Source organism: Pan paniscus, chromosome 16, assembly GCF_029289425.2.
Source record: "Pan paniscus chromosome 16, NHGRI_mPanPan1-v2.0_pri, whole genome shotgun sequence".
Taxonomy (NCBI): domain Eukaryota; kingdom Metazoa; phylum Chordata; class Mammalia; order Primates; family Hominidae; genus Pan; species Pan paniscus.
The window spans coordinates 40,447,259-40,568,150 of NC_073265.2; the positions used below are offsets into that span (position 1 = coordinate 40,447,259).

Below are 120,892 nucleotides of genomic sequence, written 5' to 3' on the forward strand. Positions count from 1 at the left end.
GGGCTTTGGAATGAGAGGTGGACTCAAATCCAGGTTGCTCCTTTACTAGCTGAGTGCTTGGGTGCAAGTCCCCAAACCTCCTGGGACTCCGTCTTATCAATAGGCTGCAGGGATTACTGAGGCATTCATACTGATGGGAAAGTTGTCGTGAAACCTAATATGAGATAATAGAAGCATCTGGCACATCATCTCCTGCCGCCCTCTACTGCACAAGAAGAGGTTTGAGGAGATCATGATTCAGCCTAATTACTGAACTTGTCATTATCATGCCCTATGCTCAGTGAGAGGCTGCTGTGTACCAGCACTGTGCTAAAGGGCTTCACAGAAATTTCTTGCAATCTTCACAGCAATGCTTATGAGATAATTATTATCCCCATTGGATTGATGAGAAAACTGTGATATGGAGAGATGAAACAGCTTGTCCAAAGCATATTCTTACAAAAAGGCAGGGCTCCACTGCCTCCCTATTCATGGAGTCGCAGAGCTGAAAGGAACTTTAAAAATTACCTGGACTACAGGCACTCAGCTGCCATGCCTTGTAATTAAGACCTTCTTTGCAAGAAATGTTTTGCTAACAAATTAAAATACTGAGGTTTGTGAAACATTTGCTTTTGGTTATAAATCACAGTGGATTCAAAGTTATTCTTATGATAATTATCATTTTCTTATGACTCTCATTTGTTTTGCACTTCGAAATGTTTTCTTGATGGGAGAGAGCGGGGTGTACTTAATGGGCTGGACTTGATGAATGGGGGTTGCCCTGTCTAAATACATTCCATTGTCTTGTTGACCTGGTAGAAACAGGGTTATGGCCATTGACTTCCTAGAATAGGCCAATACCTGCTAAAAGCTGCAGAAAGGAAATGAGGAAGTTGAAACAGGTAAGCCCTGACAGGATTGATCCCTGAAGGGTTAATCCCTTGACTTTGTTCTTTGAGCTAAGAGCAACTGAAAACATCATACACTCCATTTGACTTACTACTTTGACAAGGTTTAATTAGTATGTCTTTCTGCAAGAATAGGTGAGAGATTCAGTCCCAGAGCCCAGCTGATATAGATTGAAAAGGGTCCCTCTATCCTTCAGTGGGCCAATGGCACATGCTTTTGTGGAATATTAGCATCATGAACAGTGAAAGGTGCTGCTTAGGAATAAAAAGTGGCAATTTCCAAATGGTATTTCTCAATAATGTGAGAGCTTGCTGGATGTGAATATTTTCCACTTGAGAGGGGGAAAATGGGATCTCAATGAAGGCATGGGGGTGTCTAGCATGCCCAAAGATATAGAAGGGTACAATTGTCCTTACAATTTGATAATGATAGAGCCCTTATATGCATGCATTTCACTGATAATTTACACATTGCAGTTCTTTCAGAACTGATGAAAATGGAATCCACAGCACATTGCACATTCAAGAGTGACAGTTAAGCACTTAACAATGGGGCAAAATTCTGAAGATAATAGAATTTTCAAATATATGTTCATCAGCCTACTGAAAAGCCAATGGTATTCCAGAATTCCAAGGCCAAGCCTCTACAAACATATGGGGTTTGTCTATACAGGCTAAGCAGAGTGAAAAGTTGAACAACTACCCAGGTAATTTGATTCTGGGAGAGTTTGCTTGGATCGTTCAAACCAACACTTCTCCTCTTCCTGTCCCTCCCCCATGTCCCTCACTCCCACCCCCCACCCTTCCACTCCCAGTTTTCCCCCAGGATATTTTTGTACCTGCAAAATAGATATCTATGTACAGCTATATCAAACATGCATTTCACTTTGACTGTGTAGACATAGACATTGGCTTCATATATACAGATAAAATACACATAAATGTCCCAAGAGTATTGGATGGGTGAAGTACATGGATCCAAAGTTGGGCTTCTTCCACCATGCAGCTCCAGCCAGAGGCAACGTAAACAGAGTGTTACTAATTTTCAAGTGAATTAATTGGGACACATTAAATTGCAAATCTTGGCCTTGCTTTTAGGGGTCTAAGTTATTTGGATGATTGTCTTGACCTGACTACATACGTATTCAGGTACACAGGCATAGTCCATATATTTTTAGGCCATATAGATGATCCAAATAATTCCAAGCTCAAATAAATGTTTTATTCTTTACTAATGTCCATTCTTGAATTCTTGGAATACCTACCTCTTTATTTGGTTTCTGCATCAGTTGGGAGTATCTCTGAGCAGGAATGTCTATTCAGAACTGAGCTTGGGAGTGAATACAGGGAGACAGGACAGGGAAATGGGGATGGAAATAGATTACAAAAGAAAGAAAGTAGCTCCTGCTTTCAGGGAGATTACACTGTCATCTTATACTCAGCTTATTACTAGACAGTAGGATGAAAAGAACAGTCAAATGGGATGGCAATGGATTCAATGACAAATATTTACCTATTTGTAAATACGTTTAATTTTTTAGTTTTTCAATGACATTCAGTAGAGATAGTTATATTGGCTATATAACACAAGTAAAGTGGTGTTTGGAAAGTTCCTCCATTCATTTGATTTCCTTTAGAAAGCGAATTCCAAGGTGTGCAATTTATCCATGACCACATACAATGATTCAATGAACTAGATAATGTTAAATCTCTCAGGTAACTGTTAAATTTTGAGGTAGGATTAAAAAATACTTCAGGGGTTCTACTCTGACCACGTTCTTTACTGATCTGTTGCCCTTGGCTTTGGGGTCATGGGAAGAAAGAGGGAGAAAATGTCAAGGGAGAAGGATAAGGGGATGAGAGGCGTACCCCTTAGAAGTTTGAGCCCATTGGGTTGGGACTTTTCCTCCCCCAATCACTGAAGCTGTAGTAAGAGCAAATCAATGTCACATTTACAGTTATCTCTTGGTTAGCCACACTAATTGAGCTAAGCAAAAATGGGAACATGCCAAAAGGATTTTTATTTGAATTTGAAGTGCATCATGTGAATTTTTTTTTCTACAGCAGACACAGGGCCCTAATAATACTTAACCCAGGCTATTACTAAATTAGTTTGTATTACTTGATGATTATATATAGTTTGTATTACCTGAATCTACAGGTAATACAATGAATTGTAGCACAGGCAAGTGGCTGAGGCATAAATCGACAGACTGGGAAAGAATTTCCTCTGATTAAACTTTTGCCACAGACAGATCATATGTGGACAAACAGGAATTAATTGGGCTTAATTCACAGCAAGGGTCAAATGCTGAATTTCTAAGCATTTCTCCAAAGACTATGAATGTTGCTTTTCCACCTCCACAGAAAACAAAATTAAAGTACTTTAATTCACACTAGCAGGTGGGTTTGGCCCCAGGTACCCTGACATTGGCCTGGTCTTTCTAATCAACTTGAGTGTTTCTGCCCCAGACATAAAAATCCCCTTGGGTTGAGGCAGTAGAGCTCTACTGGGGAACCAGACATACATTTTGTTAATGAAGGCCTATCCTTCTCAAAGCACATTTGGTGGAATCGGGTCTTTATGGATACGGTTTCTTCACCGACTATTTCTCCCTCAAACTCTTGGCCTCTGCTTTTTCTCTTGTAGCCTGGTTCTCTGGTGTGAACAGGAGCAGATGACCAATAGCACCTAGCTTGGTGACAACCCATAGGAGGTATGCCTATAAAATGCCATGGGCCACTGAGTGTTCACTGTGAGGATGACACTATTGGCAAGGATGGATGATTTGTATGTGAACTACTGATGAGAAATGCTCCAGAGTGGGTACTGACCAGCCTTCTCTAGTGTTCCAGACACCTGTCTGAGTTTCTTGGGGTGAAGATCATTTCCAGCATGTTTTTAGTCTCATCTGGGTGCAAGGACAAGTCGTGTATCTTCTGTATGCTCTCAACACACTGTCCTTGCAATGTCTTCACGTGGAATCGTCTCAGAAGTGTAACGAGGATGGCTTTCATCATCACCATGGCGATGTACTTTCCTGCACAGCCACGGGGCCCAAAGCCAAACGGCTGAAAGTACCTATAAGGAACCTATGAAAATGATCAGACAGTTAGCCAGAATATTAAAGGCTAGAGTCACTCAGTCTCTGTTTGATTCATTCTGAAAACATGGGTCAGTCAGAACACTGTTTTGGGGTTATCGGCTACAATGCCCTCCATCCCCTCAGATGAACAACTGGAACTCAAGCCCTTTCTATGTCCTATTTCACTCAACCCTTGTGATCTGACCCAACCTCAGAGAGTCCCCAGTTTTGCCTTTCATGTGCTGGGGTAAAGCAATGCAAACCAAATCTTATTACAGCAAGTGTTAGTATAATCAGGTAGCTCTGTGGAATAGCCACAGATTTACTATTGTTTTATAAGTCACTAAGGCAAAGATTATTTTTGTGTGACACCATATAAGAGATAAAGGCAAGCAAGGATGTAGATTCCTGGCCTATTCAGTGCCAAGCATCTAACTATTTTTAGTTATGCAGAAAATTAATGAGGACCACAGCTGTCTTGTCCACATCTGGACTTAGTGCCTGGCATATAGTAGATGTTCAATAAATTTTTGTTGATCAGTTGACTGATTTACATAGCATTATCTGGATTGCCCGTGTAGAAACAAAATGAATTAGAGTACTGAATTATTTAGCATCATGTTTCTACACCATATGCAAATTGAAAAAAGGGCACTTAGGGAACTGCGTACGTAATTCAGATTGAAAAACATATTGCCTAAAATTTGACATAATGAAGGTGGAATCTGTAGTACACATCAATTATAAAAAAAGAAAAACTGTCTCTCTTCTAATTATTAAGTCCTATTTAGAATGGGACCTACTGCTCATGGGGCAATTTGATGAGCCAAAGGCACTTTGCAAAAACCAAATCTTTTGGTCTCATTTGATTTTCATCTGAAGCATTAGTGGACTTTCCTTTGCTCAGATGGTGCTATAGCTGAATGTGATGACATGATGACAAAGTTTAAATGGAAAAGTAGGTTGGTTGGGTTAAACAAAAATCACTTCATTTTAGCCAAATGAAGGGCCCAGCTTTTTCACATTTTGACCTATTTTGTGGCCACCATGTAGATACTTCTTAGAGCTGGAGACCCAACATCCTTGAAGGCTTGAGGATGAATACGGGAGCCCTGCTCCAAGCTAGGGGACGTGTGTGCTCCTGGTGAGGTGGCAGAGGGAATGAGTAAGAAAAATGAAGTATTTATGGTGCAAACACAAAGAACCAGAGAGGATTTAACAGTTGACATTTTCAAGAGTGGCACACTCAGTTTTAAGGAAGGGCTCTTACATTCTTTGCAAAATTTTCAAGAGTAAATTCATTGGGTTTGGGGAAAAACTCGAGTCTGTGCATCCTTCCAATATTCAGGATAATGTTTGTCCCCTTTTTCACTGGGTAGCCATCGATTACATCATCTTCTAAGGCTTTGCGCATGACCAAGTCCACGACAGGCTGGTACCGCATGCTCTCATAAATGAAGTTTTCCATCACTTTTAATTTTTGTATATCATCAATCTTTATGTCTCTCTCACCTGTGGAAACAGATAAAAGGGACAAAGAAGGTAATGTTAGTTTCCATCTGTGATTGGTATTAAAGCTTCTATTTTTTTCCACAGAACCGTTTGCTCTTGGTTGAAAAAAATTGTGGCTCTAATTCTAACGCACACCAGCAACCAGGGCCAAATATGTTATGCTTGGGCCACAGAGTGTTTTATAAAAATTCAGATATGAAGCCAATTACCTTAAAAACTGGTGGAGTTTATAGAAAAGTCTGAATGTCCAGAAAATTTGGTGATGCTGAACTTACATTCCCACAAAGCAATAATGGGCTGATGCTGAGTGGCCAATTACCTGTTTAGAGGGGGCATACATCATACAGTTCCATCTAGACCACACCCAATCTGCTTCAAACATTCATCTCATGTGCCTGCTTTCTGAAATCTTTGAGTTTTTGTTCCTTACTCTAAATTGTAGGGGACATTCATTTCCTCTCTTCACTTACGAGCAAACTGGCACCACAACCATCCCAGAGATGATGCACAGGCTGCTGCAGAGTCAAAGTGAGATGGCAGATTTGATCTATTTCAATGAAATTTTCTCTTCTGGCTACCTGTGCAGTCATCTGCCCATACATGTCACTGATAGTCCCTCTGCATCTCATCAAGAAAGACCTGCAGTAGAGTGACAAGGATGTTCTCCCCACCACGACAAAATAGGTGCCTCAGATCAGCCCTGGGTGAGCTGGGGATAGATGGACACCCTCACTGTCTCAGATTAGCCTGACACTGGTCAAAGAGGCTTAGATTATTCCCAGACATGGTAAAGCTTCAGAGATGCCACTTTTGCAGGATGAAAAATAGCCCAGGGTCCTGAGGCAGCCCTGTCTCATATACAACGAAGCCACTGAGGAAAGGTCTAGTTTGGTCAGAGTCTTCTCATGGCCCTTCCTCTTACATACTGCCCTTGGCACACTCAAGGGTCTAATGGGGCCTGTATAGCTGGGGTTGGGAGGTAGAAAAGAAGATGATGGAGAAGGTGACCAAAGGTGCTCACTAGGAAGTAGTTAGCGAGTCTGTGTGTGGCACACAGGAGGGAGCATGGACGCTTGCAAATGGCTCTGCTGCTTTTCCATCTTTGCAGAGGCCTTTTGAAGTGTCAGGGGAACATTAACATGTACACGTACATTTCACCTCTCAAATAAATGGTATTCAATATGTATTAAAGGCTTATGGTTTCCCTGAATGCCCTCCTTCGGTCTCTCTTTACTGTATTGAGCTTGCTTTCTTTTTCCCACCAGACCATGAGCCCCGTGAGTGCAGGGGTGGTGTTGGCTTGTTCAAGGCTGTAGCCCTGCACCTGGCACAGAACCTGAGAACCTGCTAGGAGGCACTCAAGAAAACATGCTGGAATTTGGATTCCAGATGTTATTCTGTATCCTTGCTATCTACCTTGCCGGGAAACTTCCCACCTGTGTGAGGCATCTGCAGATCCTTTCTCTCCCATATTTAACCCTTCGATGAAATTTTCCCTTACGTTTAACTATTTCAAGGAGCACTCCAATGGTTTGAAAAAGATGATGCCCTTCTACAACGAAATAACTTGTTTTGCAGGGTCTGTGTAAAGTCAAGAGAGGGAAGTCCACATTCTGTGATATCTCTTCACATCTGTAAGAAATGTGTTCCTAAAAGATTACTTATGTGAAGGAAGTGTCAAATGAGGAATTCTGCTTTCTCCCAGAAAGCAAGTTTGATTTCTTTCAAAGATGGCCTTGTTTCTGTAGAAAAGTAGAGCAGGATGAAATTGAAGCAGAGACAGAGTAGTGAGGCGGTAGAGTTGGAGAAGACCTGAGTGTGGACCTGGAAGCTCCCCTGCAGAGGGCAGGGGAGAGGAAGGGGCTAGCATCACTGGATTGGAGTGGAGAGGGAAATGTATCACTCCCCTGTCTTTGCTGTCATCCTCTCCTCTTCCTTCTGCCACAAACTGGAAGTTCATTTGTGAAGGGGCTGCTTGAAGCCCAGAAACAGTGCTATAAATGATAGACGATCACTTCCCTGGGACGATAATTTCCCTGGGAGAGTCCACAAAAGTCTTTTGTAACTGACAAGGTAGGCAGAACATTGTATATGATCCCATGTTTTTGTAAAATGGACAAATCCAACCATAAATATGTGTTTGTGGGCAAATAGAAAAAGATTTTAGCAAATACACAGCAAACTATTAACAATGGTTGCTACTGGAGAGGGGAGATGAGGCTGGAGAGGAGAGCGGAAAGGATTGGGGGATGTCACTTACTGCTTTACACATCATTCTGTGATTTAAATTCCTCCCAATGAGCATGCATCATTTTTATGATTAAGAACACAGAAAGAGCTATCTTTTCAGTCTATCTGGTATAATCAAATGTGACAGAATGTCTTGCTTTATTGTTTGGAGCAAATTATAAAAAATTTCATGTTTGATATCAGATTCTTAGGACATAAGAAATGGACATTCAGAAGAAATTGTTTTTAAGATGTATTATTTATTTGATAAATTCTTACCAATAACAGTCTGGATTTCCTTTATTATTGCCTCTTCAACATTAGGGTGCTTTGCAATGAGAAATAGCATGAAGAACAAAGAGACAGACATGGTGTCAGGAGCTGCGATCAGCATTTCCAATATGCACTGGTTCACATTCTCTCTTGTCAGGTCACCACGTTTCTGAACAATTGGAAGATGGGAAACATTTGGAAAAGTGAATCAAAGTTTCAAAAAATGAAGGGAGGTGACACTCAAGGATCAACAACCTCAACAAAATGAAATCATAGAAACCACATGTCTCTGTGATTGACTGTGGACATTTTACATGACAATCTTTAGCTGAAAGATGAACGATTAGGCCGACTGTCTATGTATATGTAGTGTCTTTGGCCTCCTCCAACTTGTTTTCATATTTTATACTGTTACACAGAAGAGTCACAATCTTAGCAGTCAGTCTTACTAGAATGTTCCAATCTTAAAAGCCTTACTGAAATATCTAATGTGTGGGCTATTTGGATTGGGATTACAGAACTGCTAGAGAAAGTATTTAAAAGCAGAAATATGCAACAGTTACAAAAGGGGATCTTTACACACCTCTACACAATCATAACATATGTGGCATGGGAATTACAGTTAGTTCAGGTCAGTACCTCTGCTAAAATCAACTCAGTGGCAAAGTCCATACATTCTTCCAGTTTCTCTTCTGTGGAAATCCTGCGTCTTTTTTCTGCTATCAGAACTTCTATGGCATCTTTCAAATCCTTGCTGGAAAAAAAGTCAAAATATTGTCTATTTTTACTCAGTTTAGACATCTAGCGAAACAGATTTATTTGCCATGTATTTAGGTAAAATGATCTGCTTTAATTGAAACCATTGGTGCTTATGAGTAAGTGAATTACTATTTTATTTCTTCATAAATACCCTTAAATTACATAGACCCTATACTTCATGTTAAGGTGCCAGAGTTAGCTAAGATTTCTGGATACTGGTAGCGAAATCAAGCCTGTGACTTCTAGTTAAGGGTTAAAAATTGATATCAAAAGGCAAAATCTAACAATGTTTTCCAATTTCTGATTTGGCAGGCACAATGTTTAAATTAAAAAAACAAAAACAAAAAAACCTGTGAGTGCTGTCAGGTGCTCTTCAGTTTGCCACAGAAACCTCCATTCCCTTGTCTTACATTCCCATAGCCTGCTTTTTCTTTTTTTCTTTTAATTGAGACAAAGTCTCAATCTGTCACCCAGGCTGTAGTGCAGTGGCATGATCTCAGCCCACTGCAGCCTCTGCCTCCTGGGTTCAAGCCATTCTCCTGCCTCAGCCTCCCGAGTAGTTGGGATTACAGGCACCTGCCACCACGCCCAGCTAATTTTTTGTATTTTTAGTAAAGACAGAGTTTCACCATGTTGGTCAGGTTGGTCTCAAACTCCTGACCCCAGGTGATCCGCCCGCCTCGGCCTCCCAAAGTGCTGGGATTGCAGGCATGAGCCATTGCACCTGGCCCCCATAGTCTGCTTTTATTTGCCTAGTCCTGAAGACAGTTGAGTTTGAGATTCCTGTTCTAAACAGTAAACTCCAGTGACTAGGTATCATTCTTGATATTTATTCTCATGCCTTGTTAGTTTCTGCCACATTGTAAACACTAATATGTGTTGAATGAATTACCAGCTGCATAAATATGTATAGGCATTTTGGCAGTGTGGTTGAAAGAACACTTGGACGGGGTGGGGTCAGGTCCTAGTTCAGGTTGTTCTCTTTCTATGTAAGATACTTTAAGTCTCTGGGCCCTACATCCTTTTAAAGTGAAGGGATCAGACTGGATGAAAAATAAAGTCACCTTAATCTAAATTCAATTTTTCTTATCTCTGTCCTTAAGTGTACGTGTTCTTTGTAAGTGTATTGTTCCCTTATCTCAGGGAACAATGTTCTGTATTACGTTAAATGTACAATAAATCCATCTTCCAAATTCTAATTGACATGTTCACCTATATACTTAAATACCCTCCTGATCCACGCATTCATCAAATGTTTGCTGAGCATCTCTTATATACAAAGAACAGATATTCACTCAGCTGGGCTGTGGTGCCCTCTTCCTAGTAGGTTGAGAATGCTGATAGCATTCCCATCTGGGCACTAGCCCCAAATGGTCTGGGAGGTGTTGGAATGCCCCAGCCTCTAAATTCATAGAGAGCTCCTTGAGGGAACTGCAGAAACCTAAGAGAATCCATTATACAGACTCATACAATAAATTTCTATGGGTCCAATGGCCAAGACCAAGGCTAAACTAATGACTGAGAACTATGTAATGAACTCTTCAGACCACCACTACTGCCAACAACTCTGATCACAGGGAAGAGATGAATCTTTTATCTATTTGTTTTCAAGTCACAATAAGCTCTAGTGGAAATGAAATGTATAAAGAACCAAGAGTCTAAAACATTCACCTAGTACTTATCAACCATGAGAGAATAAACAAAACAACATCAAGTCGGCTTCTTCTCTAGAAACTAATATTATCGAATTTCAAAATCCACAGGTAGAATAAAGTCAGGTCTTCAGACAAGCTTGGGGACATTTAGAGATGGAGAACTTGAGATGGTTAGGAACATCTGAGGAAGATATGAACACAGGAAAGGGAGAAACTAACATATTTAGTACCATCTATGTGCCATGCTCTATGCTAATTGCCTTACTTATATGATCTCATTAACCTATGCCCCTACTCTAGAAGATAGGTTATATCTTATTTTAAATAACTTCCCAAGGCCATTAGAAACAGGACACAAAACAGGAGTTCCTGTTTCTAGATTCCACAGGCTTTCCACTGGTGGTTAGAGGTAGCAGTGTTTAGTGACTGGCTACCTGTACTCTACAAGCCCATTGATTAGCCTGTAGGCCACTGGGCATTTGTCCAGTTTTCTGCTGGATGATTCTAAGACCAAAACAAAGTCATTTAATGACAATTTCAGGACCCCCAAAACACAAGATACATAATTTCAAAAACCCACACACATTTTATTGAAGTTAATTGTACTCATTAAGAAAAAATTCTATTGAGACTATTGTCAGTTCTTACAAGTTGAATTATGTTAAATTCATTCAAAAACAACACAACTATAAATTGATTCTGTAGTTCCAGTTTTTTAGTTGTGCAAAGATAATTTTGACAGATATTAATGACAGGATCAGTCGACCCTTCTCTTCAACTCAAAATACACTAGTGTCCTAGTTCCCAAGCTGAAGCTCCCAGACCACACACTCAGCCCCCTTGCCGAGAAGCTGCCCAGCCAAAGGCTTCATTTACTCTCTGGTCTGGCCAAATGCAGCCAAATTGCTGTAAAAAGTGTTTCATCAGCAACTTAATCAACAGCTCCCTTGTGGGCTCTAGAGAGCAGAAAAGTTACCTGAGAGGCCAAGAAAAACAGCAAAGACACAAGGGAAAAAAACCAATCCAATTGTACTCATAAATCTTCCAAAGTTGTATTACTTACACAGACTTCTCATACTTTTTGTATAGCCAAGAAATCTTGAAGAAGATGTCTGGTTTGATGAGGAGAGCTTGCCATGCATCAAAATAACCTTGGATTTTAACCACGATAGCACTTTCTGTAGGAAAAAAAAACACACATACACAAGAAAGAGCAGTTGAGCAAAATGTGAGCCTAAGAAGGTTGCTCTGAGCAGAAAACATTCCCTGCAGATTCTCCTAACAGTCTGGGGGTTCTAAGCTCAGCAAGATTCCATCTTCAGTAGGAGTTTTAGCCACGTGAATACCACTAGACAAATCAAGCACTGACTTGTTCTCCTTGCCATCCAAATTGGCCTACTTAACCAGTGAGTTGCCAGTTTTCAAGTTTGTGTTTTCAAGTTTTCAGCCTAGAATTTCACATATTCTCCTTGGGCTGAGCTTTCAACTAGCTCCTGTTTCTCTGTACAAATGGAACTAGTAATTATGGCTGTTATGGCCTTCACTCTGGTACCCGGGAGTGTAAAAAGCAGAGCCTGTTAGGTGGCTAACAACCACATTTTAACTTAATTTGGTGCTGGGTAAGCAGAGCCATGAAGTGGACAGTTTATCTGGATTATACACTTAATAGCTTCTAATCATGTTCTCATGGTGCTTTATTCATTTTTCCCCCATAACACTCATCACATAGCTTTCATAGTTATTTATATTCAGTCCAGAGTGTAGAATTCATCTTGTGTTCTTTAATGCCTTGTCCTAAGCCTCACATACAATCAGCTCTTAATAAATGCTCTTTAATTAAATTGAATACTAGAGGAAATAAACCCTTATTTTTTCAAATTATACCAGATAATATACAAAAGGGAAGAGAACAGACATATATTTCCAACTGCTAAATACCAGTCACCATGCTAGGCGCTTTGTGAAAGAGATTTTTAATTTCATCTTCATATTCTTGCCATGGGCGTTGTGGTGTCATCCTTTTGCAGTTGAAGAAATTGCAATTCATAGAAATTCGGAAGCTTGCCCAAAACCATACAGCCAGTGTGGCTGACAGGCAGGCCCTGAGGCTGGAGCTGCTTCTGTCTGACCTCAGGACCATGTCCTTTTCTCTTTTCTTGCACTGGGTCCCTTAGGCAAATTGAGAGTTTAACAAGGACCCCTGTGAAAAGGGATTATGTAACTCTGTGGGTTGCACAGGTTTGCCAGCATCATAGTCTGCATCCAAAAATGAATGGAGAGATTTACAATTCCTTTTATATGATCCTTCCTAATGAGGCAAGGCTAGAGGGGGACCTGGAAGCCTAGACTTTTAAAATACCCGCCTGTTTCACTTTAGAAGTGATGTCTGTAGAACAGGCACCCTGGGAGTGGCATCCCTGCCTGAAAAGAGATCAGGTGAGAAAGTGTGACTAAAACTTCTTCAAGTGATTGTGGGCTCCCATCCAAATGGCCATCAGATGAAGTGTCTCCAGCTCTTGTATGGAGTAGCTGGAGTAGGGGAGATGCGGCAATAGGGAGGGCTTACAGCTTGTCTATGTGCCCAAGTGTGGTATACCAGGTAGCATGTGTTCCAGTTCAGCTGGTTGGGGCAAGTGTTAAAAGTACGCATTGTTCCTCCGCCTGGAGTGTTCTTCCCCCATATCTGCCTGTGGCTTGTGGCCTCACTAAATTCGAGCTATGGTCAAACGTCTTCTCTGCAGAGGCCTTTTCTAACCACCCTCTCCATGACATCTGTGCCCACACCCACTGTTGCCCTCCTTCACTTCCTGTCCTCTTGCCCTGCTTCATTTTGCCTTCAAGGCACTTATTATTGCCTAATATTTTATTAGATATCTATTTCTTTTCCTGTCCACATCACTCACTGGAATGTAAGCCCCTTGAAGGCAAGAATTTTATCTGTCTTGCTCACTGTTATGTCCCCAGAACCTAGAACAGTGCCTGGCATAAAATAGGCAATCAATAAATGTTTGATGAATGAATGTATGAATCAATGAACACTGGTGTAAGTTAATTCAGGAAAAGTCACATTGAGTTGTACATACTTAATGCCAACAGTAGAATGGAATTAATCCAAATGATTAATTTTCTATTGATACATAATGGATATACATATTTAGGGGTACCTGTAATATTTTGATAGATTTGTATAATGTGTAATAACCAAATCAGGGTAATGAGGATATTCATCACCTTAAACATTTATCTTTTCTTTATGCTGAGAACATTCAAATTTTCTCTTCTAGCTACTTGGTTGTACATAGATTATTATTTATTTTCTTCACTACACTGATTTTTTGAACACTAGGTCTTGTTTCTTCTATCTGCCTGTATTTTTGTACCCATTAATCAACTTCTCTTCATCTCTTCTCTCCCCACTACCCTTCCCATCCTCTGGTAACCACCAAACTACTCAAATGATTAATGTTTGTTTTTTGGTGGTGGTAGAGTTGCATGCACGTGTTTTTTTTTCATCAGTAGAGTGATTTGGGGGGATTTATAAGTTTTTAGGGTATATTCACTACTAGGGTTACAAAATGTATGAAGTCACAATATGAGTTATGGATTTAAGAATCCTGTTTAATAATAAATTCTGTTCCTCTTGAGGCAATATAAGGCCAATGCTTATGGATAAGAAGTAAAAACAAAACAAATTCTATTATTCAAGGGCATAATAAGCATTATGTCAACTGTATAAATATTTAGTGGTAAATAATGTTCTAAAAGACACCTGAATGGGCTTGTGAATTTTTCTTTGTGTACATGTATTACTACCATATGCACAGACTACTAAAATGGAGACTAAAACATTCTTTAAGAGTAATACATAATATAAATGACTTTAAGAAGAAAACAAAAAGGGTGTATCAGAAAGAATGCCAATTCTTTAATTCCTATACTTTCCAGGTTAGTGTGTGGATAAAGGTCACAATGGCAATAAAAAATGTAACCCATAGAAAACAGTGTAAAACAATTAGATACAAGTCCAGTGAATTCCATTCCTGTCAGGTGTTTGATCATTAGGTTAAAAAGTTATCAAATAATTCAAGGACTTTTGCACAATGGCACAACTTTTCAAGAACTAGCTGAAATATTGGCAGTTGTACTCAAGTTGCAAATTGGTTTAATCCTGCCAAAATAAAATCAAGTTCTATGAGTTTGACATGAGCATGCACATGTTTTAATATTCATTTCTGTATCATAGTGCGGAAAGTAGCCTTATGAGTGAGACATCTTGTTAAGGTTATAAATAATAAATGGCAAACATGTATATACAGCAATTTTTAATATTGTTTGGCACACATTAGATACTACGTTAATGGCAGCTAATATCGTCATTTCCATCAGCATCAGTATCACCAGCAATATTGACATTTTTATCATATAGGCACAATGTTTTCATGTTTAGTAGCTTTGAGGGAGGAGTGTGTGTATATATGTGTGGGTATGTATGTATATATGTATGTATATATCATGCCCAAAAGAACAATTGGAAATGGTTAAATATATAAAGTTGATTGGTGGTAGGATATGTTAATAACCAAACGAACTAATCACATTTGTTAAGTTTCAACTGTGGGTAGAATTCTATTTCCTAGAGTAATGAGGAAAGATACAAAAGGCTAGTAGATGCTGGCCCCTACTTTATGGAAATTTATATTTTATAAGTGAACAAAGCAGAAACACTAGGGAAAAAAACGAGGAGTACTTAGAAATGTTTAAACAAGAGCAATGTAGAAAATGGCATGTGATTCCTTTGGTCTGTTATCCCTCCTAGCTCCTTGTTCAATAAAGGACAGATGGTCAAGATGTGAGAGTGAAAATTTCAGTACCGTCCAAAGGGATCCTCAAGAAGAGCGTGTTAGAGGTGTCCAGCATGACACGACGCAGAAGGGTCAACACGTCCACATAGCCCGATTCATTGGTCACCTCCTCCAACCTGTCCAGATGTGTTTTGAGGGATTCAGCACAGACTGTGACCATACGAACAAGGCCGGGGCCTGACAGAGCTGCAGAGTACACATCAGAGAATCGGCCATCACGAACTCCAGGGCACACACACAATCATGTCATTTTGGCTTTTTATGTTGGAGCTTAATTGTCCAGAATTTTTAATTTAATAATTGGGTGGAAGTTTTCATAATATTTTCCTATGCTTTTCTGTGGTCTCCTAATTTTACATAAGCATGTACTATCCTATGGTTAAGAATGAATGAACGGAAGGAGATAGGGACAAATATTATTTTAAACAAACTATTAAAAATTAAACTTTTTTTCATGCTCTAGCCAGCCATTTATGAGATTGCAAATGAAACATTTAGTACTTGTGGTCATAAATCACAAATCAGTGATTTTTTCATATTTATTGCATACATTTCCCTCCAAAGATGATTTGGATTTGCCTAGGGTCATATTTATTTTGCGTTTCAACAGGTGGCAGGATATTATTGGAAAACTGGTCAAATTGGATCCTATTTGATCTAAGGTGCTTCCTGTTTAAGTGTAAAAGGCTAATTGTAAAAATCCCCCAAAGTGCCCTTCTCTTAATTTTGATTTCTCTTCAAACTACTTCCAGGTTTATTTTACTCAGCCAATGGCATGACAGCTAAGCAATTCCTTGCTTGCTTACCAGTCTTCCCTCACTGAACTGAGAGCTCTTTAAGGACAGTGACAGCCGCTCATTAGCATTGCACTTCAAGCTGATGGTCCATGGGGGCCTTCATACATATTTTTTCAATAGAGGAATGAATGAATGAATGAATGAAAATAGAGTAAACTGGCTTTGATCTTACTCTTGCCCTGTTCATATCTGAGCAGTGGCTGGTGGGTCCTGATGGTAGGTGGCCTACACAGGAGGGTTTAACCCTTAAAGTGCCCCTTTCTCTCTTTGTGTTACGTTTCTTTAAGCATCTTTTAGGAGTAATCTCTTTTTAAGTCTTTTATTATTCAGGTTTGCTGTTAACATCAGAGTCTTTGAAATGAGATGAAAAATATTGGGAAACTTTGTAGACGTAACTCCAGAAGGAGACTATCCTCTCTCTCTCTCTCTCTTGCTCTCTCTCTCTCTCTCTCTCTCACACACACACACACACACACACACACACACACTGGGTTAAGCTGCGGAATCCCCATGCCTAAAGGTATACTTTGCAAATAAGAAAGGAGGCCTGAGGACTGGTCCTAGACTTTTGAGATTTCCATACATCTTGGAAGGAAGGTTGAGGAAGGAGCAGGCTTTCTGACCATAGGAAGGACTTGGCAGATATGAAAGGCCAGGATGTTGTTCTCTGGGTGACTGCCACTTCAGCAAGCAGGACAAATGACTCAACCCTTTGTGTGGAAGGGTTGGCTTAGAATGTCACTTGTGGTTTTCTCCCAGGCCGATGCATGATTTGCCTCTGTGTTTAAAGAGCTTGAAGCCACATGCCAAATTTATGGGCAAAAATGTAATAACATGGCTTATAGGCAGTGGTATGATGTAGATATGATTTAATTTTTAAAATGCGCTAAAAAGTATTGACTCTATCTAGTGAAAAGAAAATTGGGCAACAATCAGCAAATACCATCAATATGGACACATTTCTTGGCAGTTTTGGGAAACACATGCTATTTCTTCACCCCTCGCCACCACCCTTCCCTACCTCCCAAGATGGGTCATTGCCTAAGTTGCACTTAACTATTTCTCTACAGACTCACCCAGTAAGTCAATACTTTCATTAATGTTACTGATTTAGATACTAAAACTTGTGCCAAACTTTCCACTATATCAGGAAAACCAATAGGGAGTCTAACTCCAAAAGAGATTCACTGAAAAATGCTTAGGACCCTCATTGATTATAGAAATGTCAGACACCACAGTGAACTTTCCAATAAGCAATTATCCCCCTATTTCCTGAGATTATGAATTTGGGTCCAGTTATGTAGCACTTTTTGTAGAAACCTTGATCTTGCCTATAGAAGGCTGTCTAAAAAAAAATCACAAAGATGTTTTGCTTAATTTCCAAGTACTATAGGCTCTACTACTGTAGGGTCTACCCTTTTGACATCTCTTGAAACCACAGCCTCCCCTCCACCCTTCCTGCATCACTGCAGTAGCTCCTAAATGTTCTCACTGCTCACAATCCTGCTTCCTTCCAATTAGTCATTCTCTCTGCTACCAGAGGGATTTTTATAAAATACAAATATGTTTATGTTATTCTGCTTAAAATCTTTAGTGATTCTCCATAGTTTTTGAGATAAGCTCAATTCCTTGCCTTAACTGAGAGGTCTTTGGTGATCTGGCCCTGCCCTCCCCTTGGCCACGTCCCTGCACGTATCTGCACCAGGCACAAGGACTTACCGACAGGGCCCTGGATGCATCATGTCTATCTATTCGTCTGTGCCTTTGGTTATCCTATTCTTTACTCCTAGAATATTTGTCTTTTGTTTTCTTAATTAGCTTCTACCTTCATTTAAAACTCATTATAAGCATCCATTCCTCTGAAAAGTCTCCCCTGCCCCTCAATGTGCTTTAGATGGCCTGTTCATCTGTACTTGGCATCACTCTGGGCACACCGCCAGCATTACCATCACCTAGGGTAGTATTTGGTGATGTGCTGGGCTGCCCCTTCCTAATTCAAACCTCTCTCCCCCTTTATAAGTTCCTGGAGGGCAGGAACCACATCTTGTTTGTCATTGTATCTTGGTACCTAGTTCAAAGATGAGAACGGTGGGGTGTTAAACAAATGGATGAACTTAGAGATTCTTTTAATTAGCTCTTGCATGTCAGGGTAGAGGATATTGGTATGTGAAAGTTAACTACTACTAAATACTAGTTCACATATTCCTAATACACCTGAGCCAAATGAAAAAGTCAAATGTACATTTCTACGGGATCTTACAGCATTATTTCATTTGTTCTTCACAACAGCCCTAGAGTGCAAGTTTCATAACATTTATCACCTTTTGTGGATAGGGGAACTGAAGCTCAGAAAGGCGAAGTGACTTGCCTAAGGTCAGATAGGTAGCAAGTGGCAGTGCTGGGACGCAAACCCACAACCTGTAATACTAAGTCCTATACGTTTTCCATTAATTCATTCCATAGTTTTATAAGGTATAAGGAGATTTATCTCCCCCAACATGAGTGATAGGCAGAATAATAGCATCCTAAATTTGTCTGGGTCATAATCCCCAGAACCTACTAACATGTTACTTTACATGAAAAGGGGGACTTAGCAGATATGACTAAGGTTAAGGACCTTGAGATGGGGTGGGCCAAACCTAATCATGAGTTCTTAAAGGCAAAGATTATAGGCTGACGTCTGTGATCCCAGCACTTTGGGAGGCTGAGGTGGGCAAATCACGAGGTCAGGAGATTGAGACCATCCTGGCTAACACGGTGAAACCCCATCTCTACTAAAAATACAAAAAATTAGCTGGGCGTGGTGGTGGGCACCTGTGGTCCCAGCTACTCAGGAGGCTGAGACAGGAGAATGGTGTGAACCCAGGAGGTGGAGCTTGCAGTGAGCCAAGATGGGGCCACTGCACTCCAGCCTGGGTGACAGAGCAAGACTCTGTCTCAGAAAAAAAAAAAAGAAAAAAGCAAAGAACCTTTCCAAGCCGAGGTCAAAGCCAGAGAGAGATGGGATGACAGAAGGTGGGTCAGAGAGATGTAATGTACAAAGGACTCAACCCACTGTTGATGGCTTTGAAGCTGGAAGAAAGGGCCACAAGCCAAGGAATGTGGCTGGCCTCTAGAGCTGGAAAAGACAAAGAAAGAGAGTCTCTCCTAGAGCCCCCAGAAAGGCACATAGCCTTGCCTATGCCTTGGTTTTCAGCTCATTGAGATCCATGTCAGACTTCTGACCTACAGAACTGTGAGATAAATGTGTTCTTTTAAGCCACTTAGTTTGTGGCAATTTGTTACAGCAGCAATAGGAAAGTGATACACTGGGGTCTACAGCAAGAGTTGTGCTGAGTCCTGGTGAGGGAGGGCAGCTCTGAAGGCTGGGCTCAACACCCAGTGGGCAGAGGTACTGGCATAGCTCCCCCCATCTTAGCAGGCACATGGAAGGCGGCTACCTAGGTTCACAGCACGGGCTGCTGGAGGGAAGGCTGTGAATAGACAGGGCCAGACCTAAAATCATCTAGCCCCAGATTCCACCACTGACAAGGTTTCCAGGGTATGATTATCTTTCTTTATGCTTGATAGTAATGTCAAGGGTTAGTCCTGTGTATTCCCCAACAGTTTCATTTCCAGCATGATGAGGTTAAGGGGGAAAACCACTGGATAAGGAAGCTTGCAACTGGGTCTCAGCTCATTCATTACTCCCTATTTTGCCTGGGTGAAAATCATAGCTTCGTTGGAACTTTATTTCCTCAACTGTTAAAATCAGAGGCTAGATGACAGATATGGTCCCTCTCAGTTCTAAAATTATCTAATTTCATTCACAAATTGCTTCCTGCTAAATCATCTGGGCTGTCAGTCAAGCACTCAGCAAACACATTGTTTGGCCGTGTTTAAATCAAACATATGGGTGACATGCTAAATTCTTAACTGAAATGACTCTAAATATATAGCTACATCTCTTCTTTTGCCTATAAAATTGCTTTGCACATCAATAAGAAGAAAAGAATTTGTGGTGATTAAGAAATATAGGCTTCAGGGCTATATTCCGGGCTATCATTTACTAATGTTTGGACCTTGGGCGAGTTACTTAACCTCATTTTCTGTGAATTGTAGGTGATAACAACATTTACCACATGGGGCTGCCATTCAAGTGTTTAGAACAATGGCTACAACAGAGTAAAGGTATAATGAATGTTAGCTCTTCCTCCTTTATTGCAGTGGAATTCAAAATATGATTTCAGACTAGGAATGATAGCTCATGCCTGTAATCCCAGAACTTTGGGAGGCCGAGGCAGGTCAATTGTTTGACTCCGTGAGTTTGAGCCCAGCCTGGTCTCAAATATGGCGAAACCCCATCGCTACAAAAAATACAAAAATTAGCCAGGCATGGTGGTGCACATCTGTAGTCCCAGCTACTCGCGAGGCTGAGGTGGGAGAATCGCCTGAGCCTGGGAGGCGGAGGTTACAGTGAGCCAAGGTCGTGAGCCAAGGTCACTCCTGCCTGGGTGATAGAGTCAGAGCCTGTCTCAATAAATAAATAAATAAATAAATAAAATATTTTAAAAATATGATTTCAAAAAAGGCACATTCATAGACAAAAAAGAAGATTGTAGCTAACTAAGTACCTGCTTACCTTTCATAAAGAAGGGTCGAGTTGTTTTCCAGAGCTCTGGATTGTTGTTAAATATGATGCCTTTCTCATGCATACCGATGCACTGCAGCCCAAGTTTGCTGCCGAATCGAGAGCTGTAATGATTGTGCTTCATTATGTGGAACATACTTGAGGATCTGAAAAGACAGGAAACTTTGGTGTCAATTTTTAAGGGTCAGGAGAACTCCTGGTGGTACATTTTGACTAGGAGGTAGCTCTCTTAGCAAATGCATGTTGCTCCAAATGCAATGTGCGTGATTTCTAGTATTCGGGTTGAATAAGCACTTCTGTTAGCATGAGGACATCCTTCTCCAGTTGAATCATTTCTACCTACTGACTCCCTGTTTCAACATCACCAAAGATAGAAAACACACACACACACCCATATACCATTCCTTACTTCTCTTTCTTCTCTAACCTCACCAAAATACTATCCACTACTGGAGTCAGAGCTGCAAGGCTGTTAAGAAGCTGAACCCTCCATACCACCAGAGCCAGAAGAACCTCCAGCCTCCCAGGTATCATCCAGCCTCACTCCACAAAGTGCCACCCACTACAAGAGTGAGCCACAGAATCAGAAGTTTGTGGAATTACTAAAGTCTTGTTTTCCTATTTTGGAACCAGCAGTTTTGCCTAGTACCACCCAACTCCAGTCTCTAATCAGGCCTGCCCCCTCCAGTGGAGTATCAGTCAGGGCTTGAAAAATATCTCCTTGGGCACTTCTTCTAGCCCTGAGCTTGGCCAGCGCCTGGCTGGACTGGCATGCAAAGTTCACTGTGGTAGTAAAGGAAGCTATTTTGGGGCTCTGCATTCCATCATGACTCATCAAAGTCTCCAGGGTCACAGAGTTCTCCCACGACACAGGATGTGATGAGTCATGAGATAGGGCAATTTGCATGATGCTCAATTATGCAAATTCAAGATGCATTAGATGTCATTGGTATTATCTTGATTTTAGATGTTGTTGTTACTTTCTTGGTGAACTTAATATTTATACAAAATTTCATGTATTAATTGCAACTTTGGTCCTCCCTCTCCTCTAGTCTCCCGAAATTTTGTTTCACAGCTGCAAATTCTCCCACTATGGAGGTTTTCAGAACAAATAACCCTCAAAGATTGCAAGTGGTTACTATAATATCTGCAATTGGTTCTCAGGTTGGAGAGACTCTTGCTCCTCCATCTCCTAGTTGACACTTGGCTCCTAAAAGGATACTTTTGCCTTAATGAGGTTGTTCAGTTAATGCCTGTTGAAATACATTCCCAGAGGACTCTAGACCAAAAAAGCGCTGCTCTGGTTCAATGTATTAGGTTGTGGGCTAAGTATTAATCCAGCTCTCACAACTGCGATGTGTTCCATAGTCCTATTTAAGCTTTAAAAGTAAGCCCCTGAAATAATGGTAGTGTCAAGAAATTAGAACAGGATTATTATTGTATAATAATATATAATATATAAGGTGTGGTAGTGTGTGCCTGTAGTCCCAACTACTTGGTGGGCTGAGGCAGTAGGATAGCTCGAGCCCTGGAGGTTGAGGCTGCAGTGAGCCATGATCATGCCATTGCGCTCCAACCTGGGTGACAGAGCAAGATCCTATCTCAAAAAAAAAAAAAAGCAGAGTTATTATATAAATAACTTATTAATATTTATTTCAGGAAAAACCACCCATTTTCAAATAAAAACACTATTAAATATTCTCTTGATCTGATTCCAGATAATATTCATCAAATAATCCTAAGTTTTGGACATGTTTGCCTCTCCCTAGCAAAAATAAATAAATAAATAAATAAATAAATAAATAAATAAATAAAAATCCAGATGCTTCCGTTTGTATTCTGGGGAATTACTTTGTCTGACGTTTCAAATTTTGTCATATATAGAAAAATTATGCTATAGGAAGGAATGAAATTCTTACTAATTAAAATATTTGAAAACTCTAGCTTTACTTACCTTCCCCTCCATCATTCTATAATTAAAGCAGAAATTAAGTAATTTATATATTCTTTATTCACAAACTAATATTTAAAAATTTTAAGCACTTAAAGGACAAACACTATTTTTCTGCTCTGACCCTGGGGCTTTTGCATACTGCATTAATCATATTGGCCTGTCCATTTCATTTAAGAACTTGCTAATCAGTTTTAAAAAGAGAGTAAGAAACTCCAAACATAAAACAAACCCAATGAAATATTTGCTAGTTATTAGTAATAAAGAGCCAACCTTTAAAATTCTTGTGTCCTTTAGGGGGCACCAACATCTCAGCTATTTTGAATCCAAAGCTCAGGCTTGTCAGGGACAAAGCTAATCAGGCCGATGTGATAAAGCAAGGGATGTGTGACTGTCCACAGATGAGCAATTTAAAACAAGGTCACTTACTAAAAGTAGGCTGGATTTATCTAACCAGAGTAAATCAGAAAAGTGAAGAGAAGGTCAGTGATGAACTAAGGACCCCAGCCCAGAGCTCCTCCTGGCAGTCAAGACAGGCCTGGCTCTGGCTTGTGGGCCAGCCTGCAATACTGCCAGAGGCAAGTGTTATACTGATTATTTGGGAGAGTGAGGATTTCTTAGCACTGAGGAGAGTCCAGCTGAGTCCCCAGCCTCAGCAGGGACAGTGCACAGCGTTGGGTGTCTGATCACTAGGGTTATTATCCCTCATTAAGCATGATTGAAGATAAAAGACATCTCCAAAGATGGCAAACCTATTGTCTGTTCAAAATGAAAAGTAGTCAGGGAGTAAGCTCTTAGGTGATGAGAAGAAAGCCACCTGAGTTCTGGGATTAAACAATTCACACACTTGTGGGCAGATTCAACAGTGATGAGGAGGCAATTAATGGAATAATTGGTGCCTTCTTTTTTTTTTTTTTTTTTTTTTTGAGACAGAGTCTCACTCTATCGCCCAGGCTGGAGTGCAGTGGCGCAATCTCAGCTAATTGCAAACTCCACCTCCCAGGTTCAAGCAATTCTCATGCCACAGCCCCCTGAGTAGCTGGGATTACAGGCACCCGCCACCACACCCGGCTAATTTTTTGTGCATTTTTAGTAGAGACAGGGTTTCACCATGTTGGCCAGGCTGGTCTCAAACTCTTGACTTCAAGTAATACACCCACCTTCACCTCCCAAAGTGCTGGCATTACAGGTGTGAGCCACTGCACCCGGCTGGTAACAAACATTTAAAAACACTTGCCTCATGTAGATCTGTTCCATCAATCCTATCACCTTTTCACTGTCCTTCACTTCTCTAATATCCTCACTTACCCAGCTTAAATTCTAGGTGACTACAAGAGATAAACAATCTTTATAACAGAGGAATCTCACTGTAACCACCTAACCAGTGATCAAATTTAACATCAGTGCTAGTGGGACAACCTGTTACTCATCTTCTGATGTGATGTGATATGAAGTTCCTAGTACTACTGAAGTGTTATTGCAAAAATGTGCAACCTTAATCTAATTGAGCCTTTAGACCCAATTTTCAGTTTATAAGAAATACAAGAGAATAGATGAATATAGTAAATGACACCCTGATGAAACAGTGAGAGAAATTCAGAATGTGGGATATGTTATAGCTGACCTGGTCTCTTCAAAATGTCAATGTCACAGGGGGAAAAGTGTGGCAGGGGGATGGCTCTTTCAATTTTCCTACTCATTTGACAATTTTCTTAACAGAAAGTTGGGAAAAAATTACTGTCAATCATTAAAATTAAAATACCCTTCCCTGAATCCTCAACTCCCTTGACCCTCTTCTTACTTTGTCATGGTTGTCTGATAAGACCACACTCTAGCTAAATCCAACTCTTAGCTTATTCTGTGCTTGCACCTGGCAGTTGAAGTGGGCTGGGAAAAAAAGAAAAACCACACATGTGCACACATGTGTGCGCATGTGTGTACGTTAGCGCACACGTGCCTGCTGTCAGGTCTCGGTTAAATTCAAGTGGGCCCTTAGTGTCGCTGGCAATGCTACTGCATGTCCCCAGCCCATTCACTCTCTCACTCTTCTAGATGACTATTATATTCTCCCTACTCAGCCCCAGCTGAAGACTTTATTTCCAATTTTCCCAAGAAAGTGGAAGCAACTACAAGAGAATCTCCACAATCCCCAATGACCCGGACCTGTGCCCATATATTCCACCTTCCCTCCTATTACTATGGAAATTCCATGTCCCTATTCAAGGCCAACCCATCCACTTGTCCCCAGGACCTCTTCACATCTCACCTAGCACACTCTTTCTTTCTCTTCCATCAACAATCATTTGATTTTCCTCCATAACTGACCAGTCCCCCTACAACTCACATGCTGTAATTTCTCCTATTTTAAAAATCAAAATTCCTTTGCCCGCACATCTCACTCATCTACTGGCCCATTTCCTGCCTTCTTTATGGCAAACTCCTTGGAAGACTTGTCTACACTTGCTGCCTCTGATTCTTCTCCCCCGATTCTCTTCTCTGGTCAGACTTTTGCCCCCACTAGTCCATTGAAACTGCTCTTGTCAAGGTCACCTGTGACCTCCCTGTTGCTAAATGCAGTACTGAAATCTCCATGCATTCCCTTGCCCCATCAGTGGTATTTGACATGGTTCACAATTTTCTACTCCCTGATATGGATTCTTCACCTGGTTTTCAGACATTACACTTTCCTGGTTTTCTCTTCTCGGTCTAGCTGCTCCTTCTCAGTCTCTGTTGCTAGTTTCTGACCTATTTACACTATAGGGTCTCAAGGTTCAGTTCTCTCTACTCAATCATCCCACTCAGATGTCAACTGGGCATGTCAAATCTAACATGTCTGGAATGGAACCCTAATCTCTCCCCTTCCCAAACTTGCTCCACCTATCTCAGGACACGATGTCCCCATTCAATGCAAAACTGGACAGCACTTTGACTCTTTTTTTTTCTCTCACACCCTACATCCAATCTGTCAGCAAGTCTGTTGGCTTTGCCTTCAAAATATGTCCAGAATTTTCCCTCATCTCTTATCACCTCTACTGCTACCACCTGGACCAGCCACCATCACCTCTTGCCTAACTGGTCTGTCTGTCCCCATCCCTTGTCCTCTTGCACCTATTCTCAACAGAGCAGCCAGAATGATTCTGCTGAAACATAAATGAGTCATATGTGTCAGTCCTCTCTCAAATTCTTCAGTGGCTTCCTTTCTTGCAGGGGGTAAAAGCCGGAATTGTTACAATGGCCTGCAAGGCCTGACGTGATTTGGTACCCTGTTGCCTCTCTCATCTCCTGTATTCTTCCACTCAGGTTCTCGCCTTAGAATATTGGCACTTGCTGTTCCTTCTGTCTAGAATGCTTTCCCGCCAGGTCTCTTCATGGGCTACTTGCTCATTTCCTTTAGGTCTTTATTTAAATGCTGTCTTCTCAGTGATGGCTGCCTGAACCACCTGTTTACAATCACACCTGCGTCTCTACAACTGGTCCTCCCCCATCCTCCTTCCCTATTCTTTTTCTATGTAACACCTATCTGCCTGATAACAGTGTGACCAACTATCCTGGTTTGCCTGGGACTATGCCAGTTTCAGCACTGAAAGTCCCACATCCTGGGAAAGGCCCTGGTCCCAGGCAAACTGAAACAATTGGTCACTCTACTGATACACTATATATTTTACTTGTTTATTGTTGACCTAGTGACGACATATTGCTCCATGAGGTAAAGGAATTTTGGCTGGTTTGTCCACTGCTGTATTCCCAGAGTTTAGAACAATACCTGCTGCTATACATAGTAAGTTTTCAAGAAATATTTAATGGATGAAGAGCCAATAATGACTATTACAACTTAGAATCATTCAGTGCTTAGTATATAATAAATTCTCAGTAAATGTATATTCACAGAATAAATGAAGGAAGCCCCTGTAAATGATGTGTAAATTTGCACATCATTAAGACAGATGTAAAAATATAACCCTAATTAGTATGTTAATTGCTAACAGATATGCAAATATAACCCAAATTAGCATGCTAATTGCTAATTTCCCTTTATGAGTGCTACATAAATTTTTTTTGTATTCATGACAAAAACTAATCTAGGGACATATAATGGACATATAGTGTCATACGCAGCACCTACAGACCTTCATTAATTTAGAGTACAGCTGCCTGGGTAGCTGCCTGGGGAACGGTGCACACATCATCTACAGCTCACCAGATGGACCGTGCCTCCACGCCCCCAGTGGCACACGCGGCATCTCAGCAGCGCACATGCCTGACTTCTCCCCTCAAGTTCTGCAGCCCCTACTACTTTGGGACGAAGCTGGTTGGAAAAGTTGGACCATAATTTCTACACAGTTGTAATGACTACAGACCTCAAACTTTTCAAAAGAAAAAAAAATCTGGCAAACTATTCAAATAAAAATAAAAATCTTTCTGAGGTCCAATGGGGTCTTTTCAAGAGGTACGGGGAGTGCTGGAAGGGACTTGAAGAGCAGGCAAGGAAAGGAGATGGGGACAAACATGTCCTATTCCCGCGGGGAGCTCAGCCTTTAACAACAAAATTGAACTGCTCTGAGGCAATTAAAGAGAACACAAAGACTCCAACAAGTGAAAAGCCTGAGAGGGCAGGAAAAGGAAAGAACTGGGAGAGCTGGGGGTAGTGTGGGTGGGTTGTGGCTGCGTCTCAGCGTGCACCAGCGCCTGAGTCGGTCGGGGTTGTTGGAGTCAGTTTCCTAGTTAAGACTAGCGGAGTGGTCAGATGCCACCCCCACTGTAACGAGCAAGCACTTCAGGAATTGTCTTTGGAAATTCACGGAGTTTTTCTGGAGATTTAAGAATCTAGCATCGAAATATCTAGTATCTCAGAATGATTTCTGTCCTGGTACTGTGGTCCTTTCTCAAGTCTCTCATTCTTTACTCCAGTTCTAGTCTTAAACCTCCACCACCTTAGCATAAGACAAAACCAGTCCTGCATCGCTGTTTCCTGTAACCCCGGGGAGAGGCCCTCCTGCCCCAGGAGCTTCCTCCTCCACCCCCTCTCTAGATGGAATGTTCTCAAACTCCCAGGGGAGTATTAAACACCACTGATGCCTGAGTCCTACCCCCAGAGGTTCTGATCTAAAAGTGGGGGTGTGGCCTGGGCAGTGGGGCTTTGAAAAGCTCCCTGGGTGACTCTAAGGTACAGCTAGGGTGAGAGGCACGGCACTGTGCTAGATCCTGGGCAGCAGGTAGATATCCTTCTAGATAAATATCCTGGGGGTCACTTCACCTGTCTGCTGAGGGAAAGAGGTGGTGGGGAAGGCAGACCCTGGGCTGGGTAGAGCTGAAAGGCAGGTGGCTGTGCGGGGAAATGAAAGAGCAGCAGCAAATGTCCCTACCCCCAAACCCAAACACCAGTGCTTCCAGGATATTTGTGAGACCATAGCCAGTTGTAAAAGTGACTCAAGTACTGATTTTTAAAATGAGAACATATCAAGAACGTATCATAGTCACTTAAATTTGGCTGACTAGAGCCTAATAGACCAGGAGAATTAAAATAAAAAAGTAATTATGATCTAGTTCTTAGAGCAGTGGTTCTCAAACTCAAGTGTGCAGCAGAATCACCTGCAGGCTTTGTTAAAACACGGATTGCGGGTCCTACCCCAGACTGTCTCATTTAGTAGGTCAGGGTGGGGCCCGAGAACGTGCATTGCTAACAAGTTCCCAGGCTTGTTGATGCTGCTTGTTGAAGGACCACACTTTGAAAACTACTGCATTAGAGTACTTCACAATGAACCCAATGAAATGATGTTTCCACCTGAAGCCATTTCTGTTTAGTTGTGTGAGGTTTGCCTCAGCTACTCTTAAAAGTGCTACAACACAAAACTGAATGAAACAAACAAACAAAAATCCCAGGTCAAAAAAATTCTTTTTGGATAGTTTGAAATATTTAGAAGTATTAAAATAATACCAATTTCTCCCCTGCTCCCTTCTTTCAATATCTGCTTCAAATATTTGGGCTTTGAGGATACCGTGGTATTTTATGAGATGATGTATGTAATCTTGACCTGAAAAAATTATGTAGTTTAGAAAAGCTTCACTTACTTTTGAGCTATAGTCTTTGTATCTGAATGAATAATTCTAACAAATTGGTAAAACACCCTGGTCAGCTTTAGTTTGTGGGTAAAGCGCTATCAGGGATTACGAATATAAACATGTGTTAATGAGACAATGTTTGCAGATAGCTTTGCTAAAAGTCTACTAAAGCTGGCTGAAAGTCTAGGGAAATACGCCATCTTTGAAATTCTCCATTTTCTAAGATCAATAAACAAGAAAACAAGTATTTCACCAAACTAGTTCCTTATAGTCAATTCCTATTTAGTTAACCATAGAGCTAATTCAATCTGCTAGTTATCCACAAAATATAATAATGCAGAGAGGGAGGACACTATTTTTTTAAATGGGTAATATTGTTCCTGATTTATGTAAGATCACTCCACCGGGATACTCGCATAAAGTCATAAATGGGAAAGCAGCATGTGAATTACTTCTTTTTCTACTGTCTTGTTCTTTTATTTTCTTTATTCTTTACTTTAATCGGATTCAGCCAAGGTCGGCTTACCATCTGCTCTTTTAGAGGTGCTCAGTTGCTTGGCAGGAGAATAAATTAGCAAATTGCTAATCAGATACCTCTGCCTCAGGTTTGTTTTATTTTTTAAAAGACAGGGTCTTGCTCTGTCACCCAGACTATAGTGCAGTGATGTCTCGGGTTTTATTTTTGTTTTCTGTGGGTTTTTTCTTTGTTTGTTTGGCTTGGTTCTTTTTAATGTTTATTTGTCGTTAAGACCAAAAAACTTGGGAAAGCAGAAAAGATAACACCTCTCCCTAAAGTATGTTTTGTCAAAATCAAATTATCTGGCTTCTAAGTTTCCACATTCACTGCTCACAGAGATTGTAAATAATTTCCCAACTTTCCAGAGTTAGTTATTTATGTACTGCTGGCTTCAATTCAAGCAAAACCCAATTATTCTGTTTGCAATGTTAGATTTCTGGGGATTGCTCACTTCATTTCAGTGGTAAAAATATAGCGTTAGAAACAAAGACATCAAGATTCAAAATAAAGTTGTCTTAAGTGGAAAAAACTCCAGCCTCGATTTAAAAAGTATGTCTTCGATTATGAACAGACTCACTTGCTGATAATGAGTGTTTCCTCTCCAGAGATCCAGACTCGCATGAATTCTCCATACACCCGGTTGTAGTAGTTGCAGGCACTGCCAATCCCCATCCACAGGAATCTGCCGTGGGAGATGAGGGGTCCAATTCCCATGCAGTAGCCAGGACCTAGGACAGGTGTCAGAGCATAAGCAACATCTTAGTTACACCAAAAATTGCAACTGTTTTGTGTTACTCCTGTTTTTGTTCTTTTATAGCTAAGTGTTCTTTACATGTGATGTATATCTGTGAATCACGAATAAAGTGATTTGAAACAAAACAAAACAAAAGCCTCACGCTTAACATGAGGCTCTTCACTTCTCCATGAGTAAAAAGGAGTTCAGTATCCACACCACACTAGTTTTATTTGGTCTCAATCATTTCAGTCTGAATGAACTGGGGTGTGTGTGCTAATTTCTTCCCAGGTTAACTGGTATCAGTGAGTTTCTAATACAAGTCAATTGGTGCATTTGGTAGCAAACATGGAAACGCTGATGAGTGACGATCTGGCAGATCTGTTTGGCGCCTAGTTTTTTCTGGAAACTTTTGGTTTGAGTGCCCCGGTTGACACAATGGGTGGGTTAAAACTGGTCTGTAGTTTTGTAGGAAATCTTTCAACTGAAAGAAACAAGATCTACAAGGAGAATGTCCAATCCAAGAACATCTATTTCTTTTGTTACCCTCAAAAAAGACTCCGTTTAAGAAAAGGCTCTTAAGCTAAATCTAATTAGGCAAAATAAAGCTAAGAGATGAGGAGTCAGGCAATGGGTCTTTGAGCCTCTAGATTGGAGTTTGAGTCCCATGATCTGGTTTTAGCCGAGAGTAGTGGCTGCTTACAATCTTGCTTATGCAGAGGATGGCAGAATTGTAAAGAACATGCGTCCAGGGAACAACTGGGGAATTTGGTGCTGCTTATATCAGAGAACAACCTTGGTAGCTTGATTTTACTGGTGTTGGTAAAACGTTAGATTAAAAAGTTTTAGAATGTTTTCAGGAGTTGACAAGTAGCAGTTTTTCTAAATCTTTCTCCTTTAATTCCATTCTGTCAGTGAAATCATTCTGAAGCCAAAACATGCCTAACTACGTGAGACAGCATTCTCACCTTATGGGCAAAAGTTGTGTAATAATATACATAGTGTAAGCTTTTGCTTGAATCATCTGAATTGGATGTTTAATCCCAAACACAGCAAACAGTGTTTAGTCTTTTACTTTGTAATAGCTGAGTTAATATGAGCAAGACTGTCAACTCTTTTTTCCCTTTAAATAAAAGATCTTTGCTAATACCTATAGAACCAAAATATGGTCTAAGGTTATTAATCTTGTGATTATTTTAGTAACACTACATTATACAGTAGATGACTGACTTTGTATTAAAATAATTTCATTAAGCTCTTTAAAAGATTTCCACAGCAGATTTGATTGAATATGTATTTCCTTAAACTGTCATTAGATATATTAACTTTTAATCAATTAATATATGCATAATATAATATCTCACTGGATATTTATAGCTTGGCACATTGTAGATGCTCAACGAATGTTTCCTGAATAAATTTTAAAAATTAATTAGGCATGTGTATCTAATATAAAGGATGAAGTTTTAAATGCCATCCTTTTTTTTGAGACAGAGTCTCGCTCTGTTGCCCAGGCTGTAGTGCAGGGACATGATCTCAGCTCACTGCAGCCTCCACCTCCCGGGTTCAAGCGATTCTTTTGCCTCAGCCTCCCGAGTAGCTGGGATTACAGGCTTGTGCCACCACACCCAGACCGCCATGTAAAAATCTTAATATTTGGGACCTGCCATTCAAATGTAAGCTGTGATGCAGGAGAGATGCATCTACTGAAAAAGGGAGATTGAACCTCGTGCTTAGATTAAGAACCTGAGTGTTCTAACCAGAAGAGAACCAGAGTTTTGAGTCCCTAGCGATCAGTTGTATATCAGCTTAATTCATCCAACAAACAATTACTGGTATAGATACTACTGGTATAGACACTAAAATTAGGGACTGGAGATGTTACAAGCATAATGGTCCCCATCAGAGTCTAGGGGCAAGAGAGGAGAGTATGTGAAAAATAATTACTAAATAAAAGAATGTTAACACAGTGTGACCTTTTCATTTACGTGTATATCTTAGGCCTTCTACCCACCCTCCAGCTGGAGAGAAGAATGCTGGAGGAAGGTAGAAACTTTGGCAAAATATTAGGGAAATATTCTGGTTGTAGCCACATTAAGCTGATCGTTGCTTCTCAGATTTGGGAATGCTTATCTAGGCATGCAATGATGGTGGGAGCCTCTTTCACACCCTAAAAGAAGCAGTGAATACTTTGCTGCATTTTTGTACAGAGACAGCCTCCTTGGAGCCAACAGCTGGGACCTCTCCCCAGCTGTCCTAATCAACAAGCTGTTGCTTTCCACGCCTTACAGATGTACACCATAGAGAAACCTGTGTGCACATATACATTCAGAACAGCCCTGTTCACAATAGCCCCAAACTAAAGACACCTCAAGTGTCCCTCAACAGTGGAACTGGCAGTTAAACCATGAGATATTTATATAACTCAATACCCTATGGCAATGAAAATGAACTACACCTGCATGCCACGATGTGGATGGATCTTAGAAACATACTATTGGGCAAAAGAAGCAAGATAGAAGAATACATAATGTATGAATTGACTGCTAAAACCTTTAAAACAAGGCAAAATTAACCTGTATTCTCTGGGATGTGAAATTATGTGGTAAAATGATAAAAAAAAAAAAAAAAGCAAGGGAGTGACTGTCACAAAATCAAAGACAGTGTTTTGCTCTGGAGTGAGAGAGAGAGAGTGATTGCAAAGGCACACGAGGAGCTTCTGGAACAAGGGTAACATCCGCTTTGTCAGGCTGCATTGTGATGGCAAATTTGTCACCGCACTGTCCAGTTTTCTGTGAAATATTATCTTAACAAGAAAAAGAGGAATGTCAGTTGCCATGCTTTTTTCCCCCCTAGTTCCCTTCTCTGGGATGTGGTACCCAGGGCAGAGCATGGCATCTGGAGGGAGAGGACCCTTGTTTAGAGCTGGGGATGGCTATACGTCCTGGGGGAAGGGAGAGCAGCCAGTGCCAGGTGACTGTGAGTCCTGACCCAGATCAGTGGTCTGGGAGCAATTTTTCAGAACTGAAGCTTCCAACCCCGCCCCCCTCCCCCGGCCACTCCCCCTCCTCCGCAGGAATGACCCTTTCCTCAGGACTTTCATAGCCCCTACCTGGCACTAAGTCAACCACCTATGTGTGTGCCCCTGACTGTCTTTACTACTTTTATATAATCCCCTCGGGGCAGAAACCACATCTCTTTAATCTTTTCACACATCCTCCTGCCCCTAAGCAGGAAAACAGGGCAGCCTGTTTACTTAGCAGTAAATACGGCTAGAGGAAGCTTACATATGAGCCCCAGTTTCAGCATTACTAGTTGTGTGACTCTTTGAGTCTCAGTTTTGCCAACTACAAAACAGACACAAACACACCAACCTCACCAGAGAAAATGGGCACGAAACTGCCTTGTAAATTATAACTCACTTAAGGGCTTTAAATCATTATAAGTCCCTCCAGCTTTCACTGTTCCTGAGCTTTCCTGACTCTGTGCTTCCCCTAAACCTCTAAAACCAAGAACCTAGAGAGCCACTGATTAAAGGGAGCTGGCAGGAGCTCAGGAGTATTGATCAGCAAAAGCCACCCCAAACAAGGCCAATTTTCTTATCTTCCCTCCCCCAACCAGAAACCATAGGATCTCACAGTCTGTGCTACTAGTGGATTCTAACTAGACCTTCTGCTTTCAAAAGGAAAGTGTGAAACTAGAAACTACCTGTCTAGCAAAATAATCATCAACCTGGGCTTTAGGACTTCCTGGTGGTCCCCCTACATTCCCACTTTCTGTCCAGCTGGGGAGATGACAAGCCATTTCCCTTCTCTGGGCTTTAACCATTCACTTGTAAAATGACGAGTTTGAACTCCATGGTTTCTCATGCTTGTCATAGCATTTTGTCTGGGCAAGGCAGATCAACTCCCTGGGTCTCAGTTTCCCCTTCTGTCAAATGAAGGAGTTAGGCTCATATTTGTGGCTCTCAACCTTGGCTGCTCATAAAAAATCAGGAAGGGAGATTTTTTTAAAAATAGCAACCCCAAACTAGCTGAGCTCCTACCTCAGACAGTGCTGAGAATCACTGTGCTACTTGATCTGACTGTCAGTGGATCAGCATGATGGCCCTGGCCCAGAAATGGTGGACAGAGTGAGGTGCTGCCTACTCTCCCACTGATCCAGAGCTTCAGGGCTGCTGGTTCTCAGGCTTGTCCTAACAGGCTGACCTCCTTGGTCAAGGGTCCAAGGAAATTCCACCAGTGCTGATTAACATAAGCATCTGGGGGGACTTTTTAAAAATGCATGTTTCTAGGCCTGAAGAGTCTGAGCAGGGTCAGGAGCAGGGTCCAGGAACAGAAATGTTAACAAGCTCCTACCTGCTGGGTGTTCTTACATAGACTTAAAAGCTTGGGAACCTGTGGCTCACTGGATGGGCAATGCTGCGTGGGCAGTGCTGGACTCTCCTGGCCTGATTGTCTGCTAACACAGACAAATTGGAATTTAGCACCTGAGCCTATGAAGGGAAGAAGAGGAAAAAAAGGCTTTCCACCCCCACCACTTACTCACCCCACCCCGACCATTCACTGACCCTGACCTAGAAGCCCCCATGGGAGAGGAGAAATCCAGTGAGGAAGGGCTACACCGGGGAACAGAGTTCAAGTTAAAGACCATGAAACAGTTGTCCCTTAGCTCTGAGCCTCTCTTCTCTAGAATTGACCCTGTCAGGGAGCAGAGAACAAAATTAACTAAATGTTCCTTTAAACTGGGCATTAAAGTAATCTAAAATATCAGGCTGAATCAGGCAGAGAGACAGGCAATTATCTGGAATGTTAAAAAGAATCCAGACACAGAGCATTTTGTGCCAGCCCCATGCTCCCACTTCTGATCCCACTGAGACGAGGCCCACCACACTTACCAGTGTGTAACTATGCTCTTAAAGTCTCATTGGATATCTTATGGAATTGGGAACAGATGTGCCTGCAATGAAGCATTTTCACTGAAACCTAAAGAAGCAGTCTGAAATTTCAAGTCATTCTGAATTAATCTGATATCTGATCATTGCGGCTTTAAGGGTGGAAGGGTGGGGTTTTCTATTGGGATTATCTGAATAATTATATTATTCTCTGCTTTTGATTGACCCACAGATCTTGTTGAAGATTCTCTCGGGGTATGATGTTCCAAGAGCACTGGAGTGGTCCCCATTTTTCTCCCACTACCAGGCTCCCATAAGGGTCTAATGGGATCCAGACAGTGGGAGGAAAATGGGGACCACTATCACCACATTCCCAAGAATAAGAGAAAATGATGAGTGGAATAAAGAGAAGGGATAAATACAAGACAAAGAGGGGGCATGGAGGAAACAAAGTGAAAGGGAGAAGAAAAGCAGTGAAGAAGGTGTTCCAGAGACATTTTCACCTTCAGAGCAAAATTGCAATCTATTTTTTAAAAGTTAACCAGAAAACCCTGGAATTTTACTTTACTCCACCCCATCTTGAGCTTGTTTTAAAGGGTACTTGTGCCAAGTCTACTTTACGAAAGCACAGCACAGAGTGGAAGGGTTTATCTAAGATATTTTTTAAGTGCTTTCATTTAAAATGTGCAGATAATTGGTCTGAAAATTTTCTCCCAAGTCCTCATTTGCTAACACAGACATAGTCTTCAGAGATCTTTCCAGGTTTGCTTTTTGTCCTTTTGCAAAATTTTCTTTACCATCATGCACCAAAATCCCAAGTAAATAATCTCCTTCGATACAGAAATAAATGACTGACTTACCTGGTATTGAGGATGTGCCCTCATAATTCCACACCAAGAGAAAAAGGCCAGTGAGGAGCAGGACTGGCATGGTGGCAGCAGGCATGGCTTCAGGCACGATGCTGGTGATGTTATAATGTATCGGGTTCAGCATTTCCAAAACCATCTTGTGTTCCTTGACCTCAGAGGGGGCAATTTAGAGTCCTGTGGAAATCAAAGGGACAGAAAAATTACAGAATCCCCTAAAAGGTTCATCTATAGCTCCTGTTGCTTCAGAGGGTGCTGTACAGTACAGATTCACTTACTGTTTTATAATGTGATCAGACATTTAGGCAAGACTAATTTATGGTTACAAGTCAAAACAAGGAAGCCCAAGAAAGATCTTTTGGCTTGAATTGCAGCATTTCTGACCTTGGTAGAGTCTCAGGTTCCTTTAGACGCTTGGTCTGATAGAACCTTATCATCTTGCCCTTGAGTGGGTAGAGTGACGTGCATTCCCAATTGAAAGCCAAATTTCTTGCCAAATTATAAGAAAATAAAGCTCATTCCAGAGGTGGAGTCATTTTGTGACTTCATCAGCAGGTTTTGTTTAGGCAATCTTCTTCCCTTGAAGCCAAATCAATTTAAAAACAAAAAAAGCAATCCCCCAACTCCCCTTTTTGACCAAAATGACTTTTTTGATCAAAATAGTAAGTTTCTACAGTAAGAACACATTTCTTGGGCATCGTTGAGGTCTTCTCAGAGCCTTCCATCAGTTTGTCTATTGAATTCAAAGTGACTCACTCAGGCCATCTCTAGTGACTTCAATGAAGATCTAAAATCTCTTGTACCACGGGCCAGATTAAACAGTGTCCCTAGGGACCGGCCAACGGTAGTGTGGAAAAAAAGAATTGCAGAGGAAGAATAAGGGAGAAGAGAAAGAAAGGAATGGGGAAGGAGGAAGAAAGAGAGAACAGGCAGAATAGGATGCCACCAGCAATAGGCTCAGGTGCCACTCAGGAACCTCATTTGAAGAGCAGCTAACATCCTGTGCAAGACAATCAATTTACAGTTTGATGTGCTGGTTCTGCTGTGTTTTTCAACATGCCATTGAATCTGTCTTTTCAGCCAGGTTTTGTAATCCCTTTACTCTCAGAACAGAGTTTCAGGGATGGTAGGTAGTCTGTAGCTGAAGAGGTGTAGGTTGAACAAACTTGTATAGTGAGGAAAGAGTGAGTCATCACTAAATGCATTTTCAGTGGCAGATGACATACTCCAAGGTTTGCCTTTACTTAGACAGGGCCTAGAGTTTCTGTGACTTGCAATGGCTCTCAATCAGACTTGTGCTGGGTTTCACCTGTAATAAAATTCTGGATTCACAGCCAGGGCTTCTAACTGGATATTGGGGGCTCTGTGTATTCCCTGAAACTCTGCATAAAATATTGTATCGGCTCATGTGCACATTCTAGTGGAGAAAGGCCATAACTTTCATCAGATTCTTAAGGAGTATGTCATTATATTTCTCCTCTGATCTATATGAGATCTTAAAGTCCAAAGACTGATTTCTGTCAACTACAAAATTTTTACAACATAGTTGAATTTATCCAGTTGCTTCATCATTTTATGTTATTCTACCATTTAAATAATCATTAATGCTTGGGTGCAGGGCACTGAAAATGCACTGGAAAGGTCCTTTGAGATTCTCTCCTGAAAGCACATTGTGCTTATGTTGAGCAGTTTTGTGGTTGTTTTTTTTTTAATATATATAAGTCGAAACTAAAAAGTCAGCCTTGTGTCTGTTATCATCTGGTTCCTTTGTTGATGACAAGCTATTTTTAACAGGGTGAGGTTTTAAATTTCTAGAGTGGAATTTGACATCATTCTGAGTAAGTTCTATGTGACTTTCTGACAGTTGGGACCCTTGAAGTTTTGATTTATATTGATGAAACCTGAAACCATTGTTCAAAGCATAAATGAGGAAAGTGGTTGCAACAAAAAGGATGAAGATGTCCCACAGGAAGTGATCCCAGCAAAAAACTTCACATTATAGGAACTTTCAGAGGTATTTCACAACATTGAAAGCAAAGAGATAAGATGTTGCAAGCTGATGCAAATTTATAAAGGACTATGGCAATTCACTGGCATAGAAAAGATGTTCCCTCAGTATCGTAAGTTATGCAAAGAGAAGAAGGCAAGCACTTTTAAAAAACCTCTTAGTAAGTTTATTTTCACAAAGAAAGAAAACACTTAAAATGTTGCATTGTTTCTAATGTTTCAAATTACTGTGTCCTAAAATATTTTACTATTTTTGTTTGTTTGTTCCCCTACACACTTATAACCTATGGTAAGAGTTTCTAATGCTTTGACAACAAATTTTAAAGGTCACAGAACAGTTGTCATTTTTCTCTTGATTTTTAGGATTGCTTTGCACGGTTTTAGCTTGCATGGTCATTTTTACAGCCCCATACTGCCATGCAAAGTGAGGACTGTTTGTGTGTCTAAAATGTTTAACAGAGTTAAGAAGCCTGGTTTCTCATCTTCCTCAAAAGTATGTCATAAAGATCCCCGACAAGAGCATCACTTAAAAATCCAGCAGGGTAAGAATATATTTTATTTTATTTTATTTTAATTATTATACTTTAAGTTTTAGGGTACATGTGCACATTGTGCAGGTTAGTTACATACGTATACATGTGCCATGCTGGTGTGCTGCACCCACTAACTCGTCATCTGCATGGGCAAGGACTTCATGTCTAAAACACCAAAAGCAATGGCAACAAAAGACAAAATTGACAAATGGGATCTAATTAAACTAAAGAGCTTCTGCACAGCAAAAGAAACTACCATCAGAGTGAACAGGCAACCTACAAAATGGGAGAAAATGTTCGCAACCTACTCATCTGACAAAGGGCTAATATCCAGAATCTACAATGAACTCAAATTTACAAGAAAAAAACAAACAACCCCATCAAAAAGAATATTTTTTAACACCTAGAAAACATGTGCTATGTGTCAGATATTGGTCTAAGCACTTTAGAAATATTAAGCCATTCATCTTCATGACAAGCCTGAGAGCTAAGTCTAATTATCCCCATTTTACAGATGGAGAAACTGAGGCCTGGGGCAGTTAAGCAGCTTGCCCTAGGGCACCCAGCTCATATGTGACAGAGCTGGAATTGGGGCCTAGGTGGTCTGTCTCCAGAGCCCATGCTGTTTATCATGCCATTTTGCTACCTATTATGGGATTCAGTCCCCACATTCATGGACTTTTCATTCATTTATGTTCACTCCTGGGCTATTTAGAATGATTCCTTTTAAAGGATTAAGCTTTATGGACCTCTGAATGCCACAGCTGGAAAGGTCCTTTGAGATTCTCTCCTGAATGCACATTGGTTTTCCTGTTCAGTGGAACATTCTAATGGGCCACGTGGGTAGGTTAAACAGAAGCCTTCAAATAGTGGTACGGAATATAGGAAGGTCCTAGAACTTGCACAGAGGTTGTTTACATGTCCCCTCGGCCAGTAATACCCTCCCCTCACCCCCAAACATACACGTACATGCCCATGGCCCTCAGGTGCTATGCATTTGCCAGGCCGTCTCAAATGCCTTGGTCTCCACTGCCCTCTCAGGGTCATTTTCTTGGGTCGCACCATTGTTATTTGCAGAGTGGTCTCTGCCTGCTCAGCATCCCACGTTGGCCTGGCACCAAGCAGGGACTCTGGCCACTTGATGCACTAGGCCTGTGTGCCTGTGCTACATGGAGCCTACTAACAACTTCATTCAACGCCCCACCAACCTCTGCATAAGAAAACGCGAGTCCTACACCCAAAGTCCTCAGCCTGAGTCAGGGCAAAAACCTCTGGGGACACAGCAGAGCCCAGGTGTCCTGGTGACCTGGGGGTCTGAACACATTCAGGGTCCCACAGTGCCACGAAGGACTCCCAGATCCCCTAGTACAGCTATAGCCCTAACCCTAGCCTGCCACAGGGAGGGGAGGAAGGCCCTGGCCTTGTGGAAGTTCTGCCTAGCATGACCAGACCCTGCTAAATCCTTTTAGCGTGGGGGCTACTGGCCCAGCAGGGAAACAGACCCAGCCACGCTGGATCTGAGGGCTGGGTGCCAAGCTTGCACTCCCTCTTATTCTCTCTAGCAAACCTGAAGCACTGACTGCCTAGTGAACTCCACTATGCAGATATTTCACCATTACTCCATAGTTATGTCTAAAACCCAATCTGTCAACCTCCTCCTGACCTTCTCCCCTTGTCCTTACGTTTTTATTTTTATTTTTATTTATTTATTTATTGAGACAGAGTCTTGCTCTGTTGCCCAGGCTGGCATGCAGTGGTGACACAATCTCAGCTCACTGCAACGTCTTCCTCCCAGGTTCCAGTGATTCTCTCGCCTCAGTTCCCAAGTAGCTAGGATTATAGGTATGCATCACCATGCCCAGTTAATTTTTGTATTTTTAGTAGGGAGGATAGGGTTTCACCATGTTGATCAGGCTAGTCTGGAACTCCTGACCTCAAGTGATCCGAGTCCTAACCTTCTTATACATCATTACCCCATCATCCAGCTTCAAAATATTGGTGTTTTGTACTTCCCTTTTCCCTTTACTTTCCTACCATATCCCTTCCCATCCCAGCCTAACCATATCCAGTCACAAAGTTCTAGGCATAGTCCCTAATAATGTTGTGTCCCTGTATCTCAAGATACGTCCCTGTATTTTTTTAATCTTCTGGCTTATATGTTAATTTTTATAATGGGCGTTAACCCTACCCTCTGCTCTATTCAAGATCAAAGCATATCTCAGTGGTCAGTTGAAGGCAAATTCCTGGCTTCCTTCTTTGCCAAAAATTACCCTACCTCAAACTCTCTAAGATTAATTGCTCTCAAAAGCCTCTGTTGTGAAAAATCTACTGAGAATTCCTGGTGGACCCTCAATCCTCTCTTGGCAGTCCCAAGCTCTAGTGTCTTCAAGGGCAACACAGGTGACATGAATGTGGAGGGTGGGGAATGGACTGCAGCACAGCCCTCCTCTCAAAGGACCAGGCATGATGTCAAACAAACCATCTCTCCATGAGCCCAATGGAGACTCCAGCCCATTTGCCGCCATTACTTAGTATCTGAACCAACTGTCACAACCTTCACGGAGCTACACACTGGGAGCTAGTCACTTGTGTTCTTTTTGCAACTACCTTTGTCTAGCCATGCTTTGGTGCCAGGCCATAAGCTACCTCTGAGTGACTTTGTAATGTCAGCCATAGGGAACTCACCATTTTATCTAGTGAAAGGATGTTGTCAAAGACAATAGGTAAAATCACTTATTTTTATTATTCTGAGTGGATGTATGTTTGTAAATTTCCTCACACCTCTTACAGAGTAAAATGAGGCATTAATTCTTGAAAAGTCAAATTCTTCCATCTGTTTCCTCTCCTTCTAGAAGGTGAATTCCCAAAGGACAGGGATCTGTGTCTCTCTCTTTCAGAACTGTATTCCACTTCTAGAACAGTGTCCGGGCCTTCATACGTGCTTGTTACAAACCTGTTGCCTGAGTTTGCACTGTCTCCACCTTTGTCCGGCTTTTATTCCCCATTGTAAACTCTCCAAGACCCTCCTTCTCAGAGCTTCTCTTTCACTCTGTTCTGCACATTGCTGCCAGATTTGCTTTTTGACTCAGCTTACATCACGTCAATCCTCTGGTAAAAACCCTTCTTTGCTTCCAGTTGTCTGCAAGACTTTCAAATTCATCTTTTTTTTTTTTTTTTTTTTTTAGACAGAGTCTTGCTCTGTCACCCAGGCTGGAGTGCTGGAGTGCAGTGATGCGATCTTGACTCACTGCAACCTCCGCCTCCCAGGTTCAAACCATTCTCCTGCCTCGGCCTCCCGAGTAGCTGGGATTACAGGCACCCACTACCATGCCCGTCTAATTTTTGTATTTTTAGTAGAGACAGAGTTATCATCATGTTGGCCAAGCTGGTCTCGAACTCCTGACCTCAGGTGATTCACCTGCCATGGCCTCCCAAAGAGCTGGGATTACAGGTGTGAGCCACCATGTCCGACCCCAAATTCATCTTGACCCAGCCTTATTTCTTGGTTCTCTCCACTCAAAGTCTGACTCCTGCTTTACCACAACATCTTACCTGCTGAGTTCTTCCTCCTCCATGTTTCCCTGCTCATCCAGTTCTGCCCCACTTGTTTCCCAAGACAAGCCTGCTTCTTCTTCTCCTTGCCTGAGCCATCTCTTACCTGGTATAAATACTCCTCCTCTTTTTCTCTCCGACATGGGTCTTGGACTACTACTGCTTTTGACTGCCAAGGCACTATATAAATCAGAGCCTTGGAGGGTTTCATTAAATAAACATTTATTAGGAAGCTTGTCTGAGCAGGGTACTACATTCAGACATTCAGTTTTCTTTCTAGACACGGGAGGCAGTAAGACAAGCAAACTGAAGGTGCTGCTAGCTAGGACATCTTATGAGAATCACAGTTCTCTAGGAAGACATGTAGAGCTGCCCATGAACTTCTACATCAAGGAGACACAGAGTATCAGGACTGGAAAGAAATGCTGTGATCTTCTAATAATACAGTTCTCTTCCTTTAAAAATGAACCACTTACATGAGATCCAGGGAAGGTCACTTGTCAATAGTTACTTAAAAGCAGGGAAGGTTCACCCAAGTGCACATTCAGTGATATGATTTCCATCCCCTGGCACTGGGGTCATGACACTTGAGGTTCCAGTTATTCTTCCTAGCAAGCTTCCAGTGATTCCCTGGGACATTCTTCTTCTGGAGCAGGAGCAAGACAATAGGAACCAACAGGAAAAATGCAGCTAGATACACATGGTGTGGACTACCTTCAGGGCAAATGCCTTGTCCACCCTATAGTTCCCATCCCTGCTGTGGTCTCTGACTGACCATTTGTGTGGAATGAGCAAAAAGCCCTGAAGGCACCAATGGGAGACCTCAGCCCCTAGGGTTTTACCCACATAGGGAAGACTATTGACGGTGTATGAAGGGTACCTGCTGCTAAAACCCACATTTCACATGTGTGTGCAGACCCAAGGCTCTTGGGCATCCATCAGGCAGGACCGTGGCTTTCTCACTCACCTCTGAGGTTCCGTGACTTCTAGCACAACACCTCCCCAGGAGGTGCTCCATGTGGGTTTGTAGAATCACTCCTTTCTTCACAATGACTTATTGGCTGACTACCAGCAAGCCTGGGACTTGGGAACATTGGCAGTCAAAAGCAATAGTAGTCCAAGAGTGCCCTTATCTCAGCTAGCCTATTTGCCTGTCTGATGGTGCTTCTGGTTCCTCAGATACCTAATCTATTGTCTTCCCAGTGGGCTGCATCTGATAGAGTCTCCCAGAGAAGTTTTTTTGAAACACAGTGAGAAATGACTGTTTTAAAAGACTTCTTGATTATCTAAGGCATTTCAGGCCATGAGACAAAGTGGGGGCAATATTTGGGGAGCCTATTGAATTGGGGTTGATCCCCCAGATCCTATTGCATTGGGGTTGCCTGACACCCAAACCATAGTTTTTCTCACGAGGAGTCTGACCTCGCCTTATGGAGGAGGCAGAAAGGGCCAGTTGGGGATTGTTCCAGGAACAGCAGTCATTTTTCTAAGAGGTTTCCCATGACTTCACTTTTCAATTCAATTTTGTAAGACCTAACAGGTTACCTGGCCCCAGAGTAGATAAGGTAGTGGAATTTTCCAGCCAAAATTGGGCTTTTAACCTGAGGAAGGAAAAGGCAGAAGTGACAACAGCACAAGAGCAGGCTTTAGGGTCAGATGAGCTGAGTACAAGACCCAGAGACCACATCACAAGAACAGGCTTTGGGGCCAGATGAGCTGAGTACGAGTCTCAGAGACCTGTTCACTTCCCAGGCCTGCCACGCCCGGGCTGAGGGGGAGCACTGAAACTGCCTCAGGACCCTGAGGTGAGGGCGAAAGGGAAGCCTCCGGAGCCAAGTGCCAGTGGTGGTGTTTGTCGTTCCTCCGGCTTTAAGGTCTCTGTGGCACATGGAGTTGTGGGATTCCTTGCCTCTGGTAGCAAAGACGGAAGGTCCCCAAGTGGATACACAATCCTTAGGGCAGCCCAGGTGCCGCCAGCCAGAGAGGCCCCCTGAACCTCTTTCTGTGGTGAGATCCAGAGTCATGCCTGAGTCTTGGCATCCAAGATTTGTCACACTGCGGTCCCAAGTGGCCTTGCTTCCTTCTGCGCATCTACCTGGATATGATAAGTTCTTGTAACGGCAGAAACAGGGAATGTCTGTCAATATTTCCACAACATAAGTTCCTCCAGAGCAAGGACTCACACCTCGCTTTTCTATCTAGCTCCCGGGGGCTACCACAAGTGCTTCACACCCAGTAAGTGCTCAGTAAATGTTTGTGAAGTGAAGTGAACCAATGGTTAGCCTCTTAAGCCTTTTAGGCCTGGGGTCATCAAAGAATGGTACATTCACATATCCTCAGAGGGATGTTTGCCTTCTGCACATCTTAGCAGTGATTCCAAATGCCAAGTCCCAGCAACTCAGTGGCCCATAGCTACCACCCAAACAGTCAGATAGCAGCAGCACTGCTGGCCTTTCCTTGAGAGCTTATCTGTTGTTTAATGAACAGACTGTGAGGCCATAGAGATGTCCTAGAGCAGGGACACTCTGGCAAGGAAGCCCCTAGCTGACCCCAGAGTGCTGGGGCCACCTAGCCTCTCTGGACGTCCATTTCCTTATCTATAAAATGAGGGGGTTGAGCCACAGGGCCCCTCTTATCTCTGTATCTCTGTATCTGCTGCCCAGCATTCTTACCCTTTGTCTTAGCTGCCCCTCCCCAGCCCTTCCCTGTGCCTTTGCCCTGCCGCCTTCCTTGGTTCTTTTCTTCCACGTTGTCTTAGGCCAGCCAGTGGTGCCTGTAGGCCCAGGTATGCAGAGATACACTGAGACGTCAGGGAGGCTGGGGTGCATGTGGCCCACTTTGGCCAACTTCTCTAGCTCTTCTCATTTCTTTTAGAGTCCCAGACCCATTCTAAGGATCCAGTGAACGTGGTGGAATCTTGCTCTGGAGAAACACACTCGGGAATCAACATGCAAAGTTTCAGTACAATTCTGGGATCCCAGACCCCCTAAAGCCCAATCCAAAGACCTCAAATGAACAACTCCTGGGCCCAGTTCCTTTCTCAACCTTCTGCCTCAGGTGTCCAATGTCCCAGAGGCTCTTTCCTGATTAAAACCACCTTCATTGACTGATAGAAAGTTGTTTCCAGGTTATAAGTGAATACAATTTCTCTTGAAGATTTTTCATTTTAACTAGACCCCAAATTACAGTTGATAATGGGGTGTTACATTTTTTCGGTCCACAGAGTCAGTGAGAAACGTTTAAGGGGAAAGTGAGGGGCACAACTGGTACCCTGATATCCCATCTGTGGGCCCTCAGACTGACAGACTCACACTGTGGCCCTGAAGAGGGCATCAAGGCTCATGGAATCTCCAGGGTTCTGCCAAGGAGGGTTCCAGTGCATGGAGGGCACACGGAGTGTGCGCCTGTGGAGGCCACTGTCTTCACCTCCAACACTGAGTAAATCTACAATATCCTAGCCACTGTTTTAGGCTCTGGGCTGTAGGAATATGGGGAAATGAGGTTGTTGCTCTTACGGAGTTAATCTGGGGAAGACAGATTGCACAAGTGTCCAACCAGAGGCATAAACAGCTGTGAAAAGAGAGGAGAAAGTGACTACCCTAGGAAGGTCACGTATGGCTTTATGAGCAGGTCTTGAAAGAAAAGCATTACTCTGCAAGATACCAAGCTGAGGAAGGGCATTGCAGGTAGAGAGAATGAGAAACGAATTGGCTGGGGAAACTCAAAGCTGCTTCCGCATTCCTCCCCACACCATTCACATTCCTGTGTCCAGGGGGACCCTCTATCACTATGTCCACTGCTAGATCTCTACCTTAGTTTCTTCATTAGAAAAAAATAGGGGAAATAGTGGTATTTCTTGATGTGGTTACTAGGAGGAAGAAATGAGATAAAGCCTGTTAGGGCCTTATCAGGTGTCTAGCATATAGCAAAACCTCGATAAACTTATTATGATTCAGTCTCCAGCAAGAGCAGAAATAATAATGGACAGTCCCTGGGGTAGCTGGAAGGAACAGTTTGGACTGGAGTTGTGCCCTCAGGGGTCCCTAAAGAGCTGTATGCCTTTGAAAAGGTTACTATATCTGTCTTGAGAACATGGAGCAGGTTGGGGAGTGGGGTAGTCGTGTAGCTCCCAATACATCCCTCTTGTCACAGCTATATTAGGGGATCATGTGAGAGCCATGAGGTCACTGAACACACTTGTGGGATTCTCAACATTTGCCTCCAGTGCCCCTTCCCACCCACACTTCCTTTTATGTGTCATTTCCCCACATTTTCTATCCACCTACTATCCTCTGCCCAGTCAGAGGATATTACCTCATCAAAATAATTCATATCCAGGGGCTAATCCTTCAACTTGTTCTCCCTCCTGGGATATTTTCATTGTAACATGTACCTGGAGAAGTTCCTAATTATCATTAAGAAAATGTTTGGCACACTCTCAGCTCTAGGGAAGCCTGCAGTCTACTATTGGGAGAGAAAACTAAGAAGTTTGGTACTGTTGACAAGTACAAAGAGATATTAGCATACAGATGAAAGGAGGCTTCACGTGAATGATGGGACTTGTTCTGGGCCTTGAAATGTGGTTGACATTTTGATGGCAAGTAGAGGAGAGGTATTTGCAATGCTGGAGGTAGGAGTGCATAAAGCAGTTGGGGGATAACAAAAATGAAGAGGCTAGATTTGTGTTAGGAAGCAATAATATCTATTGTGGAAATATAAGTAGAAAGGCAGTTGATGAGGGACAATACAGGAGAGGCAGTGCTCTCTTAGTCGACCCCGGTTTCTAATTTGTTCATTACCTCCCATTCAGTGATACAAGGAAAGTAAAGGAGGTTTTGAGAAAAACAGAGCAAACTCAACTAGCTAAACTGCCTGTGGGTGCTGATAGCAGAGGCCAGGCATCTTCAGAAGTCTATTATGAGCCTTGCAAATAATTTTAAAATTTTTCATCTAATTTAACTTAGGTCTCATAGTCGACAAGAACTAGGTTTGATTATCCATCTTTTCTACCACACTTGGTTGCAAATGACCTTTGACTGCTTCCCAAATTAAGTCTATCTTCAGTGATTGATTGAAGGATTGGCCCCAGTGAGATATCTGTATGTGACTTTTTACTTCTGAGACTTCAAGCAGTCTTCAGTTCTTCCTTAATATTTGACTGTGGCCCCATCCCCCTCCATTTTTGCCATTTTTGCTTCTTAGAATACCAATTAGACAAACATTCAGTCTCATGGATCCATCCTTCATATTTCTTGCCTGGTTTCTCATATTTTTCATCTCTTTTCTCTTTGTGCTACATTCTGGGATAATTCCTTGATTGACTCTCTCAATCCAGTTTGTCATCTGTTTGTCCTTTCAGGTCGTCCATTCACATTTTTATTTCAAAAACTAAAATATTAATGTCCACTATCTGTTTATGTTTTTATGGATGCAATATCTGTTTGTGTCTCTGATGCTAACAATTCAATATATACTTGAATATATTGAATGTTTTGAATGATCAATAAGTCTCCTCAGGTATAAACTCTGTTTACAACTTGCGGCTTCCTTTCAAGGTGTTGGCATTCCTCAAATGCACAGTGATTACTTAATATGTGCTCATTCGTGGCTGAAATTTCCTGTTAGTTGGCTAACAGGAAAAATGAGATGAGATGGATCGAAGGGAGCTGTGGGGTCCTATGGGAGGATGTAACAGAAAACCCTCCAGAACCTCAAACAGGGTCATGGGCTCCCTTAAGCTGAGTCTTAAGGGTGAGTGAGTGTTTGCCAGGAGAAGAAATGGCCAAGGGGTGACTTATTCCAGGGAGAGGGAACAGTGTGTTCAAAGGCCCTGATGGTGAGGGAGGCAATGTTCTTACCCAAAGTAGGAAATCTCCCTCTTTCCAAATTATGTAGGCATTATTCAGTAATTGGGGGCAAACGCTATTTGTTCTAAGGGTCTCTGGAACAGCTGATCAGTAAATTCCCACATGGTTTCTACCCAACAGGGTATGGGGAGTTGAAGGGAGGGTAGCCCCAGTGCAGGTGGGCTTGCCCTAATTGATGTTTTCACCATTTCTCATTAAAGTCATTTATGACATGGGAAACAGAGAACGGTCCCTTGTCTCTACAAAAACCCAGTTAAAGTAATTAAAAGGAATCTTTACTCAACAGAATATTTGAAAGCAGATTACATTTTCAGTTTGTTATGCTTACAAGTGGCTGAGGAGGGGAGGCTCTCTGATGTTCCACTCTTAAGAACTGGGATCAGCACCACTGTTGAAAGTCAGGAAGCCCTTAACTCCTGGAATGGAAACTGTCCATGATGCCCAAGTTCAGTGGAGACAAAATCCATGGCTTGCTTGATATTAATCCCAATTTCCACATGAAAGCTGTTATCAGCGGTCCTGAGAAATCAGCAGGTGGGGCAGGTGGGGAACTCAGGGAGCTTTTCCACATGCTAGGATATGATTTAAGTAATGAGATTACTTCTGAACAAGCACCATGGAGGTGACAAGCTTTTTAAGGATGGATAAATAATGTGTTTGCTAAAGAGCTCTCTTTTCACACTCTTGACAGTACTATAGGAAGCAGTCATTTTCTCACACTGTGGGAACTATCCTGAAAATGATGGCCCCAGAAGTGACAAAGTTGCCCAAACAGTTCAGCTGAATTCAGAGTATCATTGCCCAATTTTATGGGAGCCCTAGCTTTGCTCACATAGAACCAGACATTTATTTAAAGGTAATGTTTTCCACCAACAAATGCTTAATGGGCAAGGCAGAGTATCTTTATCACCACAGCAGAATCAGAAGTGCACATTCCTGGAAGAAGCGTGTCTGTACAGCTTATTAATAAACAGCATTGGCTCTAGAGATCCTGCTCTTCAACACCACCCCCTCTACCTAACCTTGGGAATATCTGAAATGGAAAAAATAAGGACAAATTCTTCAGCAGGCTTAGCTGTACAATCTTTAGGTCTTATGGAAACTATACAAGATTCCTTTTACAAAGAAACTCAAACCAGGTTTAACAGCCTATATTTAAGAAGCTTCCATTTCTGCAGAAATCTGAGGGCAGCCAATGGTTATTCAGCCCACTGCTATGACCTGAGAATTGGGGAATTGGTGGATGTACGACAGGAAGATATACACCCTGACACCTACCCCATGAGTGTAGCAGGGGAGAGGTGGGAATGGGGGTCCTGCACAAGTCATTCTGGGGTCACCGCTAAACATTCTGATCCGCAAAGGCCAATAAAATGCTGTTAAAATGGCAAGTGGTAAATACCAAATATACCATTTAATAGACCTGTAACCTTGGCTGGGCAAGTGACTTAACCTCCCTAAGCCTCACATTCTATAACCGGGTAATGGAAGTAGCACCTGCCTCCCAAGGTTGCTGCAAGGATTTTAGAGCTCATTTCCATAAAACACCTAACACAAAGGCAAACACATGTTTGCTCCTCAGTAAGTGATAGCTAATGTTAATGGCAGGATCATATCCTTCAAAAACAAAGCGATCATACCCTTCAAAAAACAAAGCGATCAGGAAGAAGAAAAATATCCCACTGAGATCTATGCTTTGAAGAAAGAGGTATAGTCAGATGATGGGTGGGCAGCGGGTAAGGAATCATGGGCAAGTCTGCCTAAGACTGTCCCAATTTATGCCTGTTGTCCTGGCACCATTATTAATTGCACCCCCTCCAATCTTAAGTGTCTCCTTTTGGATAATAAATTGTATGGTCACCTAATTACATGTGAGTGGCAAGGGTGCTTTAGGCAGCAGCCTCCCCCTTTCTCTCTGCCTGCAGCATCAATACTGCCCTCGTTGCTGCTAGTAAGAATGAGCACAGCTACCTTTTATTGAGTGCCAAACTTCACCTTATTACATCTAAACCTCACAATCAGACCCATGAAGTAGATTCTGTTCTCATATCCACTTTACAGATGTGGCTTGGCAATATTAGGTAACTTGCCCAAGAGTTCATATTCCACCAAGTAACCAAGTGTAAACCTTGTGGTCATGGCCCCAATTCGCTACACTTCTGGGTTGGAAGTAATAGCAGGCCTAGGTAGGCCCTCCAGGCTGGGGCAGGACACAGGAAGGTGAAGGGTAGTGATTCGGTAAGGACAAGAAGAGCCATTCTGGGATTTTCCCTTAGCAATCAAACTGGTCTCCCACAGCCTCGAGGGCCCAGACCACAAACAGCCCTAGGAAGGGTGAAGTTCACAGGACTGTGGGCTCTTGGGTTGGCAGCCAAGAGGAGCTTTGCCTCCATGTCATGGCGTAAGGAATCCAAACAGGCCTTGGCTTCCTGGACATTGTGCTCCAGCGCCTGAGCCCGGGTCTCCAGGATCAATCCCACACAGCGCTGCTTCCATTGCAATGCTTTCCTCCAAATGTTATTTCAAAGCGCTGAGCCACTTAAAAACAGAAACAACACATGAAGGTCAAGTTTTTTTTTTCCCCTAACTTTTCAAGGTGGCCTGTGAAATATAATAACTTTTAATTTTTGGATCCTAGTGCTACTTGCAGATCACAATGGGCATTTTGTGTGTGCAAATGTGTACATACTGGTAAATGTACATGCATGCATATACTTCTATGCATGTATTATCACAATAACAGCTAACACTTATTAAGTGCTTACTCTGTGCTAGGCACTATTCTAAGCACCTTTTAGCCAATAGTCTTATTTAATCCTCGTATTGACTCTGTGAGTTAGCTGTTACCAATGAAGTCCAGAATAGAAGCAACTTGCTCAAGGTCATCCAGGGATTGAGTGGTAAAACAGGACTCAGAACTAGGCTCTGTCCCTTTGACTGCCTCTTGCTTTCTTTTCTCCCCTCTCCTTTGTGCTGGGCAGATAACATTATATTTATACCCTACCTACTTGCAAAGGACCGGAGGCAGTAGGTAGGACTCTGGGATGCTGCCAGTGGCTGTAACCATTTTCTCTCCTTTTAGTTTGGGTTGCACACTTCCAAATCACAGTTCCTAGCCCACAGCGCTTGTCGTTCTCTCCAGCCTGCCGACACCTCTCCTACCATTGCTCTCCTTCATTGTATATGACTACATTTGGCATTTGGTATATATCCTTGGTGACATTTCTAGCATATCTTTATTCCAACAAAGCCCAAGTGCTTGTTTAATTTTAATGCATGCGACTTGACTCTCCTATAAACTATCCTGTATGTGCCTCAGCCTCGTTTCAGCAGGACTCCTACTAGCCAATGCTGCACATTTATGTGTTCTAGAAGAGCCTCTGCCTTCAGGAGGATCCACTTTGGAAAAGGCCCTCCTTCAGCAGAGCTTGGACTGGAGTCTAGGCCCCCTGCTCCACATTCCTTCCCCCATCTATTCCCTCCCATCTCCAACCCCTGCGCCAGTCTCTGGAAGAACTAACAGAGGTGTACGATATGTACTTATTGCCTGAAATTCTAAGGTAAGGTCTGTTGAAATTATTACAAAGATTTACAAAAATGAAGGAGTCTTTTAGAGAAGACTTTTCTTTTAAAATGTAAATCTGATTTATTTAATTTGAAGAGTTTAAATCCAAAAAAATGGGGAGCCAGCATAAGTGGATGACTAAATATCCAAGGAACCAAAGTTGACCAAAGTGAATGCCACTCATGACACATTCGACAAAAGCTTGAGAAAGTGGGAAAGTCTTAGGAAGCTGGAGGTTCAGTGTTGCCCCCATCCCTCCACCATCATTGACAAACTGTGGCAGTTTAGGCAAATCAGGAAATCTCTCTCCCAGTCCCAGAATGAGCATGTGTAAAATGAGACTAATGATCCTTGCCCTCCCGCCATTCAGGATATGATACGTCATTACAGGAGACAACAAGTAGGAAAGCACTGAGAGAATTGTGAAGTACTGGGTAGAGTTGCGACTTACTGTGATTATTATCACCAAGGACATCTGTCTAGTAATCATCAAAGCCCAAAATATTTTTTTTCCTTGAAAAATAATGGTGTATCCGTTACACACAGTGATCAGTTCCTGGCATACACTACATTTATAAATAATTGTAACAACCACATTATTCTGTCTATATGCAAGAAAACATGGTATAATGAAAGAACCCAGAGAGAAACCAGATTGTTTTCGATTCTCCAGTTTCAAGGGGGATTTGGGGGAGTGAATCAGACACTGCACCTAGCTTCCTTTGGCTCCAAGTCAACCAGCTCTTTTGCCAAGGAAGACTTTGTAAGCTTTTCTTGTTGAGTTGCCATAGGTTGGATGAGGTGGCTAAGGAAGGGTCAGGGGAAGGGAGGGTGAAGATGGCATAGTCTTATCAGGGCTGAAGAAACCAGGCATGGTAAGACAGTTCTCTAAATGCAAACGGTAAACCTTGGAGCTAGCCTTCCTCAACATCTTTAACAATGAGTCCAAAGAAGGTGCTAGGGCTGCACCAGACTGATATTCTTCAGAGGTAGAGAGAAATGCTAGACAGATGGGGAGAAGCCACAGAAAGCCAGTATGAGTGGGCAGAGAAAAGACAAAGATAGGTGACACATTTTGTGAAAAAATTGCCCCAAATTACATTTATGATTCATCCATTTACCAGCTTTCCTAGAACCCTGAACACCAAAAAAGTGCAATGCATGGTGTTAGGATTCCAGTATTGGGGAGAGAAGGACAGGTAAGAAGAACACTAAATGAATATTGTTTTTGCCTTTAATGATACATCTAGAGAGAAAGACACGAACACAGATAAAAACAGCAAAGCTTTATGTGATAAAATGCCGCAGGAAAGGCATATGCCAATTATCAAAGTAGAACAGTGAAGGGCAACAGGAATCAGCAACTGTCTCCCAGTGAGGCAATCTTTCTTGTCTGGTGGAATCACTAGGATTTTGCTGAAACTAGATGGTGGCATGCTCTAGGTGATGATATACGACACAGATTCAGATGTATTTTGAGTGTTTTCCCAGAAATACTGGTCCTGAAGGGCTGCTGAAGCCTTAGTGATGTTGGGAAATTTTTGGAAAAGCATTAAATGTGAAGTCAGGGGAAAGCATTAAATATAAGAAAGCCTGTAGAAGCTAACCCACAGCATGTCTGAGGTAAACCATGCTATCATATGCATCCATTGTGACTAAAAACGTCTGGTTCCTTTTAAAAGGCTAAAGCAGGCCCACACAGATAGCTTGGAAAGAGGTTAATTGGAACCAGCTGAGACGGACTGAGATTACCACGGGTTTTCAGGATATTGAGTCATTTAGAAGTCAGAGGTGGTGTCTCAGGCTATCCCAAAGTTAAGAGATTGTTTACTTCAAAATCAAAGGAAGTGAGAGACAGAACTAGATGGATTTCCTAGGCCGACTAAGAATTCCTAAGCCTAGCTGGGGAAGGTGACCGCACCTACCTTTAAACACAGGGCTTGTAACTCAGCTCACACCCGGCCAATCAGGTAGTAAAGAGGGCTCACTAAAATACAAATTGGGCTAAAAGCAGGAGGTAAAGAAATAGTCAAATCATATATTGCCTGAGAGCACAGAGGGAGGGACAATGATCAGGCTATAAACCCCAGGCATTCGAGCCAGGTGTGGGCAACCCTGTTTGGGTCCTCTCTCCTTGTATGGGAGCCCTGTTTTCACTCTATTAAATCTTGCAACTGCACACTCTTCTGGTCCGTGTTTGTTCTGGCTCGAGCTGAGCTTTCATTCACAGTCCACCACTGCTGAATGCCACCATCACAGACCCACCATTGACTCCCACCTCTCCGGATCCAGCAGGGTGTCCACTGACCTTCTGATCCAGCGAGGTGCCCATCGCCACTCCCGATCGGGCTAGAGGCTCGCCATTGTTCCTGCATGGCTAAGTGCTCAGGTTCAGCCTAATCGAGCTGAACACTAGTTGCTGGGTTCCACGGTTCTCTTCCATGACCCACGGCTTCTAATAGAGCTATAACACTCACCGCATGGCCCAAGGTTCCATTCCTTGGAATCTGTGAGGCCAAGAACCCCAGGTCAGAGAACAAAAGGCTTGCCACCATCTTGGGAGTGGCCCACGACCATCTTGGGAGTGGCCCACGACCATCTTGGGAGTGGCCAACCACCATCTTGGGAGCTCTAAGAACAAAGACCCACCCGTAACAGAAGGAGCAGGCCAATGTCATCCAAGACCTTGGAGTTCTATAATCTTATCAGAGAAATGAGTAATGGGTATTATTAACACGACCTACCAAAACTTCATAAAAAAGCAAAAAGAGGAAGATAATGCTTTTGGTCAGTTAATACTAACTGCAAGTCAAGGAAATAAAGAAAGCAAGTGTGTTTCTTCAAATGTATGGGTTTTTTAGCCATTTCATTACAGATGGCACAATGCCTTGATATAGCTAACTGCACAAGCACTCGTGTTGCATACAACTGGAAATAAAACTGACCACTTGACAAGTGCTGTGGGGGTAAAGAGGACAGAAAGAGTTACTTTCGCAGGGTAGTCAAGGAGAGTTTCAGAGAGGTCATGGTGGAGGAATAGAATTCCAAGGAGAGAAGTGTGGGGCAGGTCCTCCCAGGGAGTAAGAATAGCATGCAAGTGAGGGCCCATTGGAGAGGACGATGGGTGAAGCAGTAGAGTCTTCAGGTTCTGGGCCACTTCTCACTGCCCACCATCTCTCCCCCAATCAATTGTTATTTCATCTCTGAAAGTCCCTCCTTTCCCCTTTCCTCTCTGTTGGGAACAGGCCCCCAAATCTGGCCATAAACTGGCCCCAAAACTGGCCATAAACAAAATCTCTGCAGCATTGTGACATGTTGGTCATGGCCATAATGCCCATGCTGAAGGTTGTGGGTTTACTGAAATGAGGGCAAGGAACACCTGGCCCACCCAGGGCAGAAAACCACTTAAAGGCGTTCCTAAGCCACAAAGAATAGCATGAGCAATCTGTGCCTTAAGGACATGTTCCTGCTGCAGATAACTAGCCAGAGCCCATCCCTTTGTTTCTGTAAGGAATACTTTTAGTAAATCTATATTCTATAGAAACAATACTTATCACTGGCTTGCTGTCAATAAATATGTGAGTAAATCTCTGTTCAGGGCTCTCAGCTCTGAAGGCTGTGAGACCCCTGATTTCCCATTCCACATGCTATATTTCTGTGTGTGTGTCTTTAATTCCTCTAGCGCACTGGGTTAGGGTTTCCCCAGCTGAGGTGGTCTCAGCACTCTCTATTCTCAAGGCTTTCCATGAGCAAAGGCTTTCATCAGCCCTCTCTTGAAACAGAATCACAACAAATAACCCTGCCCCTATTCTCTCCTCCTACCAATTTTTCTTCCTTACTGCTGACAGTTAGTCTTCCAAAATCTATAGAGTTTGCCATGTCATGCCTGGACTCACAGACTTGAGGCCTTCTCACTCCCCCAGTGCTAGGGTTATTAATATAAGATTTCCCCATTTCTGGCAAAAGAAACTACTTGACTTCCTGTTCTGCAATAAAGAAAATATAGTTGCACACTTAAATTTGGAGAAAAGGCTGCAGTGACATGTCCTAGCTCTTAGAAAATTTCATGATACTTGCTTTGGCCTTTGGCAGACAGAGCATGAACCCATTGGGTAGGAATTGACATTGAAGCTGACTCAATGGATTATGGAAGTGGTGAATAAAAAAAGACATTGCTTGCACTCCTGGAGCCTATAGTCTAGGAGGGGAGACAAGCAAAATATAGATAATCACCCAAATAAGTACTTAATTTCAGTTCTGTAATGGAAAAGTTAAGATTTCAAGAAAGATTAAACCAGGGACCTAAATTTGGCCACTGTAGAGATGGTATTTAAGGTCTTGAGAGAAGCTGAAATTGCAAGGCAGAATATGTTGTGATATGAACTCCCAAAGAACTCAAGAATTTAGAATTTGGTAGGAAAAGGAACAGACAAAAAAAAATCCTCAGAAAGAACTGTCATAAGGTGTAAATAAAACAAACAAAAAACCCCTATTTTATCACTGAAGCAGAAGAGAGAGTGTTTCAAGAAGGAAGATATGGTTAACTGTATAAAGGGCTGCTGAGTGGTCAAGTCAGATGCAGGCAGAACATTGACATTGGATAAACTGGTGACCACGACAAGAGCAGTTTCTGCAATGTGGTGAAGCAGGAAGCCAGAATGGAAAGGAGAGGAGGAGATAAAGTAGAGGCAGTGCCTATGCATAATGGTCAAAAAGCGTGGCTGTAAAAGGAGAATAGACAGAATGGGTGATAACTTGACAGAGGTGTGGAGTTAGGGAAGTTTTCACTTGCTTGGCTTTGTTTGTGAGGGTGGATTCTTGCATATATTTGAGTGCTGAAGGGAAAAATCCAGTAGTGAGGAAGAGGTCAAAGATTTGGAAAAGAGAGGGTATAGCTGACAGAACAAGAGCCCTGACCAGGGAGGAAGGCATGAGATCCAGGCACCTGTGGAGGGACTGTACTTTATGGAGGCAGTGATGAAAGGAGAGGACAGGAGCAAATCCAATGGACCCATCCAATCCTCCCAGGCTGCTGCTCTGGGAATAAAGGGGTTGCAAGCATTCCAACTCTGAGAGGAAGAAATGAAATTGTGATTGTGAACATGGAGGGAGCTTCTAGAAAAGCACAGTAAACCTGCTAGGCAGTGTGGAGGTCCCAGCTGAGTTTGGAGAGCATGAAGTTGGAGCCATGCCAAAATGCCCAGTTGTGTCACATTCTCCAGTAATTCTGATCTGTTCAGGCAACAGGCATGAGTAAATCTGGGAACAACTGAGAGGTCAACAAAGGATTTAGTGGTATTTTTAGGACACTGTAGGAAGAACCATGGCCTCTGAGCTAGATACAAAAGAAAATGAAGATAGCAGGAGATTTATGGACATAGGCAAAGTGGAGGGACCATTGGCTTGGAAATCTCATTGAGGCTGGAGAACTGCTGTAGAGAAGGGACTTGAGCAAGGGAGCTGGAGGGTGGTGGCAAGAGAATGAGATTTCAGAGGAGGCACAGTTTCTGATGATGACAGGTTCACCGCTGTGGCCATGTGAGTGTGCTGAGGTGCAAGGGCAAATAACATCACTGAAGGTGCAGTCATCATGGAACTGGGCAGTCAGGGCATTGGTTGGATCAGCCACAAAGACATTCAGTTACTTAGAATGATGGCAGGAGTCGGGGGGGAGGGTAAGACCCCAAGAAAGATACCAAAGCCTTTGGTTAGTAGGGGAGACAGGGTGAATTGGTGGATAGCGTGAAGTGAACCTTACAGGAGATTTCAGTCTTTTAGAAGGAAAGAGTAACGGTCAAGGGACAGCAGTGAGTTGCCTGGAAGACACTAACACCAGCTCCCAGCACTGAAATTATAGAATTTATTATTGAAAACGCAGGGCAGCAGGAAAAAATGGAGTCTTCCGGGGCCAGCCCAAATATAGTGAAGAGAAAGAGTTGGAAGGATCACCGGGGAACAAGATGAGTTGGATGCAGCTGGGGAAACAGGGAATAGGAACTGGGGTGGGGTGCAGGCAGAAAGTAGTAGCAGTCCCTTGGTTACAGCCGTGGCACACCTCTCAGTGAAGTCTGATGTTACTTGATATCCTCAAATGAGTCCAATCAGTATCAGTTTGGATACTTCATAGAGATCAAGACCACCCCCAAATTAGGATAGATGTGGTTTCCAGGTCATGGTTTCTGACACTCTGAAGGTTCTTCAATGTATGTCACTTCAAAGTGCACAGATGTAAAATTATACAAAACCAATGTAGGGTTGGGTCACCAGCTTTACAAAAATAACACATAAGTAATCGGACATTTGAGCCAATTACACTTTCTTATGTTACATAAATCCTATTTCATCCACTTTTCCAGTCTCATCCCCTGCCACTTGCCCTGCGCTCCACGCAGCTCTATCAAACTGGGCCTAACTTCCCAAGCACACTGCCCCGTTTGGGCCTCCGAGGCTATGTGTGTGGCATTCCTCCACCCAGTATAGCCTGCCATCCTGGATCCCACCTCCCCTGGGCTGCGGGCAGGTCAGACAGCGTTCCATGTCCTCCCTTCCCTCTGAGATGTTGACCTGTTTGCCCTTTACTCCCTCCCCACATTAAGTCAGCTGAGCATTTTTCATTGCCTAAGGGAAGCAGAAAGCAGATGGAAAAAATAAATATTTTGAGTTTCAAAATCCAGATCCCGTAAAAGTTAGGCAAGGATTGGCCACAATATTGGCTTGAACAAAAGGGATGGGGACAGATAGAAAGTCTCCTCAGCCCGGAGGGAGGAAGACAGGCTGAGGGAGGCGGGGTGCTCCTGTTAGGGCTCTCTGTGGGAACCCAGGCAAAAGTGCATTGCTCTCAGATTTCCCAGTCCTGACTGCAGTTTCCTATCATTCACCCACTCGACCTGCTCACCTGTCTTCTTTTAGCTTATACTGAGTTTTACATTTGCTTTCGTTGTCTTTATTTAAAATTTTGGATATCTTAAAGTCCAGATTACAGGCCTCTTTTAAGAAAAAAATCAGATCTGGCTCTAGAGGAATCACATTACCTTGTAGCAACAACCAGCTGTCCCCAAGCAAGGACTGCCCTCTTTCCACAGGGCAGGGGCTCTCCGCTCTCCTCAGTGCCAACGGTTCCCCCACAGTTTATTATACTCTGGTCGTTATCTGCCTGCCCTTTTTAGCTGTTTGAGCTTCATTCGGATCCCTGGATGCCCCCTGAGCCAGTCAGGCTACAGGCTAGAGGATATGCCTGGTCTGGATAAATCTAGTGATAGCTCCAGAAACATAGCAAATCTAGCTTCCGCCAACCTTGAGGGAAATGGCTGGCTTCCTTTGCACAAACGTAAAAGAAGCTTCTGTTCTCTCCCAAAGTCTCCCCAGCTGTGCAGCCCAGAGCCAACTGAGGAAAGATTTTGCTCTCACCTCACAAAAAGCTTCCAGATCCAATCAACCCTACTCTGCCAGGCTGGGAGAAGAGCAAAGAGAAATGAACACATGAGGATGTGTGCCTACAAATCACATTATGTACATGACACATTCCTCTCCTTGCAAGGCACTTGCATCTCCACGGACAGAGCAGGGCAAGCACTGGAGCATCCTAAGAGGTTAAACTATGTACCCAAGGTCCCACAGCTAATTAGTGACAGAGTTTGGAGCCCAGGCCACCTGTCTCTCATTCCAACCAGTGCCCCCTAAAGATGCGATTGCTTCGTCCTGCCTATGGAAGGAGGACTGAGTGGGAAGCCTCCCCTGTGGCAGGAAGAGAAGCACCTCCCTCCTCATCTAGACGAAGGTGGACAAGCTTCTGCCAGTCCTTCTTCAAACCTCGGAGTCAAGGATTCCTGCACAATTTCTATCAGGCCCTAAGCCTTTTAGTGGAACTTTCCAAGTTTATTTTTATTTTGAAATTCCATGTGTTTACTTCATTTGTAGCACATGTTTCCTAAAAACAGCTCATCTCTGCTCTTGCCTTTTTAGTATAAGCTCTCGAAAGCAGCCCCTGACCGTGTGAGAAAGCTGGAGGCAAAGAGCTGACAAATCACGGAGGTCCCCTAATCTGTGGAAGGCCCCAGGGCAGGGCACGGAAAGCCTTCCCTGGTCTGCTCTTCCCTTCTGCTCTTTTGGTGCCGTTGAGTCGTTGTCTGACTAGAGGAGCTTTCAATCTGGAAGGGAAGGCATTGCCAGTGAGGTTTACACATTTTACTATGCTCTCCACGATGTGACTGTTGTCATGGTTACTTTTTTCACCAAATTGAGACCCTCAGCCTTATTCCACACTGGAGAGGAAGTCAAAGAACAGGGCAGTCTGCATCCAGAAGAAAATCTGAGGTGGGCAGGAACTTTCCCTGCTTCTACCCAGACACATGCCCTGCTCTGGAGAGCAAAGCTGCCCTCCCGTTTCCGGCTTTTCATGACAAAGATTGGGTCTCTGTCACTCCCAAGCAGGGCGAATCGAGCCAGATTTTTGTTGGACGCTTTCAGGAGCAAAACCAGCTCCTCGTATTGTGTCCCATTCACAGCTGGAGCAGCTCGGGCACTAGGCGAGGCAGGGGGTGCGGCGAGCGGTCTCCAGCCAGCTGCCTGCAGTCGGTGCCGCCCACAGAATCTGCGCGGCCCAGTGCAAAATAAAAACGCGGGGCCCCGCGTTCAAAAAGCAGGAAAAAGCCTTTCCCTTTCTCCCGTGGTCTTTCTGTCCACCTGTCTCGGCAGGGTTTATTTGCTAGTTAAGTTGCGCTGGCTTGAGCACAGGGACGCTGGCGGGCCAAAGGCCGACCATCACAGGCGACCCAGCGTGGCGGCGAGGTCCCTTGGCTGTACGCCGAGGTCTGCGCCGCCCCCACGTCCGTGGCCGGCCACTGCCCAGGGCGGAGGGCAGCGGTGTTCGCCGGATGGGGGCCCAGAACCTGTCCCAGGAAGACGCAGGAGACGCGACCGGGGTGAGACAAAGAGTCCAAGCTCTCAAGCATCCACTGTGTTATTGCACTTCACTTACAATACACGAATTTGAAGAAAAAATGATTAAGAATTTCATATGGTGACTGCAGAGCATTCATTAGATTCCAAGCGGGACCCCTTCTGAGCGCGGGACCCTATGGCGGATTGCCATTGAAACCAGCCCTGCCGGCTCCCCATGCCCCGGGGAAGGGTCTTCCCTGTGCCCACCCCAGCTTAGCAGGCGAGAGCACTGGAAGGAGCCTGAACGCCACAACTGGTTGGCACTAGGCATTGCTCCGCCTTCGCACCTCCCCACCCTGGGGAAGAAGCAGATACTAAGTAGATAAATATGAAAGCAAAGTACCATATCACTTTCCCCTAGGTTTCCTCCAGAGCACGTGTCAAATCTTTTTACTGTAGAGGTGGGGTTGCTTTCCTTCCATCAGACCCACCCTCCCCCATCCCATTTAAAGGACTTCGCCAAAGCATAAGTAACATGCAATAAACCTCAAATATTTAAAGTGTACTATTTTATGAGCTCTAACATATACACATGCACTTGTGAAACCATTACAAAATCAAGGTGGCATTTAATTTCCATCACCCACTTGTCACCCATCCTTCCTCCACACCCATCCCCTGATAACCACTGATTTGCTCCCTGTCATTATTGATCAGTTCGTGCTTTCTGGAATTCTATTGTCATAATCAAACAGTCTGTACTCTTTTTCGTCTGGCTTCTTTTACTTAGCATATTGATTTTGAGTTTCATTCTTATTGTTCATATCAATAGTTTGTTCCTTAACATTGCTGAGCAGTACTCAATTGCATAGCTATGCCACAGTTTACCCATTCACTTCTTAAGGAGCATTTCCATCGTTTCCTTCCCCCCACCCCCCTTTTTTTTTGGCTGTTTCAAGCAAGGCTGTGATGGATGTCAGTGCACAAGTCTTTGTGTGGACATATATTTCACTTCTCTTGAGTAAAAATCTAACAGTGGCTGTATAGCAGGTGTATATTTAACTTTTTAAGAAACTGCCAAATTATCTTCCGAGGTTCCACTGCATTCCCATCAGCAGTATATCAGAGTTACAGTTGCTTCACATTCTCAGTCTTTGAATTTTAGCCATTCTAGAGGTATCTGATTGCGATCTTAATTTGCATTTTCCTGTTTATTAATAATTTTGAGCATTTTCAAATGAACTTACTGGCCATTCATATATCTTTTATGAAGCATCTGGCCAAATCTTTTTTCCCATTTAAAAAAATGGGGTTGTCTTATTGACTTTTTAAATATATATATATTCTGGATTCGAGTTGTCTGATACGTGTGTTTTGAATACTTTATCTTAGTCTGTGCTCTGCTTTATTTTCTTTGTGTCTATTGAGGATTAAGTTTTAAATTTTTGATCAAGTTTGTCAAGTGTCTTTATGGCTCCTACTTTTTTTGTGTTCTGAGAGACCTTTGTCTACTCCAAGGTCACCTCCTCTTTTCTTCTGTAAGTGTAATAGTTTTAGGTTTTATATGTAGGTCTATGATCCATTTTCAGTTAAATTTTGTATATGGTATGAGGTAAGGGTTAATAGGGTTATTATTTTTTCTTTCTTATGGATATATCCAGCACCATTTTTTGAAAAGGCCCTTTTTTCCCCCTCAAATTGAATTGTCTTAGTACTTTTATTAAAAATTGGCAATATATGCATGGGTCTATTTCTGGATTTTCTGTTCTGTTCCATTAATCTATATGTTTATTTTTTGCCAACACAAAACTGTTTTGATTACTATAGCTATAGTAGGTCTTGAAATATAAAAGCAAGATTAGTAAATTGGAGGATGAGCTCTCCAACTTGGTTCTTTTTTTTTTTTTTATTACTTTATGGGGTTGCCATGGAGGTGCACTGCTCAAATCTCCTTAAAACAACAACAACTACCACTACTACTACTATTTGGAGCATAGTTGACAGTTCCACCCTATGGATTCACCACCATGTTCACAGAAAGGCCATGTTTCTCTGGGTAGCTCCTAAACAATGACAAGCATGCTAAGGGTACTAGTGGTAGCCCATTCCAGCCAAGGCAGGACTCTTCCAACAGGCAATCTTTGCTTGGGGGTTCCCTACTGCTGACTGAAACTGTCTCAGAGCTATACTGTGGTCTGAAGCCCTTTTCACACAGCTCGCCCTTCCCTCTCTTCTTTCACAGATTCCAGACTACACTGGGGACTGAAAGCTTTTTGGCCTACTCCCGCTCCCTCCCTTTTTATCTTTCCCAGTCATTTGCCCCTGTAAACCTCTTGTAGGTTTAATGCAGTCTTGCCACCTGCTTCTTAAAGGTTCCTAACAAACACACACATTGGTTATTCTAGGTCTTTGGCATTTCTGTACACATTTTAGAAATCAGCTTCTGAAATTCTACCCCAAAAAGTCTGCTGAAATTTTAAATGGAAGTTTACTGGCTCTATAGATCAATACAGCCAATTATCCACGAACGTGATATATCTCACCATATATTTAGGTCCTTTACAATTTCTCTCAGTAATGTTTTGTAATTTCTGGTGTAGAGGTCTTAGACATCTTTCTTTAGATTTATTCCTAAGTATTCTTTGGGTTTTTTTTGGTACTACTGTGTTGAAATTGTTTTAAATTTTTTATGTTCCAATTGACTGCTGAGAGTATATAAGAATACAATTGGATTTTGTATGCTAACCTTGTATCCTGAACTGAAACCTTGCTGAATTCATTACTAGTCCCAGTAGTTTGGTCTCTGCTTCCTCCCCTACTGCCTTAAGCAAAAGCTTTTGGGGGATCCTGGTGCTCTGGTAAGACTGGGATGTGGGTAGCTGGAGCTCCTCCAATCAGTATCCCTATCCCTACCTGGAACCCCTTCACCCTAAAAACAGCTTCTAGAAGTTGCTGAAGAAATCTCATACTCCAAGTAACACAGTATAACCAGCCACTGTTCTAGGGAAATTGGTATTTACTGAACACCTCCCCCATATTTTATAGGCATCTTATCTCATTTGAGTCTTTAAAATTAAAAAAGGAAACCACTGTGTGAGATAAGTAGAAGTAGCTCCATTTTAAAGATGAAGAAGTAGAGATTAAATCTCTTTGACAGGGTCTCAACAGTTGGTTTCTTTCTGAGGAAAGACCAAAATCCATCCGTCTGACTCTAGAGTTCATGCTCTTTCCTCCCACCGCAAGCTGACTATCCCCAGGCTACACAGGCAGACAGATTCCAAAATGGGTCTCTGCTGAGGCCCAAGTCTTTAGACTGACTGTCTTGTGTTCATTCAGCACGTGGCCCTGTGGGTCTGGAGGCCTGACTAGGCTCTGGGATTCCACCCCCACAACAACTGCCACCCAGTCTGGTTTCCTAGGTTCCTGTTCCTCCCAAATTGCTTTCTGAGGGTATCAGTGGCCTCCCTCTCACCCTGTCTGATGAACTATGTGCAAGTCTAAGCTTTTTTTTTTTTTTACTTCTCTGCTGCCTTTGCAGAGAACGTCTCCTTGGAACCACGTGGCTCAGTTTGTTTCTGGTTCTCTTCTCACATCTCTCTTCACTTCTTATTCATACTCTGTCCTGATTCTTTTTTATCGCCCTCTTCTTAATCACCCAGGTCATACAGTCTGTGGTCTCCAGATCTTCTGTTCTGTCCCTCTCTCATTCTTAGAGATGCTCTTTCAAGCACCTGTAGGAGCAAGACCCCTCTAACCAGGCCTGCGAGTCACCTAAAGTTCTGACTACCCAGTTAACCCTAATGTACCCATAAAAAATTATAACACCTTGAAATTTCTAATAGTTTAGCATCCAAATGATGTTTTCCAGATCGTTCCCCTGTCTTCCTGTACTCTCAGAAGAGTACATCTTTTCTGAGACCCAACGTGTCTTGATTTATAGTTTGGGTGACATATTTAACATCTCCAAGGAATACTCTCACTTGGGTGGACAATTTACAAGATCTAAACCTTGTTGACAAACTAGCTCCACCACAGTTCTACCCAACCAGGTAGCTAAGCCTTAGACTTCTCTTTAGTTCTAGGGATCCCACCATCCTTTTGGTTTTCTTTCCTTCTTCTCTTCTCCCGTATCTACTCACTGAGTCAAGCCCATTGTTTTCTCTGAATTAGTCTGAGGTCAGGCTGTATCCTCTGTGGCTACTGCCACTCTTTGATTGATTAGTCCAAGGATTTCCAAAGACTGATCTTCTAGTTCATATTATCCCCCCATCAGGGTCAATGTTACTTTGACAAAAATCTTTTCCTCTGGCACTTTTTACATAATAGGTGTTCACAATCTGGTGATATTTAAAAGCCAGCAGTGTTTGCATCAGCAGATTTTGTACCAGTTCTTCGTTATCTGTTCACTACATCCAAACTCCTTTGCTTGGTTTTTAGGATTTTCTACTATTGTCCTATATCACCAAGTTCATTGTTTATATTGTGCCTCAATGTGGAACTCCTTCATCCAAGAGAGAAACACCAGGCTGGCTGACACTTTTGCACAACCCAGCACTCTCTCATCCATGCTTGTGCCCATTGTATTCTACACACCGTGAGTGCCAACTTTCTGTCCATCTTCGATTTTTCCCTTCAGTTTTAACCTCAGCCATATCTTTTCCTATCCTCGTATTTCTTCTCCAACCCTTCCCAACCTTCAAGATACGTGTTCCTGAGTAAATCTCTTATGTGCTATTAGACTAGCCCCAAAGAGCAGAAGTTCCCAAATGTAACTGGAAATGAGCTTCATTAGGCTATGAGCTTCTTCAAGACAAGGATCATGTCTTATTTAACTTTATAGCACCAGCATCTAGACCAGTGCCAGGTACATCATTTGAATGCAATAAAATATACATTTTATAAACAAACACCACTCTGTGGTGTTGGCCTCATTGGCAGAAGAGTTTGAGCTTCCTCATCTGGAAAATGGTGCTCAGAATATCGACATCATAGGTAGTGAACACTAAATAAGAAAAGCTACATGAAGGTCTTAGCACAGAACCTGGCACAGAGAACTGTATATTAATGAGTTCGTACCTTCACATTATGTTTTTAGAACTGTCATCAGAATTGCAGAGTTCCTATAATTGCTCCTCTACAGCAGGGTAGTTTTGCTAGAGCCTCCTCTAGAGTAGTACCAAACTCATGTATGAAGTTTGTAATTATTATAGGGGAAAAAACTGGCCCAGCAGGAGAAAAATCCACAAGGACCACTGCTTACAATGCCCCTGGTTATGATTTTTGGTGTGGAGTTTGGCTGTGACAGTTGAGATAGACAGATATGCAGATATACACTGATTCGTCTTTTTCAGGGATTCCATAAATGCATACTCGGTTAGGACAACAGGCTTCATAATGGGAGGGACCATTTTTCCATTCCTTTCCTCACTTTTTTTTTTTGGGATGGAGTTTCACTCTTTCGCCCAGGCTAGAGTGCAGTGGCGTGATCTCGGCTCACTGCAACCTCCGCCCTTCCAGTTTCAAGCAGTTCTCCTGCCTCAGCCTCCTGAGTAGCTGGGACTACAGGTGCACGTTACCACACCCAGCTAATTTTTGTAGAGACAGGGTTTCACCATGTTGGCCAGGCTGGTCTCGAACTCTGGACCTCCTGATCCACCCACCTCGGCCTCCCAAAATGCTGGGATTACAAGCATGAGCCACCACACCCGACCCCCTTCCTCACTTTTTATACAGGAGAGAAACTATATGATCAACAGGCAGAATAGTGTTTGGACACTCTGATGTGTTCATTTTAACACTGAACCTTACATGTTTATATTCAGCAGGCAAAATAAAAATTTTTAATCCAGGGAAGCAGTTAGTTAAATCACTCTCATAGATTTAATAACTTTCATAGTTTTGGAGTGGCAGTTATCCCTAATCTAACTATGCCTTTAGTTTTTCTATCTGTAAAATAAGGGTAATAGTCTACTCTCACCCTCTTCTTAGGAATAGCAACTATTATGGTACAGAGGAAAGAGCACTGGAATGGGAGTCAAGAGAACTGAGCTCTATCCCACCTTTGCCTAGCTGCACAGCCCTTGGGAAAATCACTTCAACTCAGGCCCCTCACCTCCGAGAAGTCCAAACTAAGCAACCTTTAAGTCAGTTCCCAGAGTAAGAATGCTATGCTTTTTAAAAAATGACAGCCGGCTGCAATGGCTCATGCCTGTAATCCCAGCACTTTGGGAGGCCAAGGTGGGTGGATCACCTGAGGTCAGGAATTTGAGAATAGCCTGGCCAACATAGCGAAACCCCATCTCTATTAAAAATACAAAAAATTAGCCGGGCATGGTGGCAGGCGCCTGTAATCCCTGCTACTTGGGAGGCTGAGGCTGGAGAATTGCTTGAACCCGAGAGACGGAGGTTGCAGTAAGCCAAGATCATGCCATTGCACTCCAGCCTGGGCCACAGAGTGAAACTTTGTCACACACACACACAAAAAAGACATAAGTGGCCCTCTTCTTCTACCCAGAATTGCCAGATAAAAGGAGACTTCCTTTGCACCAGGTAGAGAGTGGGACTGGGCACGTGCTGTCCACGGCAGGTGTGTGGTGTCAATGTGCCAGCCATATACATCAATAGTACCACACACCAGGCAGGAACTCAAGCAGGGTGAACATGTCTGTTTGGAGACAAGGACCCTAGGGAAGTAGAAGCATGAAGATTACTTGCACAAGGATTATTACCGATTTTTGTACAAAAATTGAACCTATTACTGGGCATTCTTTTCAGACTTCCTGAGCTGCCCATCAGCCCTCTGGCTCATGACTAGAGGAATTACCCATAGATATCCCTGAGTGCAGAGGGAATGGAAAAAGAAATGGGAGGTTGCCTCTTATGCCTCTTGGGAGCATTATTCCCTCCTCTGGGGATGAACTGAAGTGTAACAGGTGAAGAGCTCTCTTCGTATTCACTTAATGGTCATGCCAAATGCAAGGCAGACCACCTCAGAATCTGTATCTGCCTACAAATACCATCATATTTCCCAGTTGTATGAAAGAGCCACAGTGTTTCTAGCCAAAAGACTTGAGTTTAAATCCCACCTACATGAACTGTCTGGCTTTAGGCACGATGCTCCAGGTGTCTGAGTGATGGAAGGATCACAAGAAATAGAGATGCACAGAGTGTTTATTCTAGGACTGGCTACAGCCTCCCTGGCCCTCGCTCCTGTATACATCATCTCCTGCCCAAATACTATTTAGAAGAAGATTTTTTTTTAATAAACTCTCTAAGATTGATCCCTTTGTCAGGGGTATTTGAAGAAGAAAGAAGGGGCAACACCATAAGCCAGAGGGGACAGCATACCGAAATCCTGCAACGCTGGGGAGAAAGCTCTGCTTTCTCTATTGTCATCTCACCCCCACTCCCAGGCCTGCCCCAGCCACACCTGGGCTCTCCCTCCTTCACCTTAACTTGGTGACATGTCACTTGGCCCATTCTGGATTTGGCTTCCGCTCCGCTTGTGGTTTGGCTTCCACTCTGCTTGTGCAGTCCCTAACTGTTGTGGCCTGTGTCAGGGTGGGAGGGGACATCCAGGAAGCCCTGTTCTCAGAACTGTTCACGCAGAAAGGGAACCTCAAAGAGTCCTACCCCACTTCACTTGGGATGTGCATCATGGCAAGAAATGGTGCCATGGCCTGTGGCCACCACGGCCACAGCCTAACTGAGCACCCACCTCTGGCTCATAGCCAATGGCAGCCTTGAAAACACAGGACCTGAGTCACTCCAACCAACAGAACCAGTGGTTAAGGAGTGTCTTCTGTGAAAAGATGCCTAAATCTTCACCTCCAGCCCTACTCAGAGCTTTTGCTTTACTAAGACCAGAGCGACTATTTAGTGTCAGTTTTAAATTGCTACTTGTGCCATTCTGACACAAGGAAAATGCACAGGCTTGGGAGTCAGACTGTCCTGGGGTGAAATCCCAACTTTGCCATTTACTGTTTAGGTAACATCTGGCAAACTGCTGGATCTGGCTTAGGCATGTGTGAAATGGGGACACGGAGACTTCTGGACAGTTGCTGTAAAGGTTAAGCAAAACTGCACGTTGTAAATTGCCCAGTCCTCGTCAAGCACCTAACTCAAGAGTGACTGCTCACATTTTTTTTTCTTGTTTCCTTCTCACCAGAGAAAGACTAAATTATCCCAAGTATGGTTTATTTATAAGAGTTCAAAAATTCTGCTGAAAGGCCAACCATGTAGTTATTGAAGAAGTTCCTGCCTGATTGTTTCCGTTCAGGTAGTAAAGTGTCCAAAGTAAATGGATTCATTCGTAACATAGATCGCCCCTACAGCAGGACTGCTTGACAGTCTGCCTGCTAGCTGCTGTGTCCCCCCGGCCCGCCCCACACCAGATTCCAGCCTGAGGTTTGAAGGAAAAGGGCCGTCAAGTTTGTCTAGGACTTTTAGATGCTAAATGAAGATTATGATGGAAACTGTCCTTCACAAAATTAAAACTATCCTTTTTCCTAGGAAGCTCTCACTGATAGAGAGGCTTGTTTTGATTTCCAGATTTATATTGAGACCATTTATATGCACGCATGTGTGTGAATGTAAGTGCGTGTCTCAGAAATAACTAATCCTAACACAGCAGAATGATTTGGCTTAGTCTATAGCAGCCAGTCTAATCAGAGTATTTCATAGTCTATCTCACATCTTGCAGGAGTTTGTCCATCTTCATCAGACGGCTCATTATGCCAGCCAAAATGACAAGCTCTACAGGCCCACTGACCGCCTTGTTTCCTCATGTATAGATAAAACTCAGAACACATGAACTCGAAAGACACAGTGACTCGATTTGCAAAGTCCCAAAGAACCACTGCAAAAACTTAGCTGCCACTTGCAATATAAATGTTACCATACCTTTGCTTTCATGTTAACTACCCTTCATATTTTAGGAAACTACAGTACAGTTAAAACTGAAAACATATCCAGACATAGCAAACACAAGTTACATCTTGTAATTATTTATGCAAGTTCCTTAACTTTAAAGCCACAAACCATTTCTACAGTAATTACCACACTGCAAGTACATACAATTTTAGTTCTGAAGGACAAACCTATATGCTTCTCTGTGATTTCATAGTGCATTGCTTTAAAAAATTTCTGCAATTCAATCTAAAACACCCAACTTTCTAACTTCAAGCAAAGTCACCACAAAAATGAATTCTTCCTGCCTGAAGTCGGTAGCAGTAACAGAAATACAAGTCATAAACAGCTTTTAAAATCAAATGTAATCATAATGTGATATTGAGGTGCCTTTGCTTAGAGGAGCAACTGTAAGTCCCAAAATTTGTTGGATTGTGTTGGTTTTGAATGCCCTGACCCATTACCAAGCTTTGTATTCAGACAAAGCATCCCATTTTCTGGTTCCAAGAGAATGTCAGCATACAGTTCAATTTAAAGAGGTATTTGCACCTCTGAAAGGGCACAAAAAAAAAAAAGAGAGAGAGAGAAAGAGAAAGAAAGAAAAAAGAAATAAAGAAAGAAAAAGAAAGTGGTACAAGCAGTTCTTATAAAAAATAAAACGATGTGCCACTATTTCAACTTGTCTTTATTGAAACTGCAATTTTCTAGTCTGTTTTCTTAGATCTGCAGTATCTCTGTGTAACACTGTTTCCAAGCTCAATTAGGAGGATTTTTATTTCATCCCCATAAAATATCTCCTTTTTTATGCCCTTTGAGTGCCCCAAGTGGGTTTATAATTACACAATCTTTATTGAAGGAGTACAGATGAAGTAACAATTCTCATTTCTAATTCCAATTTTCTGGAAAGACATTTAAGTCTTCAATCCCTGGGTACCTGAAAAAAGCAAACAAGGTACAGATGCCTGTAATTTTTCCTATTTTTAGTTTTGGAACGAATCTTTTCTTACGGCAATGAAAGCAAATGAAAAAACCAGTCCTTGAACACTTGCAACAAAAGACTATCACTTTCTACTGGAATTGACATTGGATTAAAAAGCTAAAGTTTGAAAGTAAAATTATTTTGCTACTCTTTAAATATTTAAGCAGTTTGAAAATAAATTAGAAAATAAATACGCGTATTTCCCTAATAGTGCACACCACTTGGGTGACATTCTGTATACTCCTATTTTTGCCATGATGTGGATTTTTTTCCTATCAAATGAAAACCTACAGAAATAAATTCTGAAACAGATAGATTGTTCCCCTCCTTCCATTCTCATGCCAATGAAATATTTCCAGTGAACTGTTTTCTGATCACAAATATCACGTTTTTTAAAAAAAATCAAAAAGCAGTTATTTAAAAGAATACATACTATTATTAAAAGTTAGTCAAGACCAACTAATAAGACCTCAAAAATGAACATATTTCAAAGAATTTTGTTCTCTTCAATAGTTGCATGAGTTTTTTTTTTTTTTTCCAGGAAAATGTGCAAATATCAAGGTTACCTGGGTCTGCGGGTCACTTCTAGTTTTTGGACTCTTGAAGATGGTGAGTTTTGCTAATGATGCGCGGCTGTTTAAGAACCGGGTGGCTTTTCTGGCAATCACTCTTCGTGTGCCATCTTTTATAAAGGTGCTTCTTGTTGCTAAGAGATCAGTTGCTTAGAGACCAAACCATTAAAAAAATATATATGTCAGGGGCCAACATAAATTATAGCCAAATTTTGTCATTTCAGCTCGTCCCCTGAATGTTTGGCTTTTGTAATAGATCGTAGCGTACCAAGAGAAGCTAATTACTAATCACAAATAGAAAACTGACCATGAGGAGGAGAAAAGATCTGTGCGTACGCTCCTGTGAACAGAGAGTAATATCATGCGTCCCTTCCATGGAGTTACATAGTTGCTGGGCTCTCTGAAACTTTGGCTCCTCGTGGGGGGTCCTAGACATATGCCGTAAAAATAGATTCATGCACACACATAGATACCTGTCCCAGGAAAACTTGAATGCAGGGTGGAGTATGAAGATGTGGGAATTGTGGAGCTACTTTACAGTCTTTTTCTAAGGAAAATTAAAGAAAAATGCACTGCTTAGGAAAATGTATGTCGGAAATCCGAAGTGATCTTAGCCTTTCGCCAGATGTTTTATGTGTGAACATGATTGTCACTGCATCAGGTTCAGTTGTGTACACCTGGGGGTCAGGGGGTGCTTGGGTAAAAGTCTCTCTACCTTTTATTTTCTCTCCTGTACTGAGATATGGCATCCTCTGAGGGAGGAAATACAATCGGTTAAGTAAGGTAAGGTTTGACTTGGGGAGAGGAGCCTTTCTCTCTTTTCCTGGTGACACTGCCCCTTGAGACCCTCCTCTCAAATTTACTGTCGGCTGAATACTGTCCCACATAGGGACATTTACATTTTAGGAACACATTTTTAAATGAAAGACTCAAGTTCCTTTAAGATTTAATGGAATAGTGGCATTCCAAGCTTCTTAACAGGTAGGATGCAAGATCTTTGGAGGCAAAATAAAGCTGGATGTGAGCCTCCACCGGATAACTCCATAACACACCTCCTTCCTGCATTTCTCCTTTTTCTACCTCCTCCATTCTTCAAGGTCTCTGTGACTCTGTCCTGGGTGAGAAGAAAGCAAGCAAGTAAGAGACCAAAGACTTGGATTAAAAGCAAGATGAGAAGTAAAAAGAGTACCTAGTGATTTAAAGATTTGTTCCCTTCCTAGCCTCCAAAGTGCTTGCCATTCAAGAAGCCTTCATGCCCTCAGCTTTATTGGGAGGGCATCCTGGAATGAACCCCACTGTGCAGGAGAGGCAAGGTGAGGCCTGGGGGCTGGGATGGGAGCCCAATGGGAAGATGAGAAGGTTCCCATTCCACTCTGTAGTGCTGGTCACTGTCAGATTGGCATCAACCCCCACATCTCCATCTACAAAGTAGGTGGAAGACCCACAACCAACTTGAATTTGAAGTAGAGATATATGCCAGAAAAAAAGAAAAGAATGAAGACCTGGGCAAGTGGGATGTGGCTAAGGCTCAGAAGAAATTTCCTCAGCAAGAGGAAAAAAACACTGACTTCCCCCAAACCAAGCTATGAGTGAAAACTGACACATGCACCGATGACATATACATTTCCTTAAAGTCTCTTCCTTCTAATTCCCCAAATTTCTCTTTGTGGCTTATATTTTGGGATAGAAATGGAAGCAGAAAGGGCTAAGAGGGAATTAAAGGTGGAAAAGGCAAGAGAAATAATAATGTCTGGGTATACAGTTGCTGCCTAGCACCTGCTAGGCGAAGGAATGAGAGAGAGAAGAGGAGGCTGAAAGAGAAAGAGGCTGTGAACTCACTTTATGTTCCTTGAGGGCAGAAACTGTTGTATTCTCCTCTTTTCCCAATTCCAAGTGTTTGCATGGGGCTTTTGCATTTAGAATGCGATTAAATGTTTTTGTTAACTTCGAAGTCAAAGGAGAAACAGAGAGAGAAGGGATGGGTCTAAGGGGGTTGAACTGTTACTCCATCCTAGACCCCATGTGACTGGCTCCCTCCATAAGAGCCCGCTCTGCTCACATTTGTACTTTGGACTTAGATCTAAAACTAAAAGCCTGCCCTTCTTTTTTTTTTTTTTGAGACGGAGTCTCGCTCTGTCGCCCAGGCTGGAGTGCAGTGGCACGATCTCGGCTCACTGCAACCTCTGCCTCTGCCTCCAGAGTAGCTGGGACTACAGGCGCCCGCCACCACGCCCGGCTAATTTTTTTTGTATTTTTTAGTGGAGACGGGGTTTCACAGTCTTAGCCAGGATGGTCTTGATCTCCTGACCTCGTGATCCACCCCCCCTCGGCCTCCCAAAGTGCTGGGATTACAGATGTGAGCCACCACGCCCAGCCAAAGCCTGCCCTTCTTCTTATCTATCCATCCTGGTCTCCCCATTTTAGGGGGGCTCTGGTTTGGCTCTTTCTGCCTTGTGGCCATTTGCCTTGGACTCTTAGCTTTGACCTCTAGGACATGAGGTCCTACACCTCATTTTGGCCACTTCCTACCTATCAGGAGGTGACTTGGGCACCATTCTGGACACTAGTCCTTGGCAGGCTCCAGTTTCTCATCTACATGGGTGGAGGTGGGGAGATGCTGTGGTCTGTAATGAGCCACTGCCCTCACTCAGTGTGGTGTGGTGAAGAAAATAGGCTTGGACCCATGAGGGCTTGGCTTACAAATGTTCCAACTTGAACCTTGGAAAAAAAATTTTGGTACAGCTTTAACTGTGTCAAGGAATGTAGTCCAGTGTCATTTTGGGTCTTGCAGTGTGGCAGGTCACTTGTCCACAAGTACCTGGACCACAGCGCTCTCACATCCTGACCAACCACTGCTGGGAAGCTGCCCAGCCCACATGAGCTCCATATTCCAGTCTCAGGAATGGGAAGACAGCACAGTGAGAGATGCCAAGCTCCGGGGCATCCTCTGTGGAATTGACTGCCACTGCAGGCCCAGGCGCCCGTTACTGGGGAAACCAGTGTTCCCTGATGCCACCCCCACTGAGCATCCAGAGACCCTGATGCTATCTATTGCCTACTGCCCAGCTGCTGCTAACTCCACCAGGACTTGCTCTTTCCCAGTGGAAAATTCAGCAGACAACATTTCTAGAAATGCTCACACAGCCCCCTTGCTACACAGCCCCTTCTATTTTAGAAAGGACCCGCTCCTACCCCAGGAAGACTCCAGTGTAGTGACCACAACTCTATTCTATTTCTCCAGGAAACTGTTCTTAGAAGAGGCCTGAAGAGAAACATGACTGACTAGGTAAGATTAGAGGCTATACCAGATGTTTGGGGCACTCTCTGGAGGTTCCTGGGGCAGCAAGTAGAAGCTCAGCCAGTACTACGCAAGGGGGCTTTTTCCAAGCCCTTTCAGGGGCCATGTCCTGGACAGAAACCTACCCTGAGGAGCCAGAGCACTGCGGGCAGGAGAGGAGGACCTGCCTGGAGAAGTCACATCCAGACATACAGCCCGGCAGCTCCTATGGAAAAGCAGGACTTGAGCAACAGGGGGCAGCAAAGCACAACCGCCTTCTTCAGTTGAGCCCTAGGGCAGCCTTGGGAGGCAGGCAGTGAGGGGCAGGAGAGTTGGCCCCCCTCTCAGGGGACAGCTGCTTGGCTGGCCAGAGGTAATGGCCAAGTTTGAATCTGAAGTAGAGATATATGCCAGAAAAAAAAAGAAAAGAATGATGCCCTGTGCAAGTGGGATGTGGCTAAGGCTCAGAAGAAATTTCCTCAGCAAGAGTAAAGGGTACACTGACTTCCCCCAACCCAAGTTATGACTGAAAACTGACACATACACCAATGACATATACATTTTCCCTTAAGTCTCTTCCTTCTAATTCCCCAAATTTCTCTTTGTGGCTTATATTTTGGGATAGAAATGGAAGCAGAAAGGGAAGGGCTAAGAAGGAATTAGAGGTGGAAAAGGCAAGAAAAATAATAATGAGAATAAACCAAATAAAGAGAAATAAACCAAGCTTGCCCCTTGTTGGTTCTCTCTCTGAATTCTGAAAAATCTTTGTCACAGTCCACAGGGACCTCTGGAATGAGAAGAACTGAGACAGAGAGGCTGGAGTAAAGGAGCAGCAGACCTCCAGACACATGATGATAGTTACTCTTGCTGATTTCACCCCTTTCTCCGGTCTTACTTCATCCTTGTAGATGGAGCCCCTAAGATACAACACTTCATCTTCTTGTTGGGAAAAAGCTGAGTGTTGGGAAAAAAGCTGAGGCAGGGCTTGCATGTCTGACATAATGTCCAGGGCTCAGTGCATAAAACCCCTCGTGGCCTCTGGAATGAGTCTAGACTTGCTGGCTCCTTGCTTCTAGCTTAAACTGGAAGAACATGCTCCCTATTATCTCAAGTAGCAGAATATGTTCCATATGCTTCAAAGGAAATGCTAAACTATCACAGCTGTAGATCATGTGCTTGCCCTTTTGACCCACACATTCTCACCACCTGTTTCTTTGTTTGACCACCAATAAATAGTCTGGGCTTCCAGCGCTCAGGGCCTTCACAGCCTCCATACTTGCGTTGGCCACCTGGACCCACTTTCTCTCTCAAACTGTCTTTTCTCTTTCCTTTGACTCTGCCAGACTTCGTTGCCCCAAGGCCTGGTGTTGGATCTGATCACCCCAACATTCCTGGCTGTCCAACGTGGGGCGACAAAGGCCCTGGTGAAGGAACACTAGAGCATGTGAAAGCAGGGGATGCATTGTCAAAGGACACCCAAGGATGACTAAAGGAAGCTTGGTAGGAAAGCTGAGGGCTCGGAAGAACCAGGGTAACAACTGGACAAAGTGAAAGCAAATATTCTGCTTCTTTAAGTTTCTTAAGGCATTTATTATGAAGAGCGGGGGTGAAAGTTAGTACTCAGAATTTGTTATCACTCTTTAGTACGGTAAAGGAGTTTTGCCCATGGTTCCTGGAACAAGGGACTATGGAGTTGGATGAATGGGAGAGAATTGGCAGAGATTTTAAAAAGGCGTATAAAGATGGAGCAAAAATTCCAGTTTTTTTTGGTCAATGTGGGTGATAATAAAGGCAGCTTTTGAGCCATTTCAAACAGATGATGAGGTAGATTCAGATGAGGAAGAGGAGGACGAGTGTAAAGAACTAATTTCAGATTCTGAATGTGAGGAACAGAAACCAGAGGAAATTAAAGAAAAGAAAGGGAAACAAAGAAGTATGTTTTACTAGCCCGTTGGCTCCACCTGCTGAATTAAGTGAATGACCACCTCTTCTCTCTCCCATTAATGGGCGAGAAAATGAATTAGCTGAAAAACACCGCTCCTGTAGTTGCAACATTAAAACCTGGAGCAATTGGTGGTGCTATACAAAATTCTATTCAAAAAGCTAGAGCCGAGGGAGACCTTGAAGTATGGCAATTTCCCATTACTATAATCCAGCAAGGAGGAAAGGAATTCAAGCAAGCCATTACTCTGAATACGTTAAGGCTTGCGATGGCATTGGAGGTAACTTACATAAGGCTACTCTTTCAGCTCAGGCTATGGCTGGATTAAGAGTAGGAAAGAATATGCCCCATTTCTCAGGCTCTTGTTCCAATTGTCGGCAATTTGGACACAAAAAAGGAATGTAGAAAAGGAAATCAAAAGGCAAGAACTACTACCGTCAATCAACAGAAAAGCCCTGGTGTATGCCCCCATTGTAAAAAAGGCAATCACTGGGCAAATCAGTGTCGTTCTAAAGATGGACAACCTCTTTCAGGAAATGGGAAGAGTGGCCCACCTCAGGCCCCTCAACAAACCGAGGCATACCTGGCACAGCCAGTGCCCTCACAAGCGTACAACAATTGTCCCCTGCCACAGCAGGCAGTGTTGCCATAGACCTTTGCAGCACAATTACCATCTCCCTATTTCCTGGGGAGCTGCCAAAAAAGGTCCCTACGGGAGTTAGAGGACGCTTACCCTCAGGAACAGTTGGTCTATTACTTGGAAGGTCTAGTCTAAATTTGAAAGGTGTTGCTGTGCATACAGGAATAATTGACTCTGATTATACCAGAGAAATTCAATTAGTTATTAGTTCCTCAACTCTGTGGTCTGCCTCCCCCGGAGAAAGAATTGCTCAGTTGCTGCTGCTACCCTAAACAAAACTAGGAAGCAGCACAGTGAAAGAACAGGCGGCTTTGGTAGTACTAATCCTGCAGGAAAGGCTGTATATTGGGTTAATCAAGTGTCTGACAGAAGACCTATTTGCATAGTGACTATTTAGGGAAAGGATTTTGAAGGACTAGTAGATACTGGAGCTGATGTCTCTATTATTGCTCTAAATCAATGACCCCGACACTGGCCCAAACAAAAGGCTTCCATGGGTATCATTGGCGTAGGAACCGCCTCAGAGGTTTTTCACAGTTCCTTGATTTTACCATGTCAAGGGCTGGATGGCCAGGAAGGGACAATTCAGTCTATTATTACACCTATTCCTGTCAATTTATGGGGAAGAGACTTATTGCAACAATGGGATGCTGAAATATCTATTCCTATGGATCAATATAGTAATAATAGTAGACAAATGATGAGAAATATGGGATATCGACTTGGAGAAGGACCAGGAATATAAGACACTGCATATGTAATTGCATTTAGCTTTATTAACATTAAAATTTTTAAATTTACAAAAAGATCAACCCATAACTGCAGTGAAACAACACCTAACAGGACAAAAGGAAAATAAAAAGGCTGGACAAGATATATGGTGGAGGAATGCACATACAAAGAGCTGGGAAAAAGGAAAGATAATTATATGGGGAAGAAGATTTGCTTGTGTCTCTCCAGGTGACAATCAGGTGCGTGTGTGGGTGCCCACCAAACATCTGAAGATCTATCATGAGCCACAGCATCTAGCGGACCCACCTGTACAGTGCAAATTGAAGGTTTGAGAAGCCTCCATTTGCTTTCTCTGTGCTTTCTATTAGAAGGGGCCTGTTTCTCATTATCAGTGGAAAGTTCTACCTCATGGAGATGAACGAACCGTGTGGGTGCAATCCCCATAACATGGGGACAGATCAAGAAAACCGCACAGGAAGCTGAGAAACTGCTGGAGCGCCAGGGTTTTACCTACAGATGCTTAATGGACCAATGCTTTCTGACTGAGTGCCTCTCTACCCTGAATACAAGAGACCCTAATAGTTAGGCAGGAGTATCATTGCCCCCATTCAGCATGGACCTTCATCCTGAAACCCCTAGGATTAAGGGTCCTCTTGTAAAAGGGAAAGGGGAGATACGTGGGAAGCATTCAAACCAGAGCGACTCCATTTTGAATAAGGGCTAAGAACAATGAAGTTGGATCACCAACTGGCAATCAAAGGCTGCACAGCCTGCAATTGCCTTGCTCAATTAATTAAAAACAAAAAGAGGCCACCTTTTATGCTAGTAATAATGATAGCTGTGGCGGTTTTACAAAAAAGAGAAGGGGGAAATGTTGGGGAAAAGCTGAGTGTTGGGAAAAAAGCTGAGGCAGGGTTTGCATGTCTGACATAATGTCCAGGGCTCGGCGCATAAAACCCCTCGTGGCCTCTGGAATGGGTCTAGACTTGCTGGCTCCTTGCTTCTAGCTTAAACTGGAAGAACATGCTCCCCATTATCTCAAGTAGGAGAATATATTCCATATGCTTCAAAGGAAATGCTAAACTTTCACAGCTGTAGATCATGCACTTGCCCTTTCGACCCCCACATTCTCACCACCTGTTTCTTTGATCGCCAATAAATAGTCTGGGCTTCCAGAGCTCAGGGCCTTCACAGCCTCCATACTTGCGTTAGCCCACTTGATCCATTTTCTCTCTCAAACTGTCTTTTCTCATTCCTTTGACTCCGCCAGACTTCGTCACCACCAAGGCCTGGTGTTGGATCTGATCACCCCAACATTCTTTTTTTGGCACCAGTCACCACAGTCTCACTCCTAAACACCTTACTTGCCCCCCCGTCCAGACGGCACCAGCTTTGTCAGGCATCTGCGTCTCCACATGCATACCCACCAGTTCTCCAATAACCACCTAAAGGGAAGGCCAGACCCATTCTACCACTTGGGTTCTTGGGAAAGATTTGCCCTCTCACCCGCAATGGGCCTGATCCAACTCTCCAGGAGAAGTCATCTATAACAACTCTACTCCTCTCTCCTGCTGGATCACCCCTTCTCTCCCTTGCTCTCCCTTTTTAACCCTGCCACAGAAAACCTGGCTTCCTTCCTCACCCAAATCCCCAGAGTTCTGGTCAACACCTCTTATTTGCATATAAATATTCTCTCTTCTACCTCTCCACACATCATAGCTCAAATCTGGGACAGATGCACATCTTTAGATGAGGGGGGCTAAAATAAAAGCCAGGAAGCACTCAATTAAATTTCTGTCTTCAGGCACTTGTTTGTCTGTTTCGTTTGTTTGTTCTTTTCCCCTGGAAGGTTGATTCCTATCTGACCCACAGTATGGTACCATCAGCCAGTATGGTACAAAGTGCTTATTCCACTTAGCTCGTTGCATTTCAAAGCCAAGTGTGCCCTGACTACCAAGCATGTCCAAAGCCCATGGTGTAAGGAAGTCTCCTTGGACAGCAAAAAGGGAATCCTCCCCAAGAAAAACGAAGACCCTTCCACCATGAGTACCCCCTTAAGAAGATACCACCACCTCCTCCATTCTACTCTCACCCCACTCAGGGTTCCCCAGCTGTTTTCATTCTGCAGATCTGTTGCTTTGTACCTGTGCAGCAAGGCAATCAGATGAAAATCACCCATAAGGAAATAAAAGGCAGGGACCCAAGCATAGGAGGATACATTGGCTGAAGTACAGGTGAGAAGTTGACCCCTGACCCAGGAGATCTTGAGAGAAGTGAGCCACAGCAGATTCAGAATATACTTCTAGATGGCCTCTAGAGGGGACAGGAGGTCACTCTAGTCTTGCTGAGGCTGATCCTAAAAGAAAGAGCTTTTGGCTGAACCTACCCAGCACATTCATCTGTGAGGTGGGTGGCATCAATAGAGGGCAGGGTTGGCAAGAGTGGAGCCGCCACCAGGTGTCCCACCTGGACATGACTTATCCAATGACAACTAGTGCACATAGTGATGAGCTCAAGATCTAAAAATCTAATCTAAAAATAGGACTTTAGGAATGAGCAAGAAAATTTATTAGTGCTTCCCTTCTTGCCTATCTTGTTCTTCCCAGCACCCCTGGACAAGCCCAGTCAAAACAGTGGAAAATATATCCTTTAAGAAAAAACAACTGAGGCTCCTCAGTCAAGGGAGAAGAAAGCTAAACATTGCTGCGGGGTTCACCCTATTGTCTCCCACAGGCATTACTAACGCAATGCGAACCTTGATACCTGTGTTCTCTGGCATATCAGGCAGGTCTGTTTGGAATTGGCCCGGAAACAGAGCCCACTTGAATTTGGGGCTTCTTCACACCAGGCTGTCTCACATGCTACAAGTGCCACTTCTGAAGCTGTGTGGGCCTCGTCGGCACTCCTGGGCAGCCATAGCTCAGACATTGGTATTGCTGCTGTGCAGAAGCCAGCCTCTCCCATGCAGGCTTTGTCTCCTGGGCCCAAACACCTTTCCCCCTCACTCTGCCCTGGCCAGGTCTCCATCCTACCCTCAAATGCCCTCACCTTCCCTCATGCCCTCCAACCAGTTGTTCAGTTAAGACCCCCAAAGTAATTATTCAACTGAGTCCTGGTTTTCTTCAATGGTCTGGGGCTAACACTATAAAATGAAACAGAACTACCACCTCCTTGGTGTCTGACCTGAAGCAGTCCCAGGACGCCAGCCAATTTTATTGGCAACTAAAGTCTATGTGCATCTTACAGCTGAATTGAAGGTGGAATGTTCAAAAGCTCAATGCCTCAGTGGAAAAATCAATGGGTAAATAAATCTGATATGCATAAGCTAAAGAGTATTACTGGAGTAAAATATGAGAATAGAGAGCTGCTTTTGTCTAATACTTTCAAAGCACCATGAGTTTGACTAAATTTCTTAAGGCACTGGAGTCTCTATTTTCCCCAGTCTAGATCTCCTACAGCAATCACAAACCTCTCAAGAGTAAGGACCATGTCTTACTCATCTTCCTATCCCTGGCCTGCTGGTGTTGGTAGCGCTCAGCAGTTGTGCAGTGATTTTTGAATGAATGAAACCACTTACCCTTTGCCTCCTGTCCCCAGCCCCTACCATCCCTGGCCCTCATCAGGTCCTGAGAGCTGAGTTACCTGTGTGCTCAATCCTGCCATACTCCCAGCCCAATCTGGAGACAGGAATTCTTGTTCAAGCTGCCACCGCTCTGCCCACTGTCCAAAGCAACTCACCGCCCACCCCCCATAGTCCACCCCTGGGTTGGCCACTAGTGTTCCACAGCTGCTATTTGAGTCACAGCTTCTCCACCATCCCACACCCTTTGGGGGATGCTGAAACCTGGAGTCTTGCACCTCAGGTTTCACCACTGCGTTCCTGCTTTATCTAAGGGAGTTTCCTCATTTCAGATAAGCAGTCTGGTAAGTGCTCCATCCTCTCACCCTTTGGCATGCTCCTGTGGCCCACTACAGAGAAACTCTCCTCTCAGCCTCCTCCTTTGTTCTTGTCCCCACTCACTCTCCCATCCTTGCTTTTTCCTAAAAATCAGAGTCCAGATCTGACCTTCTGGCCCCACAAGCCTGCTCCTTGTTAAACGCAGACTGTTCTCAGGCATGACAGCTGTGATCTGGGCTCTGCCTTGCTCCTCTGGTGAGACACCCTTCCCCCATATCCTACTGTCCATTACAGAATTGCATGGGGGATGGCTGTGCCCTTTGCCCTCCCAGCCGGCCCCACCCATAGCGGCTAAACCAACACCGATGAGAGAGCCCTGCCGTCTCCCAGCCTAACTTGCCAAGCTTCATTATGAGCAAAAGATCTGCAATGTGGCAGTGACCTCCCCGCAACATAACTGCATTCTGACCTCCTTCTTGCAGTGCCAAGAGAAATGATGGTGAACTAAGTGCGGGGTGTGGGGTCGTTCTCAAATGCGGTCATTGCTACAGAACTAGGGTTTTTGGTTAGTTACATTCTTTGTGGAAGGACAGGGTGGTGGGTACAGGTCCCTGACAAGCAGACATGCGGAATTGTTTGAGACAGTCCTACTCCCTGTGGTACTCTCTCTATGTATATATTTCAATGAAGCTAATTTACCTCATGCTTTCCTAAATACATAAATCTTTACATTTCAAATGCCTTGTTAGACTGTACTCAAGATTCCAGAGACATTTTAAAATAATTCATTTTCAAATCATAAATTTGGGAAAAGGGGGCCTGGGATAAGCAAGTTGACTGGGCCACTGCTTATGCCATTCCCTGCACAATTCTGGGCATGGAGCAGCTCTCCTAGAGCCCCTGCCCCTGACTCCTGCTCCAGGCTTCACATTCCCAGACCCACACTCTCATCCACAGGGACGTGAACTTGGCTCTGCTTGTCATCATTCTGGGTTTCTTCCCATGGGAGGCTTTTAAACCAACCTGTCTCACATTGGCTGGGTCCTTTGGGGCCTTCTGCAATGCTACAATGGCAGGTGTTTGCCTGCAGCTTCCCACTGTGCCCCCTTTTCTCCCCACTCTCCAGCCAGCCAGGGTTCCTGGGCATCCTCTCCCCACCCCTTGCCAAATAATTTGAGGTAACCTTGTTAACCTTCTCTACAGCTATTTGCATTTGAAGCCTGTTTGGAGTGAATCAAGGACTGAAAGCTCACCCTGTGAAGGGAATTTTTAATATTTAACCTTGAAGGGTGGGGAGATGAGAGGGGAATGGGATAGAGAGGGAGGGGCTGCGGAAGAGTCTTCTTCCAGCTCCCCAACATCCTACACAGCATTCATGCTACCAGTCCCAGCAGAGGCTGGTGAGGGCCAAGCCTGAACAGCACCCCCAACTTCCCACCATGCCTCTGTCCCCCACTAAATGCCAAGCTTACTACTGAGTGAGTGGAAGTGATATAGCAGGCCTGAAACTGAGGTTGAGTTGCAAAACCATCTTTTGAGTGTGGTCTCCCCTGGGGTCGCAGCCCCAGTGAGCCCTCACTTCCCTAACTCCTTAGAGTTTCTATTTAAGATTCTGTTCAGTTTCCCAGGAACTACCTGGGACTGAGGCATTGTGTTTCCCTTTGCACAGTGCCTGGCATATAGTAAGCACTCAGTAAATGTTAGCTATTAATAATAAAAAGAAGAAACCCTGGATAGCATCCATGGGGTGCTTGCATAGATGCTGTTAGGAGCAGCCATGGTGGTGAACAGCAAAGTTCGCAGCACATGGTGGGCCATTCATTTACTGTTTCTGAACTGGAGGAAGTTTTGGTTCTTTAAAGTGGAAAAAGAATGCCTTCTGACCACATGATAACAGTAAGAGTCCTTTTTTATTCCTAAGTCTTCAGAAGAGTGAAAAAGGTCTTCCATGAACTGGCTACACATCCTGTTCAATGCCTAAGATGGAGATTGACAACCAAACCTCACCTTTTCTGCCTTGGCTGTGAAAATTCCAATTGGCCAGGTGATATAGGGAGCTTTCAGAGGACCTGGCACTTTGTATGGAAAGGGGTAAGTGTAGGGAGGTGTGTCAAATCAATTAAGCAAGTGCTATTTGCAAGATACATGCCTAAAGCCAGGGAAGAGAAAGATGAAGAGTTGCGGGGCCACCCTCAGAATTAACGTAGAAGCCCAGGACCACTGCATTGCCTTCTTCCTTCCCTCCGAGCGTCATGTTGCTCTATACATAGGGGTTGAGATTTTGCCTCCTTTTCCCAAGACTCTGGACTTCCAACTGGTCCTCTAGTGCTGCCCTGGCTTTTAAGCAGCTTGGCTGGGGCCCAGTCATTGATCCTCTTGCCTAGGATCTTTGCCCTGAGGACCAGAGCCCAACGCCCAAGTACAGGTGAAGCCCCATTTCACGTTGAGCATCATTATGGCCCTAAAGCATTGCCCCAACCTCCAGATTGGAGGCTTTGGGATAGACACGGGCTACCCTGGTTACCCCATCCCATTGGATTCTGTCACTGAGGTCCCAGCATGCCATGTGATTGAGCCATCCTAAGTTTGGCAGAAAACTAGGTTTGAGGCAGATCATTAAAAACCTTGAAAGTAAAGGTATGGAACTGAGAGTGGGGGCACTGGCAGTTTTTGGGTGGGAATATGATCTGAAACATGCTTCAGGCAGTAGTGGCGGGCAGAGAGGATCGGGTAGGCAGAGACACTGGTTGCATGGGTCCAGATGACATCCCTTAATATTGAAAGGAGAGGACCAACGTGAGAGGTGTTTCCAGAGAAATGGGCTTGCGGAGGTGTAGAGGAGGAGAACGTACATTATTACAATGAAAAACTAGATGATTCCAAGCCCACTAGAGAGGGGAAATGTTCATGCTAATAAAAAATGGGGAAGGAGACCAGCATTTGACAAGTGCTTATTGTATAATGAGCATTGGTAGCATTCACAGAACATGAGAAAAAAGGACTTCATTTCAAAGGCCACACAGAAAAGTGTACAACTAGGATTCCAACCTAGGTGTATGACTCCAAAGTCTTGATAATTTCTCTAAAGAAGCCGCAGCAAGACTGATGTAGAGAGGGAAGATGACAGCCTTGAACATGTTGAAATGTGGGCATTGAGGACTGGACATAGATGAGACTGGCTGAGATGACTCTGGGAGTCTGTTGCAGAGTCGTTATCATGGAAACCCCACGAGTGGGTCAAATCTCCAACACAGAAGATAATCAGGGAAAAAAGCTCAGGCTAGAACCATGAGCAATACACTCAGCTTAGGCACTAATGAAGAAGCAGAAAAGCAGCCACGAGGGTAGAGGTAACTTGGAGAGGGTCATTTAACTGGAGTCCAAGGAAGAAAGTAGAAAAAAAGGAAAGAGAAGCCATCAGCTTAGAACACTTTACACTGACAAATAGGGTGGGAAAACAAGAAAAGGCTGGCTACTTTAGCAGTCCAACACACTGTGACCTCTCGTCAGTCAGTCACTCAGTCAGTCAGATGCAAAGCAGAGAAAAGAAGCTATTGAGACAGCAAGTCTGGACTCTTCTTTCAAGAAATTTGGCAGTAAAAGAAAGAGGAGAGACCCAATAAAGGTGGATGAAGGTGAAGGAACTCTCCTTTGGACCACCCTAGCAATCAAATTGGACAGGCAGAGTCACTCGGCTCTCAACCCTGGTGATAGTCAAAGAGAGAAATCATCTCCAACTAGGGTTAATTATTGGCCCTGAACAGACTACACTTTAGTGGCAACCGTTTTATAATGTTTCTCCTTTCAGCCCCAACTCCTTGCTGGTAGTGAGTTTATAACCACCACCAGCCTGCAGAATAATTTATTTCAACACAGTGCTAGGCTCCTGGCCATCATCCAGTCCAGTCCTCCACTCCCCACTGCAATGGGATTGACCCAGCATGTGACGACAAGGTGCCTTGTGGATCCCAAATTTATGGAAAGCTTTCAGCATTTTCGCAAACTGGCAATCATCTCTGTCACAGGTTTAGTCTGTCCCTTGGCATATGCTTTTCAACGGTCTTGAGCCTTTGAATTGGGAAGGCAGCTGTCTGGGGAGAACAATGTCAAATAAACCTCAGGGGAAAGCTTCCTTCACTTGCACGGGGGCCAAGGGAGCTGAAATCCTGCCCCTGCTTTCCTGCCAAGCTTTGTATCCATCCAGATGGGCCACCTTTTCCTCAACTGCACAAAGGAGCACAGGGTAGTGGGGGTCCTGCCTATACATTTACACTGGGGGAAGGTCAGGGTCCTTCTTCATGGGCAGAAAGTAGCTTTTTTTTTTTTTTTTCAAGAGATGCCATTTCCTTTGACTGGGGTCCTTTAGTGGACACAGGTCTGGTCCCCAAACACCAGGTGCTCTGATTCTCTGCTTGGCATTGAGAGGCATGTCTGGGAGAATATGGATTGAGTGCTCCACTGCCCATGGTGTCTTGGGTAGAAAAGGCCAGCCTCCAGAGGAAGTGACTAAATAAAGCAGGGGAAAGGACCAACACAATTGGCCGAGCTGTGGGAACAAGGAACAAGGCTTAAGAGTTCAGTGCCTTATAATGGACTTTGGGGATTTGGGGGAAAGGGTGGGAGGGGATGAGGGACAAAATAAAACACATTGGGTACGGTGCACACTGCTTGGGTGATAGGTGTGCCAAAATATCAGAAATCACCACTAAAGAACTTGTTCATGTAACCAAACACCACCTGTTCCCCAAAAACCTATTAAAATATTAATAAGTAAAAGAGTTCAATGCCTGGTAAACAATATTGCCAACTGTAGAATTTGCACAATTGTAAACAAAATATTAGCAAGTGTGAGCTAAGAACTCCCTGGAATGAGCCAGTTGAGACCAGACTACAAGAGGTTAACTCTTATTTTTAAATGGAACTACATTTAGTCAAGAACCACTTGTGTAGGGTATGTCTTCAAATCAGACACTGTTGCCATTTGCCAGAGAAAATGTGCTTTAATTCCTTGACGCCAAAGAATGCCTGATACGCTCTCGCTCTCCCTCTCCCTCTCCCCACGGTCTCCCTCTCCCTCTCTTTCCATGGTCTCCCTCTGATGCCGAGCCAAAGCTGGACTGTACTGCTGCCATCTCGGCTCACTGCAACCTCCCTGCCTGATTCTCCTGCCTCAGCCTGCCGAGTGCCTGCGACTGCAGGCGCGCGCCGCCACGCCTGACTGTTTTTCGTATTTTTTTGGTGGAGACGGGGTTTCGCTGTGTTGGCCGGGCTGGTCTCCAGCTCCTAACCGCGAGTGATCCACCAGCCTTGGCCTCACGAGGTGCCGGGATTGCAGACGGAGTCTCGTTCACTCAGTGCTCAATGGTGCCCAGGCTGGGGTGCAGTGGCGTAATCTCGGCTCGCTACAACCTCCACCTCCCAGCCGCCTGCCTTGGCCTCCCAATGTGCCAAGACTGCAGCCTCTGCCCGGCTGCCACCCCGTCTGGGAAGTGAGGAGCGTCTCTGCCTGGCCGCCCATCGTCTGGGATGTGAGGAGCCCCTCTGCCTGGCTGCCCAGTCTGGAAAGTGAGGAGCGTCTCTGCCCGGCCGCCATCCTGTCTAGGAAGTGAGGAGCGTCTCTGCCCGGCTGCCCATCGTCTGGGATGTGAGGAGCCCCTCTGCCTGGCTGCCCAGTCTGGAAAGTGAGGAGCGTCTCTGCCCGGCCGCCATCCCATCTAGGAAGTGATGAGCGCCTCTTCCCGGGCACCATCCCATCTAGGAAGTGAGGAGCGTCTCTGCCCGGCCGCCCATCGTCTGGGATGTGAGGAGCGCCTCTGCCCGGCCGCGACCCCATCTGGGAGGTGAGGAGCGCCTCTGCCCGGCCGTGACCCCATCTGGGAGGTGAGGAGTGTCTCTGCCCGGCCGCCCCGTCTGAGAAGTAAGGAGCCCCCTCCGCCCGGCAGCTGCCCCGTCTGAGAAGTGAGGAGCCCCTCCGCCTGGCAGCCGCCACGTCTGGGAAGTGAGGAGTGTCTCCGCCCGGCAGCCACCCCGTCCGGGAGGGAGGTGGGGGGGTCAGCCCCCCCACCCAGCCAGCCGCCCCGTCTGGGAGGTGAGGGGCGCCTCTGCCCGGCTGCCCCTACTGGGAAGTGAGGAGCCCCTCTGCCCGGCCACCACCCCGTCTGGGAGGTGTACCCAACAGCTCATTGAGAACGGGCCATGATGACAATGGCGGTTTTGTGGAATAGAAAAGGGGGAAAGGTGGGGAAAAGATTGAGAAATCGGATGGTTGCTGTGTCTGTGTAGAAAGAGGTAGACATGGGAGACTTTTCATTTTGTTCTGTACTAAGAAAAATTCTTCTGCCTTGGGGAAAAAAAAAAAAAGAATGCCTGATACATTGTATAATGAAACCAGAATAATTGAGCTACTTGTTCATTACAAATATCTCTAGCTGAATACTCAAAATTCTTCAGCAGCTGAGTGGGCTTGGAGCGAATTAACAACGTGGTTTTTTTTTTTTTTAATTAATTTGAGGTAGGACACAAAATTTACAATAGAATTTTTTGTGAAGCACTGCTGAAGGCTTTTTACTCCAAGAAGGATCATACATTATTCTTTGTTGACAATGCCAGGGTGATTCAGAAGGACAAGTAAAATGTTAGCCAAGGCAATGCACAGGAGCGCAGACCAGCCCCACTCCAGCCCCTCTTCTCTCAGTTTCCTTAGGATCCTCTATTACCCGCTCCCCTCCATTCCTAGGCCCAGCCTGTCATTCCTCTCTATGGAGTTACTGCCAGATTGCCTTGCCTCACTGTAACTGGAACATCAATTTTCCCCATGAATCTGTGAGCCCTGCAAAGTCAGAGACTGTGCCTTGCTAACACCCTAGTCCTCAAAAGCACACAACAGAGTACTTGACACCCAGGAGGCTCTCAGGAGGCATTGCTGTTGAGTATAGAAAGCTAGAGTTAGGTAAGACATTGTGGAATATCATGGAAAAATCAGTTGAATGGAATATAATGGAAAAACCAAGTCTAAACTCAGAAAGACAGATGCGGGACAGCACTGAAGCATGGTCTCAGCATCTTCCCATCTCCTGGGCAGATAAAAGGACATTCAAGTTGAGCTGGGTCCCTCGGGTCCAGTTCTGGATGGCTTCGGGGAGCCAGCCAAGCCCTTCCGTTAGGAAGTCCTGGCAGCACGGAGGTCTGTGGAGGGCAGAGAAGAGTGAGAAAAGAGAGAAGTGACACAGTCAAATGTGGCCAGACCAGGAAAGACAAAAAGAATGTTTCTGGGAGCTGCTTGATGATTCTTCCATAGATTCCAGAGAGGGGAGGCTAGAAGCTGGATGGCAGGGAGGCCAGAGAGGCTGGGGCCTGGGAAAAAGATTGCATCTTTCTAGAGCCAGCATGAAGGGGAATAGGCAGGGACAGCAGCAAGCAGAGGCAGGCAAGTCAGTTGGGGGCCAGGGAAGGGGACAGACATGGGAGCTTTATTTTAGCAGTAACCCTCTGGGCAGGGGTTTTTGTAGAAGAGGCCTTGAGAGAAAGAGTGCGGGGAGAAGAGGAAAGTTCCCTGAGACCTGAGGGAAAGAGAAAGAAATGGATGTCGATTTGACATGCTTTTGTGAGTGTCCCTCTCCCAAGTCAAGGTGGCAGGTGGGGGCATGACAGGGTTGGAGACCTTCACAATCACTTCTCTGCAATGTGGGCCCGTCTCTAAAAAGAACAGACAGGCAGTCATATGGATCCATGGGCCTTTGTCAGAAGGCACTGGCACCTCTAAACTGGTGATCCCCAGCGCCTATCCATGGGGCCAGTGTACATCCGCGGGAAACTCGCTAAAATTACAGAAAATGAGGTACATTTTTCATAGTGCTAAATTCAGTTTAAAAAGTTGTTCCTTTATGCTGAGATTTATTCTCCTCACTTTTTTTGGTATTAAAATGCTTCATGTTTGCTGAACATTAAACAATGATGGTAGATCAGAGTTTGAGTTTTTTCCCTCAATGTCCTTACTTATCAAAATTTAAAAATGGTGTTCTTAGTGGGTCCTTCCTCCTACCACCATTTATTTTTCATATTCCTGTTTGTAAAATAAATTATTGGGGAGCAATTGTTCTAAAACTAATGTTTACAGACCTTTACAGTTTTAAAAAGACAATTTTAAGAAAAATGAAGTATTTTTGAACACCCAAGGGTAGAAGTTTCTGGTTTGCTTTCCCAGATAGGATTTACAACCTCATGCCAGTGTACCAGTTGGATTGCGAACTGTTTTCTGTGAGGCCCTGGTTAAAAATGAGCAGGAGGCCAAGACTTTTTGACTCAACTGTTTCCAAAAGGGCCAAGTGACGACTTTTGTGTCCATCTCTCTCCAGAGACACCAATGAACAGGTTTGAGGTGGGAACAGGTTCGCGCAGCCCTAGGATCCCAGACCTTTAGACCTGGAAGAACATGAGAATTTATCTTGCCCACATTATTCTGATGGAGCAGATTTACTCAAAGCCATGCAACCAACTAGTGGCAGAGCTGAGACAGGCCCAGACTCCAAACAGCCCGGCCAGCCCTCTCCCTCATCTCCACATGCCCCCATGCTTAGGTTTACACCAGCCTCCTCTTTAACAGATGAGCCTCAAGCCAAACGATAGCTGCTTTTGCCCAGCATGCTAGGTCCACCGGGGGAGACAGAGTCCCATGGAGTAAAGTGCATTTTCTCCTTTGTCATAATGGCTGTTTGCCTCAAGCGTTCAATGCCTTCCTGATTGTGTGACTCAGAGCTGCTTGCTGCAGCCTCTCATTCCCCTCCAAGAGGGGCTTCTCTTTCAATGACCCAGGGGTCAGTTCTAAGACCCAGGCTCCCATAAGCTACCTCAGCTTCCGTGATTTCAATAAGGCTTTCCTGCAGACACCCCCAGTGCTCTGCTCTGCTCCCTCCCCATGTCTCCCTCCCAGCTCAATGCCTACTGCAGTAGGGGTATCTTGTTTCTAGTAAACTCTACCTGGTGTGGGTCCCAAATCTCCTATATTGGCAATAAAATTCTCATTGTAGTCTCCTTGTAGTCAAACCTGTTCATTGGTGTTTCTGGAGAGATTCACTGTAGGCATGACACACACACACACACACACACACACACACACACACACACACACACACAAAACCCTAGGCCTGATGGGGGCCTAACACAGTAACCTTACAATGTGACTGTAGGGGTATTATAAAGAGGGGCATTAGGAGAGGATTTAGGCTACTCTGAGGAATGGGGGAAGATGTAGGAAGGCTTCACAGAGAAGACGTTGGAGCTGGGTGTTGAAGCAGGAGTTAGATGTGGGGAGAGGACCTTCCAAGTCTGGCTCCCTGCCCCTGGATATTGAATTAACCCCAGAGAGCAAAGCAGCAGCTGAAGGGGAGTACTGCATCAAGAGGCCAGGAAGACTCACCAGCTGGAATGCCGCCACTGTTCAGGTGGCATAAAAACCAAATGGTCCTTCCTTACTGATTTGGATATGCCACCAGCTGATATTTCAGAGTTATCTGTCCACTGACTATAAACTGAGATTTAGCACCCTGATGTCATTTAAGTTACTCTGCGTCTGGTGCTTGTTTAATTAACTTATTTAGATTTTGTACAATAATTTAGTTTTATGGAGCCCATGCTAAGAAAAATAAAGTGTGATAATCGAAGCTCATTGAAACAAGGAAATCCAGAAACATTCTACTGATCTTTGTGGAAAGAGCATTCACATAGGAATCAGGAAGAGTTGGCTTCCACCTCTAGATCAGCTAAGTGCCTCAGCCCTAAACCATCATCCACTTTACTTTCTCATCTGTAGAAATTTTCTAGGGAGGGAAAAAGCAGACTAGATGGTTTCTAAGGACTCTTCTAGCTTGGCCATTTTTAGGATTAAATTCAAGGGATTCCTTTTGTGAACAGCAGTCCAAAACATTCCCTTCCATGCCCATCAATCATGTTTAGCATTTGCTTCTGAGGCTCCGAATTCCCTGGCTTTCTGAGGAACTCTTAGCATTGGTAGTTTGTTGACTTAAAAATAGCTCAACTGCTGCTGATCATCATCCCACATTAGCTACTGCTGAGGAGAAGCCAGCAGGGCTGAAGGAAGTTAGAAAAAAGGAGCTGCGTCTGGGGCAAAGAATCACCCCTGGGATAATGGGATCACTGCTTTTCCTTAAATGAGCAAAGCAGGCCTGAGCTCATTGCTAATGTGAGCTTGCCCACATGGCTAGTGGGAAGTTGGGAGAGGAGTGGCTGGGACCAGGCACCCCATCTGCCACCCCCACGCTCCATGAAGTTTTGCTGGAACCGGCAAGGCCTTTTTCTGCCCCAGAGGGCTTCACAAAGAGGTGAGGGGCCTTCCGCCAAGACAGAGGACCCTTCCTTCCAAGGTCCTGTGTACTCCTTTCCACTGTTGATGGGCATCTTCTGTCTGAAGGGCTACTGGGCTTCTTGCCACCACCAGAGCTTCCATCTGATCCCAGGTTTACATGGCTTTCTGTTGAGCAAATAAATTCACACTCATCCCCGCCTCCAACAAGACAAAGGCGATTCATTCACAGGAGCTGCTGCTCAGCTGACAGATGTTTTGGCCTTCTGGTCCTGAAGTCAGACATGCTGCTGACCCCAAAGGTGAAAGGCTCTGTCACCCATTCTCATCCCCCTTGGCCAGTTGCTACCCAGGATCATCCAATAATTTTGACATTTGTCTTTCCTCCTCTACTCCTGCCTCCACAGCTCTTAGTGGCTCTTAGAGCTGTTTCCAGCGTGGCCTTTGGTCAGGACAGCTGGAGAATGGAAAAGATGGGCCATGTGATCAGGGCTGCTTTGCCACAGCTGCTCAAATTCTGTGTTTGCAGACCTAACTGTGCCTTTGCAAATAAAAGGCCATGAGGAGTGTTTTCATGCAGTTCCCCACACACAGAATGAGCACCCTCAATGAGAAGTTCCTTTACAGGAATTTAATGGCAGCTGAAAAAACAAGTGCCACCTTTCTGGCTTATCCTAGCTTCGATGCTCAGCAACCTTCTACTCACTTGTTCACAGCCCAGCAGGGGAGATAAGACCTTTGCTAAACACCCTCATTTTAGAGTGTAGGGGAGCACCCAACCAAATGGTTGTTGAGTCCAGAAGAGGGAACACTGACCTCCCACTGGACACTCATTGAAGGTTCTACAGAGGAGGCGACATTTGAGCTGAGCCAAGAGGAGAGGTAGGATTTCACTGGGCAGAAATGGGGATGGGAGTGCTTTCATTCATGCAGTTACATTTGTTTGAAAGCAAGAGAATGCACAGCCAATCTGAGCAACAGGAAGAGTGAAACGGCAACCGGTAGGCAGGACCAAACCATTGTCAGTGTGCTTCCACAGCGTGTCTATCAGCTCCCCTCAGAGTCCTGAGCCACCAGGAAGTACTGACCCCAGTTTGAGTAAAACTCTTATTTAGATGATTTTCTTCATAGAAATCCATTAAAAGGGTTTTGAGGAGGAAGTGACTCCTAAGGAGCCTTTAAAAAGAGAAGGCAGATCCATGATATCAACTTCTTGTCTAGGCTCTGTGGAGTCTTTCAACATTTTTCTACACAATTTACTGGGTTTTATGCTCATGACCTAAGCTACAACTCACGAGAGGGCCGCACGCAGCCTATTAGCTTCTCAGTGAGGAATAAGACTCTCAAGAAATCACTTTGGTGCATTTCAACTGCTTTCATAGGAGAGATCATCTCTGGGGCAGATGATTGGGTGTGATAGAGGTTTGAGTCACCTATAGGAGAATTGAGTGAAACTGACCCCTTGTTCCCCAATCAGTTGTCAAGGCAGAGAGTTTCAAAAAGAAGACCACAGAGGTGCTGCTCCTCCCACCACGCCTGCCAGGCCTGGAGCTCCAGAACCCCCTGTGCCAGCAGCCTGAATGCAGCATGTGAGCAGTACCAGCAGCAGCTCCTCCTCCAACCCTATACTGGGAACCAGCCTCTCCGCTGCCTTTCCCTCCTACGGCAAACACGCTTGCCCCCAAATTACACCGCCATTCTATGCCTTTCTTATTGTATCAAATGCTTGAGGATCCTTGTTCATGCAAACTATTTAGTTTAAAAATATATGGTAATGAGGACATTCCTCAAAGAAAATTGTAACCCACAGAGACATAAAATGGTGGTAGGCCCCAAACTGAATTTGGACACCAATATTATTGAAGGCCAGCAAAATGTTTTAGGAGAAACAGCAGGAAGGAAAAAGAGGCCAACAGAAGTGAATAGGAGGCTAAGAAAGGGAACTACTTTTCCAGGGAAGACAATGGAACCAGTTCACAGGGTGGTGAACTGTCAGAAGGGAAGTCAGATCCAAAGGTGACTGCCACATTAAGCATTAAAGAGGTATTTCGCTGGGGCTTGGAATGATCAAAGGAAAACTGGGCTTTTGAGGCAAGCTACTGGGGGCAGACAGAAGCTGGAGAGACCAGCTGAAAGAACAGCTATATGAAGAAATCCCCAGAAGGCAGGTTTCTCATACTGGACTTGGCTATGTTGCCTCCTCTCTCTGATACCCTGAGATTCTTTGTTCTCCTGTGTGGCTGTTCTTGCCCCTCAAAGGCAGACATTGAGCATAAAACTGAGATAGCACAAAGCTTCCTTTCCAAGTTAGATCAACTTAGCCTTTCTGGTCCTAACTTGACCAGAGGCAGGCTTCATCTCATTTGGGATGCCGGGGCTACACCTCCAAGACCAAGGCTCCTTCTGCCAAGGCAAGTACATACAAAGTGAAGTAGAAAATGAATGCTTTTCCCCTCCCAAGGGGTCTTAGGATTGGAGGCCAGAGCCCTGCATACTGACCCCTATTTGGGCTGACCCCCCGCATGCCTTCCTTCCCTACTTTTTCTGGCCATCCAAGACGTGCTAGTGCTCTCTCTGGCCTGGGTCTTCTGCTCGTCATCCTTTGATTGACTAGACCTGATTTGTCTGTCAGCTTCTATTTTATCAAATATCACTGGTTGCTTTGTCTTTGCAAGGCTAGGGTTACTGCTGGCTAAATTCAGCCCACTGGGAATGATTAGAATCCTTGGAAAATACTGGTTATGCTGGGATTTAAAAACAAAAGTCCAAAGCATGTGGTGCCACCAAAGATAAAACAAAACTTATTCTTGAAATTTGCACAAATATTATAAAAGTTAAGATTTTCATAATTATTTCCCTGTCAGAGAAAAAATATTCACAAGATTCCTTCTGTAACCTCCACAAAATGTAGAGCTGCAATTCTAAAATAGCAACAGTGGGGAAAAAAAGAACTGGGTATAATAAAGTGTAGGCTTCTTAATCTCCCCCTTTATCACCCAGTTACCCCTTCTTGATCATTTTTGGGGGGTTCTCATCAAGTACCTCACTGTCATGTTCTTGCCATCTAAAGTCACATTCAGTCTTTTTTTTCACCTCTACCTGCCATCATACTCTTCAACGTATGTGTCCATTCTGGCTCTGCTGACAGGCATGAGCTAGTCAATAATCTGGAACTATTGTAAATTCAATTGAGCAGTCCTGGGCATATTCACTTTTTGGGGTTTTTCCATCTGCCATTCTCCTGTGAAGGAGCATTATTCCCCTGAGGGAATTCGCTGACCAAGAGGCCTTGCCTAGTCCCAAAGGTGTGTCATTGGCTCCACCTGTGAATCACAGACTCATAGAATCATGGGGCTGAGAGTTGGTTTAACTGCCCTCAGAGGGCCCTTATCAAATCCAAGTCTGAGTTCTCAACTTTTAGCTAATTCAAAACAGCGGCCTATTTTCATCAGGGCAATGGTAGGCAAGATGTTAAAGCAGGCAAAGCGTGATCCTTGGTGTCCTCTTACTAGAGAAGGTGGCCAGGGTTTCCTCAGCCTTTTACCCTTCTCTGGCTTTCCTCTCTCCCCACTGTCCTCACAGATCACAGCCTCAAACTGAAGATGTCTGGCTTCATAACTAGCACCACCTCCAATCTCTGCCTGTGGAAAGTCCCCTGCCATCTTTCGAGGTCCAGCTCAAATGCGACCTCCTCTGGCAGGCCTTCTTTGATGTCCAGCCCACATCTTTCTCTCTTCTGAAGTCCCACAACCCTTGAAATTGCCCTGGGTTGAAACTGTACTCGGCACTTTTTGCCAGTAGACAGTAAGCTCCTCAAAGGCAGGATCCATGTCTGATTCATCTCTGGGTCCCTTGTAGGGCTATGCCCTGTAAACCCTCAAGGAGGCTTGCAGGCATGACTTGGGGAGGAGTAGGCTGTGAGGAGCTCAGGCTGGGAGTCTGCTTCTTCCTGAGGCTAGTAATTTCCCTTCCCTCTTGGTCTCCCAACCCTGAAGGACCGCTCTTTCTCTTTCACAGTCTTCAGCCAACTGTCACTGGGGGGCAGAATCCTTTGGAAGGCTTCAGCTGTTAACAGTTTAGAATGTCGCTGTTCCCAGGAGCCTTTGCACTGAATAGTGGAGATGGGGTGGGCAGATGTGGAGGGGTGAAAGAGGTGAGGTTGAGAATCTTCACTCCCCAGTGACCTGCACTCTGATTAGAGAATTTAGGCAGGACAGGCTGGGCCAGGGAGGCCTTTTGAGGGTGAGAGAGCTAGTTCTTGACACCCTTCCAATCATAGCCCCTTAGTACTCTGAACTGCTTTTCCTCTCCTTCTGCCTATGCCCTTTAAAAAAAAAAAGATATATGTCCTGGAACATGCTAGTCCTTAAATAAGTAGTAATTAGTATTGTCATCACTATAAAGTCAAGAATGAAAACAACATAAACATGTGAAAATACACACAGCCCAGGCTAAACACACAAGTGCTTAGAGATGCCAAGTAGGAGATGTAGGTGGGTTTTTTTTTTAGGCAGAGCTTCTGAAAGGCAGTGTCCATCTGGGTTTTGAGGCCTCTGCCTTCCTAGTGGAAAAAACTGTCTGAGCAAATACAAGGAAGTGAAAACCAGCAGGTTGTGTGTACACAAGAATGGCTAATAACTGAAGAGATGGTCCCTCTAAGGGGCAGATAAGTAGAGCTGATTAGATGGCAGGAGGCAGTGAGAGGGCAGAGAGGAGCCAAGTTGAAGGAACACCTGACAACCAATTCACCTTTGGCTGCAATTGCACGTGTCCATGCCTCAGTAAGAGGAAATGTCTTCTAGGAGCCTGAAAATCCCGGACTGAGGATGATACATGGGACCTCATCCAAAGCAGCAAGTATAAAGGAAGAGGCAAGGTGCAGGATGCAGCAGGGTGTTCAAATGCAGAGAGGAGGGCAGTAATAGTGGTGATAATAGTGGTTTCAGCCTTTGACGCTCAACAATTGCAGCAAAAAAGTTCAGAAAGATAAGACCAGGGAGAAAAATAGACGATCAGGGAGGAGGAAGTCATTAGAAACAACTGTGCTCTCAGGGCAATTTGGTTTAAAATATTGACCTTGTATTTAGTATTTTGCTAGTGATTTCAAAAATTAACATTTTTATTGTTTTTCTGGGTTGGAAGGTATACTGAGGGCTTGACAAATGTTGAGTTGAAGTTCTGGGCTGGCCCCACTCCCTGGTGCTAAATTTGCACAAGTGATACCCCTTATCTTGGGGGTGTTGTGGAAACCATTGCTTCCACCCCACTCATCTCTTTTTAGCCCCTAGCTAGTCAGTAAATCTTGACAAATTAAGTCCTCTTTACATGGCTTGTGCTTCTCCCTACAGTGTCACTAAGCTAATACGTGCTGTAAAGTGTGGAAGGGAGCCAGCAATGCTTTCCAGAGATAAAACTCTCTCCCTATTTTTTTCCAACCCAAGCCCACTCCCATGTCAAGTTAACCATGGTTTTCAGAGGATGGTAAGATTATGGGAAATGTTTATTTCCTTTAAGCTTTCTTCATTTTCCAAATATTAATTCCATAGCTAACTTTGTCTGTTTCAATGAAAGAAAAGTAGGTTGCAGATTATTGGAGATTATTGAAGTTATTCTTAGAAAGTCTTCTGAGAGAATCCTCCTAAGTCATGAAATTCCCAATGACTTGACCATGTCTCTGTGTCTCTTTCAAGAGAAAATCCTCAGCCTAATATTCAAGGTTTTTAATTTATTTTTTTAAATGATGCATGACAAGAAACCCTACAAGGTGAGCTTTAAAAATGCGTTTCTAAGTAGAACATTTGCCATTCATCCCTCAGGTAATTGTGTCTCTTCCTTTTTTTTTTTTTTTTTTTTGAGACAGGGTTTCACTCTTGTCACCCAGGCTGGAGTGCAGTGGCACGATCTCGGCTTACTGGAACCTCCGCCTTCCAGGTTCAAGCGATTCTCCTGCCTCAGCCTCCCGAGCAGCTGGCATTACAGGTGCCTGCCACCACACCCAGCTAATTTTTGTATTTTTAGTAGAGACAGGGTTTCACCATATTGGCCAGGCTAGTCTCAAACTCCTGACCTCAAGTTATCCGCCCACCTTGGCCTCCCAAAGTGCTGGGATCACAGGCGTGATCCATCGCGCCCGGCCATGTCTCTTCCTTTCAATGTAGGATGTCACTCATGAGCATCAATTCTTCACTGCATTAAGGAATGTGTGATTTTAGAAAGTGCCTGAGTATAGAATTGTGAGGGTGTGGCCTATGTCTTAGGCCTTGGAGAAACTCAGCTAGCAGAGAAGAATGGAGAAAGTGGTCATAACGTTATGATTGTCTCAAAACTGAATGCAGATAATATGACCTTGAGCTGTGAAGCACAAGATGCCACAGAGACAGGGATGTGGGATGATGGCAGTGATAGACAGGGACACAGGATGAAAAGGGCTTTGGGCCTAGTGAGACCCTGAGCAGAGGAGCCAGCTGGTACCATGAGATAATAAATTTGTGTGTGTGTTTTCGTTTGTTTGTTTTGAGACAGAGTCTCACTCTGTCGCCCAGGATGGAGTGCAATGGTGCAATCTTGGCTTACTGCAACCTCTGCCTCCTGGGTTCAAGCAATTCTCCTGCCTCAGCCTCCTGAGTAGCTGGAACTACAGGCATGCATCACCACACTGGGCTAATTTTTGTATTTTTAGTAGAAACGGGGTTTCACTATGTTGGCCAGGCTGGTCTCGAACTCCTGACCTCAGGTGATCCGCCCTCCTTGGTCTCCCAAAGTGTTGGGGTTACAAGCATAAGCCACTGCGTGCCACCTTGTATTGCTTTAAATTAATAAGCTTTGGTAATTACATAGCAACAGAAAACTAATACAGTGAGTAAAGAGGGAAGTAAATGTTGAGGACCGAAAGGATGCTACATCTGGGGCGCTATGAGAAGCTGGGAAGCAAAAAAGCACCCTGGCTGGCTGGAGTCATTCTGTCAGAGGTGTTGAAATATAGTCAAGCAAAGAAAACCTGCTCTCCTCCTTAGGAGAGCAGCACTTGAATCCCCCTGGCAGGGATTAAACCCAAAGTCTCCTTTATGAGAGGAGTGCTCAGGTGACTGGTGCTGGATATGGCTCCATGACTTCTACCCAAGAAAAGCTTGGTAGGGAGAGTGGACTCAAGACAGAGGTGAGGTGTACAAACTCGGGTACACACAAGCACTGCCATTTTGTGGTGCATTCCCAGTTCTTTCAGAATATTGGAGAAATAAAAGCACAGCCAGTTTATTTTTCCTCCAAAAGAGCCAATATTTGGGTTTTCTTTCTTCTTTTTTACATTTTTGGAAGGGTGACAGCAGTTTTTGTTTTTTGTTTTTTGTTTTTTTCTAAAAACTAGTGAATCATTTTAATGTTTAAATCATAAAGGATTCAGAGGGACTATTTCTTTAACGTTGGAAATAATTGGAAGTTATGTAATTTGCACAGGAAGAACAAATAGCTTAAAAAAAACCCTTTATCTCCTTTTCTTGCACCATCTCAAGGGCCCTAAATCCCCACTGGAAACATTTTTAATGACAAAGTTATCTTTATGAAATTGCAAAGTTCTAGTAAATTAAATAATAGAATATTAAGTACCTATTCTGTGAAAAAGCACGGCACTGTGCCATGGTGATGTCTATAACACAGAAGCAAGTTACAGACATAGAAAGACAATTAACAATACAGGATAATTGTACATGGCACAAGGAGTCCAGACAATCAAAGGTGGAATTGCTAGGGAGGAGGGAAATTATCTAGAGTCCAGGCAACCAGACTTAAGCCCTTCTTGGAAGGAAGGATGACTGTCCATCAGTGGTGAGGAATGAGAAGAAGAGAACTGAAAAGGCACGGGTAAAGTTGGGAAGATCAGAAGGGTCTAGACATATTGATGTACCAATAATAAGTAAACCAGATAATGGCAAGCCAGAGATAATAAGTAAACCAGGTGGTATTCACAACAGGAAGTAGGCGAGATGTTTGGAAAAGCAATCAGTGGTGGAAGTTTTGATCGCTGAGTCTAGACCTTTCCAATCTGCAATGAAAAGCCACTGGAGGCTTTTGGAGCCAACGAAAGCAAACGTGCCATGAAGATCCATGATTAGTAGTGTTTGGTTTTGTTTGGATTGGTGGCAGGGAGCCTGGTGAGAGTTTATGGCACTGATGAGGACCTAGCCAGGGCAGTGGCAATGGAAAGGAGAGGAGAAGGTGGCATTCGAACTACTATATACAGAAAAATCAAAAGGACATGATGCCACCCTAGAAAATCTATTGATGTCACAAGGCTTCAAAGATTTTGGCTGAGACCTTGCTTCTTTGAGGGGGGACAAGTGGTCTCAGGTAATCTTCTTTCTCTTTGCAGAAGAATATAATTTTAGTGTGCTTACTCTAACATTCTTACAGAATTAGCTCATGACTAATTGAGAATGTCAGAGATTTAAAAAATTAGTCATGTCTGACACAGAGCATGGTAGTGGTGTGAAAGAGCTGCCCGGAGCAAGTATGTGACAACTTTTAAAGATGCTCTTTGGGTGCAGGTTGGTGCCAAAAGTGCTGCTCGAGCTGTGAGATTCCATGGGCTCCCGTATATCATCATCTTTGGTTCCCAGCTAAGCTGTCAGCTTCTGGGTTTGCCTCAATTTCCTTCTCATGGAAATAGGGCCTCAAAAGAGGAGCACCCTGAGAAATGTATGTGATTAGCCCTAATGCCAGTTTCATTTTCCCCCACCCAACCACTTGACATTGTTCTTTCCTCCTCTCTGCAGCAGTTGTGAAACTGAGCCATCAACTGTGCCTAGAGATCACTGAAGTGAAGGACCGGAGACACTAAAGCTAAGAGTTAACGTTTATTGAGCATCTACAGTATACCAAGCCCTCTTCTAGAAACAAATGAACACAAAGTTCTTGGCACAGTGCCTGGCACAGTCAGGCTCCATCAAGTTTCATTTCCTTTCTCCCTGCTATTAAATGAGAAAGAGGGCATGAGGAGGTGGGAGTAAAGGAGCCAGAAAGGGAAGGTAGGAGACTGGCAAGAAGAAGCTCTGGCTGCTCTGGGATGCAACATGCAGGTTCCCCCAACCCTCCTGGAGTAGGAGGAGAAGCTGCCCCTCACTGACCACTCAGGAAGGAGAGAAGCTTCCCATGTCAACGCCCCCAGCTCTTGTCTGGGTCAGAGCCAGCAATGAGGACAGGTGGGAGAGTAGAAGGAATGACTCTTCTCCCTTGGGCTGCCTCTGATCCCCACCAAGTCGGTCCTCTGTCCCCAACTTACCCTCCTGGTCAGAGGAAAATATCCTGGGAAATAATCCCTGCCTTCTCTTGTTTTTTCTTCCTTTGTTTCATAGTTAGTTTCTGCATCATTTTAGTTTTTTTAAAGAGGGGAATAAGCACTTGATTGAATTATACCCCAGGGAGGTATAGGTCTGAAGAACCTGAGATCTGGCTTCCCAGTAGGCATCTTCCTCTCTTATGAGCCCCCAGACTCTGCTGTCGGTGGTAAGGTCTCCTTTCCCCAAACTCCTCCCCAGTATGGCTCACATGTCACTTAGAAGACTGCTGGGGCTCTAGTGGTATGAAGAGGTACATATTCAGACCCCAAAGTCTTAGAGGCCGGCGCAGTAGGTAAACTAGATAAACAGAACCCACACTCAGGAGACCTGGATTCTAGTCTACAATTTGCCAGCTAATACCTTGAGAAAAATCACGTCACTTCTGAGTCTCAGTCTCCTCGTCTACCACACAGGAAACACAACACTTATCACACAGGCCTGCTGGATTGCTGTAAGGGTGGTAAAATAACTCATGCACAGGGTACCCTTGCTGACACATGGCACCTACTTGTGCTCGCTAAATGGCTGAACCCTGATTCTTCCCTCCCACCTTTACTTCCTTTCCCAGATCCAATCCCCTGGCATTACATCAATGCAGAAAGAGAAGGTAAGTGCTTTCAAAGAGAAAAGGCAGCAGAGGTGGGCTGGGGGAGTGTTATGGACTGAGTGTTTGTGTTCCCCCAAAATTCACATGTTGAAATTGAATCCCCAGTGTGATGGTATTATGTGGTGGGACCTTTTGAGGTGATTAGGTCATGAGGGTGGAGCCCACATGAATTGGATTGGTGCCTCTGTAACAAGAGGTACCAGACGGCTTTTTAGCTCTCTTTCTGCTATGTGAGAATACAGCAAAAGTTGGCAAAGACCCTTGCCAGAACCTGTCTCTGCTAGCACCCTGATCTCAGATTTCTAGCCTCCAGAACAATGAGAAATAAATGTTTGTTGGTTAAGCTACCCGGTCTATGGTAATTTGTTATAGTGATTTGAACTAAGACAAAGATATGGTTAATCTGCTTTATGAAGGATTATCTCCTTGGCAGATGGCCCCCAACTCCCCCACTCTTTATTTTTAAATATCAGATTCTATCTACTAAAAGTGCTATCTGAACACTCTCCATTGTCTTCACTTCCCTTTTGAGTTCTGGAGCCCCAAAACAGACTGTGTTCTCTAAGTCTATGTTTAGTAGGCAAGAAGACTGTTAAAAACAGGTAATCTAGGCATTTGTAGAGTTCACAAAACAAAAGGAGCATTTTATATACTGTTTTTTAATATATAGTGCTTTACTGTTGGTTCCGCTCAGAGGAGAGAAACAATGATAGAAGTTTCTAGAAGGGCAAAGCTCCAGAATCAGGCTAGAAATTGCTCTCTGACAAGGTGTTGTGGTTCTCAGATTCACAAGATGTCTTGGGAAAGAAGCTTTCAAGCTTGGATCTTAAATTTTTACTGAAAATCCCTTTATTCCACTCGCCCATGAGCTACTTGAGGGTGGGCACTATGTCTTAGTCATTTTTGTGTCTCCAGGATATAGCATATGGTGGGCACCCACTACGTCTTTGTTGAATGAGCATTGTTTTAAGTGTCTACCCAAATAAGGTAGAAAACTTGGAGCTATAGACTCCTGGGACCTGCCACCACCAGGCCAGGGAATATAGGATTCCCAAATACAGGTTCTATTTTGGGATTCTGTCCGTGAAAGTCCTGGGGGAAGCACTAACCAAAAAAGATGAATTCCAACTGTGTTGCTCAACTTCTAGTTCCAACCAAATGGAAGGCATGCATTGCACACTATCTCCCTCACTGATTACAACCAAACACTCTTAACAAAATACAAAAAAAAAAACAATTAACTGAGGTCTCTGAAAAGTCCTCTAAAAGCAGCTAGATTGCGAAAAGAAGTCAAAATTTGCTGAATGACCAATATGGTGATGGTGAATTTCCTGGAATTTGTTTTCTCCTGGCTTTGGCCCAAGGGTGAGCTGAATCATGAGACCTCCCAGCAGTCATAGACAGCAACAACCCCAAGAAATGGCCCATCTTTCTGGATAGATAATCTGGAAAAGGGGCCTCTGCAAGACAAAAAGTGTGGGGAAAATCTTTGTCTTTTTTTCTCTCTCAGCTTGGACACACAGTCAGATGCAGCCCCCAAACTGTACCGCCATCACCTTGGCAGCAGCTTGAGCACTAAAATCTCAAGAGAAAACCTGTCCCTTTGGGTACAGAAATTCAGAAAAGGGGTCCCTGTTATGTCAAAAGTATCAGGGGAGTCCTCACTTTTTTCCCCTTGCACTTTGCTCTAAGGTCTGACCAAGTGGCATGAAACTTTGTGACATCATCAGCGGCTCCAGCTCTGAGAGAAATCCATCCTTCTAGCCAGAGGACCAGGAAAAGGAGCTGGTCCTTTTCCGGCAAGACGGAACTGTTGCAGAGGAAAGAGGGGGAGAAAGGGATTCCATGTAGGAGCCAGCACAAGTCCTGACCTCACCTCCAAGATGTGCATGTGTGGAACACAAACAGCATTAACAAAGGCTTTGAAAACTGAGCTGACGTTGAGACCACTGCCTACACAAGATGAGACAGAGCTTGCTGTTGAACTTAACGGGGTTGATTATCTGCTAAAACAAAACAAAACTCAACATGCTTTATGATTTTAACAGGACCCAGAGTCTCATAGTATACTATATGAAATGTCCAGGAAACAATTTAAAACTACCCAAAGTGATAAGGACCAGGAAAACATGACCAGTTCTCAAGGGAAAACATAAGACAATGTTGGAACTGGAAAAAAAAAAAAACTCCGAAGCATCTATTATAATCATCCTGTGTGACATAAAGGTGAATGCTCTTACAATTAATGGAAAAATAGAAATTCTCAGTCAAGCAATAGAAATTATATAAAAGAAGAACCAAATGGCATATATTAGAACTGAGAAACGCAATATCTGAAATAAATTCACTGGATGGGCCCAATAGCAGAATGCAAATGACAGAGGTAATGTCAGTAGACTGGAAGGTAGATCATCAGAAATTATCCAATCTGAAAGATAGAAAAGTGTTTGAAAAATAATGAATAAAGCCTCGAGGATCTGTGGGACAATACCAAATGGTCTAATGTTCATGTCATTGGAATCCGTAAAGGCAAGGAGAAAGAGATTGTTATAGAAAAAAATATTTGAAAAAACAATGGCTGAAAACTTCCCAGATTTGATGACTGACATAAATTTAAGATTCAAGTAGCTCGTTAAACCTCTAACAGGATAAATATAAACAAAACTGAACGTCCCACAACTCCCTACCTTCCTACCCGCCAATGCCCTCCTCCTCACTTATCTGGACTCTGAAAGCATCTGAGCTTTTGACCCTGGGGTAAGGGAAGTAGCACATGAATAGGAGTCAGACCTCTGGGGATTTTAACCCTGGCTCACTGACATGTGTGAGAGCTGGAGAAAACCAGTCTTTCTGCCTGGGCCTCAGTTCCTCGCCTGAAAAAAATCTCAGGGTTGAACTAGACAGTCTTCTAAGCCCCTTCAGCTCTAAAATACCACCCTTTATGAACTCTTATGTGAAATTTTTCTGTTCAAAAATATTATATATCAAACCCTAATGCTATGAAACAAAAAACTGCTTTTCTGCCAAGAGTCTTTTCAATCCTTATAATGGTGCAAGTGACTGAAATGAAGATGGTCACAGAACAGAACCAAAAATGGAGTTCATAGCAACCAGAATGGAAGTCAGCTTTCCCAGCAGCTTCCGGCAGAGCCCTGCAAGCACCATGGGAAGCCTGGAATTCACTGGAAAGGACAGAAAGCTCTGTAGAAAACTTTTCATTTTCAATAAATGCATTTCCAATTTCATCATGTTTTCCAGATGCTAAGGCACAGAATATAATGCCCCATTGCCTTGGACTCTGAGTTTGGCGTCCAGTCTGTCAGACTATGTTAACTCACCCATATATGTAAACACATTGACAAGCACCGTTTGCATAGCATTTTACAGTTTACAGAGCAGCTCCAGATGCATTACATCATTTCATCCTCCCAACCTCTGAGGTTGCAATCATCTGTTTCCTCAGAAAAAACAGTCTGAGAGAAGTGGAGGTTTTCCTCCAGACCATCCAGCCCTAGCTTCTCTGGCTTCCAAATTTGTCCTCTTTCCCATCACCAAGAACCAAAGTCCTGGGTAATGCCAGAGCCACGCTGTGAGCACCAGCCTTTGGGCCAGGGGCCGATTATCCCACATTTGCAGAACAGACTGGAGAAGATTCAGATCTTCTCAGCTCATTTCTCCAGATAGAAACATGTTGCTGAGAGCTGGCTCCAAACCCTTCTCTCCCGCTTCCATTCCCTCCTTTGCCCTGAGGCAGATGGCTTGGCTTGGAGAGGCTCTCTGGTGTTAGACGCAGCAAGTTTTTCTTTCCCACACCCCATATATGATGGCTCTTTTGAAAATATCTTTCCTCCCCTCCCTCCAGCTGCTTGTGAGGGTGCAGGGCTTTAACTCAAGCAGACTTGGGGATGGATGGGACTCCTTCAGGTTTCACCGTTGACTGGCCTTGAAGAGCTTTGTGGCTTGGCCCCCACTTGCTCTCCTCTCTGCCAAGGCGTTGTGGTTCCCTCCCACTCTTGCACCTTCATGTGGCCCCCACTCTGCCCTGGTGTGCTGGAGGTCATCTTCCCTCCCTTCATGAGCCATTTTCAGCTCATTTTTTGGGCATATTGTCTCTTCATTTGCAAGAAAAAATACAAAGTAGTCTCTGTGAGTGTGATGATTCTGAGTCATTGCATACTGTCATCATTCTAGAACAAAAAGATGTCAAAAGGTGGGTGGATTGATTTCATCTGCAAGGGAATAGGCCTTCTCTTCTTTGTTTTATTCTCTTCTTTGTTTTACCCTTGATGACTCATTCAACCTGAATCAAAGCTGAGTAGTCTTGGCCTTCAAATAGGAGGCTGGGGTGGTGGGGAGCAGAGCAGAGGCACCACCTAAACTGGGGCCATAGGCCTGAACCTTAGGAGCCATGTTCTTATGGCATGGAGCCTGCAGAAGGGGCTGAGAAAATAGAGAGGTAGCATGCAGAGCCCTTGCTCACGTTTGGACCTCGGTTTTCCCATCTATAAAAAACTTAAGGCCAGGCACAGTGGCTCATGCCTGTAATCCCAGCACTTTGGGAGGCTGAGGTGGGGGGATCACTTGAGGTCAGGAGTTCAAGACCAGCCTGGCCAACATGGTGAAATCCCATCTCTACTAAAAATACAAAAATTAGCTGGGCATGGTGGCGGACATCTATAATCCCAGCTACTCAGGAGGCTGAGGCAGGAGAATCACTTGAACCTGGGAGGCGGAGGTTGCAGTGAGCTGAGATCATACCACTGCAGTCCAGCCTGGGCGACAGAGTGAGACTCTATCTCAAAACAAACAAAAAACCTCAAAAGGATCACACAAGAGCAGGTTGGGAAAGGGCTGGGGTGCGTGGTCTCAGTGTAAATATTTCCCTGACTCACTGTGCTTTCCTACCTTGGAATTGGAACCTTGATTCAAGAAAGGTTCAACGCTCATCTGGCTTAGGAACCTGGAGAGATGGAGAGAACAGGCTTTGCTGTCAGACAGACTTAGGTTTGGATACTCCCTCTCCTCCTTCCTCGCTGTGTGACCCTAGAATAATTACCCAACATCTCTGAGTCTCAGTTTTGAGAGGGTGAGTAATTATTCTAGGGTCACACAGCCAGGAGGGAGCAGAGGGAATATCCAAACCTAAGTCTTCCACGGCCTTGGATTCATGTAGTCTCCCTGATGGGTTTGCTGGCCTCACTCACCAGTGCGGCCTATGAGGCAGGACTCTGCAGGAGCCTAGAAGTAGTGAAGCAACACCCTGGGACAGCAGCTCTCAACATGGGGACTGGACCACAGCAGGAGGCCTATGAGGATAAAAGTATTGATTTTGGGAAAGAGGGACTTTTTGCCTTTATCATGGTGGAAGCCAGTATCTGTGGAGTCTCAGGCATGTTGGGCTTTTAGTGGTCCACAGACCCACTGAGGTTCCTACATAGGTGGCCCGGGGGTCCATGAAAAGCTCTGTGCCATTCTGGGAGAGTGATGAGATTCATCTCTGTAGTCCCTCCTTTCAATAAGAGTTTTAGTAACACCCCCTGGAGAATCAGTTCTTTGGGACTCTCCCAAGAAAACCATGACCAAATCATGCTAAACAAATCACACACTGTTCTGCCTTAGAACTCTAACTTGCATCATTGTTTAGCCTGGAATGTCCTCTCTACCCACCAAAATCCTACCCATGTCGGAGACCCAGCTCCAATTCTAACTCTTCTAGAAAGTCCTTCAAAATCTCTCTAGCCCATTGCAATTTTTCCTTGCTCAAAACACATGGTCATGCCACCATTTTCTTCCTGGAGAATGGCTATTGCTTTTGTTTGTCAGCCTCTGTCTTTGTTTCTTCGTAAGTGTTGGTTTCCTCCATCTTCCTCATTTCCTACTTCCGACCCAGTCTCCAAACCTGTTGGTTGTACCTCTTAAAGATGTCTCAAATTCCTCAACCTCTCTGTACCTCTCTGGGCTGTTTCCTGGTTCAAGCCACCGTCCCTGGCAACAGCTCCTAATTGACCTCTCTGAATCTGATCCTGCTTGCTTTCATCCACTCTCTACCCCGAGGCCAGAGGACTCTAACATACAAATCTGCTGCTTCAAGCCCTTTATCTCACTGGCCTTGAGATAACACAGAAACTCTCCAACAGGCCTTTCAAAGTCCTTCACTTACGGGCCCCTGCCTACCTTGCTGGTTGTGTTTCTCAACACTCCCCACCTTCACCACCACCGTCACCCAGGCCTGCCGCAGTCCGGTCAGAAGGTTATGCATGCTCCTGCACATTCTCTCCATGGGGAGTACACTTCTGTCCCAACTGCCAGACCCCTCATGGTGCATGCTTAGCTCACACATACTCAGTCTTCGGGTTTCCACTGTAATGATATCTCACCCACTCAGCCTTGCCCACCCTACCCCAGTCTACACCCAGAGTACCCCCTCCCCTCCCCATCACTGCAATCTTCATTTCATTTTGTAGTTGCTTGTTTACTTGCCTCTGTCCTTCACTAGACTACAAGCAATTTTAGAGCAAGAACCATATCTGCACAGTTTACTGTTGTATACCCAGTTATATGGTTCTTGCTCTAAACCCAGTGCCAGGCTCAGTGTCTGCTGTTGGTAGAGGCTCAAGAAATAATTCTTGAATAAATGAATGAAAAGTAGAATGAACCTATACATCCAGGCCCTCAAGGGCAGTGACTATTCCTCATGCTTCCCTGGATCTCCCTTCAGTGCCTAATTCAGGGCCCTGCAGATTCTGGGTGCCAAGGAAAGGAAGTGATTGTTTGCTCTTAGCAAAAAGGCCTCGTTATTTTAATAGCACACTCCTCTATTTCTTCATGTTTCCCTCTCTTCAGATGGAAACTTTTTGAACAACGTGCTGGCAAGAATGTGGCTGACAACACGGTGACCTGGATCTGCCTCCAGGGGTGCTGGCAGAGCAGGGCTCTCACGCAGGGTTAGGAGATGCACAGAATTCAAGGCCTCCGAGTGACAGTTAGCAGAACCTGAATGGGCTGCCCATCGAGGAAAAAGCCCTGATGGAGTCCAGGAACTCAAGTCCCAGTTCTGGTTCCTTCGCCATTCAGCTGTGCCATCATGGGCACATCACTTAGCCTCACTGGAGTTCAGTTTCCTCAGTAGTAAAATGTGGTAAGGTAAGGGGAAGGACCAATAATTTATCTTCACTTACAACTCTGAGTTATTATTCTATGAAAAAAATATGTTGGCTGGGCATGTTGGCTCATGTCTCTAATCCCAGCACTTTGGGAGTCTGAGACAGGAGGATTGCTTGAGCCAGGAGTTCAAGACCAGCCTGGGCAACATAGCGAGACCCTGTCTCTACAAAAAATAAAAAAGAAAAAACATGTCATCATATTTCCACTAGAGGTGAAGAAAAATTGGGCTGTTTTCAACCTAAAAGTCAGGACAATGAACTTATCTAAAATGAGTTAAGTGTTTTGTAATAATAATCTCATATATTAGATAGGGCCTTAAACTTCTTAGTGAGTTTTTATATTTTTGGTTCTTTCAGTAGCTGTGGCAGAGGCACTGTATGGGTTGTGAATATCTGTTCTCCCAGTCTCCCCTATCAATTTTATTAGAAATGGCAATATGGCCAGGTATGGTGGCTCACCCCTGTAATCCCAACTCTTTGGAAGGCCGAAGTGGGTGCATTGCTTGAGCCCAGGAGTTGGAGAGCAGCCTGGGCAACATGGGGAGACCTCTGTCTCTTAAAAAAAAAAAAAAAAGAAAGAAAAGAAAAAAAGAAGGAATGGCAATATGTGCAGTTAAAAACTATATTCCCCAGCCTCTCTTGCAGCTAGATATGACCATGTGACTAAGTTCTAGCCAAAAAGCTATAAGCAAAAGTGTCATGTGCAGCATTTATGAAGCCTCCCTTAAGGAAGAGAATGCATGCTTTGCCCTTTTCATCCTTTGCTGGCTAAATGAGAATAAGATGTCTGAAACCCAGGCAGCCATATGGGACTATGAGGTAAGGTGCCAAGAGTGCTGGTGTGGCAAGACAGAGGGAGCATGGGTCCCTAACACAAGGAGCCACCTTCCCAGTCCTGGGCTACCCTCCTTTTAGGATTCTTTTGGCATAAGAGAAAAATCACTTCTTTTTTTTTTTTTTTTTTTTTTTTTTTGGACAGAGTCTCGCTCTATCGCCCAGGCTGGAGTGCAATAGCGCATTCTCAGCTCACTGCAAGCTCTGCCTCCCAGGTTCATGCCATTCTCCTGTCTCAGCCTCCCGAGTAGCTGGGACTACAGGCCTCCACCACCATGCCTGGCTAATTATTATTTTTTTTTGTATTTTTAGTAGAGACAGGGTTTCACCATGTTAGCCAGGATGGTCTTGATCTCCTGACCTCGTGATCGGCCTGCCTTGGCCTCCCAAAGTGCTGGGATTACAGGTGTGAGCCACTGCGCCCGGCAAGAGAAAAATCACTTCTAACTTGCTAAATAAATATTATTTTTGTTTTCCTGCCCCAAACCTAATCCTAACTGAGAAAACAATGATCTGCTTTATGCAAGCCCCTGTGCGAGATGCTGCAGGGGATGCAAAGGTATATGGGCTTTAGATACACAGAGATTTGGGCAAGAACATTCACCCCCACACAGAATGCAAGAACATTCTGTCTAGGGGTGAAAGAAGGGCCCAGAAGAGTTTGATATGGCAGAACCATGTGGGCATGAAGAGGACTCACGGGAGCTGTGGTGAGGGAATATGATGGAAGGTTCTTGAATGCCAGGCTAATGAGGCTGGAGTTCATCCTGTGACAGAGGAGATAATCTTGTTCCAATGTACAAATGAAGAAGCCCAGACCTCAATAGGTTGAAGGACTTGTCCAAGGTCACCCAGCCAGGGAGTGGCAGAGCCCATCTCTATTCTCCTGACACTTGGTCCAGTGCTATCCTTCAATTCTGTGCTCTTTGAGAGAATCTGGGGCAGACGGAGTATAAAGATTTCACACTTTGACACAGCCAGGGAACACGACTGTATCTCCCCACCCCCATCACACCCCAACATGTTCAAGAGGGGGCTTTGGATGTTGCTAGAAGTGTAGGATCTGGACCTATCCTTAACTCAGAGCACCCTCCCTGGGCCTCCTGTGTAGCTCCCCTCACAAGGCTGTCACAGCTGGGGTGCTATCCCACTGTGTAGTAAGTACCAATGTGTCTAGCACAGTGCTCAGTGCTTTATGTACATGATCTAATTTACTGCCCTCAACAGTCTAAAAATGTAAAAAAAAATTTTACAGGTGAATATGAAGAAACTGAGGATCTAAGAAATGAAGCCACTTAATCAAAGCCACTCAGTTGATAGCAAAGTGGAGATGCAAAGCCATGTTTGTTCAGCTCCAAAGATAAGTTCCAACAACGACATTCTAACATCTTCCTGATCCCTGCCAAAGCACAGAACAGTCTCTTGTCCCTACTCAGACTCCAAGGACTTACCTGGTTTGATGGGCTGACCAGTGCCAGGGACCTCCTGTCAGGCTCCAGTTGGTCACGTTCTACCTGGAGCCAGGAGCCAGTTTCCCATCACATCACTCATGCCCCGCCCATGACCCCACATGGGTCAGGGATCTCCTGGAGAGGGGGCAGGCCTCTGCCTTCTGTGACCTCAATCTTCCTGGGACTCTTAGTCTTGGTTGGTCATGGGGCAGGGGTGTCAGAGTTTTCCCAATCTAGTTTCTAGATTTCACAGATTCCAGAGGGCTGTTTCCTGGGATCAAGGACACTTTGTTTTTTGTGTCCTGACTGTGGCTGTCATGGTTAGAATGCATTCATTATGAATCGAGCTGACATTCTTTCAGGAAACAACTGGTCATTAGAACAGAATCTTCTCTCATTACCAGCATTTGGAAAGTTGAGTTTCATTTTGTCGGTCATTCAATGTGCATCTTTCCAATAATGTGGTATGTCCAGCATTCCAGCATGAACCACATATTTCCCCAAGCTGACCATACAGCTTTCTTCTGGAACTTTCACAGGAAACACCCTGAGATGTAGCCTGCAGAGCTGAAGGCGACAGATGAACCTCAGCCCCTCTGCATTCATTGCGCAACTATGAGGGGACAAGCACTTTGCCCTCAGTTGTCGTCAGCCCACACTATTCCTGTCTGGCACAGCCTCCCTTCCCATTGGCCAAACTCTCACCATTCCTTTTCAAGCTCTGCCTAAGTGTCTCACCCCTACACCCTTTCCCTTAATCAGGCTGAAGTTGGAATGTGTTCACCCAATTTTATTACAACTAAATATATTCAGCTTAGCCTAAGCTTTAGCAGATTTTAATAGTTATTAATGGAATATTCATCTATTTCCCTATACGCCCTGTAATCAACATTCCCATTCTCAAATGCACTACTTAAAGTATCTAAGATCAGACACTTTAAGTAATTTAAATTTATGACAAAGTTTTCTGAAGATATAAGCAGATCCTGTTAGATACAGATGCACATACAATTCTTATGAACAATTTCATGCACTGTAGCATGATCAAAATATCTGACCAGAGCCTGTCACTGCACCTTGTAGACATTCTTACAAACAGCTCTTATCTAATCCTCATAACCCATCACCTGTCACCCATAAGGGACAATTAAACCATGGATCCATATGATTACTGAAGGCTTGTTTCTTCATTGGCTGCAGGAATCTCATGAAAATCATGTCTTCATATATAGCAAAACTTTGGGCTTATGCATCCTTCTAGGAAGAATAAGCAGTTAATGGGCATGAAAGGCCTTTGAACCCTATGTAGCCCTGCACGTGTGCAAGCTGCTCTTTTAAGTGGACAGCAAAAGACAGTGGCAGACGTCAGGCTGGGCTCCAGATCCAGCTCTACCTTAATAGTCAGGTGATCTCTATCAGGTCATTTGTATTCTCTGAACCTCAGGTTTCTTGTCTGCCAATGGAAATTATAATAATGCCTGCCCTGCTGTGAAGTTCAGATGAGCTCATGGATGTGAACACCTTCTGAGGGTCACAGAGCGACACTTGAATGCCAGCCATCATTTGTTCACGTATATTAACTCTTACTTTCTACAACACTAGGAGATAGATATCATCCCCTCCTTTCACAGATGTGGAGACTCCAATGAGTAGACCTTTGAGGATCTGACCTTCCAACTCAAATCTCCCCATCCAATGCTCTTCCCCTCTGTGCTCAGGCACCATCCTCGGCTCCCATCCCTGCTCACAGCTGCATCATGTGTACACTGTGAGCATCACATTGTATAGTCTTACCTTAAGTCTGGGGTCCAATCAGTTGTCAAGAGCCACACACTGGGAAGAGGGAGATCAAGGAAAACCAGCCAAGCTCCTCCCAATATGAGGATGTTTGCCAAGTTCCAGGGAGCACCTGCTACCCCCAGCCCTGGGTGAAGTAAGCACTGGAGAGAACAGACAGGATACAATGGCATTGCCCTGAGAAGGCTTTTCATCTGGCTGAGGCAAGGACTTAGAGACACAGGTAAGCAACAGTCAAGTACAAAACAGCACATGGTTAGGTGCCAGGTGAGTGAGGAGACCAGATAGACATTTCAGGTACTCCATGTAAAGACACTGGCAATTTCTGAAGCTCCTTGTGGCCCCAAGAGGCCCAAAAGCTGTCTCAATCTGGGAAGACACCAAATCTGTATGATCTCTCCTTTTTCCTTAACCCCACTTCTCAGGTCCTCCTCTCAGCCCTGTTCCTTCCTGTCCCCAAAGCTCTGCCTTATCCTCTTCCCCTCTAACCCAGTGCTGTCCAATGGAGATAGAATGTGAGCCATGTAAGTAATCTTAAATTGTGTAACACACATATTAAAAAGAGAAACAGGTGAAATTAATCTTAATATATTTAATTCAACCCAGCATATTCTAAATGAAATTATTTCATCATGTAATCAATATTTTAAAAATGATTGAGAATTGTACATTCTTCACATCAAGCTTTCAAAATCTGGTGTGTGTTTTATCCTTACAGCACATCTCAATTCAGACCAGCCACACTCCAGTGCTCGACAGCCACCTGTGGCTCACGGCCTGTACTGGACAGTGCAGCTGGAACCCAATGGGTGGGTTCTCTCCACCCTGTGCCTTCAACCCATTCCTGTCTCCCCACTCCAGCCAGCTTACTTTATCCAGGGCCTTGCTGTCTCTTGCCCACACCCAAGCTACAGCCTTTGAACTTCCCAACCACCCTGCACACTGCTGGCCAAGCCCCCCATAGAAGTCATCTGTGACCCACCAGTTCCTCTCCATTGCACACATAATTCAGGCCCTTCACAATCATCACTGATGGACCCTGTGAGCACCCCTCCCCATCCACCCACCATGCCCCTAGATCCCCCATGACTGCCTACTGTTGGGGGAGCCCACCACACTTTCCTTCCCAGCCTGTGCTCACCCTGCTCCCTCTGCCACAATCCAATTTCCCTCATGATGCCCTGCCCAGTGGCCACCTTCTCCAGGAGCTCCTTCCCCATCTTTCGATTCGAAATCACTTACGCCATCCTTAGAGTCCTCAAACCAGTTCATCCACCCCCTCTGGCCCTAATTTCGTCTGCACATCTAGGGGTAGATTATCTCTGGGTTCTTTAAGAAAAGACCTTCTAACTTGATCATATCTCTCTCTGTCTTGTAGATGATTTTTTAAGGTCCCACTTGTGTCCCTCACTCATCTACAGGCTCCATGAAGTCAGATATCAAACATTCCCATTGCTACATTCTCCAGGCCTAATCTGGATCCTCCCGGAGTGGCTCTTCAGTGAACATCTACTGAATTGAACAGACATGCACAGAGCAGATGGACAGCATTAGGGACTTGTCCTCTGGCCCCAGAGGCCCATGAAAGAGTATCCAGGCAGGCTGGACTATGCTGGGAAGGGGGAAGGCCTGGGCCCTCATTGAAAGGGAAGGACCCCAAAAGGAAGAGAAACCCATCAACATCCTGTTAACTAAATGGAGAGAAATGCTGTTTAGGGGAAAAAAAATGATAAATAAAATTCCTGAGAGAAGCTGCTAAGTCAGGGAGCACCACACTCATCCCCTTCTGCAAGAGAATGAGAAGATGGAGCTACAGCTCCCGTCCCACATCTGCATCTGGTGTGGCCTTCCCGCCACCGGCCATGGGTCAGACCTGGCTCCACAGACAAAGGGGCTGCTTAGGCTGGGCTTGAAATAGGCTGAGTGAAAACCTGCGAGCCCCTGGCTCCTTCCCTGTGCATGGAAAGGAGCTGTTGGTGAGTATGGAGATCTCTGCCCTTGTCAGAGGAAGGCTTCCTCATCACAAGGCAGGGCAGGTGTCTGTGCCCAAGAGCTGAGCAGAGAACAAGCAGCCAGTGGAGGCTTTCGCCTGAACTGTGCAATCCTTACCTGATTGGGAAGTGCAAGTGACAATTAATAAATTAATAGCGAGTCACTTTATGTAAATACCTCTCTTTTTGTACACTATATTTAGAGAAACAAACTGCTTTGGCATTTAGAGATAAATTTTATGTAAGAGTTTATTGCTGCTTCTGCTGTTGTTACTGTTCATCATCCAGATAATAAAAGCAAACTAGAAATACTCAAATGCCAGTACCACCTCCAATATATAAAATATATCCTAGGCCCCTTTCAGTCATCACATTCTTAACTTTTAGGAAGAGCCCTTGTCATAATCTGATGCTGGACAAAATGTTTTCCATCCTTGCATCACCCCCACCCCCGCTTCCCCACTAGGATTTTGCAAGTGCATTTAACTGTAACAATCTTGAGGAAACACTAACTCACTGGGTGGCATTGGGCCAGCCTCTACTGTGCTGGGTCTCACCAGCTGGATTCAGCACCTCTCAGTTTCTGTCCCATTGTGGAGACTTTTTCAGCTCCATGAGTCCATAGCCTGTGATCCCATTAGGAAACAATGCAGTTGCTAGAATTTCATGTCTGTAGGGAACACATCCACTTCTGGCTGAACTGTCCCTAAAATGCTGCTAACACAGAACTTCCAAACTTTCAAGCCTCAATAATGGCTCCAAGGAATTCAGTGTTTTCTTCTGCACCAAATGAATGCTGGAGCTACAGGAAGGGGCCTGGACAAGCCTTAGTTGGCTTGGTTTAAAGAAGGAACTTGACCTACTGCCTTCTTCCTGTTTTCCCTTGCAGTGGCCTCCAGGGCCACTGTCTCTGGGCCTCTCCCCAAACCCCTACCACTATGTTATCACCACCCTGAGAGTCCAGGCCCTTGGGTGGCCCACAATTGCTCACCATGCCTGGCCTTTCTCCAGCCCTCTCTCTCCTTGCCTGCTGAGAAGCTCCTTCTTATAGGAAGCTGCTCTCAGGTAGGGAGTAGCCACACTCAGGCATAATACTTCCTAAAGAATTTAAGTGCAGATGTCCTATAGAAGGAAAAAATCAACTAAGCTTCCGAAGAAAGTAAAGTAAATAGTAGAACTTGTGGGATCAACGATAAACGGAGATGGAACTGTTTTATGGCATGAAAACCTTCCAGCACAAAATTTTTGGATTTGGGTGTGTCTCTACTTTTTTTTTTTCCAACCATGTGGTCTTGGGAAATTTATTTAACCACTGTGAAATTCAGTGTCTATGCCTATAAAATGGCTATGGAGTCACTGATCTACCCCCACAAGATAACATGAAAGTGCTTGCAAACTGTAAAGCTCAGCACAGACCTCAATGTCCATGACCTGCCCCCAGCACCCTGCCTCCTCCTCTGCCAGGGTGTCATCTTCATCTCAGCCCTGACACTCAGAGCTCTGGAAAGAAGAGGGAGGGATGTACACCGGCGCTTTCCCTTCCAGCCTTCCCACACTGCATCCCCTCCCCACCTCCCAACTCACCACAGGGATTTCCAAATGTTGCTTTGTGTGTGCAGATTTTTCCCCCCAAGAACACTCCAAATTTCTGGAATCCACAGGCTGAATTTCACCACAGGGTTTCTGACACCGCCTATGAAAGGACAACGGGACTCTGTGCCAGGGCGGAAGGGAGGAGGGTCTGTGTGGAGTTTTCTACGTCATGGTTAAAATCAGGGGACCTGGGGATCTTGCTTTTTTTCCCTCCCTATCCAAAAACGTGTCCCTTCTGACAATATTCACAGAATCTCTCAGCTCCCCCTACCCAAAGACTGGGCAGTGTGATGACAGGCTTGGTCCAATTTTACAATCAAGCAGCACTTGGAATGGGGCTATTCCCACACATGAAGGCCAGTCAGAAGACACCCCACCAGCCCCAAAAAGAGTGGACACACTAATTTATGTAAAGGTAGACATTTCTGGTCATTGCCAAAGATGAATATTTTATAAAGGCATAACTTCTTGGGAATTATTCTAGTTATTTCTAGGTACCATTAGCCTCATATAATAACAATTTGTTCCCAAATAAGTTTAGGAATTTTTCCAAAGATGCTAACATAGAAATAAGAGTGAATAAAACAAAGCCGATTTATAGGCTACCAGAACATTGTAAAGAGAGGGGCCATCACACTGATTGAGCCCCACTCTGATGAATTAAGTAATGTACCCTGTGTGACAACATAACAGACCAATGAGGTTAGAACCAGTTCTTCTAATCCAGGCCAGCTCCTGGCTGGTTGAGAATGAAATGGCAATAAAATAATATAAACTAAAACATAATTATTAGCCAAAAATAAAAGGCAACTTTAAAACTGGTTAAAAACGAAATGTCTACTTAAATCCAACTAGCAAACAAACACATAGAAATTAAAATTGAGAAAAAGCAATGGAAGATGCAAATTTTAGACAGGTAGAGTAAATGTTAACAGGAAATCCTTTAAGTTGTCCACTGATCTAGAATTTTTACTATCAGCTCTAGGGACCCTAGGGGTTATAATTCTGAGGTGGAAGTGATTTTATGTTGGGAAAACAAAAGTCAGAGGCAAAACAATAACAAAATTCTGGGGTGTGTTACAAATTAAAGTCAGAAGTAGATCTGTAACCTCATTTTTGGTGAAAATGAGAAAGCAGGATAAATAAAGAAAATACTTCCTTTCCCCTCCTCACAAAGGGAACAAAATACCAGTTACAAGAAAAACAAAATAATTAAGAGAATTTCTGAACCAGATAAAATTTCCAAGTTTAGGGCACATGGTTATGTGCCTGTAGTCCCAGCTGCTTGGGAGGCCAGAAGATTGCTTGAGCCCAGGAGACTGAGGCCAGCTTGGGCAACAAGCAAGAGACCCTATCTCAAAAAACATTCCCTGTTTGCCTAGGGTCAGTGTCTAAGCCAAGTTGCTACAGGGTGAAGCCCTTATAGTGGATCTGAATGGCAAGCTGAAGACAGATGTCCTGTGGGTGTTCTTCACTGGCAGGGTGTAGGAGTGGTGAGGACTGAGAAGTCTGGGAAGAAAGATCCCATTGTAAGGACTTGCAGCCCATAGATATTCGCCTCCCCTGCCACCCACTTTTTCTGCTCTAGCCTCTTGGGCTAGCAGAGTATGACACTAACCATGGGGATTGAGCCTCATACTTATCCAACAAGTACAGATGCTCCTCAACTTACCATGGAGCTACATCCCTATATGCCCATTGTACGTTGGAAATATTGAAAAGTTGAAAGTGCAGGCCAGGCGCCATGGCTCATGCCTGTAATCCCAGCACTTTGGGAGGCTGAGGTGGGCGGATCACGAGGTCAGTAGATCAAGACCATCCTGGCTAACACGGTGAAACCCCGTCTCTACTAAAAATACAAAAATTAGCTGGGCGTGGTGGCACATGCCTGTAATCCCAGCTACTTGGGAGACTGAGGCAGGAGAATCGCTTGAACCCAGGAGTCAGAGGTTGCGGTGAGCCAAGATGGCGCCACTGCACTCCAGCCTGGTGACAGAGTGAGACTCCGTCTCAAAAAAAAAAAAAAAAAAAAAAAGGCATTGAGTCCACCTAACCTACCAAATATCATAGCTTAGCCCAGCCTACCTTAAATGTGCTCAGAACACTTACGTTAGCGTACAATTAGGCAAAATCAAAGCCCATTTTATAATAAAGTGTTGAATAGCTCTTGTTATTTATTGAATATTGTACTGAAAGTGAGAAACAGAATGGTTGTATGGGTACTTGAAGTACAGTTTCTACTGAAAGTGAACTTCACATCATTATAAAACTGAAAAATCATAAGTTGACTTATAATGATAAGTCAGAGGTGTCTATAATTAAGATAATTCCTGAGTCCTCCCCAAATGTTCCCAGTTTGATTAGGGTAGGTGTCCAAACCAGATTGCCACAGAGTAAAGATTTGTCTTACTGAGCACTGTCAGCTTAATGCACAGTTTACCCCTCGACCTCCCAAGGCCCAGCTTCCAAGTGGCCAGAGGCGAAGCTCTTCTAGAAAAAGAAAGGAAGAAAATTGCATGGGCTGCCTCAGATGTCCAGAACTCCAGAACAATGAAAATGAGACTGAAATGAAACTCATAGTAACCCAACACAGATCTTACAGTTAAAGAATTCTTGCTGTAGAATTTTCAACTACGATAAAGTTGAGAATGTGGCTCAACTTTAAGCATTATAGTAGTAAATCCCAGGGATCTAGACTTTCAATTTTCTTTATCAGATTTGTCCAAAATCATGCTAAGTACCTAAAGAAAAGAACAATGTGTATATGACATAGTGGTGTCCTTGAAACTAAAAAATTACAAGTTATGGAATAGAATGGAGTTGTATAACAGAAAGTGTTCTTTTTTAAATTCATTGGCCAGTAACATAGAATTTTGAACCTGGAAGAAACCTTAATATGAGACCCAGGTTTAGGATAATGATACCATCTAACAAAATGAGACACAGGGCTTTGGAAGGGGCCAGGGTAATGAGAGACCTGAAAGTACAAGTGTTTTTAACTTTGTGGTGTATCTACTATAAACACATCGCTGTGTAATTCCTTTGAATCGTTGTTTACTGCATTTCATTGAACCATAGGCTTTTAAACCTGGAAATATGAACTAGCTTCCCCATGACCATACAGGTAGATGTGGGGAAAGTCTGGGGTCAAGCTCAGTCTTTTGAATCCAAACCCAGAACTGTTTTCCCTACTCCCACTACATTTCCAATGACTCTGCATGCACCACTAATCATCCAAAAGCAGCTCGTTATTTTTGGTTTCGGGTAGTCAGGTCTTAATCATCTAGCATCTTGAAAGAATAAACATGAGTAACATTTAGAAGTAAAGTCACCTAGGACTTAGTCCAGCCCTAAGGCCAATGGGTGATCCATGGTGACATATGCCAGGCTTGTTACTGCCCAGATCTCTCCTGTTTGTGTTCATCACTGCTCTCCATTTCTTTCAGAATCAAGCGCCAGGGCTAATTAAACTCCTGAGTAAAGCCAAGGCACCATTAGGGGCTCAGTTGGTGAGCTGGCTGGTAGAAAACACAAAGCAGTCTCCTGTGTTTGATTTCCACAGACACTGGGATTAAATGAGTAGAGCCATCTAATGTTCCCACCCCCCAAATCATGCATGCATGCATTCACTCATCCATCCATTCACTAATTCATTTGACATTCTTCTTTTTTTTTTTCCTTTGAGGCAGAATCTTGCTCTGTCATATAGTGGCATGATCTCAGCTCATCGCAACCTCTGCCTCCGGGGTTCAAGCGATTCTCAAGGATCCAGTGTCTTCAGGATCCAGTGTCCACAGGTCCCTTGGGGCCAGGCTCAGCCCAACAGACAGATGCGTGTTCTTCACAGGCACTAGTTCAGTTGAAATAGTGGCTCTCCGCCACATCAGACTCAGTGTCCCTTCTTATAACACAAGACTCCATCTCAGAAAAAACAAACAAATGAAAACAAACCAACAACACATAACTTGTAACTCTCCTTTTGTTATGCTCAAATGAAACCCATAGATAATATATCTACCTACACATAAAATTTCCTCCCAAAATTCATAATATAAAAAAAAATGTCATACACTCACTGGGTTATAATCAAGAAAGAACAAAAAGCAATTTTATAGAAAAATAAGTATTTCAGTATCTAAAACATCTTGTACATGACTACACTGGAAAACCTACTAAGTAGTTAGATGTCTGCACCTATGTGTAGAGTCACCATGAATGCAATAGATTTAAATGCACACAGATTTACATGTGTTTTTAGTATGGCTCAAACACTGTGATTACCATTGCCATTTGTAACATGATTTTCCAAAATGGTGAACAATCTTCATAAAGTCCTGAACAAATATGTACCATCTTCACTCTATGCTGCATTCCTGAAAAATTCAGTGTATTTTAAAACTGCAAAAAATAAATCCTGTGTGTTTATATATAAAATGGGGTTGGATGCTAGATCCACCTATGTATAAACAAGTTTTCATGGACATAAACATTGAGCGGGACATTTGAAAGTCATGAGGGACAGTCACTTGTGATGTGGATGGTCCTGACCACTGCAGAGCATCTGACATCCCCCCCTACCCATCCACTAAATGTCAATGGCATCCCACATTCACCGTCGTAACAAACTGTGATAGTAACAAATGCCTCCACAAATTTCCAAAGATAGCTCTTAATGGGTGGAACCACTCTCACTGGGAATCCTGAGTTACAGGGCAGGGGTGTGTGTGTGTGTGTGTGTGTGTGT

General features: G+C 43.9%; 1 protein-coding gene and 1 long non-coding RNA gene across 6 annotated transcripts; one reads left to right on the top strand and one right to left on the bottom strand.

The window, feature by feature from the left end:
• Positions 1 to 2,889: 2,889 nt before the first annotated feature.
• Positions 2,890 to 111,095, bottom strand: CYP19A1 (cytochrome P450 family 19 subfamily A member 1). Of its 5 annotated transcripts, none has more exons than XM_055098469.3 (10): positions 110,768 to 111,095; positions 35,706 to 35,888; positions 29,796 to 29,946; positions 20,682 to 20,836; positions 15,273 to 15,449; positions 11,465 to 11,579; positions 8,627 to 8,741; positions 7,994 to 8,156; positions 5,244 to 5,485; positions 2,890 to 3,980 (listed from the first exon to the last, which is right to left on the bottom strand). In XM_055098469.3, exons 2-10 carry the CDS (start codon positions 35,848 to 35,850, stop codon positions 3,732 to 3,734), a joined length of 1,512 nt encoding a protein of 503 aa, XP_054954444.1. In that variant the 5' UTR covers positions 35,851 to 35,888; positions 110,768 to 111,095; the 3' UTR covers positions 2,890 to 3,731. The 5 variants fall into 5 exon arrangements, with proteins under 5 accessions (XP_054954444.1, XP_063452714.1, XP_024781402.1 ...); XM_063596644.1 differs by lacking the exon at positions 110,768 to 111,095 and adding an exon at positions 94,423 to 95,431; XM_024925634.5 differs by lacking the exon at positions 110,768 to 111,095 and adding an exon at positions 70,568 to 74,629.
• Positions 70,539 to 74,986, top strand: LOC103783198 (uncharacterized). Its single transcript, XR_008621084.2, has 3 exons — positions 70,539 to 70,610; positions 73,815 to 73,859; positions 74,625 to 74,986. It is a non-coding gene; the product is annotated as an uncharacterized LOC103783198 (long non-coding RNA).
• Positions 111,096 to 120,892: the final 9,797 nt, after the last annotated feature.

Excerpts from the sequence above, each read along its gene's own strand:
- CYP19A1 (XM_055098469.3), bottom strand. The coding sequence starts at position 35,850 with ATGGTTTTGGAAATGCTGAACCCGATACATTATAACATCACCAGCATC. Across the intron at positions 8,742-11,464 it reads AAAAAGTATGAGAAGTCTGT|CAAGGATTTGAAAGATGCCA; the intron begins GTAAGTAATACA and ends CTTTTTTTCCAG. Across the intron at positions 3,981-5,243 it reads TTGAAAATTTTGCAAAGAAT|GTTCCTTATAGGTACTTTCA; the intron begins GTAAGAGCCCTT and ends TCATTTTCATAG.